The 144179-nt window shown below is 35.6% G+C and overlaps 1 protein-coding gene across 1 annotated transcript; it reads left to right on the top strand.

The window, feature by feature from the left end:
- Window positions 1-38477: 38477 nt before the first annotated feature.
- Window positions 38478-133354, top strand: LOC149791308 (uncharacterized). Its single transcript, XM_089969842.1, has 35 exons — window positions 38478-39710; window positions 47882-47956; window positions 48625-49683; window positions 51426-51547; window positions 53827-54162; window positions 54866-55058; window positions 59853-60112; window positions 64199-64412; window positions 66010-66252; window positions 68135-68293; window positions 70544-70738; window positions 71112-71360; window positions 72314-72530; window positions 73403-73575; window positions 75797-75967; window positions 78477-78605; window positions 80178-80303; window positions 81286-81411; window positions 83252-83368; window positions 87777-88031; window positions 90397-90525; window positions 95352-95477; window positions 98153-98284; window positions 100000-100134; window positions 103547-103798; window positions 106235-106345; window positions 108965-109200; window positions 111073-111137; window positions 112431-112588; window positions 113611-113710; window positions 117010-117029; window positions 120205-120334; window positions 121943-122061; window positions 124457-124497; window positions 127745-133354. The coding sequence occupies exons 2-35, from the start codon at window positions 47896-47898 to the stop codon at window positions 127754-127756; spliced, it is 6171 nt and encodes a 2056-aa protein (XP_089825968.1). The 5' UTR covers window positions 38478-39710; window positions 47882-47895; the 3' UTR covers window positions 127757-133354.
- Window positions 133355-144179: the final 10825 nt, after the last annotated feature.

The raw sequence follows: 144179 nt of genomic DNA, 5'->3' as shown, positions 1-144179 counted from the left end.
TACACACGTGCACATGCATGCACATATATGTACACGCGGGCACATACGTGCACGTGCATGCATATACGCACACGCATTCACATACTTGCGTGCACATACATTCACAGGCATGCAAATAAATGATCGTGCATGCATGCATGCACACGCATGCACATACATGCACACGGATGCATACACATGCACACGCATGTACATGCATGTACATGCATAAGCATGTACATGCATGCACATACACACGCATACAAATACATGCACACGTATGTACATACATGCACACATATACGCATTCTCGCATGCACATGCATGTACACATACACACCTTCACGCCTGCACATACATGCACACGCTTACATATACATGCACATACACATAAACACGCATGCACATACATTCACATGCATGCACATACACACATACACACGCATGCACATACATACACACGCATACAATACACACGCATGCACATACATTCACATGCATGCACATATACACATGTACACGCATACACATACATACATGCACATGCTTGCACATACATTCACACGTATGCGCATACACACATGCATACGCACACACCTTCACGCATGAACATACAGGCACACGCATACACATACATGCACATGCATACACATACACACGCATGCACATACATTCACATGCATGCACATACACACATGTACACGCATACACATACATACATGCACATACATTTACACGTATGCGCATACACACGTGCACACGCACACACCTTCACGCATGCACATATAGGCACACGCATACACATACAATGTCGGCAATGGCATAATCACTATGACATTACTACTACTAAAATGCACAATGTGCAGCAATGCTTGAAAAAGTATTTATTCAGTTAATTCATTTTGGAGGTGGATATTGACATGCATTAAAAAGAAAACGATACTGCACTAACTGACATTGAAAACCCAATACAGGTCCTGAGTTCATTTGTTCCTACCATAAATCAGAAAGGAACACTCAACACGTCATAAACGCATTGTATGAAACCAGCCACCGTCACGAAATTCACCATATTAGTCATTTTCCAACAAACAAAACCGAAACTAGCCTGTTAATTGTATTTTGTTCGTAATACATACAGGCTAAGTTGTGTCTAATGTCTATGAGGGGTGGTGGTGGTGAAAATGTCACTTTGTGCCGTGATAGTCATCTTCACCATGTTCACACCAATTCGGTCATAAATAGAAGAAAGTTGTTTTGTTGTAATCAAGGTACACCGATACTACAAGGCTTTGATGTATTAGTTTGAGATCAGAGTGTCACATGAGTCAGTCTGAGATGACAGTCTTTAATTTCAGTCAATGCAGTTAAATTAAATGTAGTTTATTTATTTAATCGTTGGATTGCAATAGTGTAGAATTTATTTTTATTTTTTTTTTGGCAAAAGGGTGGTGAATGGGGGCTTTGTGTGTGTGTGTGTGTGTGTGTGTGTGTTTGGTATGTGCAATACTGTAGTAATGGTTATTAAAATAGTCTAATACACGTGTGTGTATGAGCGTGTGTCAAGTCAGTGTTGAGGTTTAGATCACAGTCTTTGTGAATTTCCATATGTTTGGACTAATTTACAATTGCCAACGCATAGCCGTTGTTTGAACCTAATTTCAGTGCATTGCTCTTTATAGCAAGTGGATAAAAGTAACATTAAGTAGATCATTTCCATCTCGCTTTCGCTTGCATGTAAAAGCAATTTGTTAAAAAAAAAACGTTATATGTTTATATGTTTGAAAACAGGTGGAGGAGGACAGCTTGTCAGCCATTCAGGCGTAGTAATTGAAACTATGGCCAAAAATGGCAGCCAACCTGCCTCAGTTTGACCTTGTTTAAACCTAGGTTACACTCTTGGTGACGTACAATGTATAATAAAACACAAACGAGGTCGTTAAAACGACTGACCAAATCATCAGGTGAAATTTGTTCTATATCAAAGTAGCGAAAACACATAGCCTTTATTATTATATTTAATGCGAGGCTTACTGAAAATGTGATGTTATTTGATTTGGACTTTTAACATAGCTTTAACAATATTTCAGTCATATCACTACGATGTCTGCAATGTGGCAGTTTATAGTGATGTCTAGCACTGGGGCATCATGCCGCAGACATGTAGCATGATGTCCCACCCAGTCACATTATCCTGACACCAGGCCGACCAGTCCTAACACTAACCTCTTAATGCTGAGCGCCAAGCGAGGTAGCTGTTGGTACCATTTTTGTAAGTCTTTGATATGACTCGGCCGAGGATCGAACCTACGACCTCCCGCATCCGAGGCGGACGCTCTAACCACTAGGCCACCGGAGTGGTCTGCTGAAAATATTGAAACGTCAAGTAGGATCCAGTTAACCTTCTTCACTAGTATCTGTAACTGTATCTGTACATAGCAGAGACCAATAATTGTATTTTAATACTGAGTGGGGTGAGTTTGCATCTTAGCGGGTCTTGTAAAGTGCCAACTTTAAAGCTTCCACTGACTTGGTGCTCACAATACTCTCATCCAGGTGGTTCCACTGCACATCAATGTTTATAAATAAAGAGTTTTAACATTGTTCAATACTCGAACTTTTAACACCGAAACACGTAGAATTGTTATGAACCAGACTTTCTACAAAATGTTTAGTTTCAAAGTCAGCGTAAGATTCCGTGGTTTAAGTAGGAGAAAGTAATCTGCGGTGTCTATTGATAGTATCATACCTTTCACTAGTTTGAATAGGTAAGTGAGCCTATTGAAATCACGTCTTTGTTCAAGGCTAGGGAGTTCCAGCACTTGTAGCATTCTCCATACCCAACCTTCATCGTGAGATATATCATCCATTTGAATACACTGCGCTGTTTGGTGCCGAATCATTTCGATGAGTTGAATATCATTAGCGCAGTAGAGGTCCCACGTAGATGAGCCATACTCAAATGTTGATGAGACCAAAGATATTTAAATTCCGTTTTCAGCACCACAATGAGGAGTTTGCTTTGCGGTAGATGTTGTTGATTCTCTGTGATTAAAACCCCTATGTATGGACGAGTCGGTACCTGTTGTAAAATGGTGTTGTTTCTTTGGTAGAAATTTGAAAATTTGTTTCTGATGCTGAATAAATAGCATTGTATAGCACTAAATTGCATGCTAAATATTGAAGCCCACTTTTCCAGTTTGATTTAGTAGTTGTGTAGGATTACATGATCTAGGATAGTTTTGATGATTCTGCAGAGTAAAACAAAACATCTGCGAAGAGTCTAATTTGTGAGGAGACGCACTCTGGCATATCATTTATGCGGTACATGAACGATAGGGGGCCTAGTACCATTCCCTGAGAACTCTGGGTCTACTGTAAAGTTCTTCAAGTAGTTGCCTTCGCAGACGTCGTCCATGACACGGTCTTTTAGGAAGGAGGATATCCACTTTTTAAGCTGACCTTGACCTCCATAGCAGTGTATTTTACGGAGAGGTCTGTCGTGAGGGACTGTGTTAAAAGCGTTAGAAAAGTCTAATATTGCTTCATCAGCTTGTTATTTTCGGTCGAAGGGTTGGAAGAGATCGTGTGAAGTGACCAGTATATGTATTCAGTAGAAAAGCATGATCGAAATACATGATTTAGTTTAGTAAGGATTCTGCGTGTCTAAATGTCTCATCATGTCGTAACAAATGATGTGTTCAAGATTTTTTCATGCTACACACTTTAAAGATAGCTGTCGATTAAAATTTTTTTTAATGATATTACCATTCACATAGTCATGGTCACGCGAGTGGTTGGTAAATTCAAAACTGTCTAAACACCACTGTGTATTTATCTAGTGAACCAGACCCTAGTAAATATTCCAGTGAAACCTAAAGCAAATGTACTACGTTGGTCGAACCCTAATGCCACACAACAATAATTATATTCACTTTGTCCGACAGGTTGAATAGTTGGATTCAATCTTCGTTAGGAATCTTAAACACATCTATTTTTAAAACTATTTTGTAAATGTCAATCTGGATCCAATCAAAGATAACTAATTTTCACTCCTTTTTATTCGGCCTTAATGATGCATAATACTTTTACGATGCCCTTGATCACGCACGTGCATTCCGTGTTTTACCTTGCTTCAATTACATTTCCTATTTCCTTAGATGGGGCATAATTATTAGGAGTGTTACTTGGCGCTGTTGACTAGAAATATGCTTCGAACTTTCTCATGTTTGAGATGTTTGGGTGACCGGTTTAGCCAAATACTAAGTATGAATCAGTTCCCTGTGAGTGTAACTAAGATTGTTGACACACCTAAAGACAAATTAAAGGTGAACCGATTTTCTGCTCACAGCGCCATTACGTAACTAACACTCATGATGCGAATGTAACTATAGAAATACATGCTGCGCGGCGCAGAAAAATGTTCTCGGAAAATGAAGGAGCAAACGAGTACATTTTTTAAAGTTCTGAATTCTCGTATTTCTTCCAAAGATACGTTTTATTTTCATTTCTCTGAATGTATCAAAATATTTTTTAAAAATATTTTATTTAGTTACGGCAAAATAATCATGTTAATTTTTTTCTTGTGGTAAAATGATTCTTGCCAATGATTTGTTAGTACTGCTGTTACAATATACGTTGCGTAAGGACATGAAGACTTATCTTCTCTAATAACTGCGCTAAGTCGTGCTTGGGCAACAACGAAACTTTGCATGTGTAAAATAAAAAAAATATTTTAATGATTATATTCCATATTTTAAAAATGGCAAAATAAACGAGAATTTTATCGCAAGCTCTTAGATAATTTTGTGGTTTCTGAGACTGTTTTTCTTCTGATGTTTGGTACTCAGTTTTATTATCCTGTTTCCAAAAATTAACTCCTCATTGTCGAAATTCGTCACTGGCGATTGTTGTCGAAGAAACGGGAGAGAAAATAGTATACAGGAGTTACATTCAGGGCACCGTGGTCAGTCAAAACGCACAGAGAACAAATATAAAGACAAAGTGAAAAACGTGGAAATGGTTAGTCATCTGGTTCTCCCTGATATCATACAATAATTACCCATTTGTAGTCTGTTACACTGATAACACTGGTCAACAGTGAAATCATTACTGACTTGAAAAGGCCCTAATCTGTAGTATTTTGGTGTGCCGAACACGAATATAACCGTGAAAAATTTGTATTGGCTCTCGTTTTGAAGATATTCATATACCTCATTTTCTATGTTTCACTGTGTAAATTTCTCCAGTAGGACTGCAGCAACATCCGGAATAATGATGTAACATTGCATAATACCATCATGCTCACATCATCCACAGTTGATTGCATCATTTTCTGATGCAATGCAATACTAATGCCATGCGGCTGCTGAAGTAAGTTGACGTCAGCAGTGTACTATACATGTGTAGGCCTATTATACTAATGCCAGGCGGCTGCTGAAGCTGACGTAAGCAGTGTACTATATAAAGCCCAATCAGATAGGTTCAGCATTTAAAATATTTTAGACGTTGTGCGAGACAGTTCAAGCTACTGTTACATAAAACTTATTATTTTATCCATTTACGTACAATAAAGAACAGTAATGCCTCGAAAGTGTGTTAATACCGCGGACAATTTTTGCTATATTTGTGGGGAAGTGACATTTGCCAACCAGAAGAAAAGTATCAATTCTCAAGTGAAGAAGGCATATCATCTTTACTTCGGATGCAAGGTTGGTGACCAAGACAAGCCTTGGGCTCCGCATATATGCTGTGCTACATGTACAACACAGCTTTCACAGTGGTTGAATTGCAAAAGGTCATCAATGCCGTTTGCAGTCCCAATGGTGTGGAGAGAGCCAAGCAACCACCTAAATGACTGTTACTTCTGCTTGGTTCCTCCTCTTTCCGGCGGAATAACGAAGCGAAAGAAGTCGAGAATAGTCTACCCAAACATTCCGTCTGCATTGAGACCAGTTCCACATGGTGAGGGACTTCCTATTCCAGAACCTCCAGCAGAATATTCTCTTGATTCATCTGACGAAGACAAAGGTGAGTCGACCTGTTCTTCTCCTGGTCCATCAGCCTGCAGTGATCCAGATTTTCACTGTGGTGCATCATCAACCCCACACAGAATAACACAGGAAGAACTAAATGACCTGATTCGTGATTTGGACTTATCAAAGAACAAGGCAGAATTGCTAGGATCAAGACTCCAACAATGGAATCTTCTAGAAGAAGATGTCACAATTACTGCATATCGAAAGCGCCACCAGCAATTGGAGCCTTTCTTCAGAAAGGAAAGTAATCTGATATTCTGTTCCGATATTGAGGGCCTCATGAATGCTTTAAAAATCACTCATGACCCACAAGAATGGAGACTATTTGTGGACTCTTCGAAACTGAGTCTCAAGGCTGTGCTTTTGCACAATGGAAACATTCTTCCATCTATTCCAGTAGCGTATGCTGTCCACATGAAAGAGACATACGATAACTTAAGGCAGCTACTGAATTCCATTGAGTATAACAAGTACAGCTGGCACCTCTGTGGTGATTTGAAGGTAGTTGCCCTTTTAATGGGACTGCAGCAAGGATATACAAAATACATGTGTTTCTTATGCGAGTGGGATAGCCGAGCAAGGGAAATGCACTACATGAGGAAGGAATGGACTCACAGGCAGAATGTAGCCATTGGAGAGAAGAATATCCAACACCCAGCTCTGGTTGAGGCTCAGAAAATCTTGCTACCACCCCTTCACATCAAACTAGGTTTGATGAAGAACTTCGTGAAAGCCATTGACCGGACTTTGCCAGCATTCCGATACCTGCATGAAAAATTCCCTCGACTCAGCGAAGCAAAGATTAAAGAGGGAGTTTTTGTGGGTCCTCAGATTCGAGAGCTTTTCAAAGATGACCGGTTCAACAACTTGCTGGAAGGTGACGCGAAACAAGCATGGAATGCTTTTCGCCTAGTTTCTACAAACTTCCTCGGAAATGTTAGGGCAGAAAACTATAAGGAACTAGTAGAAGACATGTTGATGAAGTATAAGAAACTTGGCTGCAATATGTCTCTAAAGATTCACTTCCTTCATTCCCATTTGGATTTCTTTCCTAGCAACTGTGGTATTGTTAGTGATGAACACGGCGAACGTTTTCATCAAGATATCGCAACAATGGAACAAAGATACCAGGGAAAATGGTCCACTACAATGCTGGCTGACTACTGCTGGACACTCCTCAGAGATGCTCCCGAACAGCTGTACAAGAGACAGGCGAAGAAATCTAAGATGTAGTCAATGACTTGATTTTTTATAGGTAGGCTATTACAGTTGACCTTTTACTATTGGAATGCATTTCGTTATGTAAACATTAATTTCTTGCAGATTACAAAAAAACTAGAGCCAATTTTGCAATTTGACTGTCATATTCGTGTTCAGCACATAAAAATTGATAAGAATTGACTAATTTTATTTCAGTAACATGACTTTTGTAAAAATTTGTTGTCCAGTGTAATTGTTTGATAGTCATATGAAGGAAACATATTTGTTAAAATGGCCTGTTTGGTACACAGTCAGACTCTCCGTATTGTCATGGTGATGACTAATTGATATGAATCTTTAAAAGTAATGCAGTAATCAAGCACTGGAGCGATGAAAGAGTAATAAATGAATCATTTATGTAACAGTGGCGTGGGAAATGACAAACCCCTCAACGGGGTCACAACGAGGATGGTTTCCACGAATGCTGACCCCACAAGTCCAAATTCTCAATCCCACATACATCTCTCTCTCTCTCTCTCGTTTTTAAATGCAAAGACAAAAAGTGTCTTGCTTAAGTAGTCAGTTAACACGTTCCATTTTGTAAGCATATAATGTGCGCTGCCCACTTAGTCACAACGGCTCATGAGAAGAATAAACACAAACGTTAATTAAATTACCTTTGTAACGCAAACATATATTTTATTGATAGTAACATGGCGAATGCTGGGGCACGGCAATTTACCCCAACTGCCTCACAACTAAATAACCTGTTCGTGTTCTCGCAAAGTATCATACCAAATCCATCAATCTATCCATCCATCCATCCATCCATCTATCTATCTATCTATCTATCTATCTATCTATCTATCTATCTATCTATCTATCATAACAAAATTACGTTTTACAAAAACAAATGTATGCTGCTTCTAATTAAAGCCTATATTATACACACAATTCCATTATTTGTGTTCTCTTACAAGCTATCTCTGGAATAAGATGGGTTTATTTTTACAAGTCCTGACATCTTGGTTCCACAAGATTAGTAGTCGGTAATATTTTTTTCCTTTCCCACCCATTGTAGTCCGATATTTGGCATGAGGTGCATTCCTTTGACATAAGGAAAAGGGAAATATTCAAATGGTATGCATTATATATTTGTACAGTCTGAAGTTACCTTTGTTTAAAACAGCGTCTCCATAGATTGCCAGAAGAATGTTATTATATTGTATCGATCAATACATAATGTAATGTTCATCTGGTGAGTTACTTGTTATTATTATCATTAGTAGTGTGTGTGTGTGTGTGTGTGTGTGTGTGCGTGCGCGCGCGCGCGCGATTTTTAATTTAACTTAAGCAATTTCTCAGTCATATCGCTACGATGTCTGCAGTTTGACAGATTATAACCAAAAATGTAAAGTTCGTGGACCATACATGCTGATTTCTATTATAATAATAGAATTTATTTTTGTATGAGTGTTGACCAGGCAAAAGATTTCCGCGGACCAAGTTGGACCACCCTGGTTTATAGTGATATGTAACACTGGGCCATCATGGCGCAAACATTATCCTGACACCTGGCCGACCAGTTCTAACACTAACTTCTTTATTCTGAGCGCCAAGCGAGGCAGCTCCAAGTACCATATGTATGTCTTTGGTATGACGCAGCCGGGATTCGAACCATCAACCAAACGGATCCGGCGCAGATGCTCTAACCATTTATGTCAAGCATTAGCAGATGTAGTAGTAGTAGTAGTAGTAGTTGTTGTTGTTGTTGTTGTTGCAGCAAGTGCATAATATCTGCTAAACAGACCTCTGGTTTTCACATACTTGTAATAAAATTCCAATACCTGCGATACAATGCTATTTTTTCCTTAGTCGATGACGTATATCACTTATTTGTTGTAAATTAATCACCTATTGTTTCATGTATATATTATGTATTTTGAACTGATTTCCATAAGGAGACAAACCTAAACATATGCCAAACAATTATATGTTTAATTGTAAGTAATGTAGAAGTCACTGTGCGGTGATTTTGTATTTAATAGTTTTATTTGTTTGCTTCCTTAAAGTTCTTACTGGAACCAAATTTCGTCCCCCAACCCCAACCCCAAACCCCCCATAATAATAAAAATAAATTAATCTCTTTCATGTCATTATTTATGTATACCGCTCCAGTGGCTTAGCGATTAGAGCGTCCGCCTCGGATGCGGGAGGTCGTGGGTTCCATCACCGGCCGAGTCATATCAAAGACTTACAGAAATGGTACTAACAGCTGCCTCGCTTGGCGCTCAACATTAAGAGGTTAGTGCTAGGACTGGTCGGCCTGATGTCAGAATATTGTGACTGGGTGGGACATCCAACATTGTAATTCCTGAAGTGATTATTATCATTATTATCATTATTATTGTGATTATTATTATTATTATTATTATTATTAAGAGGTTAGTGTTAGTTAAGCCACTGGGAGCCATAATATGCATTAAGAGGTTAGTGTTAGGACTGGTCGGCCTGGTGTAAGGATAATGTGACTGGGTGGAACATCATGCTACATGTCTGAGGCATGATGCCCCAGTGCTAGACATCACTATAAACTGCCACACTGCAGACATCGTAGCAATATGACTGAAATATTGTTAAAGCTATGTTAAAAAATCTAAATCACACACACACACACACACACACACACACACACACACATTATTTATATAGCATTCCATTACCTAGCTCTTGCACATAAGGTCGTTAAGTTCAGGAGCCGTTTTATTCCAGAGATTTTTCTTTACTTTTGTTGTGATTCTTGCGATATTATGGTATTAAATAAGTTCTCCCTTCCCTAAAATGCCATAGGCTTTATAGTAAATAAAACTGATTGAAACAGCTGTAATCGTTTTATGGACCATGCTTGCAGACATTTTTTCCAGTTATTATTTAATAAGAAATTTATGAAATGAATCGAACAGTTATATGCAGCTAGTGACTTCTTGTTATGTGTTTTATGTCCAGTCAGCAAAAGCGCCTTGTAGCAAATTGCATTATGGGAACAGTTGTAGTATCGATACGGACATTGCTAATATAAAAAATTGCATCTTTTTTTTTTACCAATAAACTGTCGGGCACATCCTATACAAAATGGTTTCTTTCTATTAAATTAATTAATATTGTAATGGACATAACAGATAGAAAAGTATTACAATTACATTTTTTTTTAAAGTTCCTTCACGAAATAATTAAAACCATGATGTGCTAAAATGCAACAGAGTGTACAAAAGGAGTCTGACAACGTTGTCAACACTATCAGCATCGAGTAAATCGTGTGCATACAAAATTGTGAAATTCTGCTTATTAGGTGGAGTCATCAGTGGCGTAACTACCGTGGTAGCAGGTACAGCCGTGCTGTGGTTCCGGACCGTACCTGGAAATCAAATAAGCGACAGAAGGGGGGCTGGCTACAAACGTTTGCTGTGGGGCCCGTGGTGAGATAGTTACGTCACTGGGAGCCATAAAAAGAAATGATTTTTATTGCCATACAAAATATAAATGGTTGTAGTCCGAATGAAAATGTAGATGGGTCCGTACAGAAATATCAGGTGTACATTCAACATTGTAATTCCTGAAGTGATTGTGATTATTATTATTATTATTATTATTATTGTTGTTGTTGTTAATATGAGAGAGAGAGAGAGAGAGAGAGAGAGAGTATAATCAAATAGCTCAGCGCGTTATAACTGGAATCGAACGGCAGAGGTTACCCAGCTATCAAGCACCAACACTCGAATCCACTAGACCAGAAAAGCATGCCGCAGGCATACACACACACCCGTCCAATACTCACTCCCGATCGAGAAAAAAATATGATGACAAAAGTCGATCGAAAGTGTGGTGTAAAGTTATATAATAACCTCAAAGAAATCTTGAAAATTAACAAAAAAGTGAGATTAGCATAGAGATGGTTTGTATTCATATTATTTATGAAAATTAGTATTCTATATGCTAAATGTTAAAACGTAATTTAATACAGACGAGTTAAACGTATTCAGTCCGGGCACTTACGCACAATGTGAATCTAATCTGATTCTTGGAAATAGCTTAGTATGTTACATGCTTTGACTTGAAAGGGTTTGTATATAATTGTTACCAGGGAGTTACCATTAGAAAATTCTCGTCCATTATTCTCCTGCATTCATCCTGACAAGACACGATGATTAATTAATTGTATCTAATTTATTGGATCTAAAATTCGGACAATAATCTTAAATGTCAGGCCCACGAGTGTTTTTTTTAATAATAAAAAAAAATCAAAGTTCTGATTACTGCAAATGTATACTATATTAAATTAAATGAATAAATAAAAAAATAAAAAGAACTGGGCTAGCGTGCGTTTTTTTTTTTTTTTGGTGGAGGGCTTGCGGTCTGAATTCGATCTAAGAGAAGAAAAAAGAATGTTTATATACATTGTAAATTTAGATTTCGAGTTTTGTGAAGCCTTAATACATTTGTCTTCCTATTCTGTGCCTTCATACATACCTTGTGTAGTGGTATATTTATATTCATATGTATCTGACGATTTCTTAAAAATCCATCACTGGCATATGCTTTAATCACCATATCACTAGGTAACAAAATATCATATCGCCACCACCTTGCACCACGACCAACCGGTATCTGCTTTCATCTACATATCACTAGGTAATACAAATATATCGCCACCACCTTGCACCACCACCAACCGGTATCTGCTTTCATCTACATATCACTAGGTAACAAAAATATCATATCGACACCACCTTGCACCACCACCGACCGGTATCTGCTTTCATCTGCATATCACTCGGTAACAAAAGTAAAAATACCACATCTTCATTATAGCCATATTTTAGTGTAACGTTTGAATCTGACATATTGTGCTAACATCGTATCGTAATGTTTTATTTAAATCATAGCCGAGTCGACTTGAAATAAGGTTTTCAAAAACTTTGTACGGTGTCTTGAACAGTCAAAACTGAGTAATCTGTCCTACTTTAATATTCATCACTAGTTTTAGCTTAGAGGTTCTAATGTATATAATCATAATAAGGAGACATCTATTAAAAAAAAAAAATTATGTTAAATCATTCGATATCTATATTATTGATTGTTAACTTCAAAGTTTGGTAAACAGGTGATATAATGAGCATCCAGACAACAGATTTCGTGCTTGAAGGTCAGCCTTAATTCTGTTAAGTTGATTTTACCAATCCTGGTGTATCATTACTCTCCCTTATATGCAAAAGTAAAATTCTACATCCAGTTATCCTTCCAAACTTAATGACTTTGACACATATTTGAACTAGGTTAATTGATTTAGGATAGTGAACGTATAATTTGAAGAAAAACTAATTTAAAAATGGTATTATATAATATGCCAGTCGCCTTTGAAGTGTATCATTATATCTTTATATGTTTGTGGAATAACTTCATAAACTGGAGCGCCAAGCAGGGTTACATCATAAAATAAGGTTTACTGCCTGGTATTTTAAAACAAAGTAAGTCCATTATTAGTTTATTAAAAATTGCATTACCTTAATTAAATCAATATTACTATTTCTTAAAAATGTTTTGTTTTGTTTTTAATTTGAGCTAGATTTGTGGGTTTAGTTTTGACCCAACTACTGTCTTTTCGATTGAAATCTCTCGGAAAGTGCCGCGGCTACGACAATCGCTTTATGGCAGTTTACTGATTCTGTGTGATTGGATTGTGAGAATGCCATTTTTTTTTTTTTTTTTTTGAAGTGATTATTACCCAATGACTGGACGGGATGTAAAAGAATATTAACACGGACCCCGTAGTTTGAAATGCTAGTTATTGGGATTCAGGTGTCGGGTAGTGCTGAAATTTAGTTTAAATAGTTTAAACCACAATCATTTGAGAAAGACTGTCAAATGCAATTACAAACATATGATTTGGGGAATTTAGTAGAAAACACATCTTATTAGCACGGTCTTCCCAACAGTTATACTGTTATGTTGCGATTTGAATGGGGTTTCTCTTGTTATGACTTGTTTTTGTAGCACGATGTCAACTAGGTAGAACAATTGTGTCGCTTAATTACAGATCAGGTATTACGTTTCAAGAAAATTGATTGCAGATAAATATCTAGCTTGCTTAGTTTTCCGGTGGCGTCTTTGTTGTTTGGGAATAATGTGTTCTAAAGAGAGCGGTTTAACGCGTTCCTATGACAAATGCTATAGAGTAACGCCGCGAATTAAGTTTAACGTTACAAAAAAGGATTGAATAGTGAATTATGAGTAGTCTCACGCTGTTTTCTTCCTTCTACCTTTTTTTGTTGTTTTAATGACCTCGGGTTAAAAAAACAAGAAGAATAATAGGTTTGTGGTGGGAAATTCGGGTTTTAAAGTTATTTTGGGATAGACCGGTTATATTGGATATTAGGAATGTAAAGAGCTAATTAGAAAAAAAATAGAAAAAGAACGAAATGTATTTGGATAGTACAGGGACGGTGTATAAATTATATGGAAAAATGTTATCCTTGTGTGAAAATGTTATCCTTGTGCACTGTCGGTTTTGTTTACTAGTTTTGTTTTGGAATGTCAGTAACAGCTTGCTTTTTAAGATGCAGATTAGTGATTTAAGATGCAGATTAGTGATTTAAGTTTCAAGCACTCATCGTTTTAAAATAGCGGTTTATACGGTCTTCTCAGCATGCATAAAGCATACATGAATGATGGTTCTACGCTGCGATATATTTATTTAGCCCTCTGTATTTACAAACTGAAAGATATATAACTTTTAATTGTAATTTCTGTTTCCATGCATTAATTATAGGAACTGAATTACTGTTGGATGATCTCTGATTTGATTCCATAATGAAAAACAAAGCCGCTTGCAATTTCATTCCCGTTCTAAAACTAAACCTGTCTGTCTAGATTAAGACGCAGCATGCATGCGTTGTCAAATCCGTTAAGATTTTATACTCGTTTTGATAGGGTTATCCATGGACTGGGAAAAGAAGACAGATACATCATTTTGCTAAGTTTTAACGCCCTTTGTTTTCCTTCGCCAGTTTATTATGCAATCCAAAATCCCCTATCGTCCTACAGTAAGGAATTCATTTTGGAACATGTGAGGGTTGTTATGGCTGGAGTGGGGTGCTTCCAATATTTTATTTAAACTATTATAGAAATCCCACCCAGGCTGGATTTTTTTGTAGATTACATTTAGTGAAAAATAGATGTAAAGCTCCGAGGCCCCCGTCAGCAATGCAGACGGTTAGATGGTTAAATATACAAAAAGGTTGAAATTGAATGAATAACAATTTAGTAACAATTCAATAATCGAATGTTTCAAATTCCCAATTACACCCCTTCCGCTCGACCCTTTTATAGCCTTGATTAGCAGTGTGAGATCGATTTCCACCTGTCACTGTATTCTACTTATCTGTGGTATTCTTCTTTCTCCTATTTCTCCCAATTCCTTCTTTCTTCCTCCTCGACTTTCTCCAAATGCAGCCTCCTCCTCCTCGACTTATTGTGCTCCTTCTCCTCCTCCTCCGATTTCTCCTCCAGACTCCTTTTCCACCTCCTCCACATTCTCTCCACCTACTCTCCAACAAATAGACTTTCGTGGACTTTGACTGTTTCAGCTAGTCTCAATTCGGTCTCCAACTCTTGAAGACTTGGGACTCAATCGAACCCGAAGTTCTGTGTCCCCTAAAAAGCTTCTTTTTCGAAGCTTTGTCTTCCTTGGAATCTACCTCTAGGTTTTGCCGCCAAATTACGAGTGGCTCTCTCGGAGTAACCCTATGGCTTAGCAATCTTCCTAGGCGAAACTAACTTTTCATTTACAAGTTCGGAAAGTTATTCTTCGGATCGTAATTGTAATCACACCCGCCATCTCAATTCCGACTGGATATCGCTGTGAACCGATCCAATCGAACTGAGCGGACAGTGTCCCTCTCGCTGTCTGTCAACGTTGGTATGGATAAGAACACGCATCGTTCACTCTGCGGGCTTTCGTCTGATGTTAGGACTAAGCTGTAACATATAGGTGTGATACGGCAAGCCTTTGTCAAATGATGCGAGCGGTCGCCTTCGCTGATTCAAAATTACGGTCTGGCTGGTCACGGTAACTTTGCGTAAGAGATTAACACTAGCCCGCGGAAATCTTTGGACATCAAACACATGACCATGGTAATATTATAGCTTATACATGACTTTATGGCTGAGCTTAGCAAATGTGACACACACACACACACACACACAACGCTTGAGAATGAAATCGAGATTTTATTTCCCTAAAATTGATCCAATGACAATTTGGGTTTTTACACGCAATAAATGAAACAAAATCATAACGACACCGAACGCTTACTACGGACACGAATATACACACAACATGCGGTTATGTACTGAGCGATCTATGCGAATTCAGCGCTTCTGCTAATGAATTCGGCTCCTACCTTCTCGGTTTCATTCACGTTCTGATCTACATTTGATATTGATTTAAGAACAGCAACCATCGCATCAAGCGTCCATTTGACAATTTCGCCTGCGCGACATAGGCGAGGGGTTGGTGGTCGGTCTCCAACATAAACTTCCCCCCCCCCGTATTAAGTACCTCTCAAACCATGATATCCCGAATACGATTACGAGTCATTCTCTATCCAATACGGAGTAGTTCTTCTCGGCAGCAGACAATTTCCAACTGCTGTACACGACGAGAAAAAGCGTCCCCTCGTGCTGGTACAGTGGTACTGCTCCCTGGCTCTTGTCACACGAGTCAGTGCGGAGCACGACTTATTTGGACAGATCCGGTAGACGGTCAACATCATCGAATATCATCCTATCCTTTAGCATTAGGAAAGCGTGCTCACACGCATCCGACCAAATAACTTTACTCGGAACCTGTTTCCCAGTAAGGTCAGACAACGGACCCGCAATCGCACTAAAATTGTCAGCATACCTCCGGTAATACCCGGTTAATCCCAGGAAATGCCTCACATCAGTTTTTGTGGTGAGGAATGCGGTGTTTTCCACCTTCCTCGCCTTTGACTTCTCTGGGTACAGCGTGCCTTGACTCAGTGTGTGTCCCAAATAGTCCAACGTCCGGAACCCAAGGTGACATTTGGAAGGGAGAGCCGTCTGTGTGGCTAGCAAGAGATCATATCTGAAGCTTTGAACAACCCTATCGCGTAAGGGTTCCAGTCTGTTTCTCAAATCCGCGACGTACTGATAGGTAAGCACGTACCTCTTCGATAGCGTGATCGTCCGTCCACAGCTGTCTCAGTACGGCGATGGGACCACGTACGGTCCTCTCATACAAGAGTTTAAAGGAACAAAACCCTAAACTCGCTTTTGGTACTTCCATGGCAGGAATATACCGATCCCAATCTTTGGGACGGTCTTCACACAGCTTCTTAAATGTGTTTTTCAGAATCCCGTTAAACAACTCGACGAGTCCGTTACATTGGGGGTGATACGTTGTAGTTGTGAGGTGATAAATCGACATCAGATCTGGTCTGCCTGCCCTTAGGACAGTTACTTGCAAAATTCTCGGGCGCCTGAAGTTGTACCACGTCGGCGAACCTCGCCGTCCTGCAAATCCCGTTTTCGTGGGTGAGACCTGTCCTAGTCTATAGGTGTCATCCTTACCTGTAGATCCCCTTCCGCCTCCCTGACGGTTACGGACAGCCGGCTCGCTCTCAACAACACGGCTCGACTCAGTGGGTTGGAGTTGGTCCGTACCACCAGAAACTGCACTTTTCGAGTGTGCCTGCTTGTAACTCTCCGCCATGCTGCCGAGATCTCTTGACAGTCATGTGCTCTCTCTCCGCTATGAATACTGTCAACTCGCGACGGTACGTACTCAGGACATGCTCCTTGAGTATAACCTCGCGTAACCCGTCGTACGATCGTTCGACTTGCCATCTTTATCCATTTCTTAAATAACCCTCGAACATGGGTGTGAAATTGAGAGTTTCGGTTGCCTTTTTCGCAGAGTACCGAGAAAATTTACAGTACGTTTCGGTGGTCAGCCGATAATGGCAAAGAAGTGCCTTCTTGAGAACGTTGTAGTCGTCAGCTTCATCAGCAGATAAGTTATGGTAAACGTCGCGAGCTGCACCTTGCAAAACGGCCGAGATGTTAATCGCCCATTGTTACTCTAGAATTTTATGAACACACGCGAAATTCTCAAATTACACGAGGAAATCGTCAATGTACTCTTCGGTGGTCCTAACTTCTACCCTTCGTTTCTCCATTTCGAGAGACTGAGCCAGTTCTCTGTCATTCGAGGTCTTTGATATCCTGGTCACGTCTTTCTGTGTTTCTCTATCCGCTGATATCCTGGCCAGATCCGTCTCTATGTTTGCTGTTATCCTAGCCCTTTGAGTTGCTTTTTCAACCCTCCATTCTTTGATTCCCTCTTCTATGAACGTGGCTAGGGGATCTCCCTCGTACCCTAAATATTCCCTGCCCAACGCGCGATACTCTTTAATCAGCTGTTTTTCGGTAGCCATTTTCTGATACTAACAGTAAGTGATACATTGCCTCGACTTACTAAACAATTGGCAGATGTTACAAGTTCCTAACCAAATACTTACCTGTTGACAAAAACTAACTTCGCTCAGGTAAAATATCTTGCCCGATTCTTGCTTCATAATTACTGCAAGTAACTGAAATCTACCAGACATGCAAATATCAAAATATAACATACACAAGTTGGAAAATCATACAAATTCAAAATACAGAGGATGGAAACTATCTCACATCTGTTCACTAATACTTCCTAATAACTAATACTTTAGTTCGTAAAGATAATATATATGCCGAATTCAGATCGCGATGCGGCCACTGTGAGAGTTGTTATGGTTGGGGTGATTGCTCCTAATATTTTATTTAAACTATTATAGAAATCCCACCCAGTTTCGAATTTTGATGTAAGTTAAATTTAGTGAAAGATAGATGTAAATCTCCGAGCCCCCAGTCAGCAATGCCGACGGTTAGATGGTTAAATATACAAAAATGTTGAAGTTGAATGAATAGTAATTTAATAACAATTAAACAATCCAATGATTCAAATTTCCAACTACACTCCTTCCGCTCGACCCTTTAATAGCCTATTGCATCACTTGATTAGCAGTGTGAGATCGATTTCCACCTGCCCTTGTATTCTATTCATCTGTTTTGTTCTTTTCTCTCCTATTTCTCCCAATTCCTTCTCCTGTTCCGAAGTTATGCGTCCCCTAAAAAGCGTCCATTTCGAAGCTTTCTCTTTCTTAGATTCTGCTTCTAGGTTTTGCCGCCAGATTACAAGTGGCTCTCTCGTAGTAACCCTATTGCTTTGCAATCTTCCCAAATTCTGAGAGTTATTCTTAAAATCGAAATTGTAACCACACCCTCTATCTAAATTCCGACTGGATATTGCTGTGAACCGATCCAATCAAACTGACCGGACAATGTCCCTCTCGCTGTCTGTCAACGTGGGTACGGATAAGAACACGCCTTGTTCACTCCGCGGACTCTCGTCTGATCTTAGGACTAAGCTTTAATATATAAGTGTGATACGGCAAGCCTTCCAACCCTAAATGGAATCATGAAAAAGCGGACTGGTGCACCTATAAATCACACCTAAACCAAGTAAACACAAAAGAAATTGAAAATGAAAATATAGATATCTACTACGAAAACTTCATCAACACCATTAATCAAGCAGTTACTATTAGCATACCCAAAACTAGCGGTAACCCAACCAAACAACCGGTACCATGGTGGAATGAACAATGCAAAATAGCGCATATTGAGAAAAAGCAAGCCCTTAACAAATCTGGAAAAACAGGAAACTCTATGGACTTTAACAACTATAAAGACAGAGAAAAGAATCTCAAACACATAATCAAACAAGCTAAAGAAAAAACCTGGCAAGAATATTGCTTCAGCATGGACATCAAAACTAGTGCTAATCAAGTTTGGGACAAAATTAGAGCAATTAGAGGGAAAAAACCTACACGGCCCCAAATATACCTGGCGCTAACTCTAACCAGGAAAAAGCTAACAAATTAGCAACCTACTTCTCTGAAATGAGTAGTAACTCCAATCATACCAAACTCTTCCAGCAACATAGATCCAAAGTAGAACAAGTACACAAAAACTTATTTCTAGACCTAGGACTTAAAGACTAAAACTTAAATAAAGATATAACGACCCACGAATGGGACCTAGCACTAAGGTCCAAAAAGGATACATCACCTGGGGAGGACCAAATTGGATACATGATGTATAAAAACCTACCAAATAATATTAAACAAACCTCACTCAAATTAATATAAAAAAAATATGGTGAACAGGCAAACTACCAAAAAAATAAATGGAAAACTGCCGTAGTTATTCCCATCCTAAAACCTAATAAAGATCCCAATAACATTAGCTCCTACAGACCCATCTCACTAACAAACAATATATGCAAAATCATGGAAACTATAATTACCAACAGACTGAAACATCACCTAGAAAGTAAAAAAACTGATATCGGAAAACCAATGCGGATTCAGAAACAAAAGATCCACTACAGATCAGCTTATACGATTAGAAACAGGGATCAAAATGGCATTCACCTCAAAAAGAAAATTAGATAGGAACCTCATAGCGGTATTTATTGACTTAGAAAAAGCATTCGATCTAGTATGGACAAAGGGCTTACTAGCCAAATTAAACCACTACGACATAAGAGGCCGAATGTTCAATTCATTGAAAACTTCTTAAACGACAGCAAAATAATAACCAGAGTTGGGGAAACTTACTCTGAGCTACACCCCCTGGTAAACGGAATTCCTCAAGGAAGTGTAACCTTATGATAAATGATTTCAACAAAAACCTTGCATCCAACCTAATTGAAATCTCGCAATTTGCGGACGACAGTGGACTATGGACAGCAGGAAACCCCTCCAACCACAAGATAATTAATGAAATACAAACCAGTCCTAACAACATAGGGAGATGGGCTGATAAATGGGGATTTAAAATATCTCATGAGAAAACAATAGCGGTAATCTTCACCCCCAAACGTAAAACAAACCTGAACTACCCTAAATTCACTGTACAAAATCATGAAATAAAATATGTCCAAGTCACACGATTCCTGGGTATGTATTATGACGAATATCTCAACTGGGGACAACATATACATGAAGTAGTAAGAAGGTGTAATAAGGATCTCCACCTCCTAAAAATCCTAAAAGGTTCTAACAGGGGATCCAACCAGAAAACACTACTAGCACTTTACAGGACACTAATTCGATCCAAACTTGACTATGGCTGTCAAATATATAACTCAGCACCTAAGCAACACCTTAAAAAACTTGACTCTATACAAAGAAAGGCCCTCATCACCATCACTGGGGCACTCCCCTCAACATCACTGGCAGAACTCCAGATAATAACAGGAGAATTCCCACTCCATCTCAGAAGGCAAGAACTAATTCTGAAATACGCAACCAGACTATCATCCCACTCTGGTAGCCACCCCACACAGATAGCAATAAACAAGTGCAATAAACCCTTCAGCACCAAACTTAAACACCTAATCCCTACAGGACAAATAGTGCATAAACTTACAGAGCAACTTCCCACAAAAAGCATACAATCAGAAACGAACGAATTCGTAGATGAGGCACCTTGGACAACCGAAGAACCTAAAATTAACATCTCAATCACCAAATATGGCAACAAAAACGAACAGGAACACCAACTGCACACTATTACTCTAGAAGAAATCCATTCGAAATACCCAAAGTACCTCAAAATTTACACGGATGGATGAAAAATAAGAGCCACCAAAAACAGCAGCTGCATTTGTCATTCCAGAACTAAATATAAAAATAGGAAATAGACTACAAGACCACTGCTCAATATTCACTGCAGAATTCTGGGCCATAAAGGAATCACTCAAATGGATAGAAGAAAATAATACTCCCAGAACAGTCATCATTAGTGACTCGCTCAGCGTCATTTCATCGATACTCAACAACAATACTAAACATAAAGAAAACTACCTGAGTCAAATCAACCTCACATTAAAAAAATTAAGCAGCAACCATCAACACATAGAATTTATGTGGACTCCGTCCCACATCAACGTCCCAGGAAAGGACCTAGCTGATCAACAGCCAAACAAAAACTGAATGAAACCAATTACGTACCACTAGACTACAGTGTAAGTGAAATCTATAGCCTTATCACTGCACTAATAAATAGAAAATGGCAAGAAAACTGGAATGACAACAAAAAAGGTAGAAAACTATATAACATGATAAAAGAAGTAAGCAGAAATACGATACCAGCTCTACCCAAATACGAAGAACAAATGAAAATAAATAGAATTCTATCAGGACAAACTAAGCTGACTAGCAGCTATGGAAAATATATAGGACCCAAACCAGAAGACCTACCACACATTTTCAACGTATGTCGTAAGTATAAAAAAAAAGTTATTCCAAACAGAACAAATAAAAAAAATAGGATCCCCAGACACATACCCAGAAATCCTAAACAAAGCCAAGCCTAACCTGAACAATACCTATAAAAATATAATATCCTACTTACGAAAAACAGGTTTAGATAAAAAAATATAATAGCTAATAGATAATACCTAACCATCAACATATCAATAAATGGTAAAATAGGACAAAATAGGGAAAACTCAATAGGGACCAACCAGACTGGATGTCATTGAATCCTCTTAGAAGGTTCGATTAATCGACAAGGAATAAAACCTGGCTCATTAATAAATCAGACCAATTAACCTCAAACAGGGTACAATGAAAACGTAAGTCAAAATCCATTTAGCTAACCATAAACTTACAAATAAATAGCAAAATAAGTATATTAAAAATAAAATAAAATTAATAATAAGATTAAAATTAGGAAAGTCAATTGGGACCAACCAGAGCAGGTATCCTTGAATCCTCTTAGAAGGTTCGATTACTCGACAAGGATAACTATCTGGGATAAAATCTGACCAATTAACCACAAATAGGGCATAATAAAAACATATTAATATCTTCTTTTTTTTAAAATAATAACAAAAATTTTTTAAAAAAATTAATTTAAAAACAAAATAAAAAAATATATTATAAAAAAATATATATTTTCTTTTAATTACAAATAAAATCAAAACACACTATAAGAAATATACAAATTAGGGAAACTCAAAAGCCTTAAATAAATATCATAATCAACATATTAAGGAATCAGAATAATTAAAACAAGGGATAACCAGACTAGGAGACCATGAAAGTATCTTAAAGATAGGGACCAGTCAAACAATCCATCTCCCTCTCCTCCTATCATAACACTATATAACAACATCCAACTAACAACATACGTAACTACTCCAAACAACTAACACCACCACCTAGGTGACAGCACCATTAAAGTACGTTATACTATCAACACCCCAAATTAATACGTATAAGGTGGTAAAAAACCCAAACCATCAGGGCCGCCCACGTCACAAGATAGGACTCAAGAGAAGATTATATAAGGTAGTCTAAAAGCCCAAAGACATCAGGCCCGGCAGCACAAGGCTGCAAACAAACTCGAACTAGGCAGTAGGACCACAAATTAGTAAACATAAGGAAGTCTAATAATCCAAAGACTATCAGGTCCGGCAGCACAAGGTTGCAAACTAAATAGAATCAGGAACCAGGACCCCAAGTAACCAAATAACAATAACCACTGCGCTCTTGTCAGCAAAAAGTGGACCAAAAAACCCAATACCAGCAGGGCCCGCCACATCAAGTGGCAACTCTCACAACCCTAGCTGTCAACCTATGCTCTAATAACCCTACTATAACCAACTCTCTATAAAACAGCACAGAGGTTTTTTATTCAAAATTAAGACGGAATTGAGACCATGGATACCCGGTTGTCTAAAGCACCACCGACCTGCACCATTGGCCGCCTCCCGAACCGCAGCCTGACCTCCTTTGCCACGAACAGACACCAATATCATACGTGCAGTGCACGCCAAACAAGCAGCAATGCGACCATAGGATGGGACCATTCCCCCTAGACGCATATCACATCATTGTAAGCTCGATCTGACGGCCCAATTAATAAGTACTCTGTGAGTACAGTAAAGCCTGGGGAGGTGGCTCCAATTCCTTCCCCTAGGAGTAATTAAAAAGATGCCTGTGGCATCAGTAACCAGTGGTACATGTCCCTAGTGGACGAACACCACTTTAATCCAATTAAGTCAAGTCAAGCCTTTGTCAAATGTTGCGAGCGGTCGCCTTCGCCGATTCCAGATTCCGGTCTGGCTCGTCACGGTAACCTTGCGTAATAGATTGACACTAGCCCGCGGAAATCTTAAGACATCAAGAATATGTCCGCGGTAGTATTATAGCTTATACGTAGCTTTAAAGATGGGATTAGTAAACGTGAAAGAACATGAATGATGAAGTTTCATATTACATAGATGTCTTATTCTTTGGATTCGCCCTTCGAGACGATAGGGGCGACGATATTTACAAGATTAGATGGAATTAGAAGAGCCCAAGTTAGTCGGGTTGTCAAAGCGGTCGTCTTTGCCTTTCACTGCCATGTCACTGGTTCGTGTGGGTTCGAGTCTCGGGATAGACCAATGTGGGTATATGAGAAAGCTTGCCAATAGCTTCCCGTGAGTCATTTGTTCTTACCGCGGTTTTCCCGGACCCTTTCACTACCATTTGACTGGCAATTATATATAGCCTATCATGTGCTGAAAATGGCGTTACACCCACAATATGAACACTATAAAATTAAAAACTTATAATGTATACCAGATCACAGACAAGGTTTTAGGAAAGCTTGATAATGATGCATCGGTGCCGATTTCTAATTTAAAAACAAATATAAAAATATGATAAAATATTATATGCAGTGACTCCGTCTAGCACCTTAGTACTGTCTCTTTCAAAAGCGATAGACTTGAACGGAAAACATTTTGCTTTTTTTAAATTATTCCAAATGTGCATTCAGATTAAATAATATTAGTAACGTTTGGACCATAATTTGACAGTGACGAGTCTACAAAAAATAAAGTGTACGTGTGTGTGGTTTGGGAAGGTTTGAATGACATCGTAGGTGTCTCTTCGGTCAAAAGATTCGATTATCGCCTGCACAAAATTAGTTTATACTGTATTATATATATATATATATATATATATATATATATATATATATATATATATATATATATATATATATATATATATATATATATATATATATTGTATGTCCTTCAGCATCCATCTGCCTGTACAAAGACCTATGATTTCGCTTTGCTGTATAAATAACAACAATGTTTGCTCTCTCAGTATATAAGACACCAAATATTAATGTTAGAGTTCGTACATACAAAGAAAAGCAATCTAATCACGTTGAGTTAGTGAAATTCTTCACTTTCTCATTGTTTTGCAAAGAATTGTCTCGTTCGAGAAGCCGTAGCTAAAAAGTATGTCAATAGAAGAGAAAAAAAAACTTTTATTGTAAATTACACAGGAGGAGAGCGAAAATATAGAGGGAGGTTTCATTGAATGACTTTATATAAGGTCGCAGATGCTTTGTGAAGATTTCGGTTTAGAAAAAGAGCTCTATTTATATTATAGTTGATATCGCAAGCAATTCTTATTTTGTGTTCTTTATTGCCTGTTTCGAAGCGTCGGACCCTTCAGCTGATCGCCACAAAATCGAATACCCTGCTTCTTTCTACAAGTTTTAATTAGACATACAAATACAAAAAAAAAAAAGACTGGAGCTTAAGCGAGCTCAGGTAGTCAATATGACTGCATTTATATGTGTTTCGCACATGTAAGACCTTTATCTGTATATCAGTTTTTTCTGTCTTTCTTTCTTTCCTTACGTCTGTTTTCTATTTATATGTAATTCAATATATCTATCAGTTATGTATATAAGACAAAATTTCACTGTCAATATTATTTTACATGATGTACGTTTATATATTTATGAAGAAGACTGTCAGTATTATTTTGCAATGATGTATGTTTATCTGTTTATGAAGAAGCACATGAAAAGACCTTGCATTTCATCGACCAGCAAATAGCAAGAAACTACCACGGGTCACATGTCTTGTTTAGTTAAATGCCTGTCTGGCAAGACTTTGCTACACTGCTCCCTACCATGAAAGATATCTTTTTTTCCCCAGTTGTATTAAAGCCCCAATAACTGATTTAAATGTTAGAATAACTCAGAAGTTACTCGATTTTGTTTGCCGAATAAATTACCTGCGCATTTTTTTTGAGAATTGTATTGGAGAACTGATTAATGCACAAAAATAGCTTCAGATGAAATAAGGTTAGTACAAATTTCGCCCTTCATCAAAGTCAAGGCCGCTGTCTAAAGCTGAAAATGAGTCAAATTCTTCCTATGACACGTCTGGGACGAAAATTCTTGAAACACCAAATTATCCTGATCAAATTCTGTACTCAGTCACTACCAGGAAAATAAATGTCTCTTGTGATGAGACGTAACTTCAAAGATTATCAAAGGAAAACCCATTTCAAAATTATGCAGGAGTGGGGTTGATGTGGAATGAGCATAGTGGTAAGAGATTGGTGTCAGTAACATTCAGAAAGATCGTGGATATCATGGGGATTTTATTGACTGATTTGATTTAGACGAAAAATGTAAATATTTGCATATTTGAAATCGGACACCTGAACAAAGCTGTTATCATTCGTTCATAACTAGGTGTTTCTAAGTGCCGGATTCTTAAGCTGATTAGAACGAAATTTAACATCCGGCTTTCCGCTGAAATATACTCATTTGTGCCAGCTATATAGTATCAAGGTACACTCTAAAACTGACAAACGTAATGTCTGAAACCACCCATCTTCACGGTATTTACATAATTAGGCGTCTTCCAACTGCCAAAACTGAAACTAGCCCGTCTAATTGTAGTTTGTACATAGAGCGTACATGCTAAGTCGTGCGTGTTGGGGGGGGGGGGGCCTTGAAAATATCACCTTGTACTCATTTGGAACATGCTCTGTGATCTTCACCATGGGCACACATTTTCTTCGGGCATAAACAAACCTGTTTTGCCGTCGTCAAGATAAACAAAGCATGGATGTATTAGTTTGATATCACAATGTAAAGTCAGTCAATATTAGATGACAATCTGTTATTTCTGTCTGCAGTCATATAAAATGTAGTTTATATCGGTGGATGTCAATAAGGTGCAATCTATCTATTTTTATTTGTTTGCCCGGGGGATGGGGGTGGGGTGAGTATTTATGTGATTGATATGTGATATATATATATATATATATATATATATATATATATATATATATATATATATATATATATATATATATATATATATACGCATGCGTGTGTGTGTGTCTGTCTATGAGTGTGTCTGTTCTGTATTAAGGTTCAATTGAGGTTCAGATAAGTCTTTTGGGTTATCCATAGTTCCGACTAACTTTCCTTTGCCAACTTAAAACTGTTCTTTTGAAGCCCGTTTTTCGGTGTTTTCATTTTAAGGAAGTTCGTGCGAGTAACATAGAATATGTCATCTCATTTCCCTTTTTTATACATGTAAAAGCAATTGTTAAGGCAAAGTTATATGTCTAACTCCTAGAATCAGTCATCCAAAGGCAATGTCTTCTATATGTTTAAAAACGGGCTGAGGAGGGCCGCTTGTCTGCCATCTAGGTGTGGCAAAGAATGTACAGCTAAAGATGGCAGTTACGTGTGTCCTTCGTCCCACATTTGTCGGACCATGTCTAAACCTAAGTTACACTCTGGCTAATTTACGAAGTCAGCCAACGACAAACAAGGTCGCAAAAAGGGCTAACCAAATAATTAGATTAAAGGGGCGGGGTCCATATCAAAGAAGAGGCAAACACATAACCTTTATTATAATATTAAAAAGCGGGGTTTGCTGTAAATCTAGGTATTTAAACATCGTAACTAGTAATATGAATACATATCAAGATGAATAGTGTGTGTGTGTGGGGCTGTGATTAGGATTTTTAACGTAGCTTTAACAATTTTTCAGTCATATAGCTACGATGTCTGCATGTGGCAGTTTATAGTGATGTCCAGCATCATGCCACCAGTCCGACCAGTCCTAACACTAAGCTCTTAATGCTGAGAGCCAAGCGCGGCAGCTGCTAGTACCATTTTTGTAAGTCTTTGATATGACTCGGCCGGGAATCGAACCCTCAGCCTCCCACTTCCGAGGCGGACGCTCTAACCACTAGGCCACCGGAGCGGTCAAGATGAATAGTTTTAATATTTTTGTTTCTTTTGAAGATAAATTGATACGTAGTTAAACTGACACTCCGTAGAAGCATAGAGCCGGTATCATTATATATATATATATATATATATATATATATATATATATATATATATATATATATATATATATATATATATATATATATATATATATATATATATATATATATATATATACATACATACATACATACATACATACATACATACATACATATATATATATATATATATATATATATATATATATATATATATATATATATATATATATATATATATATATATATATATATATATATATATCCACCAATAAAAACCACCCTCTTAAAATGTACGCGGTAATTTCACTCATATATAATGCATAAACATATTCCTATACAATCCCCTGCTATATAGTCAATTTTAAAAAAAAAAAAAAACCTAAACTAATTTGCTTCTTCTGACAGGTGGAACAGTTGGAATAAATTATAATTAGGAAGCCTCAATACATTTTTATAAAAAATCAAAAAGCACGTGCAACTGGATCCAATCAAAGACAACTCTTTCAATTCCTCATTTTCACAATGGGCTTTAGTGTTTCTCATTAGTCTAAAGATGCCCTTGATCACTCATGTGGATTCTGTGTTCTTTATTGCTCCAGTTTCGTTTCTTGTTTCCTTAGATGGCGTATAATTATTAGAGTAATATCAGGCAATTATGGCCAGAAATATGATTCCGATTTTATCATGTTTCAAATGTTTTGGTGATTTTGGTTCAGCTCAATTGTAAATATGAATCAGTTTCCTTTAGTAACCAAAGTTACCAACACACCCGAAAAACAAATTAAAGGTGAACCAATGTCCTGGTCGCAACGACAGTTCATACACCATGTCCAGTCATCACTCATGGTATCATCATCATCATCATTATAGACGATTTCGCCCATACCGGCATGTACGTCTGGTTAATGTCCATAAGCGGACCGTTTGATTGATTCCGGGGGTCTGATTTCGGTGGGGTTGTTCATGGTTTGGGTTCACGCTTTTGTCTATGGTTATTTAAACTTTTTTTCTAGGCTTAATGGTTCGCCGCTTTGTGCAGCTGTGCCTCATGGTCTTTCGGGTTTGGATCACCTCGTAAATTCTTAAGTTAAGGGTCCTAACTAGTTTCGCAAGGTATTTGGTTGCCGCATTGTGCAACCGGGCCTGATGGTCCTTGGGGTTTGGACCACCTTATACGTATTAATTTTGGGGTTATTGTAAGTTTTCCTATCTTGATAGTCTTTGTCACCTTGTGCAGCGGGACCTGATGGTCTTGGGCTTTTTGGACCACCTTATACATTCTAGTCTATGTGTTCTAATTGTTTTTAGTGCCTGGAGGAGAGGCTGTGCAGTTGCGTTTGTTCTACTACAGTTTATCTGGGGTTACCTTGCGGTAGGAAAATATGTTAATGTCCTTAATTTCATGTTGTAGAATTGAGGTGCCCTAGAAAAATTATTTTTTTTTTTAAGAAAGACAAAAAAATACAAGAAAAGAAAATGTATTTTTTAAACTTTAGATTAACGGTTATTGCAGTTTATTTGTTTCTATATGTGTGGGTTTAGGATTGGGCTAAGTACTTGCTAATCTATCTATTTGTTTTTTTTATTTTCCTAGTTTTTTGGATGAAGCTATTAGTATGTTGTTATTTTATTAGTTATGATAATTGTTCCTATTTTGTTTTATTTATGTGATGTTATTTCATTTTCAGGCTAAATCTGTTTTGATAAGACAGATATCTTTGCCGAATACTCGGGTCGCTAAGATTGTCAAAGACATCTGTTCTTTTTTATTCCCTAATTTTAAGTTTTTTAGCCTTGGTAGGTTTTTACTTATTTTGTTTTGATTATTATCCTAACTTGTGGATAGAGTTATTTATGTGATGTTTTGTTTTTTCTTTCTTCTCAGGCTAAATCTCTTTTGATAAGACAGATATCGTTGCCGAATACTCGGGTCGCTAAGACATGACAAAGACATCTGGTTTTGTTGTTCATTACATTTAGTTTGTTAGCCTGTGTCCTAGTTGTAATTAATTGAATGGTATTTATTTATTGTTTAGCGGGTCATACACTTTTGTTTAAATCCCCCTTTTTCCCCAGTGTCGGTGAGGAAGTTTATAATATTTTTATAAGTAATGTCCTTACTTAAGTTTTGTTCTTTGAGGAAATCTGTATAGGTCGGTGGGGCCCTATTTTATGTTGTTTAGTCCTAAACCTAGTTCTTTGGGTTCCATACTTATGGCAGGTGTCACAAATATGTTCTAAATCTTCTTGGAGTGGACAGTTCGGGCATTTGCCATTTGAGTTTATGTTGATTGTCAAATATTTCCCATTGCCGCTGGCAAATTTAGTTTTGGCTATTAGTATCCTATTGATAAGCATATGATCCTGACTTCTAACGAGTTGTGGTGGGTTGGTATGTCCTGCGACCTTATTTAGTATGGAGTATAGCTTGTGTCCCTTTTTGATGCTATTTCATTGTTGTTGCCACTTAATGTCGATTTTAATCCTGATGATGCTATACAATTATTGGACGCTGTAGTATAATGCTATGGAGTCAGATTCATGGAGATATTGTTTAGCTACTTGGTCTGCTTTATCGTTACCTGCTAGTCCAATATGGGAGGGCACCCACATGAACTCTATTATATGTTTGTTATTTAGCAGTTGTTTAATTAAGTTGTTGGTGTCCTACAGGAAGTTGCTTCTTGTGACAGAGTGGTTTGATTTAATCGAGTTGATGACGCTAAGGGAGTCGCTAATGATAACTGTTTGTCTAGTGTTTGTTACTTGGATCCATTTTAGAGCTTCAATAATGGCCTAGAATTCGGCTGTGTAATTGGAACAAGTGTCGGGTAATCTAGCTCCGATTTCTGTGTTGGTTTCAGGGATATACTATTGCTGCAGCAGTTTTGTACGGTTTTGTAATTTTTGAGCCATCGGTGTATATTTTAGTGTACCCTATGTATTTTTCTTCTAGCTCGGCTAATATTTTAGTCCTTATATCTTGTACCTGGTCTTGTTTGTTGCCATAAGTAAGGGATATTGTGTTACAATTAGGGTTACCTCCCGTCCATGGTGTTGTGCCGGGGAAACTGCATTATTCAGCTTGTAGAGTGGGTAGGATAAGATCTTTAGTTAGTTCATGAATATTGTTTTGGCACCGGGTGGTTGTGGTTTCAGTTATTTAATGAAAGGGATATTGTTTTGTTTGATAATTTTCCTGGTGGGGTGGCTTGTTTTGTGGATCGAAACTCGTGCGACATATCTTAATATGATTTCGTTTCTTCTTAGTTGTTGTGGTTGTTCTCATCACTCATGGCTCGAGTATAACAATATAAATATTTACTGCGCGGACTCGAAATGGGTTTCTCAGATAAGGAAGGGGCAAACGAGTACATTTACTGTGCGAAGAAATATGTGAAGGTTTTTCTTTTTCGTCTTTCTTCTAAAACGGTACTTATTATTGTATTTTCTCCAAATGCTTTATGAGTTTATAATTTTGCGTTAGTAACGGAGAAATAAGCCAATTAAAATCTTCTTTTCTTGTGGTAACATGGTTCCTGTCACTGACTATTTAACACTGCTGTTGCAATATTCGTTGAGTATGTCCATGAAGACTGAACGTAAAAATACCGTTCATTTAACGGAGTAGAGTCGTTTGTTGCCTACCGATATGTGCTACTCGCGTGCTACTTCATTTGTAACAATGCTGTTATCATGCCACAAAGCAAGCCGTATAAAGCAAAGATGTCTCTAATGCCCCGGTCCGTCTTCTTCTGATCAAGGCTGTGACCTTTTCACACGGGCAGCATTTAGTTCATTTATTTCAAATCTATGTCGAGTTTCCAATTTTGTCCAGGGCGGTCCCTATCGAATGCCTAGCATGTGGGAGCCATATCCGATTTAAATATTCCTAAGTTGTAAATTTTCCTACCAAGTAATAGTATATAATTTTTCGTTTACTATGCTTACGTGGGTTTTTTTTTTCGGAAAGATTTGCCGAATCATTTTGGCTCACAGTAGCCGTTTAATTTTGTCATTTCAATATGGGTGTCTCGATGCCGTGAGTTGGTAAATCAAGCCAATCAGGATCCCTTCGGGGCCAAAGGAGATTTGTCTTCAGAGGGTTTCCTGCGTCAGGATGAAAGCCCCATATGATAATTGTGTATGCTGTATCTTTTAGATTTGGATGATGTTGGTGCTATACTGGTTTTTTAATAAGTTTTCTCTGTTTGTGTATGCTATCCTGGTTGTGTGCTATAGATGCACGTTTGTTCCTGCCTGGTAGGGATGTTGATTTGGATTGTTGTTTCTTTTCTATATAACCAGGTTTTGGCGAATTTATTTTGGGGTGGCAATTTGTATTATTTGTTCTTCTTTTTTCCATTAACTTCTTTAGTCTTTACACTGGTAGTCCGCTGTCTTAAGTTTCTTCGTTTCCTGCTCTTTATTTTTGAGTCTCCTCTACCGTTGGATGTGTCCTTTTTTCCTGATCGCCTTTATGTCTGCTAATTTTCCCCATCTTTGTTCCTAATTTTCTCTATTCTGCTACTTTTCTGCTGTGTTCCTTCCCTTTTTTATACGTTGTTGTTTTCTATTTCTTACTTGATTTTCTTCCTGCTGATATCTGCCTAGTGGTGACCCTTTTTCTGCCTCCTTATTGCCTTAGTGTGTTTTATATTTGGTTAGTTAGGGTTAACTGAATTATTGTTATTCTGTGCATTACTTTATTTCTATTTTTGTAAATAATTTCTTTTAAGATTTTATTTGCATCTATGTTTCTTTAGATATTCCTTAAAATACGTGAATCATTTGTTGTCTTTACTAATGCATCCCTTACCCTTTGTAACTGTCTGAATTTGATAGATGTTCTTGCAGCACATTGTCCGTGGTCAGTGTGACATATAACAAATAAAATTGACGAATGGGTCTAGGTACCGTGTTAAATCGCTAGACTGCAGTGGTTTTAATATCCCTGTTTGGGACGTGATTGATTTTTTTAGTTAGGAACCATCAGATAACGGTCAGATAGATGGAGGAGGCAATGTGAATTTGGGGCCTATGTATCGGAGAATGACAGGGTTGAGATGATATAGAGAAATTTTTTGTATCAGTTGAAATAAGTGTCATAAAATTGAACTTTACATATATCGGTTCATTAAGAAAGCGCGAAAATATAAGGAATTACTCAAACCTGGACAGGCGTGTGCTATTATTCATAGGTTAGATAAATGTAATACTGATTGGCCACGGTAAATAAGGTTGGTGTGTTTCCCAGTCGTAATTCAATGTTTTACGTGTTCTCTCTCACAAATTTAGTCAGTCTAAGTTTCTGTGGAAGGCAAGACATTCTTAGCTCCTGGAGAATAGCAAGTATTCTTTCATTAAAAATTGTCCAAGGGTTGGGTGTCTGGAAGCTTGAGGGACAAGGTACCTTAAAGGTACAGAGAGATTCTGCTACGACAGAAGCGATCGAGTCTCGAAAGCAAAAAGAAAATAGCTCCGTATATGCATTCATGCAGTGGGCAAAGAAAGGAGACAAACCATGCTACAGTTTTTGACCCGAAAAGGCTAGATGAGAGAGAGAGAGAGAGAGAGAGAGAGAGAGAGAGAACCAGCATGAATACGGCAACTCTATCCTGTCACCAACTCTAAAATTGGTGTGATCGGCAAGCAACCAGGTTATGCGGGCATGCGAGACAATTGAGTATGATCTCTCATTTGATTTCCTGATGAAATTGGTCATGTCGGTAGAAAGAGAACGATTAATTGCATTTTGTTTCATAAACTTGGTATTTATTTCTAAGAGAAGTGTATCCTTCGAATATAATGTTCAATTTTATTTTGTTTTTATTGCTGACTAAATTGTTATATTCTGCTTCCGGGTGCTCTCATGTCGTTATATTATATATCTCATCTCATGTCTCCATTTATTCCAGCTATAAATTTCATTTTTATGTTAGTATTTACTCGATCCGGGCATTAACACCGTAGTCGCTCATCGTCTAGATAACGACAACCCAACCACCACGACGTCACACCCTGGGTAACTTACAGTTTGTCGTTCTCACTTAGGCTTTGTGGACTTTGTGTGTGCGTGTATGTGTGTGTGTATGTGTGTGTGTGTGTGGGGGGGCTGATATCTTGTTTAAAGCATCTCCCCCTCTTTTTATTTTTTTTAATTGTGTATTGAATATTATGAATGTGTGGAGACTAGTCACGGTCTTTTTAAAGGTCGTTGCTATAAAGTAGTCCCGTACGACCTTTACGACTATTATTTTGTTGTAGCTGGTGTTTTTGCTTTGGTTTGGGTTTGGAGTCCAGCCACAGTTTATCCTTTAGTTGCTGCTATCAAGCAATTCCGCACCACCTCTACAACCGTTCTTTTGGTGTAGCTGGGATGTTGTTACTGAACTATCTGAGTATTTCATTGGTTAGTTTTCTTAAATCTAAGTAGATTTAGATTATATATGTTCCCCTTTTTCACGTTCAGTAACATTTTGTATTTATTAACGCCTACGTTAAGTCGTGCTTGGGTTGCTTGAAAACTTTGCATGTGCCAAATAAATAAAACATTCCAGTGAGTACATTCCATATTTAAAAAGATACTACTGAAAATGAGAATATTGTCACAAAGCTTGTAAATAATTGTGTGATTCATTATACTTTTTTTTGTTCTGATGTTTGCTACTCATTTATATGACCCTGTTACAAAACAATAACACCTCATTGTCGAAATTCGTCCATGGCGATTGTTCTCGAGAAAATAGTATTCATGAGTTACATGTAGGTCACACTGGTCCATCCAAACGCATCTACAACAATTATCATGCACGGAAACAACGTTTTTCACACCGACAATGAAAACAATAACAGTAAAATGAAATCCACGGAAAAGGTTTGTCAGCTATTACTCCTTTGTATCATACATTAATAATGAATGACCCAAATGGCAGGCTGTAAAAATGATAAATGTTTGACTGTTGTGCTGTTCTGGTGGCCGTTTGAACGAAGATTTTTATTCTTCAAAACTTACTGAGATCTGTGCCCACGTTTAATGCTGCCACTGAAGGGGCATAATGTACCATTAGCTAAAATTTTCAGAAGCAGAGGACTTGTAGTTACTGTTTTAAAGCTTGGATCTCATTATAAATCATTCAACAACGTGGACCCAATGATGCTCAAAAATTCAGGAGGTATTGCCGGTACTCTTTATCAGTCTTTTATAGTCATTTTGAAAGATCCATGCAAGCTAAAACGAACTGTTACACAGTCGGACTCTTCATACTGTCATGGTGATAAATACTCAAGCATTGGTGGCATGACCGAGTGCTTAAATGAAGCACGTGTGCAATAATGGCGTGGGAGATGAAAATCCCCTCAGAACAAGGATTCTGTCCACAAATCCTGACCCCAACGGTGGGATTTCTAAATCCCATATCAGTGCCTATCACTGCCTACTCAGTCCTGAAGCAAACATACGGGTCAAACACAATTACAATGGCTGAATATTGATATGACTATGAATATTGAAGAGGAAGTTGTTTTTACTTGCAGCAGAAACAAAACTCAGAGTTCATCTTAAAACACATAGTCATGTCAAATACTAAGACTAAATGTAGTTTAAATATCACAACGTTAGCAAATAAGGTCAGACAAGCGAGCCAGAAAGCAATCTTCATAACGTCAAAATATCCCATCAATGTTCATTGACCGACAATTTCAGCAGATTTAATCACACAACGATGTTTTTTTTTTTAAAAAAAAAAATACATTTCCATATTGTGATTTTCATTAGACGCTCTCAGTCAACTCCGTAGTCTATAATCATTGCATAGTTTGTAGGAAAATGATAGACAAGGGTTCATATTTAATACAGGATTTTATAAAATGTCAAAGTGTTTTAGATGACAACAGTGTCTCGTGTATGCGTGAAAACATTAGCGGAATAAGAAAGTAAGATCTCTGAAAAAAATAAACCAATTTATTAGACAAGTTTGATCACTTGTCGTAAATTCTGTACTTTAATTGCATCCCAACATATCAATATAAATCTCACCAAATTCGTTGTCCAACAATGCAATTATTTTTTCTTCAAGTCCATTTGCATCCTAGTCCTCATACGCAGAGTAATTACACAACGTCGTTTTACGGATTAGTCGTGCCTTAGAAGAGAAGGTGTACCAGAGTTAGCATCTTCTACAATTCATTTTCTGGAAGTTATGATAAAAACGTATTTCAGATGTTTTAAGAATCAATGTTCGATGGTTACAGTCTCATAAATATACATCTCAGTACTCTAAAGCCGGGCACGAATATGGAGAAGAATTGTTTTCTCGAAAAAAAAAAACAATCCTGTTTCCAGTTTGTTTGTTCTTTGTTACCACATTTCCTGGAGTTTAAACACTGACGCTTTGTTACAGTTTTTTGCATACTGTGTTGCAAATAAAATAACGGTCATAAAGTAATAAATATGAAGGAATTGTCTCCAATAACTTTTTGAATTGTGTTCAATTATGTACCCTCTCATAATACAAATCTAAGGTCCCAAAATGTTGCATTAAAATGAAAATATGTGTCTTTAACATTACGGTTTTCACATTATAATCAATTTACCGCTATACCTTATGATATTCATTGCTATGGAAATTAGCTTGAAAGATAGCATTTTCAACATTCCGTGTAAATATCAACATCTGCATCATTAGTGTCTTTGTAATGAAAGTACCCTGGTCGTATTTTTAAAATTATAATATTTATCATTGCCAGTGATTTACGATGTAAAAGGTGTGTGAATTGGTGTACATATTTTGTTAGGGTGCGTGAGTAGATAAATATTACCGTTCATAATAGTAGTAGTGATTGTAGTTACTGTAGTCATCGTTACTGTTACAAGATAATAGTTTGTGAAGACGACGATTATGATAAGAGAGTAAAGCCTCGTTATGAATGACTGCTATACGTGATATGAAATTTGATTACGTTCCTATGTTTAAATCCATCTGTTGTCTAGCTGCAGGATATCTGTTGGAGTTCACTGTATCTTCAAAGATATCTAACAGCAAACAACGCTTCAGTTTATTAAATCAGAGATGCATCAAATCTTCCGTAATTCAATACTTCAATGGACTGTGTGTTACGACACTGAACTGAGTTCGTTGTGTGTTTCTAATACTGAATGATATATGTCAACGGATTTGAAATATGGGTGTATAGCTCCAGGACAGTCTGTGTGAGATGCCTTCTTTGTTATTTAAGGACGTTTGAAGAATGTTCAATCATTTGGGTCTTTATCCTTTATTCATCGGTCACTGATGAATCATAGATTCATACAAAGATCCTTAGGACTGACAATTTGCATAACATCAATTTTACCTGTCACTAGCAAAACAAAAAGAAATCACTATTGATAATTAACCGACTGAGTAAAGCGCAGAAATGTTTGTGTCGCTGACAGGATGGAAAAATCAGTGAATGGATGTGCGTGTGTATGTATGTATGTATGTGTGTGTGTGTGTGTGTTTGTGTGTGCCTGCCTGCCTGCCTGTCTGTCTGTCTGTCTGTATGTATGTATGCATGGTGTGGATGGATCTATGGTTAAATGTCACGAATGGTTGTGGTAAATATACAAGAAGGTGTGTATTGTTTAATGTATCAACATAATTATATGTACTTATGCATGGAATTATCAATATATGCAACCATCAGTCTGGCTTGCTAGATAGTACACATGCAATCGTACTACCTACACAAGCTATCGTACTAGCTACACAAGCTATCGTACTAGCTACACAAGCCATCGTACTAGCTACACAAGCTATCGTACTAACTACACAAGAACAGCTAGCTTTTTTCTCTGACAGAAAAGGTAACAACAAACTTAACACTTGCATTGCACCCATGGTGGTGTTATCTTTCTCGTAAATGTGATTGAAGTTAATTTGGGAGTTATGAACCATAGACTGAAATGACATGTAAAGGGTGTCATGTTTATTCGAAATCCGAACCTCTGAGATGAAGTCCAAATAGTCCATTTGACTCCACCCATAAGGCCATCTAGATTGTGGTGCCTCAGCAATGCAACATTTACTTTCGTATGAATGGTTTTCAGATATTTTCTTTTCATGTATTTTGACTGATGTAAAATCAGTCATATGTCACATTACCACATGTTATCTGTCAGTGTAACATCGATTCTGAACGGAATACAGTTATGGACATGTAATAATACTGAGTTTGTATGGAGAAGGAAAAAGACGAAGAATACGAGGAGGAGGAGGAGGAAGCGTCAGCTGTACTTTTAGCAGAAAAGAGAAAGGGCTGGTTGAGAATAAAAAGGACTTAGAGGAAAAGAGGCAATATTGATCCTTATATGTATAGAGAACTTTCTAGAAGTTTAATTAAATAGCTCATAAGCAACTGCAATAGGAACATAAAAAATTCAAGAGATGCATAGTGCCACATTAACCTGTATCAAGGCATTGGATGAGCGTACACCTCTTAAAACTGCAAGCTCCAATTTACTTATCTTACGTGTGTGTGTGTGTGTGTGTGTGTGTGTGTGTGTGTGTGTGTGATTTGGATTTTTAACGTAGCTTTAACAATTTTTCAATCATATCACTACGATGTCTGCAGTGTGACAGTTTATAGTGATGTCTAGCACTGGGGCATCATGCCGCAGACATATAGCATGATGTCCCACCCAGTCACGTTATCCTGACACCAGGCCGACCAGTCCTAACACTAATCTCTTAATGCTGAGCGCCAAACGAGGCAGATGTGAGTACCATTTTTGAAAGTCTTTGGTATGATTCGATCGGAGATCGATCCCACAACCTCCCGCATCCGACATATCTAGCATGTATTAAATCGTTCTTTCCAATTGACTGTGGCTTGTGATCAACGCCGACAATTCGTGTGACTGGGGGGGGGGATCAGTATCGCATACCCCATCTTATATCAATGTTTAAAGGAGATATTAAGAGCGAGCAATTCCGGGGTATGGAAGGAAATGTTGAATCTTATCTTGAAAAAGGTTGTTAATGTCAACCAACCGTCAATAAAGAGATAATATACGAGTTAATTGATATAAAAAAAGTCCGGGGATGGTGTGTGTGTGTGTGTGTGTGTGTGTGTGTGTGTGTGTGTGTGTGTGAGAGAGAGAGAGAGAGAGAAGTAGTAATTTTAACGTTGCTTTAACAAATTAATCACATCGCTATGTTGTCTGCTGTGTGGCAGTTTACAGTGATTTCGTGCATTGGGGATTAGTAACACCAATATGACTTGATAGTAATAAGTACTGCGTATATGCAGCATGTATCCTCTGAGCAAATACTATTGTTAATGATATCGAAATCACGCATGTTTGTTACACTAAGATGACAACAATGTTCAATGACGCGGACAGAGTAGTACAAAATTCCGGGGGCTCAAAACGGCCACGTACGCCACCGTCAAAGAAAAGAATTTTTGGTATTTATTGTCATTTATAGGGCCATACTGGAGAACTGGATAACTAGAATATATACATTTATTGTTAGAAACTTTCTCAGATATAAGTATAAGCATATCATTTGAGGATTCAGTAGAAAGCGTGATTTGGATTTGGATTTTTAACGTTGCTTTGGACAATTTTTCAGTCATATCGCAACGATGTCTGCAGTGTGGCAGTTTATAGTGATGTCTAGCACTGAAGCATCATGCCGCAGAATCTTATCTTAAGTATATAGATGAACAATAAACCATCTGATTCCAAACAATTAATTTTGCATATCATCTGTATATATATATATTTTTTTGCTTATTAACTTGTAGTATGTTCAGTTGGCGTTAAAGATTGGCATTTTCAGACAAGATACGACATGCGGAGCTATTGATTTCGTTGGTAATAGGTGCAGCAAGTTTGGTTTTGAGATTGCGACATGTCCTAACGTCTTTTTCTCAGAAGAATGATGGTCCATGGGAAACATTTTTTGTTCTTTTCAAGGTCTTTGACTGCCCTCTGCAGGTGCCCGATTTTACAATATATGAAGAGGAAACCATTCATACAGTATGCAATAGACCGCTTCACGTCAATCTGTAGTCATCATCATCAAAGAGAGATTCCCAGAAGATTTTTTATTACATTTTTTTGAGGAACCAACACATCTCAAGTTCGATGGTGAGTTACTAGCCGTTATTAATAGTGGTAAAGATAATTTCTCACAACTTTAAATATGGTTTTTATACTCTTGGAAAATGTATTTTAATGTATGAGCGGAAACTCCAACGCTGGTGCCAAACCTATACTCGTTGGGATATCTGGGAATATATATGATACATTCAACATTGATTGATCCTCTTTTAGACCGTTACATTTTGTTTATTAATTTACTATTTATTTACCTTTAAAATTATTTCTTATCAAGGACTCCTATATTTGTTAGAATAGATAATTTCTAAGCAAATATATTTTTTGAAAATACCATGGCTTTTTCATTATTTGCACAGGGTGAAATTTTCTTACTCTTAAATAAAATATCATTTTATTCAAAGACCTTTGGGTTTTTAAGTTTTTGTACACTATGAGTGTGCAATCGTACGTTATTTATACAATACCATGATAGCGTTATATACCGTATATGGTCTTAAATGAGTTTTCCCCGTTCTCCATATTTCATTGACTTCTCTAGTAACTGACGCTTCTCAAATGTCGAGGAAATTATGATTTGTGGATAGCAAAACAAACACCATTAGTTGTTTGGTGCGAGGTTTATTATATTATATTACTTGAGGTCTTTATGGCAAGTGCTAACACGTATTATTCCAAGAGCTATATTTTATGTACGGCTACTACACAATACATCACTGACGCTATAAAGGCATCTCTGCTTTCCATTTCGCTATTCATTGTAAAATTATATTTCTGCTTGGCGGAAACGTATGTATGTTAACAGTCTAACGAAATAAATAAAAAAGATCCAACAACTTTACCCGTTTTACAGTTTGCTGTGAGGTCTTGCTAAATTCAGTCTATTATATGTCTAAACTTTAATTTGAACTAAGAAAATTAATTGTGAAAAGAGTATTTTAACATGTACTTTTCCAAAACGAACAACTGACCATGTTCAATGGAGCACTTCTAATGGCAAATTTTCAATTTTACAAGTGAATTGTTTTTGCACGTTGTCAAGCTTTATATTTTTGAAGATAATTCTTATATGTAGCCCGTAATATTTTTTTAATGCCCAAATGGAAGTGACCGGTTTGGAAAAATAATGGAACTTATGAATTTTTATGACACATAAAATGTGAATTGCGACCATTAACTTGTCCGATTGATCCAATATAAATTAGATTCCTTTCGCGCAATATAACTTTAATGTTGTTGGCTATTCGTTCCATTCAGATATCACTGTTACGTGTCTTACTATATAAGTTCCATAAAAAAATATGTAACAGATTGGATAAATATGGTATAACAGGGTTGTCACGACTAATGGCACTGGTCAAATCTGGATAAATCGCAACTTCCATGTCAAACAAGCAGAGGGACACGTGTTTATATATATATATATATATATATATATATATATATATATATATATATATATATATATATATATATATATATATATATATATATATATATATATATATATATATGAGAATTAATTACTAGTTCGTCATGCGAGTATGTCTGCTACACACGAGTGCATATAAAACCGATTTAGTAACATCATGTTTTGGTGATGTGTGCTTAGTCGTGAGGGAATATGGGCTCTTGTGTGCAGGCAAGGCGATGGGTGCCGTTTACCCGCGGATCTGGGTTCGAATCTCCGTAGAGTACGAATTAAAAATTCTCTAAACTGTATGATAGTATTATTTGTATTAAGAAAATTCATTATGAAAAGAATATGTTAACATGTGTTTTCCCAAAACGAACAATTGACCATGTTCAGAATGAATAATTAAATTTCAATTTTATTTAAGAGATATTAAAGATATTAAAATAGAATCACCAAAGTTCGTAAAATTAGTTTGGAAATCAGTCAAATCCTTGTCTTACCCAACATTTCGGCCTGAATTTAATCTTAAAATCTAATTAAGTGCAGCTGTGTTAAGCGTTGCATGAAGTGAATCTAAATATAGGTTAGTTATGGTGCATGCTATGAAATGAAAGTTTACTCTCGAGTCTCGCTAGAGATGTATTAATGATTTTATTCATCTTATACAATACACCATGCACCTAACTCTGAATAGTCGTATATGGTCGAATGGCCGTACATGACTATAATTCAGTTATCAGCTGACTCGATCAAGAGGAGTGTCTAGTTACATAAGGGCCGAATTAAGGCCTCTGGGGGCCCGCGGCACAGCCAACATAGGGGCCCATAGCTATCCTACCTTGTCCATAGATATGGTTACAGTACTATTAACAACACTGCCTGTGAAACCAGACGATAATATACGGGGCCTCGGGGGCCCTGGGCATGTTGCCCACTTTGCCCTATGGATAACCCGGCCCTGTGGATAATCCGGCCCTATGGATAATCCGGCCCTGATTTATATGCAGATACGGTTATGTGCTTGTTAATAAATTTTAGAATGTGTGTTGCAAAGGGAGGAGGGGGCAAGGGAGAGGTAGGGGGGATTCGACTTGAGCAACTTGGTTTTAAATTTATGAATTAAATAATATAATCGGCCATGGAATCTCGCCAGGGCATATTATAACCACGTGACTTTATGCAGTACACTCACAATCGCCAATAAATGAATGACAAATGTAAAAGAGAAAATATCAGACGAAGAACTCTAAATCAAGTCTCAAAGTCATGCTGTCTAAGAATATATTTGATGCAGAGAATATATCAGATCATTAGTTTAAAACAAAGTTATGTTATAGCTTATATTTTTACATTAACCACGTATTTATTTATTTATTTATTTATTTATTAGAAAAGTCTTCATTTAAATGTAAAGTATCAAATATTCTCTTTTTGTTGTCATTATTTGTATATAAGTCAGGTTCTTTCTCTTATCCTAAATATCTTTTGATTCAAGAGCTTTTCGAAGCGCTTCATTGCATTAAGGGTTACATCCCACGTGGCTTTAAAATAGTTTGATAAAAATACCCGCCTTAAACGGCCTTGAGAAAATGGTACAATTATATCCGAACAGGTTATAAAGCTTTAATTCAAACTGAATCGTTGCCGGAACCCAGTGCCTAGTTCGCATGCACCAGAGTCCTAATCGACTCGACCATGCGCTAATCCATCCCACCCTCTTACCCAACAGACAGTTACGATTTTTAAAGATACGCTCCGCCCACTTAGTTACTGTTTCTGTGACTCACAAGCTATCGTGAAAATGGCGGATCCACTTGGATCAGCAAAAGATTCATTCTAAAATATTTTCGACACTATTTCTGAAACATTCTTACCTGACGGCAAGATTCTTTCAGATCATGCATTAAAGAAGAGCTTGAATTACTATACACAATGACATATTCATGAAATTAGCATTTTCGATGGCGAAATTCAAGTTATGAGTTACAACATGTTGCTGGCCATCTATGTGGATGAACGATCATCATGACAAACTAGAAGATAACATTTTGCTAGAAAAGGACAACATAACAAAATCTTTCTGCTCTTTCAAAGTTATGCATGTTTATTAATATTATAAGATTTTCTGGTATGGTTGAAGTACGTTTTTAACACATAAAATTATAATAAAGTTTCGTTATGTACCCCTTACATTGCCATGGTGATGTATAACTGGCATACAAGATTTAAACAAGTATTTTATATCTACAATTAATAATTTCATTATGTTTAGTTAAACAGGTTTTAAAGTTAAATAAATAAATAAATAAATAAATAAATAAATAAATAAATAAGCAAACACTTTGTACCAAGTTACCTGACTGATTAAAGGAAATGTTTTACGTTCTTTACGCCGCGGTATCATGCTTCCCAAGTTGGACGGATAAAACATTTCATAAGCGTATCATAGATAAATCAGTAAATTTAAATTATATCAGATCCATGTAAAACGATCATTTATCATAATGCTCGAAAAAGAAGGAAATAATAATGGCACATCGAAATAAGCAACAACGTGCACGTAGACGAGATATATTTGCATCCGCTTTAACAGTTGTTCCTTAATTAGTGTGACTCATTTTGTTTTACTATATTGATGTTATAACCTATTGCAGGTATTTTAAAATCAGTACATTGTAAGAGATTAGCTTTATTTGAAATCAAAAGGACATATATATATATATATATATATATATATATATATATATATATATATATATATATATATATATATATATATATATATATATATATATATATATATCAACGGCAGGATATATATGAGTTATAGTCGCAAGACTAATAAAGACAAAATAAATATTTTATTACAGTTTCACTTCTTCATAAATTTTAAATATTTTTTGATAACCTTCCATAATAAAACACAATATGCTGCAGCATAGTTCTGCTCTATTGAGACTATATATATATATATATATATATATATATATATATATATATATATATATATATATATATATATATAGAAAGAGAGGGAGAGAGAGAGAGGAGGGAGAGAGAGGGAGGGAGGGAGGGGGAGGGAGGGAGAGGGAGAGAGAATTTAATGTTAAACCATAATTTCATGCTGTTATTTTAACAATATTCAGTTCATGAGACAACATTATAAAATGAAAATAAAACCGACTCTAAGTCAATATTTTGAACTGACGGTTTTATATCTCCGTAGTACAGGGGAACTTTGACTGGTTTTCCATGATAGTGCGTAATTTCATACTTGGGAACTATTGCTAGGGCTCCGAGACATAGTGTGTAATTTCAGTCTGGGGAATTATTACTAGGGCTCGAATACATCGTATGTAATTTCATACTTTGGAACTATTACTACTACTCAGTTGGAAAAAACCTATGATGTGTCCTGATTTTTAAAAAAATCAACGCATAGTATATGATTTCAGACAATAGTATTGACTCGATCAGACAGACAATTGTTTATCTCTTCCCTGAAGAATTCGATCAGCTAAAATCCTGCTAGTTGCAAAACACATAACCTTGCCAAATTTTCTCTTTATTTGCCTATTATGACCCATCGTATCCCTCAAGAACGTTTTACGTAATAAGTGTGTATATTTATTTCTAAATCATAACTTCATATTAACTATGCACTTCGGTCATTTGTAGTCTCGACCAAAATATGACATACGATTATATAACGTTTGAATCACGAGTTGTTTACCTGTTAAGTGTACAACAAGTCCTGACACCTTTTGTTACACACAGTTGGTGGTCCGTAATATTTGTTTCGTATTCAAGGTCTTAACTCGAACGATATTTGGAACGAGGTGCACGTCTTTACAGTGGCGTCACTAGGGTTGGTGTCACCCAGTGCTGTAACTCATGGTGTCACCCACAAAGACCTCCTTCCGTAACAAACCATACAGAATCCTTAGTAATGTATTTTGTACTAATGTTACTTATAAGTTGTATTTCCCGTATGTCACTGAATGTAATGGCAACAGTAGTGACACAAACAACTAGCAAAATTAAAATTACACCTTTAAATTACAAAATCATACGCATTTTTGTCACATCCTTTGATGGTGTCACCCTTTGGGGTCCCCACCCCCGTCCACCACCCCAGTGACGCCACTACCGTCGTTAAGTTAGCGGAACCGTAGATAATTCGACGGCATGCAATAGGTTTTTGTGCACTACAGTCCGTAGTTATCTTTCCCTAAACATATTTGTATTAGGTTGCTTGGATCAGAGCATAATCTGAATTTGGATGGCGAGTACTGATCATATACTTGCAGAAGTATTTACAATTCATGGTAGGCATTGTAGCGATCACGAAGGATGCGCGCGCGCGCGTGTGTATGTGTGTGTGTGTATTCACCCATTATTTATTTATTCATTATGTTCATATTAATTTCCCCAAAATAGTCGAATATTTGTCACACAAAATAATTATCCTTCCATTAGCAGCTGATGAGCAATTATGCGTGTAATCTTAAGTAATGTAGAATTCAAAGTGTGATAATGGTATTAAGTAGGATTATTCGTATCCTTATTGTATTAAATAGTATTATTTGTATGCTTATTTTATTAAATAGGTTTTTCGTATGCTTATTGTATTAAATAGTATTTTTCGTATGCTTATTGCATTAAAAAAATTTCGTATGCTTATTGTATTAAATAGCATTTGTCGTATGCTTATTATATTACATAGGTTTTTCGTATGCTTATTGTATTAAATAGTATTTTTCGTATGCTTATTGTAGTAAAAAAATTTCGTATGCTTATTGTATTACAAAAATTTCGTATGCTTATTGTATTAAATAGTATTTTTCGTATGCTTATTGTATTAAATAGTATTTTTCGTATGCTTATTGTATTAAATAGTATTTTTCGTATGCTTATTGTATTAAATATTATTTTTCATATGCTTATTATATTAAATAGTATTTTTCGTATGCTTATTGTATTAAATAGTATTTTTCGTATGCTTATTGTATTAAATATTATTTTTCATATGCTTATTGTATTAAATAGTATTTTTCGTATGCTTATTGTATTAAATAGTATTTTTCGTATGCTTATTATATTAAATAGTATTTTTCGTATGCTTATTGTATTAAATAGTTGTTTTTTTTTCTTTTCGTATGCGTTTTAAAGAGTTTTCTTGGAAACAAAACATTTTCTAAAAATCTTTTTATGTCGTTATTTCTATGGGGACCAGATCTCTAGATCTTACATAAAGACCATTTTGTTCAAGATCCTCTTTGTTTCCGACCTTTTATGTATTTTGAGTTTGCAATCGGGTGTTGCTTTTACGATAATAGGGTCTGATTACAGTGCTTATGTACTGATTGGCATATTTCGAGACTTTATACTGTCAAACTACGAATCATTTGGAAATATGTAGAAGTCCTTTCCTAATACAACTAAATCCACACTATCTGAATCAGAAAATTTAGAAGCATACGGCCCTAAGACAAAGGTAGTTCAGTCGACACAAATTGTGCAGGCTGCTTCAAATTGTGTTTTCATGAGGGGTGGGGAGGTATCTGATTACAATACTGATAGAGAAAAATGTTTATACTAACATAACTGTGTGATCTGCTAGACAACATAATGGTAAAAGAACCCGAAGCAACAATCTCACTTGAGTCGACTGATATACCGTTGTCATATAACTGCATATGTAATTGCGTGTCACAAAGCATGGAACAGTCAAAACACTTGTAAGGGAGGCAACTGTTGGTAGCCCTAACCCATCCCATTACAAGTCTCGCGTACTCAATATCATCACATAAATTATTTCAAAAGAAAAAAGAAAAAAGCTTTAAAATTCGTTACCTCAGTTAGATATTTTTCTGGACACATAAATTGGAAATAAGAAGAAAAAAAACCTGTCGTGCATTACCATATTGAAGTTTTAGCACATTGATAGAACCACCGTCAAAATTGCATACAAGCGTGGTACTAGAAATAACCCGTTTGCACATCACTTTGAGAACATCAACATACATTATTAAAATAACCAGTCACAAGGCAGTTGCCACTATAAGATGTCATAGGTATTTACCAAGGCACGACAAAATTTGAAAGTAAGTGGCATCATTTTAGGCGTTGGGGCACACGCAAATATTACAAGAATCTAATTTTATAAAGACCACCTTTGTAGTACTTTCTGCTCGCCTTATATTGACTGTTATCATTGTGCCTTACTAGTATACCAAATGCGCATTTATGTGAATACAGCTTGACTTCGTGTACATTTATGTGAATACAGTTAGACTTCATTTACAGTTATGTGAATACAGTTAGACTTCATGAACATGTATGTGAATACAGCTGGACTTCATGTACATTTAACGTGAATAGGACTTGACTTCATGTAAAGTGCGAACATTTCTCTTTGTGAGGTAAATTGTGTTCGGGTATTGATAGTTTACTTTATATACTGACAACAGCAATTAACAACAACAAAAACAATAACACTACAACTACTACTACTACTAAAAATGATTATAATGTGTTATCTCATACTTCCTTAAAATGAAAAGAATAGTCGGTGGTGGGTGGAGGTATATATATATATATATATATATATATATATATATATATATATATATATATATATATATATATATATATATATATATATATATATTTCTTCCAGCCAAAGCATACAGTGGATAAAATAAAATAAAATTACCCTTCCTTAATATTAATCATGAACTAGGATTGAGCATTAATAATACTGGTGTATTACATTTTTCAGTGATAGAAGATTAAATGCTGCTAAGAATGAAAAAGGCGCTTCCGTCCGTATGTTTGCTTTTCTTGGTGACTGCAGGTAATGTAGATCCTTTTTGGATGTGATATATAGATAATTATGTATATGGTATACTTATACTACTATTTATTCCAATATTTGCACATGTGAAAAATATATTCTTAGCATTCAAATTATCATTCTCTTTGATGTCTTACATGATTTAATCAAAAATTATGTTTAACGTATCTCGTTTTTCTTTTGTTATGAGCCCTTGACTTGTCTCCAGAATCACAAAAATATCCTTTATATGGTAAAGCTACATAGAAAACCCAGCTCCTTCTCCCAGTTAATGCTTTCCTATATAAATATTGGGAATTCCATATTGTATGATACAGTATATAGAATGCCCCTATATAGAACACAGCTATGCTAAGTTCACGCAAAACTGTCAGATATAGGGCTATTATAAATGTTATTCAAATAAGCAGAGATTGTTTCTATCTCCGAAAAAGAAAATGAACTAATTTAACAGATATGTATATGTTAAATAATTTATTGAAAGTAGGTATTTTAATAAGTTTCCCATCGCTAGAATGCAGTTAGTTGGTGTAATCAAAAACACTCACTTTATATATATATATATATATATATATATATATATATATATATATATATATATATATATATATATATATATATATATATATATATATATATATATATATATATATGGCCTTCAACCACAGGGTCTCTACATGCAACTAGCACTACATCTGCAACTACTGAAGTACCGGTTACAAATTCTTCAACAACAGAGACCACTGAAACATCCACTTCATCAGAGAACCAGATGACAACTGGAACTTCTAATTCGTCAACGGCACAGGTGACGACTGAATCAACCTATATTTTAACTGAGTCACAAATGACGAGTGGAACTACATCTGCTTCATCAGAGTCCCTGTTGACAACTGGAACAACATCCACTTCCTCAGATCCACAGGTGTCCAATCTTACACTAACACCTTTAATGACAGATCCGGTAACGGATTCTACAACAGCACTTCCTACAACAGAGATACAGCCGAATTCTACAACATCACCAATGACAATATATACATCAGCAAATTCTACAATAGTATCATGGTCGACATATTCAACAACGAATTCAACACAAACATCCTCAATGACATATCTTGCAACGAATTCTACATTAATAGACTCGACCACATATCCAGAATCAAATTTTACAACAAGTTCTCCGATAGAAGCACAGACTAATTCTACAATAGTTTCGATAGATGCAACTTCGACGACATATACGAATTCTACAACAGCATCACTGACAACATTTCCAACAGCGAATTCAACAACAACATCGACAACAAATACAACAACGAATTTTACATCCTCATCCTCAACGGCATATCCAGCAACGAATTCTACATTAACATACTCGACCACGTATCCAGAATCAAATTTTACAACAACAATTTCTCCAATAGAAGCACAGACTAATTCTACATTATTTCCGACCGATGCACCTTCGACGACATATACGAATTCTACAACAGCATCACTGACGACATATCCAACAACGAATTCAACAACAACATCGACAACAAATACAACAACGAATTTTACTTCCACATCCTCGACGACATATCCAACAGTGAATTCTACAACAACCTCGACGACATATTTAATAACGAATTCTACAACAACATCATCGACATCATATCGAATAACGAATTCTACAACAACATCGACCAGTATTTCAACGACTACAGCAAGTGTCCTTGAAGGTCAGTATATTACCACCCCTACCCCCAGTCTTATTAAAATCCATATCTACTTTAAGCACTATTAAAAAGCTGTTACTTTTTGCTGACCGTTGGAATTCCCTGTCAAGTTATTTTCATTAGCCCGTCAGATGAAGCGTTTCATTTGTGTGTTTGGAAGAGTTTAAGTTAGAAATATGTATGCCGAACGATGTTTTTCATTTTTGGCTCATTGAAAGCTTTAATTTGATATCGCCAAATCTAAGTGTCAGCAAAACATAGCCTCGTTTAGATACCTTTTGAATCCATTTATTGAGGAGTAGATTTTGATTTTGATAGGATTAATCACACACACACACACACACACACACACACACACACACACTACTCCATTATTCTTTCTCTAAGGCCTGGATAATTACTGTAATGTGTTTAATCCAGTTCAACAGATTTTTCTATCTTTGTATCCATTTTGTTCCTAAATATTATAGTAGCTTTTACACCAACAATTGATTTATTACCCGAAATAAAAGGATTGCTTGTTAAATACAAAACTGGTATGTTTGCACGGGTGTATGCTCACATAGTCTCTGATTGTTTAGCTTTGATGTAGAAAACGTATAAATTTATATAAATCATGTGAGCCCTCTCATTAATTTGCTCAACAGAAGACTAGATAAGTAATTCAAGTCTCAGTTTATATTGTGAATCCATGCTTTATCAACATTCACTTTATTGTGTAAAACTGGTTTTTCCTCCGGACCTTTCAGAGTTGTGCTTTACAGACTTTTGCATCACAAGTTATTTATGATTGTCTCCCTTTCCCATTTTTTTTTTACTGTGGACTCTTACGTGTGTGGTGAACTAATCATGAAAACTGGACAAGAAATGTTGAAGTGATACATGTTTGAGATATTGTATGGTAAATAGTGATCGATACTGTCAATTAGTTCAACTGGCTCATATTGATTTTCTTATAAACCTTTTTCCCGGCACTCCGTTTTCTTTTTCTGTATTGTTGTATCATATATCAAATAAATGCAGCGAATCATTTTATAATGCCCATGTCTCTTCAAGATCATCAACATTTTCATTTATACATTTACGTTGAACAAGACAATTCAGTACCCTTGTGTCACCTTTTTTGACCATTCTGAAGGCCGGGCGGGAAGTGAAGATCATCTATAAAGAATCTTTTTCAACTGCATTACACACCATTTCTAAGAAAGAAGTCTGACACCTTCATTCATATATTTACCTGGAAATATTCAATTACTTTATTTCCTGGGAAATATTCTTATTGCGTTAGAACGAGTTATGTTTTTTTTTTGTTTTTTTTTAAACCAGTAAAAATATTGCCAAAATATGTAAAACTGAACACGAATTAATAGTGTAATATATTATATATCTGGATTTCACCGCAGGTGCAGTAATTAAAAATGTTATTGGGGTTTTTTTCGGGGGGGGGGGTCAGGTACCGGACTAAACTGTCAGCTACTGTGCCTGGGTGCAGAATCTTATAAAATTTCTAGCAGACCAAAACAGGTAAACCATTTGTCGTAAACAAATACAGATTTTAAAATGTTTCGCCACTATGATGTCTTCTCAAACTGTTGGTGATTTTTTAAATGAACAATGTGAAATGATAACGATGACGATGATGATGACAACGACAATCATATTCTGAAAAAGCAGGTGTAGTTATTGTTTTGTGCTTTTTGAAAGATATTTAGGAAAAGGACTACACGCTTTCGATATATTTTCAGTATTTGAGTATGGTACGAACAAAGGGGATTCGGTTTTCACAAATATTGATGATGCTTGCTACCCGGAAGTGACGTCATCATTACAATTTCCAATCTATGGTATCCTCTACAGCACTATGTATGTAAGTAATATTCTCTAAATTTACTGAAATCTGCCTTGGCTGTTAAAATTGTATTGGTAACTCATATCCGGTATAGATATTTTAGATAAGATTGTTTTCTTTCTTACGATATTATTTTCCTTTTTCTTTGTTTTCTGTACACGTACTTTTATTCCTAAATTGACTTAAATCTAAAAGTTATAAATTGGTGACTACGAATGTGTACTTAGACTCAAAACATGGTTATTAGTTATTTATTTTTATACATTCAAAGCAACTACCTCTGGTGGGATTTTTGTAAGGTCTCAAATGGCCTGATGATAAGATAAAATCACCGCTGCTTTGGACTTGTGAAATTTCCAATATTTTTGTCTGAGTTTAATTTATTTGTTTATTTATATTTCCAAAGATTTATAACATATGGGTCGGGTGTATGGTGCATATTATGAAATTATTGCATTGTTTGTTTTAGAGAAATTGCAACAATTACAGGAACTAAATAGGCAAAATTTCCATGCAATAAAATATGCAAGTGGAATGAAGTGATTATATCATGTTTTAAATGATTAAACAGTTAGAGTTTTGTTGAACCGAGTTTCTTGTCTTGTAAGTTGTTTTCTTAATTATATGCCTTATTTGGGGCAGAGTTGGCTGGAGTCAAGTCCCTTACCTTATGCTATTACACAGTAGCTGACACTGGCTGATCTGAAGGTGGGATGCGAACGCGCATTCTTTCGGTCGCAAGTTACCACAGCTTTTTATATCAGGAATGTGCTCAAAGAAACGCTTTATAACAACTGATATTTCCATCACGATTTCATAATAAGATGCAAAATGCAACATTTTTACTTGAACCATTTCCTAACCTATCTATCCAGTGGGTTAACTTCAAAGTTAAAATTCCATGACAATTTCGCTTTCCGAAATTGAACATGTGACGGATATGATTGGTCTCAATTTTGTAATACTGATGGATAGGTGGATTCTGGAACTGGTATCCTTTATTTTATCAAAATGTGTGCAAAAGAAAATTTGTTTGCAAATATTATTGCAAAGAAAACATTCTTATCTGTATTACATTCAGTAAAGTGGACTGTAAGGCAAGTTATTAGGTTGATAACGAAGGTAACACTACTAAAAGGTTTAAATATTGCTAGAGACCAACTTGTATCAGACGATTGTACTACAGGCCATGTGACAGCTTTTACATCAGGTTATTGTTACATGATCCCTCGTTGCTGAGGTGAGAACCAATCTTTCGTTAGATCGTCAAGGTTAGTACATTAGTTTGAAGCACTGGGCTGTACCACGTGCGTATAATGTTCTTATGATTTTATAAAATGATCTCACTTTAAATAATTCAACACGTGCATGTAGATTATTTAATGATGTTAATCTGGAAGTATACATCAATAGTGTGTGTGTGCGTGTGTGTGAGCGAGAGATTTGGACTTTTTACGTAGTTTTTTTTTCAGTCATATCACTACGATGTCTGCAGTGTGACAGTTTATAGTGATGTCTAGCATCTTCAATGGGGCATCATGTCACAGACATGTCTCATCATGTCACACCCAGTTAAATTATCCTGACACCAGGCCGACCAGTCCTAACACTTTTAACTAACACTAACCTTTTAATGCTAAGCGCCAAGCGAGGCAGCTGTTTGTACCATTTTTGTCAGTCTTTGGTATGACTCGGCCGGGGTTCGAACCCGCAACCGCCCGCATTAAAGGAAGACAATCTAACCAGTGGTAAAAGGTCGACACATTGACAGCGTTTAATGAATCGGTCATTGTAAGGGAGATAATAAATAATGCCTGATTACATCATACCATTTTTTTGACTGATTGTACTCTTGTCTGTTTCTTCAACATTCCCTCCTTATTCATTAACTGATGTTTCAGAAGAAAACGAAGAATACTCGCCGACTCATTACTATCTATTCAAGCTGGCTTTTCTAACTTTTTTTAAAAGTACTGATACTGAAATCAAACTCACCAGGACATCGTAAAAAAATATTGCATCAGAACTGAATCAGATATGCCAATGGTATGAGTGATAAACTTCAAAGGTAATATTGCAATTTCAACATAGTCTTCCCTACTCGGGACAGTTTTGCTGACAGTTTTTTAAAAATTATTTTCTAATATTTTCGTTAAACTGCAATGTAAAAAATTAAAACAAAATAAAACACTTCCTAATCGTTTAATTCTTTCGTTGTGATAAAATTATATTTATTTATTTATTTATTTATTTATTTATTTGTTTTGTGTCGTTTATGATTTCAATGCCTTTTACAGATCTGCAGTAATGGCATTGTGTCGTTTGATGAGAGGATCACAACGCCAGGTCCACCATGGGATGATATTGGGCTTCAGAGTCAGGGATCTTACCTTGCCCCTTACTTCAATGACCTTGACTTTAGACAATATTGGTCATCTGGAGTTGGTGTTATCTACTACCATGCTTATGACATCATTGAAGATAACGGTCTAAAGAATAACAGCAATGTCATCAAAGCACGTGACTATGTTCGAAAGTATGAAACCGATCAGAAAAATTTCAATCCTACATTTCTCCTGGTTGTAACTTGGGACAAGGCGTCACCATACCCAGTATATTATCGTCAGTCTGAGGTAACACGAATCTCAGTCACCTTTACAAGCTTTCACTTTGGGTCATTCGAACATCTTTCAAACTTTTTCTTGGCATTTCAAAGATATTGGAGATATATTACTTTGTCATACTATCCTTTAACTTAATTGTCAGTAACGAATTTCTGTAGATTAGATCTCTTTAGTCTCTCCTTGTGTTGTTACATTGTAAACGGTTGCTTAAGTGAATTCGCAACAGCTGTGATATATTTTGTACAAGAAATTACCTTTATAAAACTTTTTTGAAGAAAGCAAATCGTGTCCGGCCTGGTGTGCTCACAATGAGGAATACACGATAGGTATTCTTGTTTTCTGTTTTTGTTTTGTTTTTGCTAACTTTTCAGGGGTACACAGGAAAAGACGTTTGACTAGTTCGCGGGTTCATATTCTCAAGGGTAGACTGGAAAAGACTTTCGGCTAGTGCTGGGGTTCAAGGTTCATTTATTACAATCTGAGCCCAGTCCTATATTGTTCATTTGACCTATACATCCTGCATCAAATATGTTGGTTATCCAGTCACGTAATATAGCAGGAAGACATAAACTATTTAGTTTTTTAATAATTGCAACACTTTGTGCTGGATTGGGAAAAAACCAAGTTCATTAGAATGGACTTTTCATGGTATATAAACAATGTACGTTGTAAGGATATAATAATTAATAATGTATATTCCTTTGTTTTTCAGACTGTCACTTTTCAACTTGCCTTGACAACGGATGGATTAAATACATTTGTCGCCTACATCTACTTGCTTGGGAAAATGAATTTCAATTCCAATAATGTATTCATTGGTTATTCCTTTCCAAACTATTTCAAGAAGGATATGAATTCCTTCACAACAGGGGCATTAAGAATGGATGCCAATGCGGTAACCAGTGGTAACTAGCAATATATTCTTGTTAATTTGCTTGTTTTTTGTTGCTTGTTTCTTTCTTTCTTCTGATATGTATGTATTGATCATTAAGTTTGGCCAACAATACTATAACCGATGGTTACTATATTCGTTTTTATGTTACTATATTCGTTTATATGTTACTATATTCGTTTATATGTTACTATATTCATTTATATGTTTCTATATTCATGCATGTGTCTGTGTCTTTGGTATTTATGCTTACACCCACTCTTTTCAGCAGAGCCATAATGACTCGTCCTGTCCGTCTGTATGCCCATATAATCATAGATCCCTCCTTCCGCCTATCGTCCCAAGAAATTTTGTTAGGTAGACTAATGAGGACAATTGAAATTCGGCTATCATATGTGTATGTACATGTAGATGACCTAGTTAGATTTTCAGTTCATGATAACTCTAATTAAGATTTTTATATATTTGTGCACCTTTTGGGACAATATTGTTAGCAGGACTAGTACAATTTTACAGGCATATTTTCTTTCATAAGTATATAAGCAGATTACATTTTCGGACTGTTACCGATTTGTTTCATATTTGGGAGGATTTTCTTGTTACAGATTTGCGCACATTTTTTGACTTCAACATTTTTAACACAAAACTTTCAAGGTTAAATAAGTACAAACCACTTGAAGTAGAGAAATGAAATTTGGTTGGTATCGATATGTTGCTGACTTAATTCTATTTTTATACCGCAGCGAGGATTAGTCGATTTTTTTAAAGGAAAAAAAAAGAAAAGAAAAGAAGATATACCCCCTCGTACTTGAACCTTTTTTGCCACGCTCAACAAAGGTAGTTGAAAATACAAGAATGGGTACTGTTCCTTTAATCTGTTCATTCATCCATCACACTTAGGCGTGGGGGTTGGTGGAACTAAATAAATAAGCCCGATAGCACTGCCACAACAAACTATTCTTTAGAAAGCTGGCATCATGGCATTTACAACTGAAAACTGTATGAAACTTGACTGGTACACTTTCATTTTCATAGCAGATGTTTGGAATTGTTCAAGATGACTCTATGAAGCGTTGTCCACATTTAAGGCTATGATCAAGACAGCTCTACGAAGAATTGTACACATTTAAGACTAATGATCAAGACAGCTCTACGAAGAATTTTACACACAGACTAATGATCAAGACAGCTCTACGAAGAATTGTACACATTTAAGACTAATGGTCCAGCTTTATGATATTAACGATTATTCATCTTTATGAATTGGACAACGTTTTTGTTCATTGGAATGTTTTTAAAATCCAGGATTCACACTTTGTTTCTGGATCCAAAAATCTAAAAGCGTTCAATACACTCGTACGACACTTGAGGGTCGCGGGTTCGAACTCCAGCCGAGTCATACTAAAGCCTTATAAAAAATGGTACGAGCAGCTACCTTGCTTGGCGAAATTCAACGTCCGGCTAAGGTTAGAAATATGCAAGTGTGAAAATTTAACGTCTGTCTTAGGTAAGACAAATGGGGGAAATAAAGCATCTTGTTCATGTTAGAAAAATGCAAGCAGGGAATTTCAACGGCCGACTAAGGTTTCGTCAGATGGCTTGACAGTTATTGTAATATTAAACAAAACTAAATGCTTTCAAGACCAACTGCTTTAACTACGAAACTCGCTATTTACACTGGACAACAAATTTTTACAAAAGTCATGTTACTGAAATAAAATTAGTCAATTCTTATCAATTTTTATGTGCTGAACACGAATATGACAGTCAAATTGCAAAATTGGCTCTAGTTTTTTTGTAATCTGCAAGAAATTAATGTTTACATAACGAAATGCATTCCAATAGTAAAAGGTCAACTGTAATGGCCTACCTATAAAAAATCAAGTCATTGACTACATCTTAGATTTCTTCGCCTGTCTCTTGTACAGCTGTTCGGGAGCATCTCTGAGGAGTGTCCAGCAGTAGTCAGCCAGCATTGTAGTGGACCATTTTCCCTGGTATCTTTGTTCCATTGTTGCGATATCTTGATGAAAACGTTCGCCGTGTTCATCACTAACAATACCACAGTTGCTAGGAAAGAAATCCAAATGGGAATGAAGGAAGTGAATCTTTAGAGACATATTGCAGCCAAGTTTCTTATACTTCATCAACATGTCTTCTACTAGTTCCTTATAGTTTTCTGCCCTAACATTTCCGAGGAAGTTTGTAGAAACTAGGCGAAAAGCATTCCATGCTTGTTTCGCGTCACCTTCCAGCAAGTTGTTGAACCGGTCATCTTTGAAAAGCTCTCGAATCTGAGGACCCACAAAAACTCCCTCTTTAATCTTTGCTTCGCTGAGTCGAGGGAATTTTTCATGCAGGTATCGGAATGCTGGCAAAGTCCGGTCAATGGCTTTCACGAAGTTCTTCATCAAACCTAGTTTGATGTGAAGGGGTGGTAGCAAGATTTTCTGAGCCTCAACCAGAGCTGGGTGTTGGATATTCTTCTCTCCAATGGCTACATTCTGCCTGTGAGTCCATTCCTTCCTCATGTAGTGCATTTCCCTTGCTCGGCTATCCCACTCGCATAAGAAACACATGTATTTTGTATATCCTTGCTGCAGTCCCATTAAAAGGGCAACTACCTTCAAATCACCACAGAGGTGCCAGCTGTACTTGTTATACTCAATGGAATTCAGTAGCTGCCTTAAGTTATCGTATGTCTCTTTCATGTGGACAGCATACGCTACTGGAATAGATGGAAGAATGTTTCCATTGTGCAAAAGCACAGCCTTGAGACTCAGTTTCGAAGAGTCCACAAATAGTCTCCATTCTTGTGGGTCATGAGTGATTTTTAAAGCATTCATGAGGCCCTCAATATCGGAACAGAATATCAGATTACTTTCCTTTCTGAAGAAAGGCTCCAATTGCTGGTGGCGCTTTCGATATGCAGTAATTGTGACATCTTCTTCTAGAAGATTCCATTGTTGGAGTCTTGATCCTAGCAATTCTGCCTTGTTCTTTGATAAGTCCAAATCACGAATCAGGTCATTTAGTTCTTCCTGTGTTATTCTGTGTGGGGTTGATGATGCACCACAGTGAAAATCTGGATCACTGCATGCTGATGGACCAGGAGAAGAACAGGTCGACTCACCTTTGTCTTCGTCAGATGAATCAAGAGAATATTCTGCTGGAGGTTCTGGAATAGGAAGTCCCTCACCATGTGGAACTGGTCTCAATGCAGACGGAATGTTTGGGTAGACTATTCTCGACTTCTTTCGCTTCGTTATTCCGCCGGAAAGAGGAGGAACCAAGCAGAAGTAACAGTCATTTAGGTGGTTGCTTGGCTCTCTCCACACCATTGGGACTGCAAACGGCATTGATGACCTTTTGCAATTCAACCACTGTGAAAGCTGTGTTGTACATGTAGCACAGCATATATGCGGAGCCCAAGGCTTGTCTTGGTCACCAACCTTGCATCCGAAGTAAAGATGATATGCCTTCTTCACTTGAGAATTGATACTTTTCTTCTGGTTGGCAAATGTCACTTCCCCACAAATATAGCAAAAATTGTCCGCGGTATTAACACACTTTCGAGGCATTACTGTTCTTTATTGTACGTAAATGGATAAAATAATAAGTTTTATGTAACAGTAGCTTGAACTGTCTCGCACAACATCTAAAATATTTTAAATGCTGAACCTATCTGATTGGGCTTTATATAGTACACTGCTTACGTCAGCTTCAGCAGCCGCCTGGCATTAGTATAATAGGCCTACACATGTATAGTACACTGCTGACGTCAACTTACTTCAGCAGCCGCATGGCATTAGTATTGCATTGCATCAGAAAATGATGCAATCAACTGTGGATGATGTGAGCATGATGGTATTATGCAATGTTACATCATTATTCCGGATGTTGCTGCAGTCCTACTGGAGAAATTTACACAGTGAAACATAGAAAATGAGGTATATGAATATCTTCAAAACGAGAGCCAATACAAATTTTTCACGGTTATATTCGTGTTCGGCACACCAAAATACTACAGATTAGGGCCTTTTCAAGTCAGTAATGATTTCACTGTTGACCAGTGTTATCAGTCGTCAGCTTCCACCATTAGTTTCCCGATTTATTGATGGATTTTTAAAAATTTCAAATGAGGACTGAAATATTGGAATTACACAACGTAAACTTTGCAATGGCTATTACAATCTTAGTTCAGTCTCTCTTTGGCTACTAACGTCTGAAAGGCGCTTGTAGAACAGGTTTGACATACATACATACATACATACATACATACATACATACATACATACATACATGCATGCATGCATGCATGCATGCAAGCATACATACATACATACATACATACATACATACATACACACACACATACATGCATATATACACGCACGCACGCACGCATACATACACGCACGCATACATACACACACACGCACGCACGCACGCACGCACACACACACATACATACATACATAGTAACTTGAGAATGACGGAAATAGAGGGATAACATACAGCAGTAGCTTTACGCTAGATTATAATCAAAATAATTTTTCAATACAAACCTAAACAATAATTGTTTTTTTAACGTTCACCAAGCAATTAGTCAAATTAAATGTCTTGGGTTCACTTATCTAACAGTAATATATATTTTAGATCCATGATATTCTTATTACTTTTTTAAACACTTTTTGAGTAATAGTTGATAATTATCATACAATATTCTACTGAATAGCCGCAACGGTATGAAACTCTTGTAATGCATATGCAGAATATAGAAATGATTGGACAATATTACTTACAGGCATAAGAGGTCTCCTGTACTACCGATTGACACCCGTGGGATTCCAAGTCAGCAGCGAGGAACGCGTTTGCCGGTCATGGTGGTCAGAAAACCGATACATGAGGTGGTACAATTGGTGGATGAATGCCATCATGCCGTCCTGTCCATGCACCCTGAACCTGCTCTGGTGGGACAGCTCATTTGGGAACTACTACGTCGCGGGCTCCAATATATTCTGTGCTGTTGTACAACCGAGATGGTGGTACAGCCCTCATGGGAAGGTATTTACAATTATTCTGACAATGTTTTAAGAAAAGGCGGGGATTACATTTTCTTGAATGTCCCGTCAAATCGAAGTGCATTATTTTATGTCGCATAACTCCTCCTACACTATTCCGCATAACTCGTACTTCACCATTTCGCATAGCTCCTATTACACCATTCCGCATAATTCCTACTACACCATTCCGCAAAACTCCTACTACACCATTTCGCATAACTCCTCGCACACCATTAATACAAAGACTTAAAACATTATCACAAAACGAATATTTTGCATGTCAGTTGTCTACTTCATTCTTAATCATTTACTCCAATAACTGCACAAGACTAAGCTGTTCCTTTATGTACATTAAGGGACTGGAGAGGGGGGCATCTCCATATTCTGGTGGTTTAACTCCCTGCATTTTTTTTTTAACCAATTCTTCATTCATATTGTGATTGGGTAATGTGTTTAAAAAATAAACTAATGTTAGGAGTAAAATACTTTTCTTCTGTATTAACTTACTGTAGTATTACAGACTCATAATCCAAACCAATCCAAACGTGCACTTCCGCTTCAGTAATGACTGATAAATGATGCTATTTGGTGCCTTTTCCTCCATCCAAGGGTTGATCAATCTTCTCTGACGTCCTTATTGTCAAGCACATTTATTGCTAAATCAAATCGAAAGACATTTTTGATGTCATTAAAGCTTTGGACGACTGGATTTACTAAGGGGTCGTTATTCTGCTAACTTATTATGATCGGGTAAGTATTATCAAAGAAACTTAATTCCTCAAAAATTGGTTTCATCAACAGAAATGTCAAAAGACTTACACTTAAGTATAGGTTCCTATAATGTAATTGGGTGAAATTTAAATCTGACAAGTTTGAAGAATCAAATGTCTTTAGTCTGGACTTAAACTTTAAAAGAAGCTAAAAAATTTAAAAATATGAAAATTTACGTTTTTTTATCAAATACTTTCTTTTTATGCTTTCCCCTGAATAGGTAAGAAGCTCCACCTTATACACTGAATCTTGAATGCAAACGCATAATTTTACTGAGGGCAACTATGATGAGGAAAATGATCAATCTAAGGCAGGCATGTGTAACTTCTTTCAGGGCGCTGGCTTGATATCGATTCGTAAATGTGTCCATATGTTGTTAATGCAATTGGATTTAACAGGTCGCAAAACCGGACGTGGCTCATGTATCGTAGGATTTAATTTTAAGGTATTGTTTATCAGGAAATGAGTTTCATGAACGGTATAATACTTTCATAGCTCTGATGAATAACACGAATCACTTGCTCAGACCTGGCCTTAATTTAGACGATACAATTATTATATTAGTGTAGACCTAAGACATTCGATCGGCTAACTATTTCAGCCAGGCATATCGCTGGATTCTTAACTTTAATTTAAGTTTATTTTATGTTGGTGAAGTTTAGGGCTGTTGCAAAGCATGTTTGTCTACGGAAAACAATACAAAACCAAAATCCTTACGCCTTTTATTCCTGAAATACTAGCATGATACTGTCACATGCTATTTAAGGGTGTAAATGATAAAATGCAGAGCACAGAAAATAAATGGATGATAAGAATGGTCTGTTTTAATCTCTGTAGTTGCAGGATTAAAAGTCACACTAAAACAAGCGCACATCATGTTCTAAAGACCCTCTATTTGTTTTATTTTTGCATAAAACTACTATCCCTTATATTTTAAAATCCCCCCCCCCACGTCTATATAAATATAAGAGGTACTTTTTAGTTGTATTCAATAAATATCATTTATTTTTTTACAGGTGATTGCATCTCTCTCTCTCTCTCTCACTCTCTCTCTCTCTCTCTCTCTCTCTCTCTCTCTCTCTCATTTTCTTCCAGTGGTTCTCATTGGAGGTATAAAGTGTTTTTCTATCTGAAAGATTCTGTCAGTAATATTTCAAATCTAAGCAAACTGATCCTGAAAAAGGTTCCAATTAAAACTTAAAGAAGGAACAATGGCCCCATTACAATTGACCCTTGAGAAAGACATATCTCTGCTTTCCCAGTCCTGAGCATGGGAATTGAAACTTCATCTTTTATGTCTCTACATTTGTATTAACACCCCACCCCACCCTCCAACACTGTTGACATTTGGTGGATGAAAATTCTAAATTATCTCTGTTTTTAACTGCTATTCTAACAGCATGAATATAATATTGTTACATTTGTATCCATGCAAGCACAAATCGCATATATTTCAAATCAAGGCATCTTTGTTTTTCACTGAAGAGCAAGAGGTACAAGTTCTCTGTCTTTACACAAATATTAGGGAATGCGGTAATCAAGGCGTATGTTTAAGAAAACGGCCTGTCTCATCTTATAATTTCTGTACCATAATTTGTTATAGCAATTGTAGATTTTTGTCATTCACTTGATGGACTTTTGTCAGATATTGCCAAATTATACTCATGCATTGAAATAAAGAGGATTAACAACAAATAAATAATTTTTTTTTATTTTTTAAAGAAACATGCAATAAAGTGATAAAAGTACTTCATTTACAATATAATAAACTGGTATACAGCATTTGTTTTGTACTCGTACAAAAAGGTTACGAAAGAAAATTCATAGTGGTGTGGCAGTGGCTTATTCTTTCACAGGGAGTAACTCACTCTGAAACTTGTGGTGCGAAATCAAAGCATAGATGAAGAAACAAAGGAGTTACTGACAATTCATGATGACAGTATAAACTGACAGGAAAATGCAGTATGTTATTATATAAAGTACATATATGATCTAAAGGTAAATTGTAAGTAATTACGCGAGTCCCCGTTCTGATCTTCGAATACCATGGTGTAGGTGCTTTGTAACTCATCCTTTCCCATTCATGCAGGTCCTGTAACCACAAGACTGGCAGATCACAAAATTGAACTGTTTCTCATATTGCAGTGTTTTGTTGGTTTGTTGTTTTCTTTTTTGACCTTTTTTCATTGCATTTGCTTAGAATGAGCTATAATTGTAAGAGTCCATTTCATGAATCTTTTGTTTATATTTGAAGATACGTTTAAACATCGGTGGTAACTGGGCCCCACTGTATATCATTGAGTCAGAGCTCAGCTATCGTACAAGAGTACCCAATGATCCACATCGATAGAATATATGTTCCTGTCTTAGTCTACTGTGCCTTCAGTGTCATTGCCCGCCAAGAGCCCTCTCCTCTGCTTCTCTCCAATTCACTAAATACCTTTTCAAACCTGTAATTTCTTCTCAGTATACCACCTACTTTTATGTTTGTTTAACTGATGAATGTATTTGTGTCTCATTCATCTTCCAAAGATATTAAGGTAAATTTTATTATTGGCATTATATCAACCCAAAAATTGCTCCTGCATGTGCCCTTCATTTTATGTGACTGTCTCCCAAATCAGCTAATTATTTGCCACACACACACACAGTTACCGTTAGTAAAAACTGGAGAAGCAATTAAATTCTTTAAAAAAATTAAAATAAATCTCAGCATCCTGGTATTTTTATTTCAATTGTTTTCTGCATCCTTTACTATTTCTTGCAAATGCTATAGATGAGCAGAGATTTGGTGTACTTAATTTACCAACCATTTCTGATGACACCTCTCTCATTGATTTGCAGGTGTCTTTTCATGTTTTCATGTTTTTCCAACCATTTCCTGGAATGGCTAAAGCTGTATTCGATGTAACATTCGACTAATTGGCCCAGGCTGATAGATATTATATGATACGCTTACTTACTGTTCATAACATTATTATTATATTATCATACATGCCTCAGTACATACACACAGCAGATGACTAAATTCAAAATTTATCAATACATAGGTGTGGGTCTCATATATTGAGTGTTCTCATCAAATTGAAAGGTGCAAAGATAGTCCAGTCATAAGGTTCACTCGATGATGAATTGGCTGTGAATTTCAGTCCCATTGATATCTTTGGTGTAGCTTGCAAAGATAAAAACCACATTAACATTCCTCAGTCTACAATATCTCAGTTATAATTACCGTCATTCTTGTTCTAACTGTTACTGTTTTACTTGTTGTTGTTATTATTGTTATTATTATTATTATTATTATTATTATTATTAGACATGCTGTTATGACCTGAGGACAGGCCAGTACCAGCAAACAGAACCAAATGCAGGAGGGTTCTTGCAGTATCACAAAACACTGTACTCCAGGCAGTATCAAGCTGTAGACCAGAGAATGAAGGAATATTGCTGCTCCAGAACAAACCTTTGTCATTTGTATTATGATCTTCGACCAGTCAGTTGGTGCTATAGCAGATTTCCATTTTTCTTTGGTGAGTGAAAAGATATACCTTAAACATGAGGTTCAGAAACGCTGGGTGTTTTTTTTCTCCACTTACTTTCATATCTGCTGTTCTATGTTTGATATCCAGTGCCATTTGTCTGTAATTTAATTTTTTTTATCCTTTGAATTTTCTCTGCTTCCATGACTGCCTCAATTCTAAATATCAGGAACTTGATTACCAGGTAAGTGATTCAAAATGAAAAGTTAAAAGCAAAACAAAAATCTTTAGAGATATTAGTGTATACATTGTTTTTAATGAAATGGAACAATGCTTTTCTCTTGCAGATCTGCATCATGTCAGAGCATTAACTTAGCAGTAGAAAAGGTCATAAATGAAAATGATGCCTTCCAGATTTCTAATATGGCTGCCACAATAATCATTTGGAAAATCTAATTATGGATACTTCTCCTTCATGCCTTGTCATATTGACATTGTGCTTTCGCCAGAAGAGACTGCTCCGGTGGCCTAGTAGTTAGAGCGTCCGCCTCGGATGCGGGAGGTCATGGGTTTGATCCCCGGGCCAAGTCATACCAAAGACTTATAAAAATAGTACTAACAGCTGCCTCGTTTGGCACTCAACATTAAGAGGTTAGTGTTAGGACTGGTTGGCCTGGTGTCAGGATAATGTGACTGGGTGAGACATCATGCTACATGTCTGTATTAGACATCACTATAAAATGTCACACTGCAGACATCTTAGCGATATGACTGAAAAATTGTTAAAGCTACATTAAAAATCCAAATCACACACATTCACCAGAAAGACTTATGATGACTGTTTGGTCTTAAATTAAAATGGTGTGCATATGATATCCAATATAGCCACCATGGGAGCCATCTTGAAAACCTTGTTATTGTTTCTCCTCCAAAGTGGAAAGTCATATCAACATAGATTTTCCACTAGAAGACATCTTTTGTTACTTGGTTTGTCCTAAATTGACCAAAATATGACTACCACCACATTCGTTGTGGAAACCTTCCAATTGACACTCCTCATGAATGGATTTTCATGTTGACAAAGATTTTTCACCAAAAGGCCTTTAATGATGTCTGCATGGTTGTAAATAAAAATGGTGCCAATCTGACATCCAGAATTTTGTCCACATCAGCAAATTTAAAAATCTTGTTATTGCTGTAGAATATCAGAGATGGTTTCAACACGTAGCATTTGATGGAAGAAACACTCTTTTCTTGCATTTTTGGGGAATTCTTTTCACACAATAGAGCATCAGTCTATTCGAGGGACTCTTGTTATATTATTTTTAAAAAGTTAAGCAAAATTCGAAAATGCATCCTTTTGAGATTTCTACAAATCAGATTATCATCAGCATTAAAGTTTTGAGTTAAGGTTTATGAAAGTCAACATCACGATATATATTTGCACTGAGGAAGTTCCAACATCAAATAACATGGAATCTTTGTTTTTCATTATAATTGTGATTAAAATGGATGAAGTTTTGACATCTGGTTCAAAGAAATGCTTGTTTTTTCATTATAATCATAACCAAATTAATTCAAGTGTAAACTGGACTAGTCAAACTTTTAATTCTTGAGAACTGTTAGTAACATTTAATGTCTGTTGCAGCTTTCTTTTGGGGTGATCCTCATATTGAGACATTGGACAAAAAGAAGTTCACCTTCAATGGATGGGGAGAATACACACTGGTATCCTTACAAACAACTAACACCACATTTACCCTACAGTCTCGTACAGCAAGAGCTATGAAGGCTGATGGAAACTATACGGATGCAACCATATTCTCCGCTTTCGCTGCAAAGGATAACGTTGGTGCAAATATTCATGTAGAGCTCAATGAAACTAAGGATGGTATGTATGTGCACATGTATATACATTGGTACATCAGCACAATCTGTGCTATATAGCGGTGAATAAGTTTAACAAAAGCTGTTTCAAATTATTTAGATAATAATTTCTGTAATGTCTGCCTTTCTGTCATATATCACATTCGTTCAACATAAAACAAGCTTAACCTATCAGTTCAAGTTCCAGATGTTTTATGCACACTTGAAATGAGTAATGCGAGAACAGTCATTCACAGAACCATACAATCGATGATTTAATTTTGGTCACTAAGTCATATAACATACCAGTATTCACTGATTAATGTCTTAATGAATCAGACCTTGAAAGAGCAATTTGCTCCAAAATCAGGGAGTCAATTTGTTTAAAATTGCAATAAATAGAACTGATGGATACAGTTTACATTCTTATATAATGATCATTTCAATATGTTGTACCATCCATTCTTATATTATCATCATTTCAGTATGTTATACCATCCATTCTTATATTATGATCATTTAAATTTGTTGTAACATTACATTTTTATATTATGGTCATTTCAATATGTTGTACCATCCATTCTTATATTATGATCATTTCAGTATGTTATACCATCCATTCTTATATTATGATCATTTAAATTTGTTGTACCATTACATTTTTATATTATGATCATTTAAATTTGTTGTACCATTACATTTTTATATTATGGTCATTTCAATATGTTATACCATCCATTCTTATATTGTGATCATTTAAATTTGTTGTACCATTACATTTTTATATTATGGTCATTTCAATATGTTGTACCATCCATTCTTATATTATGATCATTTCAGTATGTTATACCATCCATTCTTATATTATGATCATTTAAATTTGTTGTACCATTACATTTTTATATTATGATCATTTAAATTTGTTGTACCATTACATTTTTATATTATGGTCATTCAGTATGTTGTACCATCCATTCTTATATTATCATCATTTCAATATGTTGTACCATCCATTTGATAAGCTTTCAAATACTACAGTTTTAGATGAAAATTTGCTGAAAGAGTCATGATAGTTATTCCATACATTAAATAGGTGTGACACAAATTAGGTTTCCAACTATGACTGACACTAGAACCACCACCACCAGTTAGGCCCCATACAGGGGTAAAAAAATCAGGTAGGAGAAAAATGCAATTACTCCCACAATATATTGAAATTAAATCTTCTGCGAGAGATATGGAATTGAAAACCCTGGACTTGAGTTTTAAAACAGACATAGTCAGATCTGCAAATGACATATGTATGCCCCACTTTTTATTCTGCAGAGATGGCTTTTTGGTCATAACTTGGAGACTGTCAAGACCCCCAACCCTAAAACCACATATACACTTAGCGTGTATAAAGAGAGAAAATTCTATTTTGCAACAAACATTGAGCCCTGGTTATGTCATTACCCCAAAGACTTAGACACAAATTGTAATTTGGAATCTACTGACATACCAGTACCTTAGTTACGTATACTATTACTGTGTATGAAAAGAAGCATTTTGATATGCAACTGTTATTGGTTCCAGAGTGTATCCCTGTTCCGAAGGACTTAGTCCAGAGTCATGATTTGGAAACTGACGATCCCCACAGTATAGCCATGTATACAGCTAATGTTCATGATAAGGAAAAAATACATTTGTGCCAATACCAGTCCCTTAGTCAAGATGCTCAGATGGGTTGGTTGGAGCTGAAAGCAGTTAAATATTAGGGTTTGTATTGTATAAAATAAGACTTGTTTTCTTTAATTCAGTAACCTTTGTAAATTTCATAAACTGTTTTGATTTTAAGGTGTACTAAAATGCATTGATCCATTTCCATCTACCACACATCAACTGTTTTACATTTCAAATCTTTACAGGTCTAATAATATATAAAAAATCAAATGCGAATGCCTCATCATTTGAGGACCTCACCACTGACTTTGCCGACATGTCCAAAGAGTTTAATGTGCAGGATGAATATCTTTCCCTATCCAGAAATAATGCTTCAAAGACCTTTACTGCTGTTTTTTCCTCAGGTAAGATAATACATAATTATTTTTTTTCTTCAGAGTTTGAATGCATTTATCATCCATACATCTTTATGAAAATCATAATTTACTTATTATAATAAATCATTTGCAAGCTGTTTTACTGAAACAATCAAACCTGCAGTGGTTAGCAAGCTTACAAATCTTCCAAAGGGCATGAATGATAGATTAAAGCAAATGAGACTCCCACTGTGTGGAAAAAGACATGAAACTATCATCAATGCATATTCACTCACCATGGCCTACCCAGAGGAAATCAAGGACAGTTATATGAAGAACTGGAGTTTCTTATTGTTGAAATACCAAAGGCAGATAAGCTCATCAGTCTTGATTACTTCAATACTTGAGTTGGCACAGAACACCAGACATTGCCCGGTCATATCGGGAAAAATGGATGCGGCAAATGCAACAGCAACTGTCTCTTTCTGCTTAGAAAATGCACTGAACATGGCTTCCTAATCATCAACACTGTAGTCTGCCTGCCAAACAGGAACAAGACATCTTGGATGTACCCACATGTCAGTCACTGGCATCTTATTGATTATATCATTGTCAGGAGGAGACAGGCAGGATGTCTGATTGACAAAGTCCAGGAGAAGAGACAGGCAGGATGTCTGATTGACAAAGTCCAGGAGAAGTGCTGGACTGACCACAGGCTCATAACCTCCAAACTCAATATTCGGTCATAACCTTGCAGATGTTTACAAGGCAAAATGTGCCCAAAAAGGTTAATGTCACCAAATAGAAAAAAGAAATGTGTGAAACAGGCATTTGTTATAGAACTATGCAGCCAGCTGGATACAGTCTATACAAACTCCAAGAATATTGAGGAAAACGGTGTGACCTTCAGATACTCTTTATGCTTTACTGCATCAAAAACTCCTTGGCCCCATGACTTGTTAACACCAGGATGTCTGCCAAAGAAGATCTTCTATGGCAGACTGAAGGAGGGAAAGAGATCACAGGGTGGTCAGAAGAAATGCTTCAAAGATTCCCTTAAGTCATCCTTGAAAAGAACCTTGGGAAGATCTCACATGTGATTGCTCCACCTGGCAGAGTCTCAGCCATCCAGAAGCTACAGATTTTGATTGGAAGAGAACTGCAGAGGAGATACAGGAGCATAAGTAGCATAAATCTAAGAAAAACAGCACATTCTCCATTGATCAGGCAAACACAAGTATCATCTCTCATCAAGTTTGCCGTAGACAGTTCAGGGTATAATTTACCAGATCAGCCATTCATGCACTCATAGACACCAAACGGGTCAGTGATGTCATGGTCAAATTCTAACTCGAAAGATAAATAAGATGAATTTCATTGGAGTCATTGTGGCTAATTGGTTAGCATGCTGAACTCAACAAAAGGGTGTGAGTTCAAATCCTATGGTAGGACTGGCCTGGATCAGCCATTGTTGTGTGTTCTTGGGCAAGGTGTACAGTGCTTTCATCCATTTGCATCAACACTAACGAACCTGCATGTGTTGTTTTGATTTAAAACACTTAAACATAGCTAATTTGTGCAGTACATTAAGAGTAATCAGTTGAACAAATAACATAGACCTTTATCTGCTGGTGCATTATTTGACAGTAAATTAGCATACATGTGATTCTGCATGCAGTAGGCCTGTTTCACTGATGTAGTCATTTTCACAATCACTATGTTTGAAATGATAAACCACACCACATTTTTCGGATTTTCTCTTTTGTCATCTGTTGCACATGAACATTGTAGCAGTAGGGGACATTCTGTTGTTCTCAAAAGTCAAACTAAGGTCATCACATCTGAGGACAACACATGGAATAGGTTGCTGAAGGAGGCAATAGAAATATGGCAGCAGAGGCCAACACAAAACAGATATTTGTAGAGTCATCTGTCATGCATGAATATTGTAGCAAATGGGGATATTCCATTGTTTTCTATCAGACCAAAATCATGACATCTGAGGACAGCACTTGGAAAAGGTGTGTGAAGCAGGTGATTGAAATACAACAACAGAGGCCAACACTAAACAGGACAAGGAGCTTGAATAACCACCTATCTACACCAGTCTCCTCATATCATGTGACCATTATAAGTCACATGATCAACAGTAATTGCTGATGAAGGCAGTGTGATATTGCCAAAAATTTCAAACTCATAATATATTTATGCTCTAAGTGTCTGAAATTTCTAATAATCATTCAAAGAGATGAATCCTTTTATGTAGTCATGATCCCCCTTTAAATGTATTTATTTTAGGCATATCACTGAACATATCAGTGGGTGTCCAGATGCTCTCCGTCAGTGTGGTGCTACCTACAGAATTCAAAGGAAAGCCGAAAGGTCTGCTTGGAAACTTTGATGAAAACCCTGACAACGATTTTCGATGTCCAAATGGTACAACCTTATCATCCAATATCTCAGAGCGAGAGATATTTAACTATGGACAAACATGTAAGCTGATTGTTTGTGTGTTTTGTTGTTTTTAAACTTGTTGATAATTTTTTCTTGCTTACAATGCCAATGTATATTAAAGGTAATTAAACATGAGAATATATCGAATAAATAGGTTCAGTTTTGTTTTCTTTTTCTCTTTGACTTAGATATGTGTTCCAGAAGAACCACACAAGAATTTTAAAAATGTCTTCATTTATTGTCTGCCTTAATTGGTTGATTGATTCCTCCATTCCTTTGGTTTTAAATGTAATTTTTAATATATCTGTATATTCTTTTAATTATGCTAGGAAACATTTGTTTGTATTATTAAACACTGGAAACATGAAAAGCCCATTGCTCATCTTATTAGAATGTAATTTTTTTATTACAGGGGAAGTAAATGGTAGCGAGTCTGTGTTCAATTATCCACTAGGAAAGAACCACTCAGACTTTCAGCATAGTAACTTTACTCCCAAGTTCCTAGATGAAGCAGATCAAGCTAAGGTGAATAAATCCAAGCAGAGCTGTGGTGAGGACAATCAGGAGTGTATATTTGATCTCGTCTTCACAGAGAATGAGGCAGTTGCAAACAACACTCGGAACATTGAAAGCCGAGCCTCGAGTGGCCAGAGTGAGCTTGGTTAGTGCTTTTGGTTGTTTTCTGTCCATATTCATGAAACATTTCAGCACAAAACCAAAACTATACTTTTTGTGTATACCATGGTCTTCTTTCTTACAAGCCCTCCCCCCCCCCCCCCCGTTTCTGCAATGAAAACCTGGCTAAAAGGAAATGGCCACCAATAAGAGGAACTGAATTGTAAAACTATACATTTTATATTATTTCAGTGTTGAGCTAGGTGACCTCTGATGATGAGGTGGTTTCTCTTCCCTTTTCTCTTATTGTAGTCCATATGCAAGGAAATAAAGGATGAAAAACCAATGCATGCTAAGGTTTGGACTTTTAATTGAATGATCATGAAGTTCTAAATATAACAGATTTAGATGCAAAACTTCTGATGCAGTTTTAGGCATCATTTGAAATAGGCAAGTAATTTTCAACCCAATGGGGTGTGATAGAAACTGGACAGTTGAAGATGAGGATGTTACCTCAATTGTGTCTGTGCTGATTAAGTAATTTATTTTAGTCTGATGTTTCTGGAGGATGAATTTGAATAATGTAGGCTTAAAGTCTGTGAGGCAGTCTTTGGGGTGGAAGTGGGGTTTTACATTTCACAGATAATAGATTGTTTATGTATATATGGAAATGGCTTCCAAGCCTAGTTAATAATATTGCAGAAGAAACACAATAATATAAACCTCCAGTCATCAAAATAAAATCAATGATGACTTAGCATAAATGAGTTTTTGTACAATTATTATTATTATTATTATTATTATTATTATTATTATTATTATTATTGTTGTTGTTGTTATTATTAATATTATTATTATTATTATTATTATTATTATTATTGTTATTATTATTATTAATAATACTATTATTATTGTTATTGTTATTATTGTTGTTGTTATTATTATTATTATTATTATTATTAATACTATTATTATTATTATTTATTATTATTATTTCAGAAAATGAGGTTCCACAGATTTCTGGAAATAGCACAGTGTATGCCTATGTTGGAAAGAATGTGACGGTGAATGTGAATGGTTCTGATGATGGAAGTTTTTCGTTTAAGTTTCTAAACAACACGGCCAACGCTTTAGTCACATTGATTAATAACGACACTAGGACTGTTTCTGGACTGGTTTCCTTTTTTCTTGAAAATACAAATCCTGTATCAGTCAGGTATGTAATGCCAGGTCATAAATTTTAAATAATTATATCAGACAGGAATTATTTAACCTGTTGAAAAAATTTTGATAGATAGACAGATGGATTGACTGCAGGAGAGATATGATATAAACTTGATTTTGTTTTTGATGTATTTTGTATTTCTTTAGTGTAAAGCAGGTACATATTTATTGTTTATTGTTATTTATCTTACACTGAACAAACTTTTTAAATGCACACATACATTAGTCAGTTTTACAAATAATTAGTTTACTCTAGAATGTGCAATTGTGAGATACAGACTAAATGCTTCAATCATACCAAAACTTAAATTATGCCCAAAACTCGTGTGGTATATTTTGAAGTCTTTCCTTTATTTCTTGACTAAACTTCTTGTTTGTTTAGAGAATTCCCCCTTTTTTCAAGTGGAGTGAAGTTTCCTCTCTAAATATTTAGTTCCAGAATAGACCTGTCAAATTGCAAAGTAGTAGTTTTGTTCAGAATTTGAACAGTGATGGAAATATGTTTGCTCAGGTGGTGAAACAAGAAGAGTTTTTGTACATTTACTATAGGATGATATCACTTTAAGTCACATACATCATTACCTGCCTGTTTGTAACCAGAATAGCACAATTATATTGTTGGCTGTTTGTAACCAGAATAGCACAATTATATTGTGGGCTGTTTGTAACCAAAATAGCACAATTATATTGTAGTCTGTTTGTAACCAGAATAGCACAATTGTATTGTGGGCTGTTTGTAACCATAATAGCACAATTGTATTGTGGTGAGTATATCAATTATCTGTCATCAAGTACTCATTTAAAAACAATTAGTGAATGTTGCAGTAAGGATGGATTAATGTATATTTCCTTTCTTTACCTTAGTTTAACCGTGGAAGATAATCGTGGCGTACAAGCCCCTGCCCTAGACCTTACTCTGTTGGTGTGTAGTGGCTGTTCTAACCATGGGAACTGTAGCTTCACACAAGAAAGGGAGGACAATAGATCAACAACACATTTTAAATATGTTACCTGCATTTGTAGTCCATACTGGGAAGGTAACTAAATTATTTTATGCCCTTAAATGAATGGTTAGGAGGCATAGTGTTACACATGAATGTACAAGGGGCATACAGTGTTATACATGTATGTACATAGGGCATGTACTGCAGGGGGCATACAGTGTTACACATGAGTGTGTACAGGACACATAGTGTTACACATAAATGTGCAGGGGGCATATAGTGTTACACATGAATGTACAGGGGGCATATAGTGTTACACATGAATGTACAGGACATATAGTGTTACACATGAATGTACAGGGGGCATATAGTGTTACACATGAATGTGCAGGGGGCATATAGTGTTACACATGATTGTGCAGGGGGGCATATAGTGTTACACATGAATGTACAGGGGGCATATAGTGTTACACATGAATGTACAGGACATATAGTGTTACACATGAATGTACAGGGGACATAATGTGTTACACATAAATGTACAGGGGGCATATAGTGTTACACATGAATGTACAGGGGCATATAGTGTTACACATGAATGTGCAGGGGGGCATATAATGTTACACATGATTGTGCAGGGGGCGAATAGTGTTACCCTTGTCCAGATAAGTTATCCATTCAGGTCAGGAAAATTTATATATTGCAAAAGGAATGGTATGATAGGGTTTTCATGTTCTATCAACATATTTTTCTTCAAAAAGGGTAGCCATACAATACATTAAAACCACTACCTTGAAAATCCTTCAATGCAAATTGTTTTTAGCAATATCTACAGTTCATGTGCCCACCTGGTTAGAAGTTAGAAAAAGTTATCTCCCCCTGACTGAATGGCACTTAAAAGATCCACACAAGTGCTATAGTTCTTCATAGATAAGGGGTCCTGGGTGTCTAAGGCAATAGTGATATATTTTACTCCAAAACTTTTTTTTTAACACTGGAGTTTTAAGTCAAACGTTTTATATTATTGATTTATTTTGCTAATTCAGTCTCCATGGTTTTGTGATGGTACTTACCATATAAACTTTCTTACAAGGCAAGTCTAGCTGCAAACTGCACAGATCCAGGTCTGTAATTGTATATTGTGCCAGCAAGTATTGGGCCATATTGGAGGTAATCAGTAGAACAAATACTGTTCAACCTGGTACCCTGTGGGTGCATTATGTGACAGTAGATCAGGATCTGTTGTTTGCAGTTGGACTCATTTTACCCATGAGTAGATGCATTAAATTCGTAGGTTTAGAAAGGGGTTCTTATACATGAGTATATACAGTACTTTCATGGATTTAGAAAGGGGTTCTTATACAAGAGTATATAGTGTACTTTCATGGAATTAGAAAAGGGTTCTTATACAAGAGTATATACAGTACTTTCATGGATTTAGAAAGAGGTTCTTATAGAAGAGTATATACAGTACTTTCATGGAATTAGAAAGGGGTTCTTATACAAGAGTATATACAGTACTTTTATGGAATTAGAAAAGGGTTCTTATGCAAGAGTATATACAGTACTTTCATGGATTTAGAAAGGGGTTCTTATACAAGAGTATATACAGTACTTTCATGGATTTAGAAAGGGGTTCTTATACAAGAGTATATACAGTACTTCCATGGAATTAGAAAAGGGTTCTTATACAAGAGTATATACAGTACTTTCATAGATTTAGAAAGGGGTTCTTATACAAGAGTATATACAGTACTTTCATGGATTTAGAAAGGGGTTCTTATAAAAGAGTATATACAGTACTTTCATGGAATAAGAAAAGGGTTCTTATACAAGAGTATATGTGGTACTTTCATGGAATTAGGAAGGGGTTCTGTTATTTAAAGAGAAGGATAATTTTCACTGGATCTTCACTATGGCACTTTGTAGCAAGGATGGTATCAACAAAAAATAAAAAAACATGTACTTCATGACAAATAGTAAAAACAATGATCACCAACAGAACGGTATGCACAGATACAGATTGAGAACTAATTTGTTTGGTTTTCAAAGACTTTTTGAAACTCTAGACCAGGCATGTCCCACTTACAGTGACTGAGTTAAATCATACATCATAGGGTGTGGCTTTATCCAGGCCATGTCCTAGAGGAAGTTGCACAGGTCTGCTCAAGACTGAAAGGTCTTGACCAGACAGGTTTCTTATTAATTGTCCCTGCTTAATGTGGACAACTCCACTTTAAGTAATGAGGCTTTAGTTAATGATTCATACCACTAGATACAATGGACCTACAAATGCATGTTTTGCACACTACAGGTGATAACTGTGAAAGAGATTTTGATGGATGTGCCACAAGACCATGTTCTTCACTAAGAAATTGTACAGACAATCCTGCTGGTGTCCATCAGATGCTGAATCAATCTTATAACTGTTCTTCCTGCCCCAATGGATATACAGATGGAGTGGAAGACCCTGCTAAGTGTATAGGTAAATATAGTTTTTATTCATCCTGTCCCAATAGATACACAGATGGAGTGGAAGACCCTGCTAAGTGTATAGGTAAATACAGTTATTATTCCTCCTGTCCCAATGGATACACAGATGGAGTGGAAGACCCTGCTAAGTGTATAGGTAAATACAGTTATTATTCCTCCTGTCCCATACACAGATGGAGTGGAAGACCCTGCTAAGTGTATAGGTAAATACAGTTATTATTCCTCCTGTCCCAGTGGATACACAGATGGGGTGGAAGACCCTGCTAAGTGTATAGGTAAATACAGTTATTATTCCTCCTGTCCCAGTGGATACACAGATGGAGTGGAAGACCCTGCTAAGTGTATAGGTAAATACAGTTATTATTCCTCCTGTCCCAATGGATATACAGATGGAGTGGAAGACCCTGCTAAGTGTATAGGTAAATACAGTTATTATTCCTCCTGTCCCAGTGGATACACAGATGGAGTGGAAGACCCTACTAAGTGTATAGGTAAATACAGTTATTATTCCTCCTGTCCCAATGGATACACAGATGGAGTGGAAGACCCTGCTAAGTGTATAGGTAAATATAGTTATTATTCATCCTGTCCCAGTAGATACACAGATGGAGTGGAAGACCCTGCTAAGTGTATAGGTAAATAGTTATTATTCCTTCTGTCCCAGTGGATACACAGATGGAGAGGAAGATTCTACTAAGTGTATAGGTAAATAGTTATTATTCCTCCTGTCCCAGTGGATACACAGATGCAGAGGAAGATCCTACTAAGTGTATAGGTAAATAGAGTTATTATTCATCCTGTGTAAGTGGATATATAGATGGGGTAGAAAACCCTGCTAAGTGTATAGGTTAATACAGTTATTATTCCTCCTGTCCCAGTGGATATACAGGTGGTGTGGAAGACTATGCTAAGTGTTTAAGTAAATACAGTTATTATTCCTCTTGTCCCAGTGGATACACAGATGGGGTGGAAGACCCTGCTAATTGTATAGGTAAATACAGTTATTATTCCTCCTGTCCCAGTGGATACACAGATGGGGTGGAAGACCCTGCTAATTGTATAGGTAAATACAGTTATTATTCCTCCTGTCCCAGTGGATATACAGATGGGGTGGAAGACCCTGCTAAGTGTATAGGTAAATAATGTCATTATTATCATGATGATCATCATCAAAAACCTCATTTCTTGGCAAGCATCATCTTTCTTTCACTCTACCATTTCTGTTCCAAAATGATTTTATGATTTATTATGCTTTGCAAGACAGTGTGATACTGTATTCAAGTTTGAACAGATACATATATCATTTGCAAGACAGTGTGATACTGTATTCAAGTTTGAACAGATTCATATGATATCATTTGCAAGACAGTGTGATACTGTATTCAAGTTTGAACAGATACATATATCATTTGCAAGACAGTGTGATACTGTATTCAAGTTTGAACAGATACATATATCATTTGCAAGACAGTGTGATACTGTATTCAAGTTTGAACAGATACATATATCATTTGCAAGACAGTGTGATACTGTATTCAAGTTTGAACAGATTCATATGATATCATTTGCAAGACAGTGTGATACTGTATTCAAGTTTGAACAGATTCATATGATATCATTTGCAAGACAGTGTGATACTGTATTCAAGTTTGAACAGATACATATATCATTTGCAAGACAGTGTGATACTGTATTCAAGTTTGAAAAGATTCATAAGATATCATTTAGGCATGGCTAACATTATGTTAACCCAGATCCCTCAACTTCAGTAGTACATCTATGTAATGTTTGATTAACAAGATAACAAAACAAAATCTGAGTGCCCTATATCAATAAAGAACAAGTGACTACAAAACTGAATTTACTTCCTTCAATTCTTTTGTCATACAGCAATTTTCCAAAGAAAACCCCATGCTTAATGATACCCCAAAGCCACTTTCCCTAAGTTTTAACAAACATTTACTTTTTTAAATATTTACCTGACTAAACAGCCTTTGTACAGAAGAAATAATGTAATTTGTGCAAATGCATAATTAAATTGATCATATACTTCATCAAGTACAAAGGAGACTAACATTACATTTTTAGAATAAATTACCTGAATAAATATTTTTGTTTTCATTAGTTTTGCTATTAACATTAATAACTGATTGCATTACAACTTTATAAAGATGAAAAGGTAGAAATAGCATTTGGAAATTTGCATGCATTGGCATCCAGTTCATGTGTGTATGAGGCACTTGAAATATACGTCACATGACAATTTTGGAATCCTGTTTTGCATAGTAAGATTCCAAGTCTGTAAAGAAAGTGTTCTATCAATGATCATAATGACCATGTGTTTTAATCCTGCTTACAATAGAACTGACATTGTGGTACTTATATATATATATATATATATATATATATATATATATATATATATATATATATATATATATATATATATATACACATATATATATATATATATATATATACACAATTTGTTTATATTACAGATATAAATGAATGTAATGCAACTAATGCTACCCATGGCTGCAACCAGACCTGTGTTAATACAGAAGGAAGTTATGACTGTACTTGTAACAGTACATTTAGATTACACTCCAATGGAAAGGATTGTCAAGGTACCAATCTTACTTTTTAACACCTGTGCTATGTTTTTTTGTTGACCTCATCCTCAATGTTTGTGGACGTATAGTTTTTCTGCATTCAGTCAGTATGTATTCCCAATTCTGTTTTTGCATGAAGCACACAGACAGTATAACACACAGACATTGTAAGCCACAAGCAATATAATACACACACAATATAACACACAGTGTAACCCTAGTCATAAAATTGTAAGCACTCTGTTTTGGACACAAATTACTGATCAAATTAAATCTTCAGGCCTTGGCATACAGTTTTTAAAATACAGTTTTTAACTTTTTGCTGCCATTAGCAGATCAGGCACAGCATTTTGTTGGCAATATCTCAGTACAGCATTTTGTTGGCAATATCTAAGTACAGCATTTTGTTGGCATATCTCAGTACAGCATTTTGTTGGCAATATCTCAGTACAGCATTTTGTTGGCAGTATCTCAGTACAGCATTGTGTTGGCAATATCTCAGTACAGCATTTTGTTGGCAATATCTCAGTACAGCATTTTGTTGGCAGTATCTCAGTACAGCATTGTGTTGGCAATATTTCAGTACAGCATTGTGTTGGCAGTATCTCAGTACAGCATTGTGTTGGCAATATCTCAGTACAGCATTTTGTTGGCAATATCTCAGTACATCTTTTTGTTGGCAATATCTCAGTACAGTATTGTGTTGGCAATATTTCAGTACAGCATTTTGTTGGCAATATCTCAGTACAGCATTTTGTCAGCAATATCTCAGTACAGCATTGTGTTGGCAATATTTCAGTACAGCATTGTGTTGGCAGTATCTCAGTACAGCTTTTTGTTGGCAATATCTCAGTAAAGCTTTGTTCATTACTAGCACTGTGACCACATCATTGACTTTTTTTCTTTGGTTTAGTTTTTCTATTTGTGTTTTAACCATTTTTCTCTTTCATACTATTTTCTAAAGATCAGAACACTTTAAATGGATACTCGATACCATTGATGCCTCACATTTACCAATCAGGTACCATTTTATTACATACCTGTTAATCTGACATGATTGATTGGCATTTGTTGATGATTTTTGATCAGTATTTCTGTATTGAACACTGATAGTGAAACTATTTACCTGTTTATAATGCCATGCACATATTGATGTTGGTAGAAGCACTGAATTATGGAATGCCAGTTTGTTTTGTGTTTCTTTCACACCATGTATAGCTTTAAATATTTGGAAAGTATAAAAATCTGTATTACATTATTACTAAGCAACATTCATGTTTTGTTCCAGGTTGGGGGGAAAGAACAGATTTGATTTGGTGTCATAGCTTTATAACCTTTAAGGTTTCCCTATGGCATATAAAATTTGTTCTAATTCAGAACTTAACACGCATAGTTTTGTGCATGTAATGATCCGAAAATACTAATGTATGAGGCTAGTGTACCAAAGCCATTAATGCCGCCATAGTAAAAAACATTTCCTGCCAGATTATTTGAAATCTATAGGCAAAATTCTGTCACCTACTATACATGTCAAAAAGAAATTAATAATATAGGTCTCAACAATAAAATATTGAAATGTATTTTCAGACATTGATGAGTGCCTAGAGGGTACATCTGGGTGTGACCAGGAATGTAATAACACATATGGAGGGTATATTTGTGGCTGTAAAAATGGATACATTTACAACAACACAAGACAAGCATGTGTACAAGGTCAGAAAATGTTTTCATTGTATATTTAGAGGATGAGTTCAGAAAATGTCTTCATTAAACATGTTAGAGAATGAACATTATCTAATTATTATTCATTTCTTTGAAAATAAAATACATTTCTGTAAAATTTATTTTTGTCTAGTCTACATTAAATTGGTGGAAGTTTCCCATAGAAGATTTCTATAGTGATCCTCCACCCCAAAAAATAAATAATTTTTAAAATGTTTTGCTTTCAAATAAATAAATATTAGTGAAACTGTTGACTAACCCCAGTGTTACTTTTTTATTTATTTAAAGTAAAGGTGGGCTTGATACAAACTGTGTTGCTTGTTAATAGATTCTGATGATAAAGTAACATTATTGTTGTCAGGGTTACAATTTTAAAGATAATCATTTCATAATTCATGGCACCTTTGGATTGTTTTGTGACCAATTGAGGAAAATAATTTCCTCAATGGAAAGCAATATTTGTAAAATGGCATAATAATTCAATTTGTTTTACTATGTAAATCTAATACACTATCAAGCATACCTCATTTAACAGCTTAGAGGAGATGGAGCTAGGACAGAGAAAACGATATCTTTAATTGTCTCAGAGAGGCATCTATTTCCAAAAAGATGGAGGGTTATGGAGAAATATTAGGTTTATTATGAATCGTGTCAACACTTAATATTGTTCTGCTTGGTGTTTATGTGCATGGTGGTTTCTTTTTTTGCATGTGAGTTTTCAGTAAAGAATCAGCATGGCAGCATACATGTGTAGGTCTGTGTATATAGGTATGGAAAGTCTCAAATATACATTGGTAACAACATGTATGTTTTATAGTAATGACTGCATTTTTCATTTTTTATGAAAGATGAGGACCTGAATGTTGCACCATATGAAGTTACGTGATGCTTCAGCTCCATAGGGACCTAATGCAGGTTTCACTAAATAACCTTATTCACAGAGTTATTCTTATTTCTTTTTTTTTTATTATAGAGAATGCCACAATTTGTCCCACGAAGAACTGCACTGGAGCTCATGGTTGTACTAGAAATGAAACAGATCAAGAAGTATGTTTCTGTCGAACTGGGTATCAGCTGACAGCTACAGATTTGTGTGAAGGTAAGCTGTATATGTGTGAATGTGTGTTCATAATATAATCTTGGTATCAACAGACAGCTACAGATTTGTGTGAGGGTAAGCTAAATATGTGTGAATGTGTGTTTATAATATAATCTGGGTATCGGCTGACAGCTACAGATTTGTGTCAGGGTAAGCTGTATATGAATGTGTGTTTATAATATAATCTGGGTATCAGCTGACAGCTACAGATTTTTGTCAGGGTAAGCTGTATATGAATGTGTGTTCATAATATAATCTGGGTATCAGCTGACAGCTACAGATTTGTGTCAGGGTAAGCTGTATATGAATGTGTGTTCATAATATAATCTGTGTATCAGCTGACAGCTACAGATTTGTGTCAGGGTGAGCTGTATATGAATGTGTGTTCATAATATAATCTGTGTATCAGCTGACAGCTACAGATTTGTGTCAGGGTAAGCTGTATATGAATGTGTGTTCATAATATAATCTGGGTATCAGCTGACTGCTACAGATTTGTGTCAGGGTAAGCTGTATATGAATGTGTGTTCATAATATAATCTGTGTATCAGCTGACAGCTACAGATTTGTGTCAGGGTGAGCTGTATATGAATGTGTGTTCATAATATAATCTGGGTATCAGCTGACAGCTACAGATTTGTGTCAGGGTAAGCTGTATATGAATGTGTGTTCATAATATAATCTGGGTATCAGCTGACAGCTACAGATTTGTGTGAAGGTAAGATGTATATGAATATGTGTTCATAATATAATCTGGGTATCAGCTGACAGCTACAGATTTGTGTGAGTGTAAGGTACATATGAATATGTGTTAATAATATAATCTTGTATTTTGTGTTGGGGTCTTTTAAATGTTGCCAGAATTTCCTTAATGTTTATTTTTGCATAAAAACAGGCATATTGGCAATGATGGCATTCATTGACAGTCTGATTCTTGCCTCACCAGCATCAAAATGTTGCAGAAACCAACACAAAATTGTTACAATTTTCATTTTTTCTAGCACAAAATGTTTGAGGTAAAATTTCATTTTAAAATTTTATCTCCTGTGTTGGTGTCAGCTTCCGACTTTTCCTACAACAACTTCTGTAATTCTGTGGGGAACAAAATTCTCCTTTAGGATCAAAAGTACAAGAAGATGAAAGGTCAAGATCATATTGGACTGATTGGATTTTGCACTTCTTTATTCTACTTTAAGACCCAGATTCCACCTGCATAAGTCTCAAAGTTAAGTCTCAACTGGGTCAGGCTTACATTTAGATGCCCTCACATGTTCACATTGCATAAATGTGCTGAGTCATATTTTTATATGCTCTCACATCATCACAATAGTATAATTAACTCTAATTGTGGGAGCCATCTTTGAACAGAATATTTGCTTTGGCACCAAAGAATGATTGGAGCAAACATAAAAGTTCTTTACATGGGATTATTTACCTTACAGTATTGACACTGTAAGTTGATGGCCAACATGTTCCGTATAAAATGATCTTTACAGTATTATATCATTAACAGTATGTTAATCCTGTTTTAGAACTTGATCATCATGGTCCATTTTTGGGGTCACCAAGTGCTTTTGGACACAGAGGAGACCTCATGTCCTAAGTAGTCAGGTGGAGACAACTGCTTGCTTCATGCTTTTGATCTTTATATTTTTTCATTAGGTCAGTCAGAAATGATTTGAAAAAATGCATGGCTTTCTGAAGTTGATTTATGAAATTAATTACAAAGCAACAGTGGGGGAAATATTTGCATATATTCATAATTTACTTTTATTTATGTTTAGGTAATTATAAAGGGTGCCTGACAAAAAAGAGAGTCCCTTGTTCTTTTTATTTTCAGATGTTAATGAATGTCAACAGAAGATATGTTCCCAAGTTTGTGAAAATGTTGAAGGTGGCTTCCATTGTAAATGTAACAAAGGCTACACATTGGGGAGTGATAAGATATCTTGCATCTGTAAGTATACATTTTAATAACATTAAATACAGGGTGGTTTCCACTGTAAATATCTACAAGGCTACACTTTGGATAGTGGTAAAATATCCTGTATTTATCAGTATACATTTGTAATGACATGTTAAATGCACAGTGGTTTCTACAGTAAATGTTTTCAATGCTACATGTTTGGTTGTGATATTTCATCTTGTAAGTATACATTTGTTGTTGTTGTGGGGTTTAACACCATTTTGCAGCACTTGATAGGCTATACATGGTGGCCAGTATTAATGGTGGAGGAAGAACCCAGGGAAACACAGAAAGAACCACAGACCTTGAGGAAGCTACTGGCAAGCTTTCTCACATTGCCACATTGGCTGAGCCTGAGACTCAAACCCATGCAGAGATGGCAGTGATCTGTAACGGTGAGTGCTTTTAGACCACCTGGCCCCTATACATTTTTGATAACACATTAAATACAGGGTGATTTCCACCGTAAATTTCACCATGACTACATATTGGGTAGTGATACAGCATCTTATATATGATTGTAATATACAGTAAAATGTAATTAACTCGGACTTATGTTACTTGAATACCCTGCATCCTTCAAAGGACTGATCAGTTCCGCTGTATTTTCTTGTCTATAGCCTCAGAATAGTTGAAATGATGAAAATGACAGCAAATTTAAACAAATAAATTGTGAGCAGACTGTACTTTTTGTTTTCAGTTTTATTGATTTGTAAATATTTTTCATTTAGTTTAGTGCTATCATTTCCTACAGATTTTTAGTTTTCCTGACATGAAAATCTAACCTTTATTATATTGAACTTGTTTCCTTCATGCCTATTAGTAAACTGGTGCAATTAAATTTCTCTTTCAATTACATTCACCAGTAACATTAACTTTGTGATATAAACCTTCTACTTGCTAAATCCAGCCCAGCTAAAAAGATGAAACGTTTGTCTTTTCTGTCAATCTCAGATACTAGACAAATGGCAGTAACTCTTGCTCATTACCTTCCCTTGCCACCACCAGGTGTTGCCAGTTTCTAGCTTCACTTCTGTCCTGGCAGCATCATATGGATATCTCCACATCAATCCATACCAAACTAAGTGAAAACTGTTAGCCATCCACCTTGGAATTTGGATTTTTTGTGTGTAGGAATCACTTATCTGCAGGTTGTATACGTTACTTGCTCATCTTTTTTTTCCAAATTTGGGGTGAATTTGTCACATTCAGCAGACTTTGTCTCGTTTGAACATGAGTACAACATGCTGTTATAACTCATGGTTTTATTGCTTACTCTAAAAGGGGTGTTGTACTAGCGACTACTTAACATTCTGAATTGTTAATTTATGCTTTTCTTCTTCATTGACATTACCTGATCCTTAGAAAATACCTCAGGAGAACTACTATTACTACCTTGCAAATCTAGCCCTCCCAGGTTAAAAACCTTTAGCTAAAAGCTAAAAGATATTGCCCACCTAAGTGGCGGTCAGGCAGGGTGATCTCACCTTGGCACAGGAATTGGTGCCAAATCCAGTGAAATTTTAAGTTTCTACTTCCTCTCTTTCAAAGTAGCATGCTCTCTACAACAGAAGCCTTGCAAAATCAAAACAAACAGTTTAGAATTTTTTTTTACCTCAGACAAATTGGAAAGACTTTCACCTCTATACATTTCCAGTTCTTCATTACACTGATGAAAAAGTTTGCTGATGTTTCACTTTACTGTTTTAACACAATTAGCTACCTTTGGTACATACCTGCACAGGTCACAATGGAGTCCCTTCTCATTGCTATAAGTGCATGATATAGAAAACTCATTTAATATTGCTGTATAATTTCTACCTGAGTCAGGATACATGCAGTTTCTATATTACCTTCTCTTAGCATCTAATGCATAGCTGTATACATGACTCTTTACTGATTTTACCTGTACAGTATGTCATTATGGGCCTTTTCTAACAGGTAACATTGTCTCATAAGTGATATTGTAGTCCCTACTTTGTGAGTATTAATAATTACACTTCAGTTCCTTATTATGTGCATTTTTTGTGTAGTATAGAAAACTTGTTTATATTACTGTATAGCTTTTCCTCATGTTGGATAAGTACAGATATTTTTCTATACAAGGTTTATTCATTTGTGTCCTGCTCATAAATGTTTGCTACAGGTGACACTTCTGTGATTTTACCTGTATAGGCAATCCATAATTGGCCCTAATATGGGTAGGCTGTTAACTAGTATTTTTTATTTGAATTCCAGTTCATGCTTGTTATTACTATAAGTGATGCTTCAGTCATTCCAAATGTACAGGATGTCAGTTTGCCTTTCTACAGGATATTTCTGACTTGATTATTTAGCATCCAATCTCTAAATATCAATAGGGCTCTAATTCTCTACTTGTACAGATCATGTGCACCCATTTACAGGTATTTATCATATTTAGTAACTCTGCATGGCTCATCACTAGTTCAAAATGCAGGGCATTCAAAACTATCAGTGTAGATAAGGTCTACTCTGTTTTGTTTTGCAGACCAAGGGCAAGACCAGTCTGACATCTGTTTTGTTTTGCAGACCAAGGGCAAGACCAGTCTGACATCTGTTTTGTTTTGCAGAACAAGGGCAAGACCAGCCTGACAAGCACTCAACATGTGTACTTTTTTCTAGTTGTCATTCCTTAAACAAATGTCAGACTTGCATATTATAGATAGAAGTCAATCATAGCTAGAGGGATGAAAACATTTTCTTGCACAAAAGGGTTTGCATCATAACATTTCTTTGCAGTGAGATGGAGAACTGCAACAAACGTAAGTTACAGTCTCACATATCAGAATTTTGGAAGGTTGAGACACATGAATCAATATCCCATACCTGGTAGACTCACCCATATAACTCTGATTGAAGTTGGCCATGGCCACAATCAGTCGTACAGTATCAGCTACCAGAAAATTAAATTGCATAGTTCCACGAGTTGCATAGTTTCGCCAAGATTTTCCTGTGTATGATGCCGAGTTTAGAGCTGTAATATTCAAGAACCCATTTCATGAAACCAGCTGTACATGAATCAGTCTAACGTACACAGTGCTGCTGGGCACTTTCTGCTTATGATTCCCAGTAGATGAGTCTAACTTTCTAGGAACTTCCTGCATACAACACCCAGTCTACACAAGCATGCATTGATCAGTCTATCAAATAGTGTGGCAAGGCACTTGCTGTGGAGGATATACAATTTATTTAGACATCCTCATGAACCCTCACACCTGTAGCTTACCTCAAAAGACTTCCAGCATATGATGTCCATCTTGAGGCATCAGTTTTCAACAGATATCTTTTCACTCACCTTGATGCCTCTGCCACCCAAGAGCTTTGCTTAGAGACACATTAGAAGTAATGGGATCTGACTCAGAAGTGCTGCAAGTGTAGTAGTCCAACACCATCACCATTCTTATCCAACTATTTTGTAGGTAGTGCAGGATTTGACATCTTCACTACATTAATCTGTAAATGATAAAACTGAGATTCAATTTTTCTTGTAAATCATTTAGGACCAACAAGTCAACAAGTCTTTCCAGTCTTTCACAACCAATCAGCTGACAACTCTTTCCAATAATTCAGGACCATTTCCAGTCATTCATGACCAATCAGCTGAAAAGGCCTTCCTATCATTTATGACCAATCACCTGAATAGTCTTTCCAATCATTCAGTACCAGTCAGCTGACAAGTCCTTCCTATCATTCAGTACCAATCAGCTGACAAGTCTTTCCAATCATTCAGTACCAATCAGCTGACAAGTCTTTCCAATCATTCAGTACCAATCAGCTGACTTCAGTACCAATCCATCCTCAAGTCTTTCCGGTCATTAAGGACCAGTTAGCTCACAAGTCATTCCAGTCATTTGGGACCAATCAGCCCACAAGTCTTTCCAGTCATTCAGGACCAATCAGTCTGCAAATCTTTCCATTTATTCAAGACTAATCAGTCAATAAGTTCTTCATTTATTCAGGACTAATCAATCCATAAGTTCTTCCAATTAGTCATATTATTTTGTCCATCACAGGAATTTGTTCCATGTCAGAGATTGTCTTTTTAATTATAGTCATGTTAACACACAGTGGACCCTTGATAGTGCAAAAAAACTGGAATTATGGTTCTTACAAACTTTATGATTGATCTTGATAGGTCCATGAATTTTGTCTTGCTCTAGCTGCATGAACCATGATTTTACTTTTTAAATTTCTATTGAATACATTATCTCTGTAAGGTCAAAATATATTTGGCATATTCACCAATATTTAACATATTCACCAATATTTGACATATTCACCAACATTTGACATATTTACCAATATTTAGCATGTTCACCAATAACAAAAGGAGAGTTCAGTTATTTTTCACATGGAATTTTCTTATTGTTGCTTTCAGCCTGTGTCCAACCCCACTATGGAGATAACTGTTCCAGTACATGTACATGTGGTAGAGGAGCCGTAAGATGTGACCCACTAAGCGGTTGTGTATGTGAATCAGGGTGGACAGGAACCAACTGCGATCAGGATGTCGATGAATGCTCACAGAATCCCAATATATGTAACAGTACATTGAAAACCTGTCTCAATACCATTGGATCATATACCTGCAATTGTGTACCTGGATATCAAGCCAATAATAATATCTGTATTGGTAAGATGATAGGATAGTATAGTGCTAAACATTATAATAATAATAATAATAATAATAATAATAATACATGTACAGGTAAGGTGATTAGGATAATAGTAATAATAATAATAATCACAATAATAATAATAATAATAATAATAATACATGTACAGGTAAGAGGATAATAGTAATATTAATAATAATAATAACCACAATAATAATAATAATACATGTACAGGTAAGGTGATTAGGATAATAGTAACAATAATAATAATAATCACAATAATAATAATACATGTACAGGTAAGAGGATAATAGTAATAATAATAATAATACATGTACAGGTAAGGTGATTAGGATAATGATAATAATAATCACAAAAATGATAATACAAGTACGGGTAAGAGGATAATAACAGTATGGTGCTAAACATACTACTACTACTGCTAATAATAATAATACATATATTGTTGAGATGGTTAGGATTAGATGGCGCCAAACAATAATAATAGTATATGTGCCAATGAGATGATAAGAATTTGTATAGTGTCCCCAAAAAAATTAATAATAATCATAATCATAATCATAATAATGAAAATTCATATACAGATAAGATTATTAGGATCTGATAATACTAGACACAATGATAACTGTAATAATTAAAGTAATAAATCATATACTGTTGATATACTTAGGATGTATTAGTGACAAGCATCATCATCATTATCATCATCCATGTACAGATGAAATGATTAAGATATGAAGTGGTGACTATAATAATAATAATAATAATAATAATGATAATAACAATCATCATTATCATCATCCATGTAAAGAAGAAATAATAATGACATGATGTGATGATTATAATAATAATAATAACAATAATAATAATATAGGAGGGTGATAATAATAATAATAATAATAGTAACAACAACAAAAATAATATGTGTGTTTGAGATGAATAGGAAGGCTGGTGCCAGACAATAATAATGGTAAATGTAGATACAAGATCATTGCAATATTATAGTGCCAGTAATAATAATAATATCAATAATAATGATAATAAAAATAAAAATAATACATGTGGAGATGAGGTTATTAGGAGAGGATATGTCAAACATAATTAGATTAATTAATAATGAAACGTGTACAAATGAAAGCTGTTCCAGTAAAACATATCTTTTGGACCCAGGGAAGGTACTTTCAACATGTAGTAGTCACCCACAGGTTAAGTTCAGAAGTAATCCAAGTACAGTGGCATGTATTTTTGTTTTAGTACTTTACTTAGGTGCCATGTATGTTTAAATGGAACAGCCCAGTCTGCCTTGTATGTTTAAATGGAACAACCCAATGGACCATGTATGTTTAAATGTAACAGCCTCATGTATGTTTAAATGTAACAGCCCTGTGTACTATGTATGTTTAAATGTAACAGCCCAGGTAACGTGTATGTTTAAATGTAACAGTCCTGTGTACCATATATGTTTAAATGGAACATCCTGAATACACATTCACACAATTTTAGTGCATGATAGAAAATTGTGAAATCAAGTAAACACGTTATATTGTATGTACATAATAGAAACATTAAAGTTTTCAGCAACTCATAGAATTTTAGTATTATTGAACACTTTAAATATTGGGTATGTTTGTTTGTGAAACATTCTCATTTGTCACAAGTTTCAGAAACTTATATATGTATGTGTATATCAGGGTTCTGTTTTTGAACATGTTAGCTCACCAGACCAAATAATTATTGAGCTTATTACTTTGATTCTCTGTTTTGAAGATGTCACTGAATGTGAAGACGTAACCCTAAATACATGTTATCTCTGTTTTGAAGATGTCAATGAATGTGAAGACGTAACCCTAAATATATGTTATCTCTGTTTTGAAGATGTCAATGAATGTGAAGATGTAACCCTAAATATGTGTTATCTCTGTTTTGAAGATGTCAATGAATGTGAAGATGTAACCCTAAATATGTGTTATCTCTGTTTTGAAGATGTCAATGAATGTGAAGATGTAACCCTAAATATGTGTTATCTCTGTTTTGAAGATGTCAATGAATGTGAAGACGTAACCCTAAATATATGTTATCTCTGTTTTGAAGATGTCAATGAATGTGAAGATGTAACCCTAAATATGTGTTATCTCTGTTTTGAAGATGTCACTGAATGTGAAGACGTAACCCTAAATATATGTTATCTCTGTTTTGAAGATGTCAGTAAATGTGAAGATGTAACCCTAAATATGTGTTATCTCTGTTTTGAAGATGTCAATGAATGTGAAGACATAACCCTAAATATATGTTATTTCTGTTTTGAAGATGTCACTGAATGTGAAGACGTAACCCTAAATATATGTTATCTCTGTTTTGAAGATGTCAATGAATGTGAAGACCCAACCCTAAATACATGTGAGCAAAGATGCATCAACACCCTGGGTGGATTTTCTTGTGGATGTTTCTCAGGATATAACACAGATCCTGGTAACAGTACTAAATGTGTAGGTATGTGGTAATCTGAGTATTTAATTACACATATATCCACCTTTCTACTTCTTTATGCCTACATATCCTATTAAATTTCATTTGCAATAATACAGCTAGGATTATTCCATTCAGCCCATCCATCTGTCCATCCATCTGTCCATCCATGTAAGGTTTAATGTAGACAAAGTCATGTTTTTCTAGAGACAACTTAAAAACTAAACAGAGTCTATTTCTTTGTTGAATACATTCCCTGATCACATGGATATTCAAGGCAGGCTCTTCTATTTCTAATCCAGCAATTCTGGAAAGACAGATTTCTGTTTTCCCAGCTACATAACATGTAGACAAAGGGAAGAAACTCATACCCCTTACCTCCCCTTACTACTGGTACATTTTTACTCATCGACTAGATGTTTAACTGTTTCAGTGTTGGTTGTTTTTACAGTATGTGCACAATGTCTGAATTTTTTGCATGTTTTGATTTTGTTATACATTAACACTTTCAGGTTTTCATTTTCTGATATTTCGGTCCTTGTTATCTTTTCAGTTGAACTATGGCAATGAAATGTCATAAGTGCAATACTTTCAAAGTCAGTGAAGATATGCATGATACATATCTGTCTTGCACACAGTGTTGGTTGATTTCTACCTGAAGTGTTTATTCAATGTGGACAGTAGGGATTTGGTCTTAAGGTTTGATTTCTACCTGAGTTGTATATACATTGTGAATAGTAGGGATTTCGTCTTCAGGTTTGATATCTATCTTGAGTGTCTATAAGTATATATAAAATTTAGACAGTAGAAATTTGTTATTCAGTTTTGCAGAAACATGCAAAGAGTGCAGAGAAATGGGTGAAGTCTAGGTTGAAGGAATGCAACAGTTTAAGTTCACCTAAAGACGTCAGTTGCCAGTGAACTGCCCCCCCCCCAATCTAATATGATACCTGATAGGGATGTTTCATTTGGCTAATTCAAAATGAAGGGACAAGGGACTTTGGATATGCATGCCTCGCATACTTCTTAGACATTACTGGAGTCGTATATGTCGACTGGTGCAAGAAATGACAATGCAGTTGCTGATCTTGGGGGAATCTGTATCTGTAGATTGTAACTCTCCAGTAGTGGCTGATGCCTGACAGAAGAGTGTCCTTCTCTTATTTCAGTAGCCAGCGGTCATAATAGCTTTCATGCCTGTAATTACCGGCATCTGGGGTATGTTTTGAGCATCAAAGCCTGTACTTCCTTCATTCAATACTCTACATCACCTCTTTGGATAACCAGCTAAATATTTGACTAGTAACCTGAAATCTGTCACTTAAGTGAGCCATGCTACATTCAGACTGTTGGGTCTGTGGTATGGAGTCATATAGGGTCAGTAGTGATCCGAAGTGTTTCTGACGGATTTTTCATTTCATTTATTCAGTCTGTTTCTCATTCATCTAACCCTTTCAAGACAGACTTAGTGTCCAGTCTGGACATGGCAGAAGTTTTATAGAAGAACATTTATTGATCATCAAGTTTATTGATAGATAGACTTCTTAAGCTGACTTCTCCAGGATTGTGTTCCAGTCATTTTCTAGTGCACAAAGCCAACAGAAATCTTGGGCTGGCCATAGAGCTTAGATGGCTTGACAGGTACATAGCTAATCTGAGGTTCTAAACAGCTAAATCAGTTAGTCTAGCTTTCCATAAAGATGGGTGCATTTGTGATCATTCTGTACATAGCCACAGTATTTTCACACTTGACACACAAGTCCTTTGGTTTGATTGCCGGGAGAAATATATCAATTGGGTTTTCACAAAGGTCATATCTGAACTACATACTTCAAAAACACATGGTAGTTAGGTTCGTCTTTAGTGTAGGTCAAGAAATTTTTTCTTTCTCATCTATGTCGCATCTTGACCCACCCCAGCATTTTGTCCACCTTGGTATAGAAATTGGGACCAGTCTCGACATTTGTCCACCTTGGTATAGAAATTGGGACCAGTCTCAACATTTGTCCACCTTGGTATAGAAATTGGGACCAGTCTCGACATTTGTCCACCTTGGTATAGAAATTGGGACCAGTCTCGACATTTGTCCACCTTGGTATATAAATTGGGACCAGTCTCGACATTTGTCCACCTTGGTATAGAAATTGGGACCAGTCTCGACATTTGTCCACCTTGGTATAGAAATTGGGACCAGTCTCAACATTTTGTCCACCTTGGTATAGAAATTGGGACCAGTCTCAACATTTTGTCCACCTTGTTATAGAAATTGGGACCAGTCTCGACATTTGTCCACCTTGGTATAGAAATTGGGACCAGTCTCGACATTTGTCAGATTCCCAGTTAGCCAGTTGGTCTAGGGCACTTGTCATATCCAGCTCACTCACATCTGAATGTCTCTAGTATTGGCTAATCAATGTAGGCACTCGAGATAGCTTACCAGTAGCTTCCTATGGAACATTGGTTCTTCCTCAACCAAATACACTGATCACCATGTTTAGCCTAACATGTGATAGTGGTTGGTGTAAAACCCACAAATCCAAACCAACCACAACCACCCTTTGCCTCCCTCACTTAATGGGGCATGGATTGTCAAGCTGGCAGAGTTCACTTCCAACAGGAAGTGCATGTCAGCAAGAACATGACAGCAACTCCACAGTTTGCTCAGTGCATCAGCAGATTTGATTATTCTCTGCCTCATTTTGATGTGCCCTATATATATGACCCAGCTGGTCCAGTGGGGATTATTTTCTGGTTGACTCCATCAGAGAGAGAGAGAGAGTATTATTCCTGAATCACTGGTGCAACAATCAGTGCTTGATAGAAGGAATTCCTCTAGAAATGCCTTTAACCAGAAGTAATTATGCATATACTCCTGTTCATACATTTAGAGAACTCATCTGTTAAGTGGCAGGTTGGAACCTGCTGAGTTATCTCATTAAGTCATCCTTTTGGAACTAAACTCGTATCACTTCAGAAGATTCAACTCTTTGGCAAGGCAGTTATCATTTTTGTCAGATAACTCTGTTGTGTCATACCACCTCAAATGAAGATTAGATAAAATCACCAGACCTATGCATTCTGGTTTGGGACTTCTGCATTGTGCTTCTAGCTAAAGATCACTGTCCAAATCATATGCTTCCTGCTGGCTCGATGTCCTTGTAGACTCACTGTCAAGAAAAGATTAGACCTTCATGATGAATGATTTGCTGTTCCATCAGTCTTTCAGAGGATTTGTGTGATACGGTTGCATCCAGTGACAGGCCTTTTTGCAACAAATCATAGTCACAACTGCATTCCTTTGTCAGTCCTTTCCTGGACACAGAACCATTGGCTATGGATACACTATCATTCATTTGGGATGGGTTTCACTGGTTCACATACCCACCCCCATGGTTCTGGTACTGAGGGTAATACAGAAAATGACAGGTAAGAGCTGCAAGGTGATTTCGATATCCCCACTCAGGTGGAGCAACTCCTCATTGAAAAAATCGGCTTGATCAAGCAATATCCATTCCCAAGAAAATCCCAACAAAACCCAACCTACTCAAACATCTATAGTCACAAGTGTGTCACCTTTGCATGGACAGGCATCTTCTTCATGCTTGGCTGTTGTACAAAGAACCTTGTGTTGAAAGGAATTTAAACTTTTAATCATGGAGAATCTTACGAGTTTGAAGGCCCTTCACTTTAAAGGCTTACAAAAGTAAGTGCAATATTTTCAGGGTCAAGGTCAGAAGCACCTTCCCTTTCCGAGTCTTTATTCCAGCAGTTCATCTGCTTTGCAAAGAGAAATGTTCAGCTCAGTTTTTATCAAAAGTTACCACTCTATGATCTCTATAACTTCTGGCATCATCGTAGATGGGATATTGGTTGCAATAAAGATGTATCAGATTTTACTAGCCAAATTTGACTCAAACAGGTCAAAATCTCTCACCCTGTTTCTTAATTGGAATCTTTTTGTGGGTTTTGACATAGATCAATCATGTTAGTCTATTATTATTTGAAAACTATAACGAGTTCAATAAAATGTTTGTATTCTGCAATTAGGAAAAGGAGGATGCATCATTGATTGAATTTATAAGCAAAAAAATTAAAATCATTTGATTCACTGATCTAAGAAATTTGACCTTATTACCTTTGATTTTTTATCATGATTATATGGAGAGTATTTGCTTGGATCAAGTGAGTGATGGATATATAGTGAAAGCTCAGCATTTTTACAAGTGCTAAAAACCACGTTTTTCACCCTTTTTCAACTGTATCAGTTAATAACCTAGAGGAAGCAAATTTTATTTTTAGTTTATGCTCAAATGTAATGGCCAGCAATATGAATCACAGATAAGTAGCAGGTTTTTTAAGTTATTTAATTTAACTGTCAGTGTATACCAATTTCTAAATGCTGTGTTCTGTATATTTTCATGGAAAAGTAAGAATTATTGTTCCTAATTTAAGGCAGAGTAGTACAGAAAAAAAATTAATAGAAGAAAGAAAAAAAGCACATTGTGGGATTTGAACCTGTTACTCCTGCATGCCAAGTGATTATACTTACCACTCAAGTTCAAGCATGTGACAAAATGGCAGGTCAGATCTCTTAGTCATAATATTATCTATGTCTGTTGAGCAAAGGGAAAAATATTTTTCATAATTCACTCCAACGAAATATCATTTTTTTAAAAAATTTATATTAAAAAGTCCACTGATTCTCAGGCTAGCCTAAAATATAATTTAATATAATTGTTTGTTTATTGATGATGGATGTGTAAATAACAATTTGTGCACAAACTTTGCTCAAAGCGTTTTGTTCCAATATTGTGATACCTAATCCAATATTCTTTCCTTGTTGATATCAGACATTAATGAGTGTACAGCAGGGCAGTCAGGGTGTCAGCAAATCTGTGAAAACTCTCCTGGAAGATTTTCTTGTTCCTGTAACTTTGGATACGCCCTGACAGAAGACAGAAAGACTTGCTCACAGGGTATGTATAGTTTTTTAACCACAAATGTATTCATCAAAATAACTTGTAGCATCTATAGAGAATATACAGAAGAGTTTATTGAGGCTAAATTGCTGGTTTGTTTTACTTTCAGTTAGTGCTTTTGAAATTATGTGTATAGTAAAATATTTACTGCCTGCGCCTCAGTGATCCAAACCTTTAACAGATATAGACTTATGAAGAGACCTCTGGACTTATTATTTTGTCATGTATTCTTACAAATATTACCTCCTAGGAAATACTGTATCATATACAAAAATTTGTGCATGTATACATTTATTTAAAAACTAAAACTACGCCATTTGATCCAACAGCTACTTGCTATTCCAGTGTGTGCCTTACAGGCTGACAGATGACATTGGTCAGATGAAATGCGCATGATGTCGACCTAGCTTGAACTGTTTTTTTTTTTTACACTACATCTTGTAGCATTTTAATACTGTTAATAACAGTGCTAATAATAATGTCTTTATGTTAAGGGGGTGACTTAGCTATTAAGAACAATCCACATGGAGGCCATCTCTTTTGTATAATATTTACAAAACAAAATAAATGCATAAATGCCACATACATTCCTAAACACTGCACATGTACATAGTTCAAGCCCCCTCTGCCCTTGTCCAGTGGAGGCCAACACTAACAGTGACGAGGGGCTTGAATTACCATCCATCCATGCCAGTCTCTTCAAATCATGTGACCATTACTAGCCATGTGATCAACATTAGTCGCTGATGAAGGCAGTGTGATACTGCCAAAAATTTCAAACTCATAAGATATTTATGTCTGTTGTATGGAAAATTACTAATGATCATGAATTATCCATGGCAAAGAAGCAACCTTAAGTTCAGTTGTAATCAATTCATTGGTGATTTTTACAGATTCAGTTTGCAAAATATATTTGCCTCTAAAACATCTTACAAACAGCCCTTGTTTACTTGATTACATGTTCTTGTTTCATAATCATTGAGTCAGTTATTTTCAAGCTGTCTACTGCTATGATTTCACTATAGTTTCTACATGTACATATTTATATTCTTTCTTATAGTCCATGTTAAATATTACATGTACAGATATAAAAATTATATAGTAGTAAAAATGCATCAGTCATAAACATTTACAATTTTTCTTCAAGTTTACATATGGTTTATTGACATATGAATTCTAAAGTTAAATAAGGTAGCTCTTATTCTTTTCATAAATTGTAAAGTTAGCCTTGATAATACAGTAAGTTTATTTAAAGTCAAAATTCAAACACAGACATCTGCAACATAATAATGCATCAAATCCATGATCAGAAAGATGCATCTGAGTGAACAGATGATGTTAAGATTTCTGAGTGTTACACATGATGCATTGTGCCTGTTTTTTAATAAAAGCAACATTGATAAAGCATCAGATAAAATACAGAACTTTACAAGATTAATTCCCTTGAAAATTTAAATAATATGGGAAGAGAAAAAGAGATAGATTCTTATTCCTCCCAGTCATTACTTATTAATGTTATGCTGACAACTGCAGTAGCCAAAGCACTACAGTAAAAGAAGTCTGAAAACATTATCTGGTGTTATCAGTAGATAAAGAAACTAAGCAAAACTCTGAATTGACAATGTATTAAAGATTACCTCCTGCAGAGATGAAATGGTTAATTGAATAGGGATTTAGGTGTATTGAAGATTACCTCCTCTTGACATGAAATGGTTAGTTGAATAGGGATTTAGGCGTATTGAAGATTACCTCCTGTAGAGATGAAATGGTTAATTGAATAGGGATTTAGGTGTATTGAAGACTACCTCCTCTTGACATGAAATGGTTAGTTGAATCGGGATTTAGGCATATTGACGATTACCTCCTCTTGACATGAAATGGTTAATTGAATAGGGATTTAGGCGTATTGAAGACTACCTCCTCTTGACATGAAATGGTTAGTTGAATAGGGATTTAGGCATATTGACGATTACCTCCTCTTGACATGAAATGGTTAGTTGAATAGGGATTGAGGTGTTTTGAAGACTACCTCCTGTAGAGATGAAATGGCTAATTGAATAGGGATTTAGGTGTATTGAAGATTATGTCTTGTATAGATGAAATGGTTAATTGAATAGGGGTTTAGGTGACTACATCACTACCATGGCGGTGTGTGACATTTACTCAAGTCTGTTTTATGGTCTGTATGCCTTTTTGTACACAAGAAAACCATTAACCAGACTCGGTAATTGTTTTGTGCATCTTGGAACAGTCTGCACTCATCCTGTGGACTGTACTCAGCAAGCCTGGTTACAAAGGAATCATCTGTGGTGTTTATAGACATCTTTGTGATATGGTTATTGATACTCACGTCAAAAGTCATTTGCCATTACTAAAGCCGTTCATGCAGTGTGTAATTGATTTTCAAACTTATCATCTCGTGTATAATATGAAGTTCTTAAATGATGGATTTGACTGCATCATGTTTTCCCATCCATCCATGCTGAGGGCATGTTAGATTTAAATATGTCTTAGAATTTTGCTTTAAACAGATTGCACCATAGTATAATTATGTTTGAAAATATCATTGATAATATATTTGTTCATTGAAATGTAGCTACTGTTTTCACTCAGCCATATCACAGAGACATTGCATGTATCTAATGTTTTGCCATCCATTCTGAATTTCATAGTTGAGAATCCCTGCCAACAGTATGCCAACATTACGTGTGATCAGATCTGTTTGGTGGATTTGCAATCAAGAACAGCTACTTGTTCATGTAATCTAGGATTTAAACTCGCTGCTGACAACAAAACTTGTGAAGGCAAGTATTTTGCTGTGTATGTTAGGAGTAAAAGGGAAAAGCTATTTTACATGTGAGTAGTGAGCATGGACAAAGTATGAAAATATAGTCAACTTCTGGTGAGTAGTGAGCATGGATACCATCTCACAATAAATATAGTCAACTTCAGAGGATAAAAATTCCTATGTCAAACAGATGTGGACAACCAAAAATTAAGGCTGGGAACTTCACATTACTAGCAGACTTTTGTATAATAAATCTTCATTTCTCTTTCAGATAAAAATGTTTAGCTTGGATGAAAATTCTGTAATTGAATTTTCCCTTGTGCACTTTTCACCCAATGCATAATCACTGCTTAGCATCTTCCCTGGTTTAAATATACATAAAATAGTTTTCTACAATTAATGTTGGTGGGGGGGGGAGATTCCCTCTGTTGAATATCCACTTCTATCCCAGCCTTTTCTAATTCATACAATAATGAAAGTGTGTATGGCTACTTAGAGATTAACATTTTGAAGGTTCATATTTGACAGTAATATTTACAAGTATGATGAGCAGCATATATCTTTTGATCATAATAGAATAATAGCAATAATAACAATCATCATAATAATAATAAAGAGGATTATAATATTGTTTTTATTTGTTTGATAGTAGTCAGATTAGTTAAGTAACTACTTCCTTACAAACAATGTTGCTATTGGGATACATTTTGCTTAAGTGGTTGAGAATTCTAACTCGATATGATACAGGGCTATTAGATCAATATTGGAATAGTAATGATTTTTTTGATGTACTTTAATATTTTATGTAAAAGTAAAGGAAGATTTTGTGCTCTCTGTTTTGGTTTAATGCCATATTTCAGCACATGAATAAGACTGGTCAGCATAACTAGTGGATGGAAAACCTGGGAATACTCTGGTAAAAAGCATCGACTCATAGAAAGCTGCTGACAATCTTTCTCACATGCCACATTGGCCAAGCTGAGATTTGAACCCACAGACATAGATGAGATGGCAGTGGTTGGTAAAGGCGAGTACTTTAGACCACTCAGCCACTAATGACCCTGCTATAGGAAGTGATAAAGGGGTTGCTTAACAGATTTTCATTTCAGTAATGATTTTATTTATGGGACATTGAAAAAATGTTTGTTTTAGGACAAGTGTGTGTTTAATAGAGGTGATCTTTAAGGCTGTTTTAAAAATTTATCTTGATTAGCTTTTTTATTCTTATATAAAATGTTCATGCCTTTGATTGTGCTTCCTAAGAGAAAATTAGCTAAATTGTTGGAACAAGTTATTATATTTTGCTATATCAATTTTTCTTTTATGACAGGTATCTTTTTAATGTACATGGCTTTTATGACAGGTATCTTTTTAATGTACATGGCTTTTATGACAGGTATCTTTTTAATGTACATGGCTTTTATGACAGGTATCTTTTTAGTGTACATGGCTTTTATGACAGGTATCTTTTTAATTTACATGGCTTTTATGACAGGTATCTTTTTAATGTACATGGCTTTTATGACAGGTATCTTTTTAATGTACATGGCTTTTATGACAGGTATCTTTTTAATGTACATGGCTTTTTGCATAACTCTTAAGTCTTGCTTAATAAAGCTTAAGTTGGAAACTTTTATATTTTCTGCATTCTGACAATGCACAGTATGATCAAATCTCTGGTGCAAGTTTGTTTCTTAATACATGGATAACCTAATAATTTCTTTCTTTCAGATATCAATGAATGTATTGGGGATGGTTCTCTGATCAATTGCAGTTCCAATGCAGTATGCCATAATACTAATGGAAGCTATGTGTGTTCATGCAATGTAGGTTACAAATTGGAAAATGATGGAAGAACTTGTTCAGGTTGGTTCTTCAAAGAGTTTTCACTTAAGTTTCATTTTTATTTTAATTTTGTCATGTTATTTTGATAATGCTTGATTGTATGTTTGTGCAATTTTTAATTTATTATCATTGTATGTTTTTCACTGGTGCCCAGCTTACATTGACAGGCCAAGATCATAGACTGGCAACTAATAAAATCTGTATCTCCCAAAGAGTTGGTAATATAGCAGAGTACTTAATAAAGAGCATATAAATTAGGGATCCAGTCTAATGGGTGCAGTGTGGTGCATTATGAGGAAAAAGTTGAGAGATTTATCACTTTCTTTTATGATGCTGAAATGTATATAATACAAGGCATGTAGGTATTCAGAACTATTCTAGCTGGCTGTAGGTGTAATTTTGTATAATTTCATAACACTTAGATAGCAATTATTTGATTTTTTTTCAATTGTCATCTGTTAATATTCCTAAGAAGATCACTATATACTCACATACAAAAGTACAAAAATAGTAAGTGACAAAATCAATATAAAAATATAATGATACTTTCTTATGAAACCAGCCAATAAATAGATCCATTGTAAACGAGGTTGAACATCATGTCTTGTTATGTCAAGCGAAAGAACCATATGAAAGGGAGCTACGATGGCTCACTGGTTAGCATACAGGACTTGCAACAAAAAGGCTTTGGGTTCAAATCCAACCACCAGACTAGCATAGTCAGTTTCTGTCATGTGTCTTTGGGCAAGGCACTTTACTCCAATTGCCTTGGCACTAAATAACCTACTTGTGTTGATGTGCCATAAAGCACCAATGTTACCCAGGAACTTAAAAGATATTTGAAGCACACTGAATTACTTCCCCCTCTCAGCTGGTGATGATAGACTCCATGTCTGCTTTGCTTGACTCAGATGAAGACCGCTCCGGTGGCCTAGTGGTTAGAGCATCCGCCTCAGATGCGGGAGGTCGTGTGTTCGATCCCTGGCCAAGTTATACCAAAGACTTATAAAAATGGTACAAACAGCTGCCTCACTTGGCGCTCAGCATTAAGAGGTTAGTGTTAGGACTGGTCAGCCTGGTGTCAGGATAATGTGACTGGGTGGGACATCATGCTACATGTCTGCAGCATGATGCCCCAGTGCTAGACATCACTATAAACTGCCACACTGCAGACATCGTAGCGATATGACTGAAAAGTTTTTAAGTCAATAGCAATTGATAATTATCATCCAGAACTTTTGTGATGACAGTTGAGGTGCAGGTTACTTGACAATCAGGAATTAAAAGACTTTGGTAAATCCACTTTAGTATTAAATTTTATTTTAATTACTTTAGCATTACATTTTAAAGACAACAATTAGTATTTTATTTAAGAGCAGAAAAACTGACATCATCGTTGTACATTTAGTTTCTCTGATCAGCTGATGTATCATGTTTGCTTGAGATGAGTGAATAATGGATATATTTCATGAAGTGAACAATGCAGTATTTTAAAGTATTTTAAATTTTTCTCCCAGCAAATGAAAAATGCCTATTATTCACTGATAGAAATCAACTTTTCTTTCTATTATGTGCTCTAATGTATCGGCTAGCAAGATGTTCTTTATAAGAGACTGAAGTAGCAGCTTTCTTACTGTATCCCTTGTAAAGTCACTAGTTTACATTTTATATTCTGCTATGTTCTATAATTATTCATACAGAAAATTTTAACAGTAACAGTAATAAAAATTGACATTCCAAATTCTAATGAATAGCTTTATTTTTCTAAATAATTTTTATTTGTTTCTAAAACAGTTTCTCAAAACATGATTTCCTTTATACTGTGAAGTCAGATATAAAAAACAATCTGATTTATTGTCCATGGTGAAGTCAGGTATAAAAAAATCTGATTTAATGTCCATGGTGAAATCAGATATAAAAAACAATCTGATTTATTGTCCATGGTGAAATCAGGTATACAAAAATCTGATGTAATATCCATGGTGAAGTCAGGTATAAAATATAATCTGATTTAATCTGCACAGTGAAGTCATCCATTACAACAAAAAAAAATGTAATGTCCATGGTGAAGTCAGGCATTACAACAAAAAAAATGTAATGTCCATGGTGAAGTCAGGCATTACAACAATAAAAATGTAATGTCCATGGTGAAAACAATAAATATGACTCAAAAGTCTAGGAACAGAAGTTTTTTGTTGACTGCGGAATATTTAGGTAACAAGCAGTTTTGTATATATGCTTAAGCAATTGCCTCATACATTGTTCATGTACACATAGTTTGATTTGGCTTAGAATAAGTCACTTTGTTGCATGTGGATGACAAAAGGCAAATGTTACTGGAAAACATTCCATTCATTCTGATAGCTTATTTTTAACTTATAAATTTGCTAATGAGTAAAAGGTCAACGAGACAAATTATGCTGCATAATTATTTTTTAAATATCTTACTTCTTTTCACACTCAAGCAGTTGATAAAAAGATAATGGCATGGACTGGTTATAAAGTACTGTTGACAGACCATTCATGTACAGTGAATGCAATGTGATTGACATTGTATATATGTACAGTGAATGCAATGTGATTGGCATTGTATATATGTACAGTGAATGTGATGTGATTGACATTGTATATATATGTACAGTGAATGCAATGTGATTGGCATTGTATATATGTACAGTGAATGCAATGTGATTGGCATTGTATATATGTACAGTGAATGCAATGTGATTGGCATTGTATATATGTACAGTGAATGCAATGTGATTGACATTGTATATATGTACAGTGAATGCAATGTGATTGACATTGTATATACATACAGTGAATGCAATGTGATTGACATTGTATACATGTACAGTGAATGCAATGTGATTGGCATTGTATACATGTACAGTGAATGTGATGTGATTGACATTGTATATATGTACAGTGAATGCAATGTGATTGGCATTGTATATATGTACAGTGAATGCAATGTGATTGGCATTGTTTATATGTACAGTGAATGCAATGTGATTGACATTGTATATATGTACAGTGAATGCAATGTGATTGACATTGTATAGACATACAGTGAATGCAATGTGATTGACATTGTATATACATACAGTGAATGCAATGTGATTGAAAGAAGATATATGCCTTGCTGATTTATTTTAGTATATTGTTGAAACAAAAAAAAAAGGGAAAGAACAAGGGATTGACCGATTAGGAAGTCACTGAAGATTTTTTTCTAACACTGATTCTCAGTAGTAGTTCTATTAGTCAGCAGTAAGAACATTCACATTAAAGCCAATTAAACTAATTACATTAATTAATTCTTGGTTTAATTTGCCTTAGGAACATGACATATATTCTTCTCACAAATTCCACTGCAAACATTATTTGAGAAAATAAACATTACCCCATTTAGATTTTTTCTTCTGTTTTACAGAATGTGACAGTTTCCATTATGGTACAAACTGCTCAACTGATTGCAACTGCAGTGTTGGATCAAATAGGTGTGACAAAGTATCTGGATGTGTGTGTAAAAATGGCTGGAATGGAACAAAATGTGACACTGACTTCGATGAATGCAGTAATACAACGTTATGTACAGGGGCCAATATGTACTGCCTCAATACTTTAGGCTCTTACCAATGTGAATGTGAAAAAGGTTACAACAAAGTAAATGGATCATGCATAGGTGAGACTAACAACCAATCAATCTAGGCATCAGACATGTATAAAGATATAAATAAGCACACTGATGTAGATCCACACAGCCACACCTATTTATCTATACAATTTACTAAAACCTACAGGTGAATTATCTTTTTGTCCCTATTGCATGTTCATTGTACACGAAACACACAGTGTTCCACTTGTCCATATCCATCCACTGTTTCTCAAATGTTTGGTGTAGTTTGCAGCTTATACTTTATTTCTTGGTATGTCCTTCACACCAAACACCAGATGCATTTGGGTTTTTTGTGTGTGTTTCAATAGTACTTTGAATACATTATTAGCTGTAACATTCTGAGTGAATTGGCCCTAAATGTTGGCCAACCTCGCTTGACCTGGATGGGTCAATGAACCCAGGACCCTTGCATTATGATTTTGATGCTCCATAAGCCATGTTACCACAACTATACTCAAAAGATGGTACAGATTTTCATTAAAGGTACAGTTTGGATAAATAACAAATGTAATGGAACATTTCATTTAAGAGTTTTTGTATTCTGTTATTATTTGTTATTTTTGCAATTGTTTTTGAACATCCATTGAAGAGAGTGTATCTGCAAAATTGTTTAGTCTCACATTTGTTTATTTTGATTAAATGAAAAGTACAGTGGCAGGTATGGTGAACATAATGGCAATATGAGATTAGAAACTGAAAGTACAGTGGGAGATATGGGGAACATAATGGCAATATGAGATTAGAAACTAAAAGTACAGTGGCAGATATGGGGAACATAATGGCAATATGAGATTAGAAACTGAACATGTAGTTGACTTAAATAAAGGCAGGTTTAAAGAAACAGGTCTCAAAGTCAGACCCATAGTTAGACCAATCAGACCTCATGGTTAAGTCAAGATTTAAGCTCATTTGGTCAAATTTATGTTAGGTAAATCAATACTAATTTAAAATCTTAAAGTGTCTTAAATTGTTCTACATGATCATTCTTTAATTTCAACTTTTGTTCTAGGACACTTTTGACATCTTATATCTACCCTAATTTAGCAAGACTAATGCAATCAGTCACATGTAATTTTGTGGAATTGGCAGAAATTCTGCTCTCAGATCTGGGACTTCCTAATCCCAGAAGGCTTGGTCGAGTTCTTGCCGACATATTTGCTCTTGGATGTGGAATTTCCAAATGCAGTAATTTCCCAATCCCACAACAATGCATATGGTGGATTATTTTCCTTGTATTTCTAACCAGGAAAAAGTGCTGGACAAAAAGTTTATTTGTATGAATGAATCTAAAGAAATATATTGTATTTTCAGGAGGTGTTAGTTTTTCACAAAAATATTTATTGTGAGCAAAAATTATAGTTAATAGATCAACAAAGTTTGCATTTTAAATAATAACACAGCTTTGTACATGGCATAATGCACCCCGTTATGTCATATATATCATGGCAGTGTGAACATTTGCGTGGGTTATGCATATTTCACATGGCTTTCTCACATGGGTCATCTGTGCCACCTAGCATATGCATATTTCACATGGCTTTCTCACATGGGTCAGCTGTGTGGGATATGCATATTTCACATGGCTTTCTCTCATGGGTCATCTGTGCCACCTGGCATATGCATATTTCACATGGCTTTTTCACATGGGTCAGCTGTGTGGGATATATATTTCAGATGCATTTCTCACATGAGTTCACTGCATGGGATATGCATATTTGATTTGACTTTCTCATAACCGTCAGGCCGAGTGGTCTAAAGCGCTCTCCGTCACGGATCACTGCCATCTCACCTCTGTCTGCAGGCTCGACCAATGTGGATATGTGAGAAAGCTTGCCGGTAGCTTCTCGTGGGTCGGTGGTTCTTTCCGGGGTTTTCTCGGGTTCTTCCTCCACCATTAATACTGGCCGCCATGTATAGCCTATATCATGCTGAAAAATGGCGTTAAACCCTATAACAACAACAACAACAACAACAACATAGCTGTCAGCTGTGGGATATGCACATTTCATGTGGTTTTCTTACATGGGCAAACTGGGATATGCATATTTCACATGGCTTTCTCACATGGGTCAATTATGCTGGATATGCATATTTCACATGGTCTGTTCACATGGTCAGACTGTGTTACACATGGCTATCCAGTATGGCTTTCTCACGTGGGCAAAATGCCTCTCATATATATATATATATATATATATATATATATATATATATATATATATATATATATTTATTTATTCTTAAGTAGCCATTCATTCAACACATACTAGAAGAAAAAAATATTTTGCTATTTGCCCCTTTTAACTACCCTTTTTACTATCAGGCTTTCTCTGATTATGTACATGCTAAGACAAAGTGAAAACATGTAGTTAATTTAATGTAAATTTCTAGTTAATATTTGAATAAGCTTTACTTCTAGTTTTCTTCCTTTCTCCTGTACAGATATTGATGAGTGCACCCAAAATGTGTGTGCATATAACTGTACCAACACCAATGGAAGTTACCAGTGTTCTTGTCAATCTGGATATAAAGTCAATGGATCTTATTGTGCAGGTAATTCTCAGCTCATTTGGCTGCAAGGCCACAAGTGAGTTTATGGTTTGGCCCTGAATCCAGTGAGTGCCGTCCATTGTCAGCCATCATTGGGTTTTTTTTTTTTTCATCCTTCCATGATGCTGTTTTCAACTTCTAAATGTATGATAGGCCAATTTCGGTCAGACTTTATAGGAATCTTCATCTGGATATGCTCTACCAATTTAATTAGCTGAGAACTCACTGCATTTCACATGGTGGGCATAAATTACTAACCTAGACAAATATCCTCTAACTTACTGAGGCCTTGTTATGGTTGGTAGGTCTGAGAATGACAGCCAGTTTTAATCAGCCTTTTGGTTATGTCAGTGGTGACTCATTTGGCAATGGTGTGGCATATTTAGAGGCTTGGTGGAACAACCTTTGCACTAAATTTAATGAACTGTGGGGGGGGGGGGCAAACTTGTTAGGTCTGTTTGCAAAGACTTAAAAATGTTCTGTCCAGTTTGCCTCCATTAGCAACCCATAGCCTTTGTTTGCAGTGAGATGGAAAAATTTCTTTTAACTCAGTCTATGGAATAGCTGGTTGAAATTTAATCAGACTTAGTAGAAGTGTTTCTCAGAACATGCTTGATCAAAACTTTGAGTACTGGGTGACTCTCCTTGCATAGGAGTAGGTTCCTTAACACATTAACCCTTAGCGACGACTTAATATGGCAGGAGGTAGTAGCCTACTGCCGAGCTCTGTAGTGTCATGGTCATGCATGGTCTAAAGTTGGTGATATTATAGAAAGGTAGACAGATGTAGCTCTACAATGATACCAAATAATCTCAAATATCTAGTTGCACTATAAAATACAGATAAAAAAATCTCATTTTTTGGACTCGACTTTTTTCTACCCAAAATTCGCCCGTGGTCAGAATTCAATTTTGTGTCTGGATTTTAGACTTTTTGGTCTCAGATCTAAGGCAAACCAGTATGAACTGCAAACAGAAAGATGAGTCTTTGCAAAAAGTGGGATAAGATTGGCATTTGGAATAAAGAGTGGTCTCCATACAAAAATAATGGCTCCGTTTAGCAAAAAAGAAAAAAAAGAACTCCAACTTTTACCCTTCTGCTCATGCGCAAGTCAAACAGCCAATGAAAAACAATGTTTCTAACACAACTAGGCAGTATGTTATTGAAAGATCACTGGGGATTTGGTGTTTTCGAGTCTATTCAGAAATAGCTTTCCAAATGTGTTTCCTACTCGACTTTCAGGCGGGGAAAAAAAGCTCCAGGGGTTAATGTGTTAACAAAAATATGAAAAACCTATTTTCAACTTCTCCAGAACAGTTGAGCCATTTCTTTCAAATCAGACTCAGTATGAATATTTCTTAGGATATATTTACTCAAAATTTTGTTTGGTGTGACTCCTATGGCAACAGCCTGGTTTCATTAGCAACTGTGTGGAAAATTATTTTCAAGAGCAGCTGAGTAATTTTTTATTTAGATTGAGTTGGAATGTTTCTTAGAACATGTCTGTTAAAATTGTATATGATATGGTTCCCCTAGCAGTGATGTAGCATCAATAGCAACCATCAGGAAAACCTAGGCTTTAAACTTACCCAAAAGATCTGAGCTGTTTTCGACCAGGCATGATAAGAATGTTTCTTAAGACATGCTTTGTCAAAATTGTGTTTGTGCTGACTCCCATATCAACAGCATCGTTCCCCTGCATCCAGAGGTGAAAAACTTATTTTTTACTTCTCTGTAATGGCTGAGCAAGTTTTAATCAAACTTGATGGGAGTGTTTTTCAGGATATACCTAATCTTAGTTGCACCTGAATTGGCACAAACCACAAATTTAAAGACACAGCATGGTAATGTTATCTCAACACGTTTAAGTCCACACAGAATAACCTTTATTTGCTAAACCCTTATAATTGATACCTATTAAAAATGAATACTCACACAAATAAATTAATGGCATGTTTGACCTAATTGATTATAGATGACTGACCTTTTCCTTCTATCATTCATGAATACAGATTTATTTAAAATAAGTACATTAAATTTAATCATTGATATATGTTGTTCAATTTAAAACATTTACTGTTTGAACTGTTGTTTACTTTCTTTACATTTATTTTACAGCTGTCAGAATAATGTTTTCAGTTTTAAAAAAATTAATTTTTCATTTATTTGTTAGACAGTACTGTATTCATAAAGTTATATGAGGTTAGTTCTAGAAATATAAAAAATCTGAATATATGTAATGAAGAGATATTTATTAATGTTTTCTCAGTGTTGAAAAGAGGACCAAAAATCCCATTCTGAATGGGCTCCAGTTCCTATGTAAAATATTTCAGCATCATGCCAACATTTTTAATTTCAGCAATTTATTCATGAAAATTTTGTTCCAAAATGGATCAGGCTTTCTTATCCACATAAGAATTGATGGATGGAAATAATTGCCATTTTGGCTTCCAGTGAGCTGGTACTAGTTAGGTTGGAAAAAAAGAATTTAGCTGTTCTTGTTTTATGGATAGGCAAGTTTGTAATTTGGAATTAGATCTCATTTTAAATTCTTTCAAAAATTATATTTTTGTATAAGGTTGGCTAATGTGTTCAATTGATGGTAATTTGTTTCTTTCTAGATATTGATGAATGTTTACGTGGTGAAGATGATTGTTCTCAGGGGTGTCAGAACAAAAATGGAGGTTATGACTGTGTATGTTATTCGGGATATGAATTAAATGATACTACGTGCACACCTTTGCCAGGACAAAATATGACGTCTTCAGACATAACGTTTACTTTCGATATTCAAATCACTGGGAATCTCAGTGATACTAATACATACGACAAGTATCTCTACGATGCAAATCAGACGGTAAGCTCTTGCTTTTGAATTATTTAATGTATTATTTGTTTAGAAAAATGTGTGCACTTAATTTTTATTTTGAAATAATTGAAAGTCATATATGGTGATATGTACCTATCATTTAGTGAAATATACCTTGATATAACTACTGTGTAAATGTTTTATCCCTAAGTTAGTTAAAAATGGTGTGATTTATGTGGTCCTGCCTTTCCATGCATAGATAATATATTACACAAGTTCTACACCATTTTACACCTTCATAAACTTTGATTATTATGAGGACCTTATGGAGATGTCACAAATGGTTTCAGAAATTGTTCCATCCCCACAAAATATATGATAACCAGGTTGAATTACATCCTTCGATCATATACAGTTTTGATGAGAAATGTCCGTTTTAATATGACATTCCACTGATTTGTCTGCATTCTTGATTTAAAGACTGACATGATTTGTTAGGTAACTGTCATAGTCTAATTGATATAAAATCATGAAAGAAATTTGTGGTCATGTATACTGGTGCAATCTATTTACTTTGAGCATACATGTGTCTAATTCCACTGACCTCTCAGCTGCTTTAAATTCACAGTATTAAACACACTTGACATCTTCTGACACACTAGTCACTTGATTGTATAGGGTTGATTTTACATTAGTAAACATTATTATAAAGTCTCCTCATGCACTGGCCACTCAGCTGTGTAGGGTTGATTTCACCATGGTAAGCACACTTGCACAGTGTCCCGACACACTGGCCACTGGGCTTTATGGGATTGATTTCACATTTGGTAAACTGTTATACAGTCTCCTGACACACTGGTCACTCAGCTGTTTGGGGTTATCACAAAGACACTTAAACTAAAGTGTCACTACACTGTAATGGAATCATATGTATTATTTAAGCATCTTATTATGAATCATCACAGAGAACATATTTGGAATCGAACCTTTATATAAATTTTTGAGAGACAAAAATTTAAATTAAGCTAAATTCTTGTTTATACCATTATTTGTACAATATTCTTTGCAAGGTTCAGAGTAGACTTTTACATCAATGAACAATACACCCTGTTTAGCCCCTGCACACTTGAAAATTCAGCCTAGAGTACAAAGTTAATATTGGCTTTGTAGTCACATTTTGAAACATGGTTCAAATGTGCACCTGCAGACAATGTGCACCTGCAGACAAGAATAAATAGTTTATGACAGCTGCATACCCACATTTTGAAAGCTGGTACAAACGTACTCTGGAAAATTCATCCAAGGGTAAATAGTTAATACTGGCAATAAACCCACATTTTGACAGTCTCTGCAAATGTGCACTGAAAAATTTGACCAAGAACATAGATAATGATGGCTGGGCACTCTGATTTTGAAAGTTTATATGAATGTGCACCTAAACATTAACCAGGAATAAACAGCTAGTAATGCATATACCCCCAAATTTGTTAAGTTTCTACAAATGTGCACCACAAAATTCAGTAAAGTTTACATAGTTATTGTCTATGTACATCAACAGCCAAGAGTATACAGCCAATAATGGCTGTACATAGGTATTTTGAAAAGTTTGGGCACCTTAAAATTCTGTAATGAGTACGTAGTTAATAACTGTGATGTACCCATTTTGAAAAGCTTGTGCATCTGAAAATTCAGATAATAATTGCTGTACACACACATTCTGTAAAGCTTGTGTACCTAAAAATTCACTTAATAATTATGGCTGTACAACCAGATTTCGAAAGCTTATATGAATGTTCACATAAAAGTACAAACATGAGTACAGAAGTTAATAAAAACTGTACACCATATCACATTACTTAATTTTGAGCCTTGCCGTATCTTTGGAATGAACTTACCTACTGCTGTCATCATCTTTTGTAGCTGTACAACTATTTCAAGGTGAAGATGGGAGAATATTTCATCAGCATAGAAAACATCACTCTTTCGTAAGTATAGGACAGTTTTCTTTTCTCTTTTCATTGTTTTACATTACAGTAAAGCACCTCTTGCAGTATTAATAAATGTGAGTTTTATTTGAAAACAGCTAAATCAAATTGGGATAGATGAGGAATGTTAATCCAAATTTCAGTTTATTTGAAGGAAAGCTAAATCAAATTGGGATAGATGAGGAATGTTCATCCAAATTTCAGTTTATTTGAAGGAAAACTAAATCAAATTGACACATATTATGAAGCAAGTTTGTTTCTTTGAACAGAAGTTGACAAGAGAAGTAAAGACAGAGGTTCCAGTGAAACAGATTAAATGAACATTTTCCCGAGATTAGTATAAGGGCTGTTCTATTAAAACATACATGGGACCCAGGGAAGGCATTGTTAAAGTTTGGTACTCACCCATAGATGCAATTTACAATTTTCTTATCATTTTAATATGAACTCTGTGAAATCAAAGTACCGTGGCATATTTAAAAAGAACTGCATACCCTGGGTACCATGTATGTTTAAATGGAACACCCCTAATAGCTTATATTTATAAAATGGTCTACCTGCAAATACCTTGAAAAATCAAAGCTTGTTTTTCTTTATTTTTGTTTACACGGATGGATTGATAATTGGATAATTGTATGGAATTTAATTTTCCAATCATGTACATACAGAAGGTAGAAATGATCATCATTCTGATATTTGAAAGTTTGTAGGTGCTATTAATCTATCTTCAGACATCATTCCCCCTTTCTCCAAAACTTAATGTTATTCAAATTTCATTATTTACTTTAAACACACTCAGTTTCAACTGAAACTTTAATTAGAATATCATCTCGTTTCATATATGTTGTGATTACGTCCCTCAGATTTGATAGCATTAATAGTATCAGTAATTTCAGTTAAACAAAATCACAGATGTTCAGTTGTTTATTTCTATGTAAAGATTGAAAGAAATCAATATGCAGGCAGGTCATGCTTGTTCTATAACTGAACATTCCAAAATATGAATTAAATTCTTAAAATTTAACGATAGTTTTAGATTAAAATATCAATGGCTGTATGCTTAATATTTTTTATTTAACTTTATGGTAAACAACACGTATCATGTTTGATTATAACTTACCAATTATAGCACATTATGATGCATCTATAGTTAATGTCTTCATCACTGTCAAATTTTCCTTCATTTAAAACATCGGTCTACTCCTGAACAACATATTTAATTCAGAAATCATGCTTGAAATATTCAGGCTAAAATCTTTTCATATAACTATCTTCATTGTTTCCTCTTTTCAGGAAAGGCAGCTTGATTGCAGCCTTTGTCTTGCTGATGCAGGACTCTACTGCTGCCGATGCCTCACTAGTAACTTATCTGACAGATGCCTTGACAGAGCAGTTTGTTTTAGGTGGAGTTAATGTTTCACTTCAGTCACTAGGAGTTGGTGGTTACACAGGTAAATCTTTACACAGGTAAATCTTTAATAACAGTATTTGAAGGATCATATCCATGGTGTGGTGTGGTTATTGCTCATTATTGTATGTACCAGTGTATGCATCCAGTTGATTGTTACACAGAATTGTAGCAATGTCCTCCAGAGTTTGGTACATCATAAGGTATTTACAAGTCTTTGCAATCAGCTCATGGTTTCACAGACTTGTAATATTTCTCAGGAGTTGGTTGCATATTATGATATCTACCAGTTGGTCCATCTTACTCTTTGTTACACAGGTACTACAAAATTTATGACAGTATTGTAAAAATTCATAGAGTTGTAGTAATCTTCACAGAGTTGATTGCATTGCACCAGAATTACCAGTTAGTTTGCGCTACTGTTGGTCATAGAGTTGTAGTAATGCTGCATTTGTCTTTCATTATTATATGTCTGGAAGTAGATGCATCATTTTAGCACACATTAAGATGAATTCCCAGTCATATTACCTTTTTATCTTCAATGATATCTAACTAGGGTGTATATGGTTTTATCCATGTTTGACTGTCGATCCTGTCCAATCCACTCAGTAATAGCCCTAGGACTTAATCGATTGACAGCAGAATTGGCTTGAGGCTTTATATCAAACCATAAAGAGCTTGTCTAAGTATAAGTCTCACCATCGGTTGTCTCACCGTCGATTGTCTCACCATCGATCGTCTCATGGTCGATTGTCTCACCGTCGATTGACTCACTATTGATTGTGGTCCTCATAGTGCCTGTGAATGCATTTGCCATTTTCAGCATAAGCAACTTGTTTACAAATCCAGGTTCTTCAACTTGACCTTAAAACTATAATTCTTGTAACATCTACTGTATGGTCATAGATTGATTCAAGGTTATATTAATAGACTGTTATATATTTTTAGTAAATTTCTTTTCGTGATGTCTTTCTTTTTTCTCCTTTGTTTCTTTCTTTCTTCTTTCTTTCGTGATACTAACCCTGCTTAATGATTTATTCATATTATCAATACCTAATTTTGCAGTGAGTAACAGTGGAGGTCTATGCGCAGTGTATGAGAGTATAATAGGGAGTTGTCCTTCTGGTTACAAGTGCACTGTCAGTGGAGGTCGTCCATCTTGTGGGTAAGGATTTGTTACTCATTAATTTACTAGCTTGGGCTTGCAATTTTTAACACAAGTAAACAAATGAAAATTTGTCACCACATTGAAAAAAGAAGACAACATGTTTGATAAAATCTTGTCTTGAGTGTAATTTATAAATGGAAATTAGTGACTCTTCCTCAAGTCAGTATTAACCTAGAGATTTAGATGTCATGCATAGTGCAATTTCTATCACAACTGGTTGTGGATGATCCTAGGAAACTCAGTTTGTCAAACTGTCTATCCAGCTGTTTGATTTGCATTGCTTTCTACTCCGATGCTGTTGGGAATAAGATTTGCCAGCATGATTGTGTAATTCACCACAATGTTGCAAAGTGAAAGGGTCACCTAGGGTTCTGTTTCTGGGGACTAGGATGGGGTTAAATAGTGTAATTCACCACAATGTTGCAAAGTGAAAGGGTCACCTAGGGTTCTGTTTCTGGGGACTAGGATGGGGTTAATTAGAGTAATTCACCACAATGTTGCAAAGTGAAAGGGTCACCTAGGGTTCTGCTTCTGGGGACTAGGATGGGGTTAAATAGAGTAATTCACCACAGTGTTGCAAAGTGAAAGGGTCACCTAGGGTTCTGTTTCTGGGGACTAGGATGGGGTTAAATAGTGTAATTCACCACAATGTTGCAAAGTGAAAGGGTCACCTAGGGTTCTGTTTCTGGGGACTAGGATGGGGTTAAATAGTGTAATTCACCACAATGTTGCAAAGTGAAAGGGTCACCTAGGGTTCTGTTTCTGGGGACTAGGATGGGGTTAAATAGTATAATTCACCACACTGTTGCAAGGGACTAGAATTACTGATGGCTCTACTTTCTGGGACTAGAATGGGGTTAAAATATTCAGTATATGACCAGAAGAGTCATAATTGTGTCTTTGATCAATTATCAGGTCTAACATCACATTTGTTAAGTGTAATGTAAAAGTCACAGATCCAGCCATCCTAAAAGTGCCTGTGATCAATTATCAGGCCTGACATCACATTTTTAAAACTTATAGTCTACGGATCAGACATAAATCCAACATCTAGTTGGATTTATGTCTGATCTGGAGATAATTCTGTAGCACCGTTGTTGTTAAAACAAGCCAAAAGACATGGCTAACATCTTTTTTCACTTGAGATGTCTGGATCTGAGACTTTTTCAATTTACTTTAAGAATGTTATGTTAGGCCTGGTCTCCCCTGGAAAAAGAGATATGTGCCAAATCTCATAATTCTTTGGTTACTCCAATTTTTGCCTTTGATCAAGATTGAGAAATTGCTTTAAGTTTTCTCATAACATGAAAGTACAACTCTGTCTGCTTTTTCACTGAATTTCAATCCATCAGTTTGTAGGTGAATGTTGTCCATTTTGTCATACAAAGAAACTAACCAGGGCCATCTTATAAACTCTAAAATGGGTAATTTACCACATCTACATTCATTTGCATTTCATTTGTGGTTTCTTTGCATATGAAATGCATTCACAATTCATTTCTATATATGTAATTCTATAATATATGGCAATGTATTTAGAAAAAAAGAAACCAAATTTTTGAGGAAAATGTGTTTCTTTGACAATTTGTACCTGATCATAAGATGGGCACTTCACCCCCACCCCACCCCCACCCCCAACCTCTTCCCTTCTTATAGTTGTCATAGTTGCATCCCAGGGTACCACCATTCTAGTATTAGCTGATGAATGATGGAATTAAGGACTAATGTTTCTGTTTATGAGGAGACCATCCTCTGACTTCCATCTCAGTAACATTTTTTTTGATCACTGAAATATACACCTCTTGTAAGTAATTGTCAGCACTATGAGAAAAATGTATCAGTGGTATTTTCTTTTGTTTTCATCTTACCGATCTTTGTTGATATGTTATGGGGATGATTTGTAATGGCATTTTCTTTAATTACCAATCTGTATCATGGGATAATGTTTTAATGGCATTTTCTTACCAATCTGTATCATGGGATAATGTTTTAATGGCATTTTGTTTAATTACCAATCTGTATAATGGGATAATGTTTTAATGGCATTTTCTTTAATTTTTCAACTTACCAACCTGTATAAATGTATCATCGGGATAATTCTTGCATACCTGTCAGCTTTTCAAAAGCCAAGTACGGAGATTGAGTAAAACAATAGGGAGATTAGGACCTAAAACTGGGAGATTAGGACCTAAAACTGGGAGGTTAGGACCTAAATCTGGGAGGTTAGGACCTAAATCTGGGAGGTTAGGACCTAAAACTGGGAGGTTAGGACCTAAATCTGAGAGGTTAGGACCTAAATCTGGGAGGTTAGGACCTAAATCTGGGAGGTTTTTTATGGCATTGTTTCAGCCTCATTCACACTAAATATTGACCAATCTTCCGAGTCCAATTTGCACGCAAATTCTCAAAGGACTTGCTGTTTCTCTCTATGGTGCACTTTATTTTTCCCAGGACGTGCACTCTTTTTGCTCATTCTGGTCAGCTGTGGCCAAACTGGACAATAGCTAAAGGTTTAAGCCTTAAGTAAACAAGCAAGAAAACCAGCTTAACTAATCAACAGTTGATCCTTATCATTTAGTTAATACCATATTTATTCTGAATGTTCTGGTGTGTTTCTTCATTCCTTCTTTTAATTTATGATAGTAATTAATGTTTGTACATATGGTACAGTAATGCCAAGTCTTCACTCGTTTAAGATTCTTTGGTGGGAATGGCATTCACGTTGAACATTCTTGGGGTTCAAACTAATTGCTGATGATTTTATTGTTATGGGGTTTTTTTGTGGTTTATTTTGTGATTTTAGTTATGTTGTAGGGTAAAAAAAAGTCATAAATTGATGTGAAAAGTGTTCTGTTTACTGAAGAAAAATTGTTTGTAGTGTGATAATAATTATTTCATCACAACAATATTTATAAGTGATCAAATAGAACATGGTTTCTGTGGATTGTACAAGATATACGTATTAGCGTAGGAATTGTTTCTTTTTAGGAGAAATGAAAATAAACAGACATGATGCAATAATTGGGAGTTCTCTGAAAAAATTGTGAGATATTAATATGAAATCGGGAGGTAGATGTGGACTGACCCCAAAATACAGGAATTGTTTTTCTTTCAGTCAGCATGAGAGTTGACAGGTATGTTCATGATGGTATGTTCTTTAATTTTTATCTTGCCAATCACTGTCAGTGTATAATTGGGATGATTCATCTTGGCATTTTTTCTTTAGATTTTATCTTACCAATCACTGACAATGTATATAATGGGGATGATTCATATTCGCATTTTTTCTTTTTCAGACCTGCTGACAAGGAAGAAGGCAAGATACCCTTTTTGAAAAATCTTATGCAGCACACATATCCATGCAAAGTTCAGAGTTTTATATATTGTAGAATTGATTGTTTTCTTGCCATAAATTAGCACTCAATAAACCCTATGATCATGGTAGATTTAAAATTGTGGGATGAGTCAGTTTCATTTTATATTATTTGTGGATTGTTATCATGTAAATCATTATGGACAGAATCAGATAAAATCAGTTATATCCACTGACATCTAGGTTAAATTAATGCAATAAAGCAAGCATCACATGTCATTCACAATCCATTGGCATCAAGGTTAAGTTAATACAATATAGAAACACCACTTGTCATACACAATCCACTGGCATTTAGGTTAATACAGTAAAGCACCCATCACTTGTCATACACAATCTACTGGCATTTAGGTTAATACAGTAAAGCATGCATCACTTGTCATACACAATCCACTGGCATTTAGGCTAAGTGAATACAGTAAAGCACGCATCACTTATCATACACAATCCATTGGCATTTAGGTTAAGTTAATACAGTAAAGCATGCATCACTTGTCATACACAATCCACTGGCATTTAGATTAAGTTAATACAGTAAAGCACGCATCACTTGTCATACACAATCCATTGGCATTTAGGTTAAGTTAATACAGTAAAGCACCCATCACTTGTCATACACAATCCACTGGCATTTAGGTCAAGTTAATACAGTAAAGCACGCATCACTTGTCATACACAATCCACTGACATTTAGGTTAAGTTAATGCAGTAAAGCACCCATCACTTGTCATACACAATCCACTGACATTTAGGTTAAGTTAATACAGTAAAGCACGCATTACTTGTCATACACAATCCACTGGCATTTAGGTCAAGTTAATACAGTAAAGCACGCATCACTTGTCATACACAATCCACTGGCATTTAGGCTAAGTTAATACAGTAAAGCACGCATCACTTGTCATACACAATCCACTGACATTTAGCCTAAGTGAATACAGTAAAGCATGCATCACTTGTCATACACAATCCACTGACATTTAGGCTAAGTGAATACAGTAAAGCACCCATCACTTGTCATACACAATCCACTGGCATTTAGGTTAAGTTAATACAGTAAAGCACGCATCACTTATCATACACAATCCACTGGCATTTAGGTCAAGTTAATACAGTAAAGCACGCATCACTTGTCATACACAATCCACTGGCATTTAGGTTAAGTTAATACAGTAAAGCACACATCACTTGTCATACACAATCCACTGGCATTTAGGCTAAGTGAATACAGTAAAGCACCCATCACTTGTCATACACAATCCACTGGCATTTAGGTTAAGTTAATACAGTAAAGCATGCATCGCTTGTCATACACAATCCACTGACATTTAGGCTAAGTGAATACAGTAAAGCACCCATCACTTGTCATACACAATCCACTGGCATTTAGGTTAAGTTAATACAGTAAAGCACGCATCACTTGTCATACACAATCCACTGGCATTTAGGTTAAGTTAATACACTAAAGCACACATCACTTGTCATACACAATCCACTGGCATTTAGGTTAAATTAATACAGTAAAGCACGCATCACTTGTCATACACAATCCACTGGCATTTAGGTTAAGTTAATACAGTAAAGCACACATCACTTGTCATACACAATCCACTGGTATTTAGGCTAAGTTAATACAGTAAAGCACACATCACTTGTCATACACAATCCACTGGCATTTAGGTCAAGTTGATACAGTAAAGCATGCATCACTTGTCATACACAATCCACTGGCATTTAGGTTAAGTTAATACAGTAAAGCACCCATCACTTGTCATACACAATCCACTGGCATTTAGGTCAAGTTAATACAGTAAAGCACCCATCACTTGTCATACACAATCCACTGACATTTAGGTTAAGTTAATACAGTAAAGCACGCATCACTTGTCATACACAATCCACTGGCATTTAGGTTAAGTTAATACAGTAAAGCACCCATCACTTGTCATACACAATCCATTGGCATTTAGGCTAAGTTAATACAGTAAAGCATGCATCACTTATCATACACAATCCACTGGCATTTAGGTCAAGTTAATACAGTAAAGCATGCATCACTTATCATACACAATCCACTGGCATTTAGGTTAAGTTAATACAGTAAAGCACGCATTACTTGTCATACACAATCCACTGGCATTTAGGTTAAGTTAATACAGTAAAGCACGCATCACTTGTCATACACAATCCACTGGCATTTAGGCTAAGTTAATACAGTAAAGCACACATCACTTGTCATACACAATCCACTGGCATTTAGGTCAAGTTGATACAGTAAAGCATGCATCACTTGTCATACACAATCCACTGGCATTTAGGTTAAGTTAATACAGTAAAGCACGCATCACTTGTCATACACAATCCACTGGCATTTAGGTCAAGTTAATACAGTAAAGCACCCATCACTTGTCATACACAATCCACTGGCATTTAGGTCAAGTTAATACAGTAAAGCATGCATCACTTGTCATACACAATCCACTGACATTTAGGTTAAGTTAATACAGTAAAGCACCCATCACGTGTCATACACAATCCACTGGCATTTAGGTCAAGTTAATACAGTAAAGCATGCATCACTTATCATACACAATCCACTGGCATTTAGGTCAAGTTAATACAGTAAAGCATGCATCACTTATCATACACAATCCACTGGCATTTAGGTTAAGTTAATACAGTAAAGCACGCATTACTTGTCATACACAATCCACTGGCATTTAGGTTAAGTTAATACAGTAAAGCACGCATCACTTGTCATACACAATCCACTGGCATTTAGGTTAAGTAAATACAGTAAAGCACGCATTACTTGTCATACACAATCCACTGGCATTTAGGTCAAGTTAATACAGTAAAGCACGCATCACTTGTCATACACAATCCACTGGCATTTAGGTCAAGTTAATACAGTAAAGCATGCATCACTTGTCATACACAATCCACTGACATTTAGGTTAAGTTAATACAGTAAAGTAAACACCACTTCACATACACAATGGAATATGTCCGTATGCATGAGATTGGGACTAATTCCTTTTTGTATTTGAATTTCTGTGCAGGTGGGGCATATGTGTTTGATGAACACAGTTGATTTTTCTTTATCTTTTATTATTAGATAAAACAGCACTCATTGTTGGCCTCAGTGTCGGACTTCCACTTGGAGCGTTACTCATTGCAGTTGTCGTCGTATTAGTTCTGAAATGTAAAAAAAATAAAATCAGGGATCTGGCAATTTGTGGTGGAAGGTAAGTTAAGTGTGATTAAGGTCCTACATTACTTTTGTCTTGTTTGCATTTGCAGATACTGTGATACTAGGTATCTCTTTTCCACCAGCTGTCACTTAAAGGAATTACATTTTTTTGTTATGTCTGCATTTTTCAGATATTTTGACACTGGGTGTCTCTTTTCCAATAGATGTCACCTTGAACAATTTAAATCTTTTCATGTCTGTATTTACAGATACTGTGACAATGGGTATCTTGTTTTCAGTAGTGTCACCTTAAACAATTCTTTCCTTAGATAGATAGATATGGGGTTAAAATACAGTTTATACCCTACTTCATAAAAGAACCCACCTGACCAATCCATCCAGTGGGAAATGACCCCAAACTTGTGACAGTACCTGAATCATAGTGCTGTATACTAGAGAGACATTACTGTCCATGGGACAGTACCTGAATCATAGTGATGTATACTAGAGAGACATTATTGTCCATGGGACAGTACCTGAATAAAATTGCTGTTTACTAGAGACATTATTGTCCATGGGACAGTACCTGAATCATAGTGCTGTTTACTAGAGACATTACTGTCCCTGAGCAGTACCAGAATCATAGTGATGCATACTAGAGAGACATTATTGTCCATGGGACAGTACCTGAATCATAGTGCTGTTTACTAGAGAGACATTATTGTCCATGGGACAGTACCTGAATCATAGTGCTGTTTACTAGAGAGACATTATTGTCCATGGGACAGTACCTGAATCATAGTGCTGTTTACTAGAGACATTATTGTCCATGGGACAGTACATGAATCATAGTGCTGTTTACTAGAGAGACATTATTGTCCATGGGACAGTACCTGAATCATAGTGCTGTTTACTAGAGACATTATTGTCCATGGGACGGTACCTGAATCATAGTGCTGTTTACTAGAGACATTATTGTCCATGGGACGGTACCTGAATCATAGTGCTGTTTACTAGAGACATTATTGTCCATGGGACGGTACCTGAATCATAGTGCTGTTTACTAGAGACATTATTGTCCATGGGATGGTACCTGAATCATAGTGCTGTTTACTAGAGACATTATTGTCCATGGGACAGCACTTATAGCATGATGCATTGAGGCTTTCTTGAGGATTTTTCTTTTCTATATCCCAAACCCCATGATGACTATTCATTACACATAGGATTAATCATTACAAGGATAACACTGAATTTATTTCTGCAGTTTGTTCACTCTTCCATATTTTTCCTTCGGGTTGGCATGCCAATCCAGACCATCATTTTGTCAAAATATTATATCAAAATTGTATGGAGTTATAGTCCCTGTTTGACTTAAAACTTTGTGTTTTAATTGCATTATATTTGCATATATGGCATATAAACACAATTCAGAGCATATTTAAAAACACCTTTTTGCTGTTATTTAGTGTATATTAGTAATATATAGTAATTGATAATATATGAACAATGCTCAGTCAATGTTTTAAATATTCCTTTATCAGCAAAGAACTCTTAGGCCATTTCTGGTGTTATTTTATACTTGGAATTTATTATATGACATGAATAAAGATTGGATGTACTTGGTTTACATGGAATTTACTATTCAATTCAATTTAAACAGATGGCCCAAGAGAGAGGTGCTTTATCCCATCAGAGAAGACAGAAAACAATCTGGCCATTCACGCAACATACTTGGATTTGATGCCAACAATCTGGAATTTGAAGCGGATGAAAACGATGGTACGTATCCTCTTGCTATGTTTGTATGCATTAGCGCTTTATAACACTTCAGCACAATAGTGACTATCAAGTGCCAACTAAATGTAAAGTTCCAAGTATGTATAATTGAATTGGACAGAAATTTATGAACATAAATCCATCCAAATGAATGTAAACAGACTTAGAAGACCAAGTGGATGAAGAGCTTATTTTTGGATCGTGACAGCAGATATCATGGTTAGGCATTGGTACTATTGTGATAGTGAATGTCATGGTCAGGCATTAGTATTATTGTGATAGTGAATATCAAGTTTAGGCATTGGTACTGTTGTGATAGTGAATATCATGGCCAGGCATTGGTACTATTGTGATAGTGAATATCAACGCTAGGCATTGGTACTATTGTGATAGTGAATATCATGGTCAGGCATTGGTACTATTGTGATAGTGAATATCATGGTCAGGCATTGGTATTATTGTGATAGTGAATATTATGGTCAAGCATTGGTACTATTATGATGGTGAATATCAAGGTTAGGCATTGGTACTATTGTGATAGTGATTATCAAGGTTAGGCATCTGTGACAGTGCAGTCAAAGTCAGCTCACAGTACTTTTGCTACGGTGAATGCTGTAGTATCAATTGTTTTCATGGGTCTTATTTTCGGTAGCTTTGAAAAAATGACATTTCTCCCTCAAAAACAATCCCAATATAAGCCCTATTACCTCCCGATTCCAGCCCTCCCCAATGATGTAAATTTATCTTTCCTGTCTATAATATGTAAACAAAGGGCAAAAACTCTTGTCCATTACCTCCCCTGGCAACCCCCCCCCCCCCCCGCTAGCACTAGTTTTAATCTTTTGCTGTAAACTGACAACACACTGTTATCATCACCTTCTGAAATCCATTGCAAATTTTGCTATTTGTGACTATTTTAAGTGTTATTCTACAGGTGGTCTCATCTTCTGCCTAGACTAGGGATGATCCAAATTGTCTCTTTATGGCTTAGGATCTTATTTTACCAATCCAAGCACCCACTTTCTTCTTCTCCATTTATGAAAAATGTTACATCAGACTTGGTAAATGCTGCACTTTTACAGCAAGAGATGAGGACACTCATTGCATGAGAAACAGGTGGTGGAGATTGTTTGCAATCCACAATCTTGGGAGCTTTATTCCAGGTTTTACCTGGTCATGAATGCTAATGGAAAGCTTAGCCCAGTCTTTCTTTACTAAATCAATTATACTTACAATAGAATTCAAAATGGAGGTGTTTTAATCAATTTGGTCTCCATCCATTGAAAATAATTTACTGTCAGTCTCAAGCTGACAGGCTCATTTTTTCAGGTTCCAATCCATCCATTCACACTGAAATTCCTTAAATTGTCATACTGAGGGAAGTTGCATGCTGCATAAGCATGGGATGCCCACCTTCATCTCTCTACTACAAAATCCTGATGTTTGGGCCATTGATGGTGTTTTGGTCAGTTGGAAAGGTTTCTTGGCCTTTACTTGCCACTCACCAGTCTTATTTCCAATAATTATTCAGAAATGTGGGGCCAGCAGTGGAAAATCATTCTTATTGCCTCTCTTCCATGGGACTCCAGGTCTTAATTAGAGAAAGGCTGCATTTGTCAGTATTAAATAACATTTACATATTCCAAAAAAAAAAAAACATTTGACTTCTCAAAATACTGAATAATGTTTTGTTCTGGAGGGGATTGATTAAAAAAAATTATATGGACTTTTCCTCTTCCTCCTCCTGCTGCTGCTGATATAAGATGTGTTCAAGATATCAATGCACAAGTAATAAATGTCATGAGTGGTGCTTTTTTTGTCCATAATGGTGCCTTTGTTGTCCTTAATGGTGCTTTTGTTGTCCTTAAGGGTGCTTTTGTTGTCCATAATGGTGCTTTTGTTGTCATTAATGGTGCTTTTATTGTCCATAATGTTGGCCTTAAGGGTGCTCCACTTAGCCTTATTGACCCTCTGTTACTGTTATGTTACTTGCATGATTCTCAGAGCACCAAATCCTGCTCTCCCCATGGGATGCTGTTGTTGTTGTAGGGTTTAATCCCATTTTTCAGCACAAGATAGGCTATACATGGTGGCCAGTATAAATGGTGGAGGAAAACCCCGGAAAGAACCTCTGACCCACATTAAGTTACTGACAAGCTTTCTCACATACCCACATTGGCCGAACCAGAGACTCGAACCCATGCAGACAGAGGTGAGATGGCAATGATCCATAATGGTGAACGCTTTAGACCACATGGCCAATCAGCCCCTTCCCCTGGTATTGCAACCTGATGCAAAACTCATGACAAAAATATAAACACTATACATTCATATCAATCACAGCATATGATTAGTGCACAGTTGTCTCTACTGCCATTTTATTTTCTTTATTTTTCAGCTACAAATGGTACACATGGGAAACATTGGCCAATGTCAAAGGTAGGTGAAAAAGATTATTACTTGTGTCAGTTTTAAACAGAATATCAAGTTTTCTACATTACCAATGAATGATCAACAGAGAAACAGCAAATAAATAGACCAATCAAATTTTACTAATAATCAATAATTCCAATGACTGTTTTTATTGTTAAGCCCATGACACTGTAAAAGTGAGACGTGGCAATCATTTTTCGAACAGTGGCAGCATCAGTGTTTTTATTAAGGTTTTGGATTAGTTTCTTCTTCCTCTTCTGTTTCCTAAATCGATTGAAGTTTATGGACTGTATTCATATTTGTGGTATTCATCATAAAGTGATGATGACTACTTCTTGTACACATACATGCTGACCCATTTAACCTTGAGGTCAAGGTCACAGACATTGAAAATTTGCAGTACAATTTGGGTGAAAGATTTACTTTGGTTATATTTTATTAATCCCTTCATGGATTTTTGTTAATGTATGTCTCATGGATTCTGTTTTGTACTTGTGTATCTCATGAACTTTCTTTTGTACTTGTATGTCTCATGAAGTAAGAACTATTCATTCTACAATGAACATGCTAATCCATTTGACCACAAGGTCAAGACCACATGAATAGATAAACTCCATTAAAGTTATAAAAAAAATGTTGCTTTTACTTCATTAACCACTGTATGGACTCTACTAATATGTGGAGTGGCTCTTTATAAAGCAAAGGCATTATGGTTATATTCCTTTATTCACAGTGTTTGCCTGATCTTATTCATTCCAAAACATAACAGAAACCTGCCAATCTAATACAGTCAAACCTTTTACGAGAGACCACCCCTTCTGCCAAAAAAAAATGGTCTCTCAAGACAGGTGGTCTCTCATAACAGGTTTATACAAAAAGACCAATTTCCAAGGTCCAGTTTCAGATCAATTTAAGAAAAATAACCACAATCACTGTACATATATTATATTCTTTTTTAATAGCTCTTGCTAAAATATTGTATGCATTCATCTGAAAACAAACTTTTATAGCAGCAAAGATATACTTACATTTTAAGATCACATGTACATGTATTAGCCTTCAACACTATCAGTCAAATCCCGCAAACGATTCTCACTTGCTGGTTTAATAGACAAAGACCTTATTCACCCCCATGTAGTACAGATTAACTCTAAAGACAAAACAATATACACAATCAGTACCTTAATTTTGGCACTACAATGGCAATTCACAATATGTACATTAGCCTGGTTTATGGACTGTACCATCTGTCACTATATACTATGTATTTTTTATATCAGAACAATCTTTAATATTCAAGCAGTCGTTGTTAGAAATGATTACGTAAAGATCAGGGGTGTCTGTCTCTGTTCTCACAATACGGTTGTTCATAGTTATAATGGGTCTTACACGTACATATGAGTGTTAACAACGAAAAGGCCAGGAACCAGGCTAAGAGCTGGAATAATCTACATGGACTTCAGTCTGGTTTACAATAGAAAACATAAACACTAAAAGCATACCTAAAATAGTTCAAATATCGGTAGCCAGCCTATTTTTGGGTTTAGGTTTCTGGGGGGTGGGGTGAACGGTGTAAGCAGTCATTGTGACAGGGATTAAAAATAGATGGCATGGAGTTTATCTGTTTTGTGATGCAGTTGTTCATAGCAGTGGAGAAATGCATTTTTTTTCAAGACATTGTGGTTGCTGGTGGCGTTCAGCAGGTGGTCGCTCATGGCAGAGCATTTATATAATAAAATCGATCCATACATTATGATTGTGGTCAGAAATGACAGATGGTTGTTCATAGCAGGGGTTGCCCATAACAGGTTTTACTGTACCAATCTGTCCTGAATGGCTGAGTGGTCTAAAGCACTCACTGTTATGGATCACTGCCATCTCACCTCTGTCTGTGTAGGTTCAGGTCTCAGGTTTAGCCAATGTGGGTATATGAGAAAGCTTGCCAGTTTCTTCTTGTGGGTTGGTGGTTCTTTCCAGGGTTTTCCAGGGTTCTTTCTCCACCAGTTTTACTGGCCACCATGTATAGCCTATCTTGTGCTGAAAAATGGCTTTAAACCCTACAACATCAACTGTCCTGATTGTAGAGCATGGTAGTTTTGAAATAATATTGTACTTCCACTGATGCCTCAACATATCAGGTTACATGACTGTTTTATAACAATTCAACTACAGATGATCATAATGCAAATCAATTGATTGTGAAATTTAGGCCACAAATGCTTACTTTCTTTGATTGGTCTGGTTCTTAACAGGAAAGCATGAAATAAGTATTGGCATTTTATAATACTCATACTAATATTTGAGATGTATTTAATGTCATTCCTTTGATTCAGTCAACACTATTGACCTTAGCATTAGATTTTTTTCTTAACATTAAAATAATTGTCATTTGTTCAAACACTTGGTAGAACAACAGTGAAATGATCTCTAGTATGGACTCTATCATTAGATTGACCGTATCATGTATTTTGTTCAAACACTTGGTAGAACAACAGCGACATGGTCTCTAATATGGACACTAGAATTGCATTGACCTTATCATTCAAATGACTGTGATTTGTTCAAGCACTTGGTAGAATGAAAAGCAAAATGATCTCTAAAGGTAATTCTAATATAATTAATCTAATTAATCTAATATAATTAATCTAAATAATCTAAAATAATTAATCTAATTACGTACACAGAAGACATTCAGCTGTCAGACAGTTATTGATCTCATTGGTAGATGCCTATATTCTAGTAAAAGTAACAAAAGATGAAATTTGCAGTAGGACCAACTCCGAAAAACAAGTTAATGTTAAATTCTCCATCATGTTTTTCATCAAGGAAGGACATAAGACAGTAAACCATGATACTACATACCAAATGTTTTTCATCAAGGAAGGACATGAGACAGTAAACCATGATACTACATACCACATGTTTTTCATCAAGGAAGGACATGAGACAGTAAACCATGATTCTACATACCACATGTTTTTCATCAAGGAAGGACATGAGACAGTAAACCATGATACTGCATACCACATGTTTTTCATCAAGGAAGGACATGAGACAGTAAACCATGATACTACATACCACATGTTTTTCATCAAGGAAGGACATGAGACAGTAAACCATGATACTACATACCACATGTTCCTCAAAAGAACAACTAAATTTGACTATGTTAGGTAGACAGTAACCAAAATTATTAGTCTAAAGAAGTAATTATATGTTACTGACTTATATACTGTTTTTATTTTTATTTCAGGCTGAGGTATAGATGAATATTATGGTTTCCATTGGTCATGGATAATACAATAATTATGCCATGGGAGAGGGTTTTAAAGCAAAGGAGAAAATAAAGAATCTGTTTGATTTTATTGCCACTGATGTTTGAAAAGCACAATGATTTCTTGTGCTGTTAATTTATGTGAATTTGTGGTACAAAATAAGATTACAGTATATACTTGCTTACAAGTCCAGTCCAACTGCAAACAACATAGACCCTGACCTGCTGTCACATAATGTGCTGGCAGATCTGTGTTGTTTGTTTTACTGGTTACTCCTAAGTAACTGCTTAGAACCAGGTCTAATGGTGCATTATGTAATGGTAGATCTGGGTATGTGCAGTTTGCAGTGGGTCTTGATTTATAGATTAGTATGTATGGTATCTTTCCCTACACTATTTTTCCCCATGTCAGCCAGATTTTAATGTATTATGTTTGTACAGTTGTATGGCCATTCATTTTATTTGATTGCCTTTAATATGGCTATTTCTTAAACTCTGTTAACCTTATATCCATTAAACTTTAATATGGCTTAAACAGTAAACCAACATGGTTTTATCTGGCCATCATTTGGTTTTGGTCATTTTCATAGTTTCTTTTCGGCCTGCCATATATGGGTTCAGTTTCTTTTTGTCTCAGCATTGAATATTGAGACAAAGGTTTATTCTTTCTTTTTGTCTAGCCTGTGATTGTTGAGACGTATATTCACTTTTTTGCCACCACTCTTGGCATCCAATTTACAGTTCTGTATTTTAGTTTTTAGAAAATGGTGTATATCTTCTACATAGGTTTCTGTATCGACCTGAAACTTTTGTTTTTTGTATTACTAATGTCCCAACATATTTGTCATGATATACTAGGCATCCTATCTTATCAGCAGACGTAAATAGCTGCATCATTATTATGATTTCACAGGTGAGAACGTTCACTGCATGGAGCAGTGAATCACGTTAATTATTCTCATGTTTTTTGTCAAAAAATATAGGGATTGTGTTGTGTTGCTTCTAATTACATCTATCTATCAATGTGTGCATCCATCTAGCTAGCTGAAGTAGAGAGAGTGATCCTTATGGTGCTGTTAACATGGGAGACCTTTTTGCCTATCTAGCCTTTATTTAACATTAAGTTGTGGTTTTGTTCTAGTTATGATGACATGGATTTTAGACGCTATGGACTTAATCTTAAAGACCATATTAGACGTTTTATTTTTTAACAAGAGACATGTCAAATACGTTTTTTGTTGACTAGAGGCATGTTTAATTGTTGGTATTAATTTGAGTTTAAGTAAATTTAGGAGTTATAACAGTTGATGTTTAGTGTTTCAATAATTTCTTTAAGCATTGCAGTTTTATTAACCATTTTTATATATACCGGTAGTTTGACTTGCATACATGTTTATATGTAAATATGTTTTAATTTGATTATAATTACAGGTGATGTTTGATTTATGCCAATTTGATTTACTATCCTTCTTTTTAATGCCATTTATGCTGAAGAAATAACATTCAGTTTGTGCCACTGGTTCATTTGTATGCCATTGCTGGTTCCATGTGCTGTGACTTGTGCTCACCTCTCACATTTAGATTACTTTATATTGATACCAATTCCAATTTATGCAATAACCTCAGGAATGCATTTATAGTGTAAATTGAACATCACTTCTACATAATGAAGATGACAAGAATTCAGTTGTTGAAAATGGCAGCTGAGATGAAGAGAATAGAAAGATGTAAATAATTTATGATGAAAACATTATGATGATAAATAGTGTTTTGATAAAAAAAATATTAAAGGAATTTGTGTTTCTGGAACGGATTAATGGATACACTATCGACTTTCATTTGACCTTAAATGTTACTGTTTACATATGACTATATGCTTACAGAAATATGCAAAATAGTAATCTCATATCCACATAATTAATAAGGTCATTGCAACATAATTAAAATATTCCTTTCTGCAAGGAATATTCCTTTCTGTAACTCAATTTTAATCAAATTTGAGCCAAGTTTGGTTTGCAGCTCGACAAGACCTGGGCTGGGTTCATTTGGTAGCTTACTAGAGTCTGAATTACCAAACCCACCCACCCACCTATATCAACTTACCAGACCCACCCACCTATGTTTGTCAAATTACCAGACCCACCCACCTATGTTTCTGCACATGAATGGCTCCTGTATTGGATATTTAACTAATATAGTAAACAGCTTAATTAGACCTCAGCTGAGTTGGAATTTTAGTGCCGCTATGGTATATATTCATCATGCAGCTACATCTTTTGGCAGATTTGTGTTCTAGTTATTCACTAACTCTCCATTCTGTGTAATAATTCCTTGGCAAGCAATTTTATGTTGATAACACAATGGCTTGGTTTGATTTTTTTAGTGTCCAATCTGCATTATCATTTACCATAGTTGTGGCCCATGATTGTTTAATCTGCATCATCATTTAGTAGAGTTGTGGCCCATGCTTGTTTAATCTGCATCATCACTTAGCAGATTTGTGGCCCATGATTGTTTAATCTGCATCATCATTTAGCAGAGTTGTGGCCTTTGATTGTTTAATCTGCATCATCATTTAGCAGAGTTGTGGCCCATGATATCAGACCCATTCACTTTAGCTTCCACAGAATAATTTTCTTTATATTGGATTTTTTTACCAAAAAATGTTTAATGGAGTTCTATATAGTTATTACTTCAGCAGAACTTGATTATCAATGTTTAGTCAGAGTTATGGCCCCTGAGTGTCGGACCCGCATTTTGCTTGCATCTTGATACTGATAAGATTTGAACTGGGTTTAAATGTCAGTATTTTTTATCATCAATAGTGACTTCATTTACAAATAAACCTTAGTTCAGGTATTTAGTATTCCTTGTCAGCTAAACAAAACAACTGTCTCCTACAGCAAAGAAAGAGCTGAAGACATCGGCTACTGGAATTTTCTTCTTTGTTCCTGTACAACTATTATTTTTTGTGTGTATAATCATATTTAGAAAACTTTGTTATGTCATGATTTCTTGATATCAGGGATAATTTTGCTACAACATTGACCTTGTTACAACCTGTATTTAGAGGATATCACGGATATAGCAGTATATATAATTGTTTCTTTATTCTTTTCCTTTTCTATTAAAATGAATTAATATGCTATCAAAATCATTCTGTAGTTTGCATCATACACTTTGACCCAATATTTTAGGAAGCTTTTAATTTCTTTTTTTATTTTTTATTTCCTTTACATTCAAAGATTTGTAACATCTTTTATTTTCCATTCCATAAATTTTTTTTAAAAACATTTTAACCTTCTGTCTCCTAGGACTACATGTTTATGATAATGTGGATAATTTGCAATTTTGTATCGTTATATTTTTAGATGTTAACTTTTAATTGGCACTATACAGCCAGGATTGTGCTGCCATGCCATTAGGCCTTATACAGGTTTTCAGTTAAGACTACTGTTTTATAGGATTTATTACATATTAAACTGGAAAATTAACAATATATTTGTATCTTTTTTTTAAAAAAGATTATTAATAATATAAATTTTGCTGTGATAAGGTTTATATTTGATGTGTATTTTTTTATTCATGTTCTTGTTTTTCTAATTTTATTTTTATACTCTTACAGCAAGAAACTGGTGATATATTGGGTCCCTTCTTCCATTCTCTGCATCTGGGTGTACCACCATATGTACTTGAGTCCAACTGTAAATTGCATAGACCCAGAACTGCTGTTGCATACTGCACTGGCAGATCTGGGTCTATGCTGTTTGTCAGGAGTAATCATTTGAACAAACAGCAGAGACCCTGATCTGCTTGCACATTATATGAATTTAGATCAGGCTTTGTGGTGTTTGCAGTTGTACTCCTTTTATAAGCTCGTATATATTGGTACTGTGAAGGCAACATTTTTGTGGCGTACCAATTTTAGTTGATGAATTTTAGTTGGTCCTACAAAATGATCTTTCTGTAGCAACAATAGGACTCTATTCCATTCTACAAAATGAAATAGTGACAAATGTATGTTTTTCATAAAATCACGAGAATTTGATACCCACAAAAATGAATGAACCCCTAATATTGTTTTAATACACCTATTGACACCACAGTTGCATCTTGAGAAGAAAATATATTGCACAACAAATCTGGGTTTCAGTCTGTTTTCTAGTGTTTATTTAACATTTTATGATATCTGTGTCTGTGATCTTATTAAAATACTGTTTCATCTATTCTAAGTCACAATGTGATCGCATCACTCAATATATATATTTCATGTATCAGAATTAGGTTACTGTGATCTTTATTCCAGAATTTTCCAGTATTAATAAGTGCCTAAAATTGCTGATGCATGAAAATGATGGACATTCATCTCCTGGTCATCAATAACTTTAGGTTTTGCATTTCTGACTTAGAATAGTTTATGTATGTTTTATGGTAGAATTTGCTTTACTTTACAATGTATGGTAGAATTTTCTTTTACTTTATAATGTTCATTTTTGCTTCTCTGGTCATAGACCGGAAGAGCTTATGGGATGGTCTATCACCTATCTGTCCATTAGCAAAAGTTTGTTATAGCTAATCGTCCTAAATTTCTTGGTGGATTGCCTTGAAATTTACAATGGCTACCACAGTGGCCATCTTGAAAATCATGTTCAGCATAGGGTTTTGACTAAAGATACTTCTTATGATGTCTAGTTGATCATAAATAAACATGATACTGATCTGACATCCAGTATGGCTGCCATCATGAAAATTCTGTTACTGCCCCTCTTTCTGAATTGACAATCATGAGGACATGATATTTTCACTGAAAGATATCTGTTTGACCCTAATTTAACATGGTGCCAGTCTGACATCCAATGGACAATCATGACGACATGATATTTTCACTAAAAGACTTTTTTATGATATCTGTTTGACCCTAATTTAACATGGTGCCAGTCTGACATCCACTGAGGCCACCATCCTAAAAAGTCTTGTCACAACTTCTTGTGAACAGAAAGTCAGAAGACATCTTATCATGTCCACTTGGTCTTGAATGAAACTTGTGCCATTCCAGTGGCTATGTCAACATGAGGTTTGCATCAGTAGACTTCCTATGATTCCTAGTTAGCACTATATGAACTTTTGCCAGTCATACATTTGAAATGTCGACCATAACTGTTTAAAAATGTTGTTACTACTTCCCCTGAATAGATGATCATTATGATGGAGTATTCACCAAGTCCTAAATAAATACGGTCTCAATCATGCCAAATTGGCTGTCTTTAAAATATTCTTGTCACTTAAACACATGAACATTATGACATGGGGTTTTCACCATAAAACTTTTCATGACTTTATGCTTAAAAAATGGTGTCATGCTGACATCCATTATATATACCACAGCAGTTAATTTGAAAATCTTGTTATTGCTGAAGCATATCAGAGATGGTTTCAACACTTGACTGTTAAAATGAAGAAATGGTCTTGTTTTGAATTTATGGGAAACATTTTCGTTTGTTAGAGTATTAGTCTATTTGAAGGACTCTTGTTGAACAAAATATTTTCTCTGGAATTTTGTTTCTCAGTAAAATTGTACTTGTGTTACTGCTTATTTGTTTGTTATTTTTTCTCATGTATGAATATAAGCTAGTGCTAACATATATTTTGTTCTGGACTTTAGAAAACCCTAAAGGCTTGGGGATGTAGGATAGATCAAGTGGGGATGTTGGATAGGTCCAGTGGGGATGTAGCATATGTCCAGTGGGTATGTAGGATAAGCCCAGTAGGAGTATAGGATAGGTCCAGTGGTGATGTAGGATAGGTCCAGTGGGTATGTGGGATAGGTCCATTGGGGATGTAGGATCAGTCCATTGGGGGTGGAGGATAGGTCCAGTGGGATGAAGGGTAGGTCCCTGAGGAGGATGTATGATTGGTACAGTGAGGATGTAAGATAGGTCCATTGGGGATGTAGAATAGGTCCAGTGGGATGTAGGATAGGGCCAGTGAGGATGTGGGATAGGTCTAAGGGGATGTACAATAGGTCCAGTAGGGATGTAGGATAGGTCCAGTTCGGATGTAGAATAAGTCTAGTGGGGGTGTAGGATAGGTCCAATGGGGATGTAGGATAGGTCTAAGGGAGTGTACAATAGGTCCAGTAGGTATGTAGGATATGGACAGTGGGGATGTAGGATAAGCCTAGTGGAGATGTAGGATAGGTCCAGTGGGGATGTAGGATAGGTCCAGTGGGGATGTAGTATAGGTCCAGTGGGGGTATAGGACAAGTCCAGTAAGGGTGTGGGATAGGGCCACTGGGGATGTAGGATAGCTCAGTGGTTATCTTGCTGGACTTGCAACCTATTAATCAAACTGCATGGACCGTAGGAAGACAATCAGTTTTAAAGAATAAAAAAGACCTTAAAAAATTAAATAGTCATTTAAACAAAGAAATAATCAACACTTCATTTATGAAGCAGTACAGGTATGTATTTATATTAACACTTGAATACCCCAGTTCCTCTTTCACAGGAATTTTTATCCCGTGCATTGAAGTTAGCTTTTCGTTCTTTGGTTTCTTTGTGTGCACAATTTCAGACCAATTGACAAAATGTGAATTTCAAGATAGGAATATCTTGCTTTCCTTTATACATGCACAAAGACACCCACAAAACAAACTGAGTTTGCATGCACAAAGACACCCACAAAACAAACAAACTGAGTTTGCATGCACAAAGACACCCACAAAACAAAACTTACTGAGTTTGCTTGCACAAAGACACACACAAAACAAACTTACTGAGTTTGCATGCACAAAGACACCCACAAAACAAACTGAGTTTACATGCACAAAGACACCCACAAAACAAACTGAGTTTGCATGCTCAAAGACACCCACAAAACAAACTTGTTGAGTTTGGAAGTGTTCTACAATTTATAACTAAAGTGGCCAAAGATTTACGGTGAAAACATTGAATTTTAGTCCTGCACAGTTATATTATACTGTATAACCACTTTGTGAAAGGCTAGATGAAGCTGATGATTTCAGAAAAATAGAAACTAGGTTGAGGTTAGATTTACAAGGAAGGAAATGTAATGCAACTGTGTAGAAATAATTAGTGAATAACTACAGTAGAAGAGTTGCTCTGAACTACAAGATGTGAAAGTGGGAAGTTGCTCTGTAATACAAGATGTGAAATTGGGGACTTGCTATGTGATACAATATGTGAAATTGGGGACTTGCTATATGTTACAAAATATAAAAGACAGATATAGAGATGATAGATAGATAGATAGATAGATAGATAGATAGATAGATAGATAGATTTCCTGCATTTGGAAACAATTATGTAAAGGTAGATTTTTAAGTAGGATGGTGGGTGGGTGGATAATTAGACATTATTTGATGGGTAGATATTGACGTACAGAAGGAGACAGGTTATTACAGGCAGTTGTTTGTTGGTTATATAACTCTTAATTTAGTAAGTTTGGTAGGATCTATCAATCTTTAAAAAAGGACTGTCCTCTTTTGAGTTTTATTTGTAAAATATTTGATTCAGTATCACCCTGAATGAGGTGTTTGGATCGTCTTGACGCTTCTCGACTGTAGATGGTAGGACTAGAAAAACCCTTATATATTATATATACTGTTCTAAAAATAGCTAACCAAGGAACGCTACCTGTAATTTCATGGCTCATTACCAGTGAACGTCACATAATATTATACAGATCATAAACACCCACGTGACGATAAACTTACCTGAACAAATTGTTTACCCATGAAATTCATTCCTTTATTACAAGTTAATGTGTTGTCTGCTATCTTATATCTGACCTCAGTTACGTGATTACGCGTTTCAAACATTTGACATCATCAGCATAAACAGATTAGACGGAATGTATTGCTTGTAATAAAAGCACATCACTGAAAACAAATTTTCTATTAAAATTTCACTTTTGAATGATGTACATTACAAAATGCAACTTAGAAGTTAAAATCTGTATCTTACTGAATCATTATTTATGTACATGACGGTCATATTGAAATAGAATAACTTCGCTCCAAAGTCATATCTCCCTATTGCCCCAATCGCCACTCATCCTGTAAGTCCCAGCTATATCGAAAGGTTTAAAGTTTGTTCCGATTATTGAAGGATGTGCTATCCAGTCCTAAGTTCATATTTTGCAATGGATAAACGAAGTGATCATAGTAGGATTTAGAAACAAGTTTACAAATCATATAAAAATTCATTCAAGAAAAAGGAAGGACTTTATATAAACAAATCAGAACACACTAACAGATCAGAGTGTACTCAAAAAATCGATATAGAATAGGTAAATATAGGTGTGTAGTCGATCTGTACTGTATTACGCAGCTCAAACACTTTTTGTTTGCAAAAAGAACGTACCCGTAAAATAAAATATATTTTTCAATAACATAATATATTCAAATATGGCATTTCTCTAATTGACAAAACCGGTGAATAACAACAAAATACGGCATCACTTTCAAAAAGAGGAAAGTCCCTCTGATAAATTGTTATTAAATAAATTAATTATTTTGGGTATGTACATTGCACCGGCCAACATCTGCAAATAAGGCCCAATCCTTTATGTCATAATGCGTGTGGTTCATATGTCAGGAATCTATACTGGGTGACCTATTCCGTATTTCCAAGCATATGCCTTTGAAGGTATCGATATATTACATACATACATACATACATCCATACATACATACAGACAGACAGACAGACAGACAGACAGACATAGACATACATACATCAAAACCTTTTGAAGTATGCATTTTGTTATTTAGAAATGTTCGCATAAAGAGTCTGTACATTTTCAAGTAGGAGAAAAGACATGTATGAATTTTCATGATATATAATTGAAAAACTTCAAAGATTTTTAAGTTTTATTATTCTGCAACCCAAGCATGGCATAATGTTAATACTGAAAGACATTTTGAGACTGGTTGTTTGGTATCATGACTGAGACTAGCATAATGTTAATATTGAAAGACATTTTGAGACTGGTTGTTTTGTATCATGACTGAGACTAGCATAATGTTAATATTGAAAGACATTTTGAGACTGGTTGTTTTGTATCATGACTGAGATTAGCATTTTCTCCAGACGGTATATTTTTTATTCTGAACTAACAATCTTTTAATGACATTCTCCCACCATCAAGCGCGAAGGTCAGTCAATCAAGCGATACGGGAGGTCGCGGGTTCGAACCTGGCTGAGTCATACCAAAGACTTTAAAAAATGGGACTAGCAGTTGCCTCGCTCGGCGCTTAGAATTAAGGGCTTTTTGTTATTACTGGTCGACCTGGTGTCAGGATAATGTGACTGGGTGGAACATGATGCTACATCTCTGTGGTGTGTTGTCCCAGTGCTAGACATCACCATAAACTGCCACAATGTGGACATCCTAGCAATATGACTAAAATGTTAAAGCTACGTTATAAACACACACACACACACATACACAAACAAACACACACAGGGTATATGATGCACTGGTGCTTTTTTGATCGGGGAAAGTTGTTGCCCAGGGCATTTCTCTAGAGTGCCCAGACAGGATTAAATTCGGTCCACGTTTGCACAGTACTTGCCCGCACTCACCAATCTCATATTTCATCTCGTAGACATAAGAATGAAAATATTTACTTTTGAAGTACGTTTTTAAAAAAAAAGCGAATCAATGTTTATTTTTTAACTTATGAATTACATTAAAATTGTAACAATTGTAAGTATACGGGATACATCGAAGCGACGGGTAGGTTGTGTACAAGGTCCGATTTGCAAGTGGATATGTTATAAGTTCCAGTGGCAACCTACAATGCTCTATGATTACAGATCTAAACTTTATCAGTGGTAGATACACATTTCTCGGTAAATGCAGCATGTAGTCTTCAGCATTTAGCTATTGTTTAAATGCAGTAACAGATTTTTTATTTTTAGTGGATAAGGTAACAAAAGCATGTATCTCGTGTATATAAACCTCGTGTGTGATTTCTATAATCATGTTTTGTTCATTGAGGATTATTTATAAATTCATAATTAAAAAGACCTGGTCATCCTGCGGATATCAAAGTATTCCCGATACCTTTCATCCATTTAGAATTGTTTATATCAGATTAATTCTCAAACAACAGTGTTCAGTGCAAGAATCTGTAAAATATAGTATATTGAGACCATGAACCGTGTCGATGGAGATTTTATAATCATATATGTTGGCTTCCTCCCTAGCTCAGAGTAAAAGAAGTAAAGTATATAAATTGACTTGTTTTGGAGCAAAGTTAAATATTTCTAAAAAAAATTTTTATGCAAGTTGTCAGTGACTTTGGTATTTTTAAACTCTCACTCATCTCACCCATACAGTAAAAAGTAAAACGGAATGACCAAAACGATGAAAACCAGTAGGAAGCTTCAAATGATAAAAAAAACAACCTTTGATGTAGTAAATACATGGTTTGATTTAGCTTGGGGAGCATTGCCTCTTACTGGATCATCATGTAATGCGGAAGAGTATTTGACAGTTGTATTCGGAAATAAAAGACAACTCATGTAATTAGCCATCAAATGCAAAAGCGCAGTCAATGTAATTGAAGTCTAGTAACCAAACGCCGTGCTTATCTTATAATGTTCACGTAATAATTACAAGATACCAATACATGCATACTTTTTGGCAAAAATGTTAATGGAAAAAAAATGTTCTTAAATCATTCTCAAAAGTCATCTTTTGAAAGATTTTTTTAATGCATGTAGCCCATTGTATGGTGATAAGAAGATAATTGTCAAGTAGCTAGATACAAATAAACGATATATAATGAGTATAAATAAATCAAAGGAAACTTGTAGAAATATTCTCAAAGAAATGTGGAAGAAAGATACATTTAAAACAATGTCAAAATTAAGAGAATGTAGTTCTTTTCTTGGTTATGTTTTTCATTTCCAAGATTGTAGCCAAAAGCCCCTCTCAGTCTGTCAACATGTTTCTTCTTTAAAAAATCAAGCTATTTTAACAACAAAAGCGCAAACCTCAATCAGGAAAAATATAACAACCGCAACAAAGACAAAAAGGATCTTCGAGAAAGTTCAGGAATGCACGTTCAAACGAAAAACTGTAACGGCAATATCCGGTACCAAGCTCTTCTTTGTAGACATAACTTTCCCAGCAGACGAGTGGCACACCATTTTCCTACACATAGTAATAACGCAGGCCTTTCAATCAATGGTGTCTCTGACAACTTACTTTTTACTATTCCAGTTGATTATAAAATTGGCAATAAATAGTTTCGTTGCATGCATTTGTTTTTAAAAAAAATTTTAGAAGTAGAAATGAAAACAGACAAACCAACGCTGTTTTAGGTGAAAATTTTAAAATTAACTCAAACCTCATCAAAAACCTCATTACCAATTTGATGCGGCGGATAAAGAGTTTATTTTCCCCACCAGTTCTGATACACATTTCTGTAAGACACTGGAAGATATCAACTCAAAAGATATCATGTCCTGAGGGAACAATTTGACAATACTATAAGAACAAAAAAAAAAACAATTAAGATCTATTGAAGAGAATTCTGATTAAGGTGCTGCCAATATCAACATGAAATAGATTGACAATAACAGAAACAATATTTTAGAAATATATGTATTGTTAGAACAGAGATTTTATCGTTTGTATAGTGTTATACATACTTTGCAAATAGTACGAAAAATAATAGATAACTAACTTTATGTTAGACAAATTATTTTCAGCATGTAAAGCAAATAATTTACCTTATGTTAGACAAGAATGATGAACAGCTTATAAAACAGAGATTAAATGGCGGGATAGATTTCTTGGACAGTGACATGGATATTTTGAAATAATTACCTGGAAGATTATAATGGGATATTTTGTAATACTTCCCTGGAAGATTATAATGGGATATTTTGTAATAATTCCCTGGAAGATTTTAATGGGATATTTTGTAATAATTCCCTGGAAGATTATAATGTTATACAAACATAACAACAAGACTTACAGAGAGATTTGAATAATTAAATCAAACAGAACCAGCACGAAGATTTAATATTCGGCTAAAAAAGTGAAACATATTATTTGCTGATACAATGTACTAAAATTCTTCTAAAACAGCCGTTTTGAAAACACTTGCCTCCCCCCGCCCGGATTTCACCTCTAAACATGTTTTGTCCTACAACTTTAAAACTTAATAGCTGACCACTACATGTTTGCCCACCTCTCCTACAACATTAAAACTTAATAGCTGACCACAACATGTTTGCCCACCTCTCCTACAACTTTAAAACCTAATAACTGACCACTACATGTTTGCCCACCTCTCCTACAACTTTAAAACTTAATATCTGACCACTACATGTTTGCCCACCTCTCCTAAAACTTTAAAACTTAATAGCTGACCACAACATGTTTGCCCACCTCTCCTTCAACTTTAAAACTTAATAGCTGACCACTACATGTTTGCCCACCTCTCCTACAACTTTAAAACTTAATAGCTGACCACTACATGTTTGCCCACCTCTCCGAAAATAATTATGTGGGTACCACTGTGTTTATTATTATTTTATACTAGGACCAACCAAATCATTATCTATTGTGTTAAAAAAAATAGTCTGTTTTCGCATATTTTGGTATTTGTTATTGGGGGAATAGAGGGGAAAGGCATTGTTTAACACTGCATTATAACAGTAACATCTCAGTGTCGATGGGTTAACAGTATATTTAATGAATCTCCCCTTTCATCATCTTAGCCGATCAGCATCACGCTCCCACCACCTCCAGCCGCAATTCCCAACTCCTCCAAACTTATCAACTCTCACTTAAAAATACAACAGATATATCCACGGCATATACACCATGAACGAAAGATAGGTAATGGTCTTGAATAGTTTCCGGCTACATCTACCTTAACAAGAAACCCTCGTTTTAAAAACAAATGTGACCATTATGATTTTGAAAGGGCACCAGTCTGGTTTTCGAAAGATTCAGCAGCTGAGATGATATCTGTTAGTTACGAATATTCATATTGACTTGTACCGGCTCTTTTTCCCTTTTCTAATTGTAGGAGGGTATATTTCCTCCTTATCTTTAAAACCTTCGTTCCCAACCACACGATAGATAGATAGATAGATAGATAGATACCTTTGCAGTGTCGAAGGAGAGAGGTTAGTACATGCAAGTTACACGCGTGGATAGATATTGAGTGCTTAATCTAGGAGATTTGACCGGATGTATCAGTCTTGATACAAAACCAATTGTCTTACTTGAACTTGATTTGACAAAATGTTTGTTTGATTAGCTGCACACTGAGTGAAACGTTTTGAACATACTGACATTTCTCGACTGTAGAAGGTAGGACTAGAAAAGCCCTTATATATTATATATACTGTTCTAAAAATAGCTACCCGTGGAACGCTACCTGTAATTTCATAACGCATTGCCAATTAACGTCTCATAACAGTATTCAGGTCATATACACCCAAGTGACGATAAACTTACCTGTACAAACTGTTTACCCACGAGATGTATTCCTTTATTACAAGTTAACGTGTTGTCCTCTATCTTTTTTTTAACCCTCAGTTATGTGATTACGCACTTTCAAACATTTGATGTCATCAGCAAAATCATATTAGACAAAATATGTTAAAATTCCACTGGTAATTGAAAAAAAAAATTCTATTAAAATTCCACTTCTGAATAATATATATTTGCTAAAGGTAACTTAAGAATTAAACGACTCTGCATCTGACTGAATCATTATTTATGCACACCGTGTTATCTCTCAAAAGACCCCCTGTCCCAAGACAAAATCTCGCTCCACAATCATACCTCAGTATAACTCCCCACCCGGTCTATGCATGCAAACTATATCAAAAGTTGACAGTTTGTCCCAATTAATAAAGTATATGTTCTCCTACTCTAAGTTTATATTTTGCAATGGATAAAGAGAGCGCAGAATCTCAAAGTAGGGTTTGGAAACAATTTTTAAAATCACATACATAAATTCATTTACGGAAACAAAATGGTTTTTTACATTGACAAATAAGAGTATACTCAAAAATCGAAATGGATTAGGTGAACATATGTACAATCAATCTAGACATACATGTATAGTACAGTAATACCCGGCTCAAACGTGTGGATAAAAAAAATGTATTTTACAATAGCATATTACAATCAAAAATTAAATATCCCTAATTGTCTAATTGCTAGCTACCGGATATGGTAATCCTATTTTAAAGAAGGAAGTTTCCCCCGATAAATTCATAATAAATTTATTGAATATTTTGTGAAGTAAACCACATGTTTCAAAAACAGATGGTGCCTACATAGGATTGGTTCTTTGCTGCCCAAGGCCCAATTCCTTTCGAAATAATGAACGAGGTTCAGACGTCACCAGTATATTCTTAGTGTTCTGTTTCGTATTGTATCTTTTTCCATATAAAATACATCCATTCCAAAATTTAAATTCACATTCTTTCGTCATTTTTATTGTTCCTGGTAAAGTTTTAATTTCACACATTTGAGTAATCGTTAGTGGAACCTACAATCATTCACAATGTAATCTAATGTCGAGAACTGTGTTTCAAATCGTACCCCAAAGGGGTTAGAGTCAACGAAAAACATGAGTTGTTTGCGCTTACCAGACATTATGATCTTTCTGAAACGAAAGCATCTTTAAGAAAGCATGACACAACTAAAACTTGTATTCACTATTTTGTAGGAAAAGATATTTTGGATGCTAGTGCTTTGGGTTTGATTCGTAAGTCTACATCTATTTTATTTCTAGGAAATTAATATAATTGCAGCTAAAACCCGGATGGAATTGAAATTAAGATAGCTTCAGCTTAAGAACAAATTAACGGAAATGCATGTTACGAGAAAGGAGAGGAGACGCAGATGCAGAGAGAGATGCAAACGAGAGAGAGAGAGAGAGAGAGAGAGAGAGAGAGAGAAATACAAATGCAGGTGCAGAGAGAAGAAAGGAAAATGCAGTATAGATGTAAAAAATTAAAACTTGTAGGAAACGCACTTCCTCCCTCTTTTTTTTTTCCACACGTTCAGGTTTATGGCTCTTTCTGCCATAACTTTAGTAACTGCTCAAGCAGAATACAAAGCAGGGATTTTTTTCTTAAGACGATCAACTTTTTGATCTTCAGTGAATACAATTGATCACAAATTCTTTCTTTAGGTGACACATTTATGGGTCATTACACTGATGAGGTTACTTTTCTCCTGGTATTGATAAATCAACAGTATTGGTTACAGTGGTCCTCTTTTTACTACTCAATCTCTCTACTGCAACCAGGATGACAAACGGGGATCACTCGTTTTCGAACAGGAACAATATCCAGAGAACTGTTTCAGAGAGCTATTACCGAAACTGAAATCACTCAAGTACCATTTTGTTACATTATGAAAAATGGGGCCTTATGCGAAAATGGGGACAACCTCAGGTAGGCGCTTGTGACGAGTAATTAGTGAGCAAACAACTTTTCCTTCCGAAACAGAAAGTTATTAGTTTAGTTCGTGAAACTCCCCTGGTTGGTCATTTATCAGTCAGTAAGACGTATCACAAAACCTAGGTCGAAACTTTAAGGTGTTGTTTCTAAATACTGTAGATCTTGTCACACTTGTCAAATGGTTGGCAAATCCAGTCAGAATATACACAAGGCTCATCTGATACCTATTTCTTGCATGTGATGTACCATTTAACATCATAACTGAAGACTGCCCCTGGTCGCTTGCCTAAGAACTGGAGTCGTAATATAAATTTGGGTCTCGTGCAGCCAATAATTGTTGACCAAAATGTGCGTGTCCTCAAGATTCCCTGTGGTAATTCCTTTGAGAAACATCAAAAACTAAAACTATTGAAAAGGCTTTGGTAAAGTCTTTTTTAAATACTTATTAGAATTCCCAAATCTATTAAGTCTGATAAAGGGTACATTTTATGTATGGATTGTTTGAAGAAGTTAGAATTTCAAAAGTTCGTATCTTCTGCCTGTCACCCTGAAAGTCAAGTGGTTTTAGGGACGTCGAAGAATATGATTCGGTCATATTGTTTTAATATGGGAAAGGATTGGGATGAGGGTGCTCATTTGTTTTTGTTTACTATATGGGGAATAGGTTCAAGAATTATTGAGGTTTTTGAACTTGTTTTGATAGACATATTGTTCGTGTACCACTGAAGTTATTAAAAATGAAAATATTTTCAAGTGAAGATTCGAAGATTAATTTTCTTGACATGTCTTTGGTTTCATATTTAAGTTGCCAGAGGCATGTGAAGTAGCCAAAAATAATATTCACTCTGCTCAGTCAAAAGTGAAATTAAAGTATGACAGAAAAATAAAAGAAAGGAGTTTTCAGCCTAGTGATATAGCACTGACTTTCTTGTCCGTAC

The sequence above is a fragment of the Sinohyriopsis cumingii genome, chromosome 9 (genome assembly GCF_028554795.1).
Source record: "Sinohyriopsis cumingii isolate HCF-2022 chromosome 9, ASM2855479v2, whole genome shotgun sequence".
Taxonomy (NCBI): domain Eukaryota; kingdom Metazoa; phylum Mollusca; class Bivalvia; order Unionida; family Unionidae; genus Sinohyriopsis; species Sinohyriopsis cumingii.
Note: the sequence above shows the minus strand (reverse complement) of the source record. Positions and strands in the feature narration are given on the sequence as shown.

Coding starts and splice junctions, on each gene's coding strand:
- LOC149791308 (XM_089969842.1), top strand. CDS start 47,896: ATGCTGCTAAGAATGAAAAAGGCGCTTCCGTCCGTATGTTTGCTTTTC. Junction 81,412..83,251: donor AGCTACAGATTTGTGTGAAG/GTAAGCTGTATA, acceptor TTTTATTTTCAG/ATGTTAATGAATGTCAACAG. Junction 88,032..90,396: donor CAATAATAATATCTGTATTG/GTAAGATGATAG, acceptor TCTGTTTTGAAG/ATGTCAATGAATGTGAAGAC.